This window comes from Mya arenaria, chromosome 17 (assembly GCF_026914265.1).
Source record: "Mya arenaria isolate MELC-2E11 chromosome 17, ASM2691426v1".
Classification (NCBI taxonomy): domain Eukaryota; kingdom Metazoa; phylum Mollusca; class Bivalvia; order Myida; family Myidae; genus Mya; species Mya arenaria.
The window spans coordinates 40,675,103-40,819,281 of NC_069138.1; the positions used below are offsets into that span (position 1 = coordinate 40,675,103).

A 144,179-nucleotide genomic window follows, 5' to 3' on the forward strand; every position below is an offset into this window, starting at 1 on the left:
GTGACTGTATAGGACGCCCCCTTCTGGAGGCGGTATCGTAAGTTCATTCCATCCGAAAACTAGTTCCCTTTGAATAAAATGGCGGACAGTGATCCAACACAAGTAATACATGCAAACAACCGGTATTATTGTTTTGAAAAAAAAAATCAGGAGAAATGACTTTATGCAGAAGCTCCGCCGTGATGCATTTGTTACTTCAAGCAAAACTTTCGAAACAGATTTCCAAGCCGCCGAAACTCATGAAACCAAAACTGAATCTGGTTTGGCATCAACAGAAACTCCCTAAATGTTCATTTTTCAGCGTAGCGGCTAGCGCATGCGCATGTGTAGGCATTTGTGTATAATTGTCAAGACGCATCGAACATTGCACTCTGGTCTCAGAACTATTTGGCCTTGCACACGAACATTGCACTCTGGTCTCAGAACTATTTGGCCTTGCACAAAGAAGACCCTTTAAGTAAATACTAATTTGCTAAACATACAAATAAAAAAAGTCATGAGCGCTTTAAAAACTGATTCTGAGAAGCAACTGGGTCGTAATTCGCATAGGCATTTGGCTGTTAAAGGATTTTAGCCGTAAAACTTCATAAATGGCGATACATCGATTTTTTAGTTCCGCATCTTCATGCTCTTTTTCAATGCTGGCTTAAATTCACTTTACACAAATATATAGCAAAATAATGAACTTATGTCACTAAGATAATTTCAATTTATGGCTAAAATCGATTAACATCAACATTCTATTAACACATTTGTTTCAGGGGATCGCCTAGGAAATAGCTACACCCACTGGGCGAAGGGGCAAGATGACAATAACATATTTCACTGGGCCCAGGACTGTGTGTCCCTGGACTACAGTGATTATGGTAACTGGTATGACGGGGACTGCCACATCTGGCCAGAACACTACAACTACATCTGCCAGTACGGTAAGTATATCGGTTAATGGTTACACACATTTCGTGGAAAATGTAGAACAAATGTTTTGTATTTTATAAATTAAAAATAAAACGTGTACCTTCATGCAACAAGCAACACACCTGTCAGACTATTTGCCAGTTCATGTAACACATCTGTCAGACTATTTGCCAGTTCTGGTAACACATCTGTCAGACTATTTGCCAGTTCTGGTTACACATCTTTTAGACTATTTGCCAATTCTGGTAGGACTTAACACATCTGTCGGACTATTTGCCAGTTCTGGTAACACATCTATCGGACTTTTTGCCAGTTCTGGCAACACATCTGTCAGACTATTTTTCAGTTCTGGTAGCACGTAACACATATGTCGGACTATTTGCCGGTTCTGGTAACACATCTGTCGGACTATTTGCCAGTTCTGGCAACACATCCGTCAGACTATTTGCCAGTTCTGGCAACACGTATCAAATCTTTTAGACTATTTGTCACTTCTGGTAACACATCTGTCAGACTATTTGCCAGTACTGGCAACACGTAATACATCTTTCAGACTATTTGACAGTTCTGGTAACACATCTGTCAGACTATTTGACAGTTCTGGTAACACGTCACACATTTGTCTGACTAATTGCCAGTTCTGGTAACACATCTGTCGGACTATTTGCCAGTTCTGGTTAAACATCTGTCAGACTATTTGCCAATTTTGGTAGCACGTAACACATCTGTCGGACTATTTGCCAGTTCTGGTAACTCATCTTTCGGACTATTTGTCAGTTCTGGTAGCACGTAACACATATTTTGGACTATTTGCCAGTTCTGGCAACACATCTGTCAGACTATTTGTTAGTTATGTTAGCACTTAACACATATGTCGGACTATTTGCCAGTTCTGGTAACACATCTGTCGGACTATTTGCCAGTTCTGGTAACACATCTGTCGGACTATTTGCCAGTTCTTGTAACACATCTGTCAGACTATTTGCCAGTACTGGCAACACGTAACACATCTTTCAGACTGTTTACCAGTCCTGGAAATTATACAAACAGTCTCGTACATTACCTTATTTTAAACTCATGTGACAACGTACTACTTTTTACTTTTCTAGACATGATACCACTCACAACTCACTACACAATGAAAACTACAACGACTACTAGTACATCAACATCTAAATCAACCACAACCACAACAACAACGACGACGACAACAACACCAAAACCGACAACAACAAGCACAAGTACGACTTCATCAACAACAACTTTTACCTCACCTACTACGTCACAGACGACTACCACGCGCCCTACAACAACAACTACGGTCAGTTGCCTAGAGGTAGACTGTCAGAGTGCATGTCCTAATGGTTATTCGGGCCTGTACACAGGAGCGGATGGGTGTGTCGCTTGTCGTTGCAATTAATGTTTTCAATGCAATAAACGTTAAATATTTTGATATTGCTATCTCGATGAAATTGCCCCTGAATACCAAACCGTGCCATGTATTTTCTTCTGGTCGGTACGAACCAGAATGTAGTGCATAACTGCCAAATAACAAAAACGGGTTTTAATGGAGTGTATCGGAGCGGACCATGCGTTACGTTATAATTGATTACGTTATGTATACTTGTTACGTTACTTATAACACCATTACTTTACGTAGTAGATAATTGACTGCGTTACGAGGTAGACCACTGCGAGACGCAGTAGACCATTGTATTCCGCAATACTCCCCAATAGATCATCAATTTACACAGTAATCCATCGCGCTACGTAGCGTACCATTGCGTGACACATTATACCATTGCGCTACGTACAAGATGATTGCCTTACGTAGTAGACCATTACATGACGATGAAGACGTTTGCGTAACGTATGAGACCTTTGCATTACAAAGTAGACCATAGCGTTACGAAGGGGACCAATGTGTTACGTAGTAGACCATAGCGTTACAAAGGTGACCATTGCGTTACGTAGTAGACCAAAGCGTTACGAAGGGGGGCATTGCATAACTTAGAAAACCTTTGCGTTACCAAGCTGACCATTGCGTTAGACAGTAGTCAATCGCGTTAAGTAGTAGACATTTCATTACATATTAGACCATTGTGTTACATAGTAGATAATTTAGTTTTTCGTTGTGAATTATTGCGTTACTAATAAGACCATTGCGCTACCCAGTATATTTTTGCGTTACGTAGTTAACCATTGCGTTACGTATAAGACCATTGAATTATCATGTAGATTATTGCGCAGTGAACCATTGCGTTACATATTAGACCACTGTGCTACGTAGATTAATGTGTCAGGCAGTAAACCATTGCGCTACGTATAAAACCGTTGCTTTATCCAGTAGATAATTGCGTTACGTATAAGACTATTTAATTATCCACTAGATTGTTGCGTTACATAGAAGATACGTTACGTAGTGATCCATTGCGTTACATATTAGAGCATCGCGATACGAAGTAGACTATTGTGTTACTAAGTAGACCATTGCGTTACGAAGTACACCAATGCGTTTCGAAAAAGGCCATTGTGTTACATAGTAGACCAATGCGTTACATAGTGGACCTATGCGGTACATAGTAGACCAATGCGGTACGTAGTAGGCCATTGCGTTACATAGTAGAACATTGCGTTACATAGTAGAACATTGCGTTACATAGTCGACCATTGCGTTACTAAGTAGACCATTGCGTTACTACGTAGACCATAACGTTACTAAGAAGATCATTGCGTTACGAAGAAGACCATTGCGTTATGAAGAAGACCGTTGCGTTACGTAGTAGATCATTGCATTATGTAGTAGACCATTGCGTTACGAAGAAGACCATTGCGTTACTAAGTATACCATTGTGTTACTTAGTAGACCATTGCGTTACGTGGTAGACCATTTCGTTACGAAGAAGACCATAGCGTTACGTAGTAGACCATTGCGTTACGTAGTAGACCATTGCGCTACGTAGTGAACCATTGCGGAACGAAGTAGACCATTGCTGTACTAAGTAGATTTGCATTACGTAGTAGACAAATACCGTTAACAATATTCATTTGACCATGATAGTTAATTTACGAGTCATTTATACAGTTCATTGTGTGATTAATATGAAAATGTTTATTACATTTACATCGTCAGGACTGTTTCCCTGCAGAGTTTGCCGAACCGAGAGATCTTTATCAGCGGTAAGGTTTCGTTTAAATTAGTGACCGTTATCAAAGCAGTGTACATGTGGAAGTAATGTGCCATTGAACAAACGAGATATGCTGACATCAACCTTTGCTTTGGATTTTTGTTTACACGCAGTTGGTAAGTTGGTAAATACATTTAAGATTGTAAGTTTCAGTATAGTGGTCCATCGGTTAATGAAAACATTTATTTGATCAGTGTGCGGTTAGTGAAATCTAAAGGACAGCGTTTATCCGAGCTACAATAATGAGCGATCAGGGGTACTTTTTTATTATTTTGACATGTCTTATGTATCCCTGTAACTCTCGAGTCTGCAATAGTTAAAAAAATCGTCAAAAGACTCGTTGAATGCCATTTAGGTGGACTAGTAGCGATTATCCGTGCACTGGCCAAATGTTTTAAAACTCAAATTAACAGCAATTCTAAAATATCCAATGCTTTTTTACACTGATTACCTGAGATAATGCGACTCAAATGCTGAAAAATTTAAACCAGCAATAAAACGGCTTTGATATTTCAAAAATGTCGGATAGTTAGATAGGAGGTATTTCAATGGTGTTGCGTTCATCGGAGTACAAATGCAATCGACAAAACGCGCGTTTATGTTTAATTAAGCTACTTAATTGTATTTAGACAAACTACTGCTGGCGCCCCCTTTTTCACACCTTCTGGTCATGTGACCTCTAATGGGTTTTTTTCTGGGAGCCAATTCCTCGCTCCATGCTAGTTATTACATGCGCGCTTATCAGACTGGACGCTGGCCATATGTTTAAATTACCCTCCCACCCTTTCCCATTTTCTAGTTACAATCTTATTTCTTTTAGTTTTCTTCCCGTTATGGGTATGACGATTAGTTTATATTTTATCAACAGATGCAATTTTAATTATTGGGTGTTTATATTTTTGTTCATATTGTAGTGCACTTATCATATTATGTAATTGTTTGCCATATTATATTTTGCCTGTGCTTTATATATGTTTTGTTCGCGCGCTTCTGTAGTTTGGAGCAATAGCTTAGTTCATGTAATAAAGCTCCCTTTAACCCCTTATGCAGTTGTTTGTTTAAATAAAGGAGCGCATGAGTAGAAGTGCAAATGTACTTGATTTTATTTAGATCCTTCAACCTCATTTCGTCATAAACATGGAAACACGACTTCAAATGAAATAACTCGTCTCAGTTGAATTCGGTTGGAAATGATGTTGTTTTGAAATAAGTGTCGTTATCTTTTTATGATAAATGTTACGGTTTCGACACATTTGTATTTCTGGAAACGTTCAAGTCGTACCTGGTTCGGGTTATTTACTGCCTATGACAATTTATTAAAATTGAAAGGAATAACACAGTAAGTCAACGTCACTAACTTGACAATTTTATAACCAGCATTACTACTTCTGCCACAAAATGGATTCACTTTTCTGCTGGATGGTGAACAGGAAGTGACGTCACGTTGCCCTGCCAATGTTCGGAACGCTCCTAATATCGTTGTAGCTGTTTACAAAGACTGGTGCATCGAGTTCCACGTGCATGCATCTAAATATTGGTCAGATGCCAGGTAAATGCAATTTTGTTAATATTGTAGGTAGGAATTTATTTTTCCCCGATTGTAAAGAATGTTGTCAGTTGAAATGAATTATTCTCGGGTCCGTTCCCTGGGCAGATACGAGTACCCAGTCCTTAATAAGATACAATGAGAAATTACCTCTGGTGGGACTCGAACCCACAACCTCTTGGGTGAGAGGCGAAAACCTTTACCACTAAACCAATCTCAGACTCTGATCTTAGGTTATAGGCTAAATTCATGCAAAACGAGTTGAAACGAAAGAAATATACAGCTGATTTGTATTATTAAAACAAAAAGACAAGAGATACTAAATCGTTCGTGATGGAAATAGAATTTCCCCACAGTACCGAGTGTAAAGTTCGTGGCGGACACCTCGTGCAGATCAGTGACGCGGACATGCAGGCGTTTCTTATGACGTCACTATCCACCATGGGGTACGGAGCAAGCGGGGGCGTGGCTTTGTGGATTGGGCTGAACGACCGGCAGACGGAGGGCCGCTGGGTCTGGGACAACGGTAAGATGCGAGGTGTCTTAGAGAGTTATGATTCAAATTATGAACATCAAGATAGTGGTACCATGAAACTTTTGTAGTCCCCTGTAGCATGGACATACACTTCAGCCTATAATGTGTTCCAGTTATATATTTAATTATTTATATTTCACGATCTTTTCAAGTCCTCAGTAAAATTTAATGTTGGTCTGACTGATTCTACAACACGGACTTAAGATAAACATTCGCCAATGCCAACGCTGTAGCTCCGGTCAAAGTTGGCACATCAGTAGCACACTAAGGTGACCGGAACATGGTATTTATTAGCAAGTACATCGGCTCTTACATCGGTAGGACAACGGTATCACAACGGTATCACAAAGCCAGTACTAACATCGGTATCGCTATGAAGTTCTTTTCCGATGGAGCTCCGCCGATTTTCTAGCTCTTGTTAATTGTGTGCTCCGGTTTCGTCCCGGCGAGGTACATCGGTAGAACTTTACAGGCCCATTCACGGACCGGCTCTTCCTGTTTACTCCACATACGGTATTGTCCCTGCACGGCTACAGTAGCTTGGCTGGCAGTGAAACGAGCGGGTCAGCGCAATACACTGCGGAGGACTGTGTAGTTCTACATCATGTCCAGCATTCTACTAAATAACGTTATAAGGTTTACATCCCCATGCACTATAGGAACTCCCCTGCAGGGCTACACTCACTGGGCGGCCGGAGAGACGAGCGGGACAGCCCAACATACGGCGGAGGACTGTGTGGTTCTACAGTTCACCGACCAGGGTTTGTGGCACGACAAGGTGTGTCACATCTTCCTGTTCAAGGCGGACTTCATCTGTCAATATGGTACGTTTGGTTTAATACATGTCATACGTAATGTGGACCGTTTCAATAGTGGTTAATTAAATCATTCTCAGTGTGTCATATTTGTATGAATTAAGACAGTTTCACACATGACAAACACAAAGTTGAGGAAATATAAAAATCAATTGATTAATGTAAAGTTGGACTTACCGATTAATTAAGTGTCGGTTTCAGACTAAGGAGAGGTTATACATTTGCTATGGGTTTTTACAGACATTCTTTTAATTGAAGCATGCATCATTATATAGTTGAAACCCGTTGGCTCGATATCGCTTGGCTCGATTTCCTCGTTGGCTCGACCCGGATATTAAGGACCGATTTTGTTATGCTCTTTGTAAGTGTTCCCGCTTGGCTCGATATTCGCGAGGCTCGACGTATTTTGGCCGGTTCCTGGGATATCGAGCCAATGGGTTTCGACTGTATTCTAGACATAGAAGTAATATAATAGCTAAAGAATTGTGAAATTAACGTTTAGATGCATCGGCAGCACCTACAACAACGACTACTTCGACTACCACAAGCACCACTTCAACCACTACCACGACAACAACCACGCCGGCAACGACGACGACAGTGAACACGTGCCCGGATGTGGAGTGTGACGTCACATGTCCCCAAGGTTACTCCGGCCTCTACCTCAAACCAAACGGCTGTATTGCTTGCAGCTGCTTGTGATATATTGATGTTATATAATTTGAATTAAGTACTTACGTGTTTTTTTTGTGTTTTTTTATACATTAACCTTTTACCAATTGTTGACAGAATTGTTAACATCGAAGTTGCAGCTTTGTTGGCCCTAGTCCTCCTGAGTGTCCTTCTGTATGTCCTTCTGTTTTTTAAACTTACTGTTGCGCAACAAAATACCTGATATTAACACTAGCGGATGCCGAAACAAACGAACACAAATGATGTGGTTTTTTCTGCTAAAATTACTTTTTTTATAATATAATTGCCCGCCTTACTGACAGCTATTTTAGGGTGGAAAGGTTATCGAGTGGAAATCTTTTTGAAAGTATTTTTCAGCCGACGCTCTGCTGAGCGAACTTTTTTGAAAGTGATGACCATATGTGTTGATTTTATTGGGCAGTTTACTGTACACATAACTTTACGACTGGGCCATGAATGGTCGCGAAAACTCATTATCGCCCGTATGATTGTTATTAGTCGATGGTGGGAGATACTGTGTCGATAACGACATGATAAGGTGAGGATAATTGGCGCGCGTGCGAGTTTTATACCGTACCCTAATGATGATCTACAGATTTTATTTTTCGAATAAATTCCATGGCAATGAAAGGGAAATATAACGGCACATTTAGACCGCTGACGGATACAAACATATTGGAGTAATTGGAACAATATGGACGCCATTGTTGTCAGAGTTTGTATACATACTCGGCACTACTTTTTATTGCAAATGGCGGCGAGCACGAACTTGTACAATGTTTTGTAATTTTATGTTACAACCTTACTTGACAAATATTAATATAGTTATATTGAAAAAAGTCCTATGCAAATCAAGAGTATCATCTCATAGATTAGAAATTGAAGCAGGAAGATGACGTAGAACCAAACCAATAACTTATCAAATAGAAAATGTCTCGTGTGCTATAAATTATAAGTCGAATTTCATTTTATTATCGTATGCCCTTTGTTTAAAGTGACACTCTTATTAAAAATCAATACATACACATGTAAAACAAACATAAATTTTGAATGATACACCCTCAACTACTTTCTAAATAATGCATTTATTGAAAATATTAATTACTATTAACAATATTGTAACCGTGTATTTAATAGCTGAAAACGCAAAAATATTAAATGACTGGTGAATGCTAAAAGATTTACTGCGATCTACTATGGTCGCATAAGGTAGCAATACCGTGTTTTCTGCACATTTCTTTTAAATTAAACTCGGTATCCCTCATAAGAGTCATTGTTTTCGACATTTGTTCATCCTTTTTGGTATATTAAATCAATTGTAATAAATGTGTTTAATTTTATTTGGGAGTAACAGTGCATCTTTAACTATTTCAGCATATGTTTATCATACGGGTGTGTTAGCATTCAAACGTCGGCTCATATTTCAATGTTTAAACAGTGCAATAAGTGATTTTAATGTCAATTTTAAGAACAGAACAAAACGGAACAGAACATATTTCAATACATGTTTTTTTTCGTTACATTTACATAATAATTATGATCATATTAACATTACAGCTACACAATGCAGCGAGCGATATTTAAAAAAATATTATAATTGACATATAAAGGATGAACTGAGAATAGAACTTTTGCAAATGATCGAAGAATAATGCACGAATATAAGTTGATTATCATATACATATTTATACCTGTTTGAACACTCATTTATTTTCAATATATGACTAACTAACATGACGAATATAGTATAAATATCTCCACGTCACGGTGAATGTAAAACATGACTTAATTATTCAACATGTTCACATAACTAACTTTACTAAAATACGATTCATCGATAAAGAGTACATGTTTAGTGAATCTCAAATGCTTATCTTATAAATCTGTTATTTACCTTACAAAATTGCTTCAGACTCATGTTGTGTATTAAACAGCAGGACATGTTTTTAAAAACACATTACATCTAACTCTTTAATATCGTTTAACATAATTCTTTCTTAACAGATCATTATATGGCGTACCCGTCTTTTAATTCTATAGAATTATATGTTTGACAATCGTTCAAGTTAATTTCAAGTCATCACATCTACCAGTATGTGTTGTTGTTTTTTTTAAATTATGATCAAAATGCACATTAATATACAGAATAATGTGTTCAATTCGGACGTTATTCAATAGGTCTATGCATACAAACATTTGCAGCAAGATCAAAATTAGCATCAAATTCTTGACTACAAGTTACGTTACCGTGAAATTGTAAATTACGGTGTATTGTTGGGTACAGTATTTACAGCGTCGGTAATTTATAGAAAACGCTGCTCTAACGACCGGTTTCGGATCTCCTTTGCTGACGTCGAGTTGGCAGCGCGTGAGGGAAGCCCGAAAGACAAATTGGGAATGCGACCAATTTGGCCGGAAATTCTATAATTGAACAGTTTCTTAGACAGTTTCGACAGCCTCAGATAAGATACGTGTAATTTATTTTCGATTCAGTGAAAACGCTGTTAACTGAAGTTAAAGGGATCTTAAAATGTACACGTAGTTGCATGAAGAAGAAGAAGAAGCAAGTTTATTCAAAAGCAACATACAACACACTACATATTTGAAATAGGCCAATATGACCCTTGATCAAATTATTACATAACATAATACAATAGCTTATGTATACATGTATGGCGAAGCATATTTAATTATTTATAAATAGGTTTATCTATATCGCAATGTTAACAACTGTATCTGTATGATTCAATATACTTTTCTAAGTACATTAACTTTGAAATATTTTCTCTGTTGTATACCTATTATAGGGAATACTTCCGCTTGTATATACATATTTAATTACGAGCAAATGGCCCATGATCGAAATTAAGAAAAATAAATAAAATCAATGAAATTCTTAAACAAATGGACAGATCATAAGACAACACTGTATTCAGCATACCAATATGATAATAATATAATGTTTATAACCTTAATAGTGAATAAAGATTTTGATGAAACTGGTTAAATATCTTGGTCGAGCAGCATTAAGAAAAATAAGAAAACAACAACAACAATTTAGGTCTCCCTTAATTGTCCTGGATTAGGGTGTGTGTCTTTCTTATTTCAAAAGCATTAAAGATAAATACAGCTAATTTCCTCACAACATTTGAGTTGTTGGATTTTAACAACTGAATAGTTTTGAACATACTTGGTCTTTCTCTATAGTAACGCTTGATATATTTACATCGTATATCATTATACAATATGCATTCAAATAAGAAGTGATATTCATCTTCTAACTTATTACACGTAGCGCATAACCGCTCTTCTCTTGGCACGTTTCTCCATCGACCAGTCTCAATACCGAGCCGGTGTGAAGACGAACGTAATTTTGTAAGTGCTATTCTATACTTCTGAGTATTGACTTGGTTAAGATATGACTGCATTTCAAAATTTGCGAATACTTTATAAAAAGTTGCTCTAGTTGAGTTTTCTAATCTGCTATACCAAGTTTGAATAAAAGTATCCTTAACTCGACGTTTAAATATGCTAAGAAAATTATTATTGTTACCAACACCCTGTGCAATCCAAACGTCTTGAAAACCGAATGTGCATAACATGTTTTTCACCATAACCGCCCAGTTGTTTTTACCAGGATTATTTTCAATTTCAATTAACATGTTTTTATATATAATACTTATGTATTTTCGTTCACTACAGTGTAATATCTTAAACCAATATTTCAATATAACTGTTAATCTCATCGAATAAAAATCAATCCTGCCTAGGTCTCCATATATAAAATCGTTTTGTGTAGAAGTTTTAACACCCAGTAAATTCTTGCAAAACATAGTATGTATTCTTTTTACGTTGTTCGCACGGGAAAATCCCCAAACTTCACATCCATAGAATAAAATAGGCTTAACTAGTTTATCAAATAAATCTAAAACATGTTCAGTCGATATGTTAACAAAGCCTTGAAGGTATTTCTTCATTTTAAAAATTGCCTTATTTGCTTGTCCTGACAATGTTTTCATGCATTCAATAAACGAGCCTCCAGACGTAAACACAATTCCCAAATAACAATATTTTGGTACAATTTCAATTTCTGAATCACCATAATGAAAACGATTGTTGAAAAGTTATTTCTGAAAAAAAAAAAAATATTTGCCTTCTTTTGAACGTTTCATAATGATGACAAAATCTTGCATTTTAATAGTTATATACCATCATATCTGCCAAGAGGTTTGGATTTATGTTCCTTAGAAATTTGATAGTCAAGCTGAAATAAGATCATTTTACTATGAACGAACTTTGCATTAATCTCTTAAGAAATAAAACAACAAAAGAAGAAATAAATTCTATTCCATGGCTGTCATCGAGCGCAAGACCAACGACATTTAAAGAGTCGTTTATCAAGACGTTCTCGTCTTAATTACTGACAAACAAGATTTAAACACACTTTGGCATTGATCGGTAATTTGTAGGACTTCTTCATACCGGGAAACTTGCTGCGGTGAGGGAGGAAATAATGAATTGTTCGCACATGCGCAGTCGGTCGCCACGTGCAGTTTCGCGCCATAAGTGGCTTCGTTAAAGAACAAATGTTCATATACAGGGAGAATGTTCGGGTCGAAGCTAGAATAGCGACCGTTGACAGTGATATCAATATTCTTGGTAGTCAATTAAAAATAAGATTATACAAGATATAAAATTTACTGAACCCTAGCCTACATTACTAAAAAAATAATCTCAAGCATTGCTCCGCTATTCTGAATGGAAAAAATTATTTTAAAACAAAGATTGCAGTTTTTTTTCATTTACATTTCCATTATTGCTATTGAAATACGCCGAAATGTACCTGGCGATGCAAATAAAATTCCCTGTAAATCGCTATTAGCATATATATTTATTGCATGAATATCAAGTACACGATTAATAAGAACTCCGACAAGAGTATAATAAAAAATATCATAATAGTTCGCGAACGGGCGCGTGCCGGCTGCTTACAACACCGGAAGACTAACAGTAAACACGTTCTCTGAAGCACTGGCCGTCCGGGCCAAGGTAAATATTGCCCTTCGCGGCTTTTGTTTATTTTGAAAACAGAAATGTTACAGAAACCCGCCCTGCGATACAGTAACAGAGCCCCAGCCAAACGATTCCAGGGGCTTTGATGTTCAACCATCTGTTTGGAATCGCAGACGGAACTCAATGAAAATCAGAACCCAACCAATTTATTACCCGCAAGAAAAATTGTTGTAAAGGAATGTTCTGCTGCCGTTGAACAGAAACGTCCGTCCAGACGTATGGTTCAATTTTTGATTCAACGTTGTTGTTGTTCGTTCGTTCTTGTTGTTGTTGGTTTAAAAATCAATTTAGCTTTTTACTGCTTTTCTTTAAAATAAATGTTAAAAAAAGCTGTTTGTCTTTCGTTAATTTTCAATATGTGTATCTTATATATAGTATCTTTTAAGATAACATAATGTATTAACAATTTATTAAAACGTTGATGTATAATAATGTCATTTATCATTTAGTGTCGCATAACTACAGCATTTCTCGAATAAGCAAGATGCCGTAGTGTTCGTGTTCGGCAGCATTGTCGTCTGATACTACCTGCAGGCTTTTCCAAGCGTTTTCGTGACACAGATGAATAGTGCCGTCTGGTTATCGGAGAAAAGCAGGCAGAACGCCCAGCGAAGACTTGAATATTCAACTTTCTCCAAGCCACGCCCCAGAACAGATCTTTTTAGCGAATACCCGATCGCGAAACCCCGCTGTAGAGGATTGTGTTTTTGAGCCGTTTTCTAAATAAACTGATCTTCATGATAAATACATTGCTCGTCTCAAATACTTTGCCACCGTTCGAATAAACAAATAAGGATTAAAATATGAAAACATTCCTTGAAGCATAGAGCGTCAGTGTATACATCGTTCGAACAGTTTGAAATCAAGGCAAGGAAGTGAGAAACTGATACATTCTGGAAATTGGATGTACGTAATAACGGGAAATTATAGCGGAGCATTTATTTGCAAAACCAAAGGAGGAATATTACTTAACGAGTTTATAAAACGACAGTAAAATCTGGGACCGTCATCTGGAAAAGTGTTTTAAAACTGAACTGTAAAGAGAAAAGTGGCAGGCTCTTGAATAGAGAGATGTGCACGAAAATCAGATGTGTGTGAACGTTTTTTCATGGTGAAAAGTGAACGAAAACCCAGTGTTGCTGGTAAGCCCATTAGGCTGTGGGACTGGGAAGCTCGTTAGCACGGGGACGGTGCGCCGGTGACGTGATCTGGGGTCACGTTGTACACTGATACAGTACTGATAAGCCCTCGCGTCAACCTGTCCCCCTGAAGACACGTGCATGGATGTTATGTACTTATCAGCTGCATTTGTCTTCGACGGGTTTCCAAGTTGATCAGCATAGTTGAATACTGTATTAGTCAGGAATTAGAGAGAAATGGTTGCACTCATCATTACTGAGCATTTTTAATAATTTGAATATATCAGCCACACATGTTAAAGACGCAAAGCTATTACTTTAAATTGTACACCGACTAATGACAATATTTGTTTAATACGTATTCCAAATCGTCAGAAATGCACCAAATATCACTCTAATGTACGACTTGTGACGTCATCGTTACGGCATGGTAGAGAACATGACGCCAGTAATCGACAATGACGTCAGATGTGACGCCAGGTACGAGGAGAGGTACAGACATGATCATGATATGGACTACCTTAACGAGGTATGTATGTGATAGAAAGGAAACGTCGAATGTAAAAACGTAATGTTCAATTGTACAATTAGTAAATTTATACGTTGTGAAATACATGTATATACAAATTTACAACACGACATAAATCAGTATCCCATCATCATGTGACGTCATGTCCAATTGTCCAAATATGGTCATTTCTGTCAATTTACCGTTCGATATAAAACGATTTCTGTAACATGTTGTTGTTATTTTCTAAGGAAAATATCAGAACCAACTACATTTGATTAAAAAATTATAATTACAGTCTATTGAAATCTTACTGCCCATACCACTTTACGAAAGTAAACGTGCCTATATATGTCTGCCTTTTCATTGGCCAACTATTGACGTAGAAAACTGTAGAAAAGTTTTAACCCATCTTTAAACATTCTTTGGTTTGGTTACGTATCAATAAAATCCCGAATCCAATAAAATTTTGATTTAAATAATTATGAGCACACATTTATAAGGAAAACAAAAAGGTTCTAGTCGCCCAATCCTCCTACTCTCATGCTCTCCAACCTTTCACTCTATTCTCATACACTACTTCATGCAGTTATACATTCTTTAATGTAACAGTTAAAGTGTTCTTTTGTATATTTCTATAATTGTTTTTCATCTAAAACATTATATTCTATGATATTTAACATACTTTTGGTTTACATAACCTCATATAAAACTGACTTGTATTAATTTGTATTATCCAAAAAGCAATGATATGACAAAATTTTGCAATCTTTGAACTGTTTAAAAGGGCTCTCATAAGTTGTTTAAATTCTGCCAGCCCGATCCTTATATTGATTATTTTGTATACTATCTTGGGTTTTAACTAGCGGGTTAGGAGGAGGATACACCCTGTTCACTTTTGGAAGCACCCTTCATGCCCTCAGTGAGACTAGTATGTGCACCCTCCTGCCTTTACATAATTAAATGTTTAAGATAATCAAACATTTCGTTTGTTTTAATAAAACCTTGAAATATGGTTATGAATTCAAACAAACTTTACATATTACGTAGTTGAAACCTAATATTTCTTCAAAAAAGCACAATTTAAAAAAAAATTCTATGAAATTCATAATGCTTAAATTAATGTGCCTTTTTGTCCCTTAGCACCCTGTTCCTATTCTATAACATCCTGTCCTTTTTAAATCCTGGCTAAAACCCTGCTATTGCATATGAGAGTTCTTTGAAAATGAAATATGTTTAAACCAATGGCAAACTATTTTGAAACTATTTATTTCAGATTTATTTTATATAAACGTTTGATATTCTTTTTTGTGCCCTGTAAATATACGTTAACATCTGCGATTGTATCACGGTAGTTTACTATGAACGTTTTATCAAGCCTCCTCTCGAGTTACAACTTATATCCAGCCTGAACGGAGGAATTTCTGCATCGTATAATTCATTCCACATCTCGGAGTTGTATATTGCAGCCACATACTCCACGAGTTTGTTAAACACAGAATGTATAATAATAATAATAATAATAATAATAATAATAATAATAATAATAATAATTATTATTATTATTATTATTATTATTATTATTATTATTATTATTATTATTATTATTATTATTATTATTATTATTATTATTATTATTAATAATAATAATAATAATAATAATAATAATAATAATAATAATAATAATAATAATTATAACAATAATGATGATGATGATGATGATGATGATGATGATGATGATGATGATGATAATGGATGAAGATGGTAATGACGACGACAACGACGACGACGATGATGATGATGATGATGATAAAATAATAATAATAATAATAATGATAATAATAATAATAATAATAATAATAATAATAATAATAATAATAATAATAATAATATAATAATAATGATAATAATATTAATAAATAATAATGAATCATCATCATCATCATCATCATCGTTATCATCCTCATCATCATCGTTATCATCATCATCATCATCATCGTTATCATCATCATCATCATCATCATCATCATCATCATCATCAAACATGTCCACTACGAAAGAATATCTTTGAGTCTTTGAGAGCCATTCTCGTACACCAGAGCAGTGATGCTATGCGTACACCGGATTTATCATTATCAAACCTCTGATGAATGAGAGTGTTAAGGGCATAAAATGGAAGAAATGTTATCAGGTGCTTAAATCTGTAAGAGCGGCTTACGTCTCATAGAAGTGTCAACCTAGTGCCACAGTCTCAGTATGCTAACCGATTTCTTTGCTCTTGCACTTAGAGAAGGCATTTAAACAAACAAAACAAAATGACTATGCGTTGTTTCCTATTACGCCACAATAAAAACAGCCAGAATGTGTTCACTGTTTCTTGGTTTGTCTTTCGGCTTGGTCTGAACGTCAATATTTAGAGTACATACCTTTTAATACGTCTTCACTTCTGGCTTTTGTTGGCAAATATTTTTACAAGAGCTAAGAAAATGGTCCTTTCTGAAATACAAATTTGTCTTTAGGAGCAAATACTACGATAACTTAACTGTGCATTTTGTTGTTTCAGTAAAGTTCAATCATAGGTCGGAAATACTATAACATGTATACTGGTTTTACTTAATGTAATTTTAAGTGAATTGGCAAATATACTGTACTAATTTTTGCCCAAATGAACGTTATGCCTTTCGACGCAAACATCATGTTGACCCCAGTTTTGTGACAGAAAGAGGAAGGTATTTCCTCAAAGCATGTGTTAAATGCAAGAATTAAATCATCATTAAAACTTCCTATTGCTGGGATTATAAAGTTGCAATCTCACAGATTGACAGTTTTTGCCTTTTGATGTATATATTTTTGTCTCAGAATAAGCTGATTTTAGCATAATCGTCTTCAATTCAGTTATAAAGGACAATTCACAATAGCATTTATGTCAATTGTTTCGAAAACTGACGAAAAATTTTCCTCCAAGTGTTAGTAACGCTTTTAGTCATAAAATATCGACTTTCGGATATAGATATGAAACACTGCAATCTAATCTTTTGTCAGCAGTTTTATATCACTGATTTCCAGATACTTGAGCAAAAACTGGCTTATTCCTAGACAAAAATGAAATAACTTGTCAAAATCTGTGAGAGTGCAGCTTTAAGACCTGGTGTAGTTTAGCATGTACAGTTTCTGTATTCCGCTAGTATTTATTGAATCTAAACCAATATGGATATGTCTAAGAAACAGTCCCAAAACATTTTACAAAATAGCGGATGTCTCAATAAAAAACGCTTCGTTCATCAATCCGCTGTAAAAGTATTACTCACTTAATATTAGATGAAAAAAATATGTGTTTTCTGTCAAAACAGATCAATCGTAAATAAAATTCATATAAGTATGTGTTTTATTGTTTCAAGATAAAGTGCGGTTAGTTTTATAATAGAGGTTATTGTTTGTTTCAATTTAAGATTGCAATATATTACACTGACTGAGCACAAAAAAGCTATATTTTTACATTTGTTGCACACGAGGTGAAATAGTTTGCAATCTGAAAGCAAACAAATACATATGCCTTTCAAAATATTAAATGACAGATAAATGTATAGTTATTCAGAAAAAGCGCCTCGAATCGTATGCAAAGATAACGTCATTTCGGAAATGACGTCGTTGAAATTGTGTCCCAGCCCGGGGCCATTTCGTCAAGGATCCTAGGAGCAATTTCATACCTAGATATATCATATGTTTTTACAATGTAGGAATACGGTACTGCTAAAAACTCTCCTAGCTTCGAAATCGCTCCTAGGAGTGTTGATAAAACATCATCCTCTACTCGCTGACATTAAATTTGGTTCTTAAAATTGCCAAAATTTTCAAAACAGTGAAATCATTCAAATTCAAAAATTCACTGTTTGAAGCCGTGAAATATCAATTTCTGTTCACTGATAACTCTATATAACCACCGGAAAGCATATAATGAACATTTGTATAATTCTTTATGGACCGACTGCAAAAATAATGGTGATATATTACATGTTTTTTAGATTGAATATTGTAGTTTAGGAATTGCATTAAGGTTCCGGCGTTTAGTAAAAGTATTTTTTCAACATGAAGAACAAATGTCCGCCTCTAACCATAGAGGTCGTGGTATAGGTGGTCCGCGGCCTATCACCCATGATGATGATGATGATTATCGTGATGGTGATCATAATTATAACGTTCATGCTGCTTTTGCTGTTGTTGTCACCGCTGTTATTTATGATAATGCATAGAAATACATTTCATCTGCATCTACAGGCGATGCCAGACCTGCACGGGGCGGAAGTGAGCCGCTACTGCGCAGCGTGCGGCGGACGGATCGACGACCGCTACTTCCTGATGGCCGCGGACAAGCACTGGCACGTTTCCTGCCTCACGTGTGTGGACTGTAAACTCAACATGGACAACGAGCTCACGTGCTTCGTGCGCGACGGAAACGTCTACTGCAAGGAGGACTATTACAGGTATGACCGCGCATGTCCAATTTCGGTTTCTTTCATTGTATAAAGTTCGCTATCCATGCGAGTTGTTAGAACATATCTAACTAAAACTTGTTAATATGTAAAATGAAATGCATCCGGCTCTTTTAAATTAATTTATATCATATTTATATTATTTTTATTTGTTGTTCTGCCATGATAAATATTTTTAATTTTGCTACATACGTTTGAGTGGCATTGTGTAATAATTATGCAGACATACTATCGCCATAAAACTAAAGATTTTGAGTTTGACCCATAAAGGACCGGGGCACATGTTTGAGACTTAAATACGTTCATATTATGATTTCTTAGCATTAATCGGATCTGATGTAGAACACTTGAAGTAAATCAAGAAAAGAGGACAATCGCTGGTTTCCGTTGTCAATGACGGGGTTAAAGTCTTAGACAACGTGTCAATTTGCATAATTAAATGTAAGAGGCGCCTTTGCCCTTTATTGAGGGGTAATGAAACGTTCAGAAGGAGTTATTTCGCGGAACTAGCACGTATTCTTTCCCGCTCTATGAGAGAAAACGTGTCTCGCGCTTGCGTGCCGGTAAACTATGGCCTCGGGTTGTTCAGACGTCTCGCTTTTGTTCCTAAGCTACATTATTACACATCTGAATCTTAAATCTTTTGTTGTGTTGTAACTCGTTTCAATCAAATTCATTTCATTTTTTTTCTCACAAAAATACATCCATCCTCAACGGCTCAGATTTGGACGAAAAGAAAAGTGCAAACAACCTGAAAGCAAAGGCTAACATTCACCATTACCTGGTGACTATTTTTCTTTTTCTTTTTCAAACTTATTTATCATTATTTCCATTTTATTCTAGGAGATATTCCATCAAGTGTTGTGCAAAGTGCCATTTGGGTATCGCGGCTAACGAGATGGTGATGAGAGCACGTGACTTCGTGTATCACGTGACTTGTTTCACGTGTTGTATGTGCAATAAAACCCTACTTCCGGGGGACTATTTCGGTATGAGGGACGGTGTGATATACTGCCGTGAGGACTATGAAGGATTTATCCAGGGTATGTCACCGGGACCGGGAATTCAGACCGGGAGTCCAGGAGTTTTAGGGGCGCCGCCTATGGATAACATTCCTTATTATCCAGAAACTAAACGTACACAAAAAGGTCGGCCTAGAAAAAGAAAAATCGCAACCCCAGATAATAATAATGGATATAGACAATTAGGTGAGTGATTAAAAGTGAGTTGTTGTTTATTATTTTGATGCGTGTTGTATTTGTACGTCTTCAAAGTGTGCGTGATGGTCAAGTGCCAGTGAATATGTGTCACGTGTACCATTCCTGCCCAGGTTAGCGCCGTTGGTCAGAACAAAGGCACTCCTCGTCCCAAAACACTTGTATAAATTGCTTATTTGAGAGTAAGAGTGACATTTTTAAGACATTTATCAATAAGCGTGGCATGATTTAAAATTGTAAATGTTTTACTCTTACTATAAGGGGGGTTCTCTTATGTTTTGTGTCGATAAGTATCGTTGTTCAATTCTTAAAAGAGAAGTTTTTCTAGAGCAAATAAATGGAGTAATAACTAAAGAAGTGCCATTTTTGCTCCAGAATGTTTTTTTCCTTGGAGAATTGACAAAACTTCTTGACCAACATAATTCCAAAAGAAAGCACTTGTGAAATAGTAAAAACGCATAAGATGTTGAAACATTGTATGCTGCTAAGTTAGTAAAGTGAAAACATAGTATAATGGGAAAATTCGTGGTTTAGGACAGCAGTATCATTTCGTGACTAATGTTGCATGTATTCTCTCTGAGAAACAAATTTCAATGTCCTTCAATATTGTCTCCCACCTCCTTTTAAAATGCCCTGCCCTACTGTACAATTGTGTGATGGCCTCGGTATTTTCTACATAAGAGGCGTTAAACTACCCTTTGTCCACCAGAATATGTAATAACAGACCGAAAAGGGCCCCTTACTGGGCGGTAAAAGTGATTCGCTGTGCTAATGTTGGACTTCCAAAAGAACCATTATGGTCCACTGCGAGGGGTCTGGCTCTCAAAAAGTGGACACACTATTTTTTTCTATAATGTCAAAAAGGGTATTACTCTGTTAAAAGGGGTGAAGGTCACACATCTGGGAGCGGTTTTTACTCAGAAAGAAAATGTTAAAAATGCAAATCGTATACACACATAATTATATATACACTCTTATTTCTAGCATTATGTTGAAAAACAGTCCGTGTCAAAAAAAGACATTTAGATTTTAATGATAATTGATGAATAGTTGTGTAAAAAAAATATTTTTATAGTTGATTTTAGAGTTTTGGCTTTTTATGGAAATATTACCTTTTACCTTCATGGCCATCGGCTATTGCTGAGATGCATCACTACCAGGGATGTATTTCGAGGAGTGAATGCGAATAGGTTCTAAGTGACATTAAATTAAGAAGAAGATAGAACCTTTTCGCTCGATTTGGTAACTCAAGTTTTACAAATCAATCCAAACTAAAATACAGCGGTTCGTTTCAAGCACCTGGGCGAGTTCAAGTATACAATAGTGCAGTGCCCGGATTGAAAGAGTGCATGACGGGATTTACATTGAGGTTCAGCAAGGGGAACTAATCCCCTGCAGGAGGCCAGGCCGGGCTCGAGGGTAGACAGATACCCGCTATTGTGGCCTCCACACTTCATCTAACCCAGACAATCGGACCCACTTCTGCGACATCGCTAACATTAAGACGATTAAGTTCAAATCCAATCAAGCGAAATCATTGTAAGGGCAAATATTCGGTTTCGTTTTAGATGCAATATTTAATACAGTACACAGTTTAGTGAAGGGGTCAATGCGCAGATCCATCCGTAGCTGAAGTCTTGAAGATTGGAAATAATCGTTCAAACAGGCTGATGATTTTAGAGCTCCTAATGTCTTCAATAGAGCCGAAAAGAAGCATTCAATTTCAGTATGAGAAGCAATTAAAATATTAACAGAAAATAATTATTATAATACCAAAAACAAAAACAGAATACTTGTTATACACTGATTGGTTTAACTACGTACTATTTGTTACAATTTGATATCAATTACAAGATTTATATTTTTGGTTGACAATATATGAACAAACACTGTCTGACAGTTTAATGTGTCAGTCCTTACTTCAATTAAAATGTTTGGCCTTTCTGTTCTCTCACTATGTGTTAGTCAAGAAGGACGACGCCCGAGGGCCCGATTACAGGCCCGGGCGGGCCCATTGAAGCGGCCAGCAAGGGGTCGGGCCGGGTTAGGGTTTCACTTTTGTTGTAACATTAGCTAGGTACTTTGTAATGTAAGGGCTCTTATCCGCATACCTTAACCTGCGATGCCGTAACACCTGACACAATTGGGTACATACTTGTCAAACGATTGTTTTCATCGCTATCAAAAATCGAATTGAACATTGTAGCATTTATTGTGTGAAGCCTTTTCCATGGTTTGAAATTACATATTCAGGCGTAACAATGATTCAAAGATACAAAACGAGTTCCGTATAAAAAAGTAATACGAAATCAGCTAGTTATCCAATTGTTCTATACTTTGGCAGAACGAATAAATAAATAAATAAATAAATAAATAAATAAATAAATAAATAAATAAATAAATAAAAATAAATAAATAAATAAATAAATAAATAAATAAATAAATAAATAAATAAATAAATAAATAAATAAATAAATAAACGAACGAATGAATAAACGAACGAACGAACGAACGAACGAACGAACGAACGAACGAACGAACGAACGAACGAACGGACGGACGGACGGATAAATAAATGAATAAATAAATAAATAGATAAATGAATAAATAAATAAATAAATAATAAATAAATAAATAAATAAATAAATAAATAAATAAATAAATAAATAAATAAATAAATAAATAAATAAATAAATAAATAAAAATAAATAAACGAATTAATTTATTTATTAATTACTAAGTAAATATATTCATACAGTCTTAATAATTAATTGATATACGACTGCTTTTAAGATATTTAAGTGAGTTTACTGTATACAAGGGAAAAAGAATAATAATTGCAAAAAATATTTTGCTTTCTTTTAACTTAAGCTTTTGATTGAAAAAAATGCTTATTCACTGATTACTGACATGAAACCCGTGTGAAAACACAGAAGTCCTGAAACCTCGTTATGTTTGCCTCTTAGTCCAATATGGCCCCCGCAATTCCGAGTGCCTGTTTTTTTTACCAGTCTCATGGTAGTGTAGAAAATATCCTGTGTCAATATTGACCAAGTATTTTCACTATTGACACTCCATGGTTATGGAGTAATATTAGACTGTGTTTGAAGGAACTCAGAGCAAACATTCTAAGTGGAAAGCAAAGATTGGGGTGTTGCATTCGGAATTGTTCGGCGAACATCGATACGTCCGGGGAACACCTGAGCGCGTGAGGAGAACAAACAAGAATTTCAATTGAAAAATATGATCAAAATAACTGAACATGAAGCGAATGTGTTTATACATGTTTCATAATTACCGATATTCCACTGAAAATGAAAACTGTTCAATGCAAATACACGCATACAAGACATACCCACAAATATACCATGTAATGACGTATTTTGGTAGCGACGAGTTGGGAAAATTCGTATGTGGCCAAATCCATATGCATGTCCTTTTTATACGGACGTAAGCTAGTTGTCATCTTGCAGAATTTCTTTTTGTAATAAAACGATTATGATGACGGCAGCGTACACAACGACGAAGACGATGGTGATGATAATGATAATAGTGGTGATGTTGATCAACGTGATGATGGTATTGATGATGAAAATGAAGATGCTATCAAAGCTACCAAACACTTGTCATTTGTACTTTTTCCAACGAATGCTGTCGCTCCCAAAACTCGTCGGTACCTAATACGGCGTAACCGTTGAATGCAAAACCATGTGATAGACCAGCAAAAAATGGAATCAATAAAAACAAACAACATAAATTGATATTCAAGAAATAAATATGTGGCTGAACATGGCAAAGCTGCATCAAGAAACTGTACCTACAGGCCATGCACGTGAAATTATCATGTGCCTTTAGGCCATACACGTGAGATTAGCATGTGCCTATAGGCCATACACGTGACATTAACATGCACCTATAGGCCATACACGTGTATTTATCATGTACAGGTCTGTAGGCCATACACGTGCAATCAGAGTAGTCTATACTACTCAAAAATACTAAGGGTTATATGGGCAATCAATTTGGAGATATTATGGACTGGTGTTATTGTTAAAACGTTTAGGTGTCCAGTCAAAAGAAATTGCTACAGAAATATTTTAATTTTCAAGACAGTCACCTAAATGTGATTACCAATTGATAAAGGCAAGGGCCATAACTGAAGTACAACTAACGTAAGAAGTATCAAACCACAATCATTAGCTTTACTTGCATAAACGTTTATTATTTAATACATTATTATTGTTATTATTATTATTATTTTTAATATTATTATTATTATTATTATTATTATTATTATTATTATTATTATTATTATTATTATTATTATCGTTATTATTATTTTTATTATTATTATTATTGTTATTATTGTTGGTGTTGTTGTTGTTGTTGTTGTTGTTGCCGTTGTTGTTGCTCTGACGTTAAAATGACGTCATTACACGAGATAAATATCAAAGTCACCTGATATAACATACCAAAAAAAAAAACATTTTGCGAAGGATTTAATAATCGATATATTATTATTTTATTTCTTTTTAACATTTTTTCACTTTTTTTAGATAACAAACTGATATAACATGGCAATGGCGTACGCTACACTTTCGATGATTCATAAACTTATAACATATTAAGGTGTATACGACAGTATACGTACAATGTCACTGAACACTGAACGCCCCTTGACCTTACGTGAACAATATCAAGTTTTAGTTTACAGCAAAAACGTAACTTCTGAAAATACCGAAACTACCAGGCATATTTGAATTATCTTTGATGATTGAAACATCAGGGAAAAAATGGCTAAAACACGAGAATCGTAGTCGTATCATTTCGATCATCAAACGATTAGGACAGCTACTTGAAAACATGTAAGATTATTCTCAAGACAAACACCCAACGGCGACCACCTATCTAGCAGCGTTCCTTGCTCTCTCTCATTTGTTTGATTATTGTGAGTTTCTTAAAATTTAAACTTAAGATTTGGGATTAAATGTTTTAGCGCTTTTCGTGACAGGAATTACACGGGTACGGTGTTCAAATATTTGAGGAAGTGTTTGTTTTAACCATTTGAAATGAAACCTCAATATGTCCTTTAAAACTTTGACCCAAGATAAACTGACAAAACATCTGTTTGGTCAATTGTTCAAAAGTTTATTTTGTCGAACGTTTGTTCACTGCTAGGGACATTTTAAACGGACTTACTGATATTATGTGGGCAACGATTTTGTTCTTATTTTTTCTTTAAATTGAGTTTTAATACCTACTTTTATGTACACTCACCAAACGACTACGAGAACGGTGATCAGTAAATCCAAGCCAAAAATAATTTATATTTTCAATAGCGTTACTTAAGCTTATTAGAGTGTTGGTGATGTTTTATCATTGGGCATAGCATTGTGTTCACATTTCACATGAACTCATTTTTGTTTTCGATGTCTGACCCAATATAATGTGAGTCCTTGTGCAATATTCCCTAAGACTGAGCGTTGTTAAAATATAGATATTTTGGAACAATTAAGAATTCGGTTTTCTGAGCCTTAGGCTCAAACTGAGACCAAGGCCTAAAAATATGGTAAGGGTTACATCCTTTTCAAAAATAGGTAGGGTAGGTAGGCTGTTTATATAAGAATGTTATTTTTATCATCGGAGAATCTTCTGTGTTAAGCGTTCAAGGTTTTAAACAACACATTAAAACAAACTAGTTTTTTTACAAGCGGTTATAAAACGGTAGTGTCGGTGCCTATTTCGTAGGTAGGGTCGGGTAACTCGAACCAAATGTTGTTGTGTTCAGGCCTTACTGAGACTGAAGACAACAGTGAATAAGGACTCAGGTTATAATGATTGAAAACTGCATAATGTCTATGTTATAATTGTATAATAAACGTACGTATTATATTCTGTATAATTATATTCGAATATCTCCCTACCTAGGTTACATGACCGGCGACCCGGAAGGTCGAGGGGACGGTGGGCCTCTTGTAGGACCGGACGGGTACCTGACGGCAGGTGGCGGACAGCCCCGACAGAAGCGCGTGCGGACGTCGTTCAAGCATCATCAGCTGCGGGCCATGAAGTCATACTTTCAGCTTAACCATAACCCGGACGCCAAGGACCTCAAACAGCTCGCGCAGAAAACGGGGCTCTCAAAGAGGGTACTACAGGTACGGTAAAATACGGGAATATAACCGTACACTCATCATCATCGTCATCATCATCATCATCATCATCATCATCATCATCATCATCATCATCATCATCATCATCATCATCATCATCATCATCATCTCCATCATCATCAAAATCATCATCATCATCATCATCATCATCATCATCATCATCATCATCATCATTATATCATCATGTCACAAATTGGTAATATCATAATTACCCCCCCCCACACACACACACCATGTTTTTGTTTTCACTAACATTTAAAAAAAAATATGACAGGTAGGTAGCCTAAACTTGTTTCTATTTATTTTTGAGAACAAGGATTCTGTAACCAACCGACCTTTATCAGGGTATATCACTATTGAAGAAAATTAAGATATAAAATTTTAACAAGTTCAAAAATAAGCACACTATTTTAGGAAATAAACAATACGGAAAAAAGTTGAAAGTCGGGAGGAAGAAATACTGTCGGTCGGGCTTTGTCGAAACAAACAATTTTTGTTGCGCATAAATGACAATTAACCACCAAGAAACAAACGTCCATCATCGCCAACATACGATTTTGTCAACAGCAATATAAAGAATTTTAATGAGACGTTTACAAAGTTTGAAATTGTAGTAATTCAAATAAAAAATGCTAACGTTTATTGACATTTTTATCTCAAATTGTTTACAGCTCACAACAGAAACAAATGCAAATATATTTTTTAGTTAAAGAAATGTGACTTTTATTAAAGGTTTGGTTCCAAAACGCACGTGCAAAATACAGACGACACGTTCTGAAGCAAGAGCAGTCTAAAGCCGACGGTCAGGGCGGGGCCGAGGTTGAATTCCGATTGAGTGACGACGAGAAAGCAGACGACAAAACGTATGCGGACCTGAGCAACAATAGTTCCTCGTCAATCTCGGATTTGTCTGACATCCCACCTTCCGGACTTCCGGAATACGAGCAACCGACTTCCGGTCTCTCAGAACTGTTTTCAAACACGATTTCAGCTATTAATTGATGACCTAGCGTGAAAGGAATATTTATTTGATTAAAACGAGTTCAGACTCATTTAATGTTTACACGTGTGTTTCGAATCGTTGTCGACTGACCTACACTGAGAAGTCGTGTACTAACAATGATTTTTGGACCCGAACGTCATACAGGATACGGTACCGTTGTGTAGCAGGATTCCCCTGGGAAGAGCGTTAAAATGGTGGATGGACTGACGTCATGATTTCGTGATTATTTATCGTATTTTTTACTGCGCAAGTGTTGTGTTTCTTCAAACATCGTCCAAGTCCACAATTATATTTAATCTGTCTCACTTTACAAGGAGAACACTGTTGATATTGTGAAAAAAATGAAAAAGGATTAGTTTGTGAAAGCGACGTTGAACAAATGTAGTGCTAAGTTGTTATTTAATGTGAAGACTTTTACATTACAGACGAAATTATACACAGTACTGTCATGGTTACAAAACATTGAAACCATAATGATGCGTATGACATGAGTAAAAGACGTTTTATATTCCGACAACAGTGAGTGATTTTATTTATAATATTTGTTGTTATTTTAATGAGCGATTCAGTTGCACACGTGATTTAGCAGTGACAACGTGATTGTCACGAGATTATGGTATTGTCCACGTGAGTATCTACGTGAGTTTTGTGCTCATTTTGTGTTTGTGATGTTGTGCTTAACATAGTAAAATGTCTCAAATAGAACGAGCTCTTGTTTTAACTTTACACAGGCGAAAACGCATAATAATAATCCGTTTTAATGCGAAAATTTATAGGGAGTGTAGGTCGGGTTATTTATTATTTGTTTATGTCTTAATACCATGTTCACACTGATAATCGTCCCGAAAATGCATCCGAAAAGGAGAAAAAAGATATTATGGTAAATATACTGTATAGAGGATATTTGTTTATTTTAGTGCAAAATCGTATTTTATCTCACGAGTGTCATAGAAAAACATATTTCCACGTGTGAAAATATAGTTTTTCTATGATCACGGGTGAAATTAAATACGATCTTACACTGAAATAAACAAATTATCTTTATAGAACTTGTTCATATCTATAAACAATACTGAAAAAATATGTATCCACCGAAATCTCATTTTACATTACAGTTCTGTTGCCAAAAGCGGCGTAACGTGAACAAAACCAGATAGAATGAGATGTACACAAATGAAAATAATGACACATGCAAACTATTATTGACAAGTACATACTATACAAAATAAAAAAGTCCCTCTATCTTATAAATGATTACGAAGCAACGCTATATATATAGAGAGAGAGAGAGAGAGAGAGAGAGAGAGAGAGAGAGAGAGAGAGAGAGAGAGAGACAAACATCTTATACTATATTATTCTTAAATCTTTATGACATTATCAACATAAATGTATTAAATGATCTGAAAAATATGGTAAATTTAAATGAACTCATAAATGAGGGTAAAATGGACATTCAAATGGTATTCAGATTCAACCACATTAGAATTTTAAAGTGTATATTTACGATGCAATTTTTAATGTTTCATCGACCTTTAAGTTTATGTTAAACAGCCAAACAGAACAAAACAGAACAAAACAGAACCAAACAGAACAAATTCATAGAGTATCCAACAACTAAGTGAAAAATTGTCTTTTGCTACGACAATTTTGAAGTAAACGTGTACATGATACATATTCAATAAGCAAGAAAATGGTCTCAACGATGTATGTATATGAATAAATTTGATGGAAAGTAGAGGGTATTTAAGCAAATCTTTGTAAAAATAAAGGAATTTTCTTTTAGTTGAACAATTTCACGAAGAAGCTTTAAGAAAATGGATCCAGAACATAATAATAACAGAACAGAACATACAGATTTATTTAAAACATATTCAATTGGTCATCGTCCAAATACGTTTATCTATAAGTATATATGCTTGGCACGCGGCTTTACATGTTCTATTATTCATAATTTATTTTAATAAATAGCATGAACGACAGATAAATAACATCATTATGATAAAAGAACACTTTTGTTAACAAAGGCAGTGGGAAAAATCAACTCTGTTACATACTGAAAAATATTAGCCTTTGTTTATGTTAAGTTTTTCAATTAATTGCTACATAACCACAATTCTCCGAAAATATAGAGCCAAAATATCGCTATTTTTTATAACAAGCTTTACCTTGTTTCCGGTTTCATACATAGCCATCACGTATTATGTTGTATAACATATAGGTAATAAAGCATTGCTCTAATTTTATTGGTCAGAAAATGTATCACTCCGCATGTTTGTAAACAAAACTATTGGCAAAAACAATTGCGTAATTGGTAATATTATAGCTAGTAATACTTTTATTTCTGTCTTATTATTATTGTATTTGTGATATTAAAAGATTTATTTGAATACAGCAGTGCATTTTTCATCTAAATCTAAAGAGTTAATCGTAATATTTCGTCTTGATTTCGTGAAAAAATAAAATAAATTAAGATGGACATGACGTCACAATTTAAAAGAAAGACAAATTCTTCAACTTTTAGTGCTGTTGTTGAAATTCTTTTTGAATATCATATTGGTATGAATTCTACGTTTAAACAGAATTCAAACGATGTGATTTTTAATTATTCCGAGTACTACATTTCTGCAATGCATGTAGCGCGGGAAATGACATTACTTTGTGGTATTCGGCTCATTACTACAGCAGGTGCGACATGAAGATCGTTTTGGCATCATCCTTTATAATGCCCCTTAAAGTTGTATTATTAGAAATCATAATTTCTTTATACATGTAATCAGTTAAAGTCATTTTATTAACCATAGAGAAATAGTGTCAGTTTATTGACCGATCATGCAGCCTCAGTTGTTGATTCCTCCCGGGCCTCCACTCCGTAATCAAACTATCAGCGGTACAGTTACTGTTTGAGGCCCGGCGATTAATCATTTCACAGCTATCGAAAAATTCCTCGCGTAGTTTTTGAGAATATCTATGGGTTATTCCCCCTTAAAACTGTCAGCGACTTTATCACGGAACATATTTCTTCTCGTGTCAACTGTCACGTGCGATTTGCACGTGAATAAATCACTAAATGGTCTACCTGGTCGTTGTGTGGAAACTAATACAAACTCTGTTGTCATCGCATAAGATTGAGGCAACCAAACATTCATGTAATATTAATTTGTGAAAACTTCATCTAAATGGTGTTTGAGAATAGTAAAATATGTATTTCCCAAGTCTGTCTCTCATCCATAGGAGTTTTCTATGAAGAATGGTCTGTAAAAAATAAATGGTTAAATTTAGTAGCTGACCGCGTTCCTGAGTCAGACTCCCATATCGACGTACGTACCATACGATATATTTTTAGAATACATATTTCAGAGTGAATAAAGTTATAATTTCTTTTTCCCCAAGACTATGCGCTTTATTTGTCAGTTGAGGCAAAGTTTATAATGATTTTGCATATAATATTTTCATTTTTTTTATTTAACTGAAATTCTTGACCATGATAATGTCGTGTACTCGGTGATATGAAGGCCCGGTGCGTATTTTCATCTATTTTGATAGACACTAATATACTTTGACAAGGCGCAATGAAACGCATCACCATTAACCATGTGTGTAATTCTGCCGACCGTTCGCGCCATGGCCTTTCATAATCCTCCATTAAAACTGCTGATTAACCATTTGGCTTTGGTAGCTTATATGCCCATTAGGCTGGTGGTATGGCGCGGATCACCCCGGGATTCGCAACTCGCAGTGACACGGACGTCAGGTGCCTTACGGCGTTGCGTACATCATCATTAGGAGCGTCGGAGGCCGCGGACATCTGACCGGCTAGGCGGCTCCAGAAACAGAGCATGATGTTGCTTTAGGTACTAGTTTTTATTGTCTTAAAGGGTGGCCACAGAATACGAATGGAGTGCCAACGTGAGCGGCATTACAATAAGTAAAGAGTACCAGGTATAGTTATTGATTAATAGAAGATGGTAGAACGCTTTATGGCATTTTCTGAGAAATTAATTAGTTATTAATATTTGGGAATGACATTTACTTCATGAGAGGATTATGGGTACATGAAGACTCGACAGACGAACAATATTCTGGATTTTTTTCTTCAATTCCACAATCTTATCTAATCAAATTATAGATAACCGACATAATATCTGCATCTTTTATGTTTGTTTATAAAATATAATGTTATTGTACATGTTTATAATTGTTAACATATCGGTAGATCTGAGGGCCGGTATGTCGAAAGATTTCCGGGGACCCTGTGGTAGCAATTGGGATGTTGTTCCCGTCATGCACCGCGCGCCGTCTCCCGCCCCCTGGCGAACATTCCCCCAGCTTATCATTCTGGTTTATAGGGAAAGAATATCACCACATGGCAGCGATGGATGGGAACATGGAAATTGTAGATAATTTGTAACTCTCGTCATATCTCTCCTTATCTCGCGTGTTTCTGATTTTATGGAGTGTTAGCCCCGCGGGGATTTGACAACCGACAAATCATTACTAAAGACGTGTCGGTACTTCCCTGTCTCGCTGTCTTGCTAGTGCCGTGTCACATGCTAACAGACACAATTCACTTTCTGTTTTTAAAAAATAAAATACTGAAAAATACTGCCCCATTGAGTATTCAGTCCAGCATTTTGTGCATTTATTTTAAAACTGTAGATTTTGGTTTTATCACAGAAAGTTATTTTTGAATGATTTTTCTGTATAATACAATTAAACGATATTATGGTCATGTGTTGGTAGAACAAAGCTGCACAATGCACGGGTTTCACGTGCAGGAGAAAGAGGAAGAGCAGGAATATGGTAGTGCAGAGTCAGCCGAGGTATTCCAACTGTTTTCCGGAAGTTTATTTTGACACGTGACAGACACGGTTGGACAGGTGCGCGCCACAAAATACATAGCAGATAAAGCCGACTTTCTACATTTGCTCTGTTGTTTGCTGTAAATAACTCATGGCGGTGAGATGAGGAAAACTGAGGGGTAATTTATCAATCAGCAGCGCTTGTTGAAAATCAGCAAATCGTGTGCATCTGGATGCTGGCTGAGGAGTTTAAGATCTTGCTTTTTCAAGCAACATCAACCTGCCAGTGTTGTGACTTATGGTGGCATAAATTTTGGCGGGAGATTTACGGGACGCCCAGTTTTTGCCCGTTTTCTTAACACATAATAAACACTTTCTGGCAGATATAAATGATACGAATGAACAACAGTTTTGGAAGAACACCCGCAACATGCCAAGAAATTGTTTTCTTGTAATAATGGCAAACAGGTTGTGCTTGAGCTTCAAAAACAGAAACAATTTCAAGAGTCCAGTCTGGTTCTGAAGAAAACCATGTAAAACCGGTAAACAAAAATATTGCATGAATATTCTTTCTTAAAATTAAATAAATTCTGATATAGAAATAAATTTACATGTTTTGGAAAACTAAAGTTGATTGTTGTTGACATAAGTGTTGAAAAGTCGATTTAAGACAACATCTTATAACTTGTTGATTTCAGATAAGACAATCCTTTTGTCAATTATAGTTATTTTGTTTTAATAAATAAATGTATATACACATATTTGTTTGGTATAAGAAAGAGTTTTAGACATCTATCAGTGGAGTATTTTTATGTTAACTATATACCGAAGCAAGTTTTTTTGCCTTGACAAATCCGATTTCAGTTGTAGTAAACAAACAAAAATGTAATCTGCAATATCGGCGTCGGTCAGTTCTATAAGCAAGCAATACCCTTTTAGATGATGCCGAAATTATCGGGTCACCAAATTTAACGTCACGGCTGATAAAACGGAAAGCATGTTTAGAATACAACCTATATTCTTAGCCAATGAAATTGCAGATAGGAGGCATTCGTTTAATTCTAGCCCATCAAGGTATACAACTTACACGGGTGTTTAAAGGTCAGCTTACTGCCAGTCATCCGATACGTGTACTAATTGCCTCAGACGTTGCGTTTACAATGTGTCAGCTAATGAGAATGTATTCTAAGACAAATAGTCATAGATGACCTGAAGTAATATCTTAATTATTAAGAAGGTCTCGTACTCTACGCTCACTCAGCCCATTCAGAAAATAAACTTCCGAACCGGATTAAAACTGAAGAACAAGTGAGAAAGGCACCAAATAAAGAAGGGTGGACAACTGAACCTACGGTAATGAGAAAGAGTTCCCTCCCTTAGTAATTATTAAATTTCCTCAATTCCGCGCGTCTATTACCGGAATGACGTCATTGGCTACGTCATGATTCCTTTAAATATGGCAGCCGCCATGTAAAATGTAAACAAAGTTTCACAAATATGGAATCACCCAAATTCCTGCTTCTGGCGATTCTATTTGCAACAATTATCGGAAAAGCAGATGGGTGTATGTATTTTTATCTTAATAAAAAGTCTTCCTTTGAAATGTTGAAACAGTACGATCATCGATGGATTTTCTTTATCAAAGTTTGTGTTTGAACAGCTTCACTTTAAATTTTCAGTTTAATGAATACGGCTCTAATGTTTTCGAATAGTTAACAAGTGAGATTTTGTATTCATTCTTACATTAACGCTCAAATCATACTATCTATTTTCATCTTGAGAATATTCTTCATGTATTGCAGTTAAGTGTATTCCCTTCGGTCATGGACCAGTGAGTAACTTTCAAGGAATCTGGAAATTTAAATATCCATACAGACTGTATCATACTACCAACGTTACTATATAAATATGCGCATACTAATCAATTTCAAGACTCTGCAATATATTTCACTTATTTTCAATCGTACATTCTTGATTTCTTCAATTGGTCATTTCATTCTTAGATCACAAAGCATACATCAAGAAACGTCACTACAATCAAAACGCAAACCCAAACCGAATAACCGGATTTCCTGGGTATCCCATTCCGCCAAAAAGAGTGAACTGGCGGGCTCGCCGCCATGCTCCTAACGGCCAACAGACCGACGTAGCTGCCGCCTCTAAACAGTTCAACAGTAACCAAGATATAGACATTATACACAACCATGAGAGGATAAATCCGAATGGGGACAATATGGCAGGAAAATCCGGGTCAAGAAACACGGGCATAAGTGGGAGTAAAGGTGGTGATGAGGCTATGGAGGCGAAAACATTAAATGATCGACTCATTGGTGATGTCTTATTATCTGGAGGGCATATCACCAGCCCGTCGCCTCAGCTTAGGAGACAGAGCAGCTCTGTAGGATCGGGTGAGGCCTCAATCTTACATCGGAGACAAGCATCCATCATAAAGCGGGAAACCCCGAGGTATCAAGATATCCGGATGTTTAAAAAAAGAAAACGCCATAGACGACCAAACAAGAGACACCGTTCGTCCAAGCACCACCTTAGACCTGATCGCAAATACCGACGAAGACACCATAACCACCGCCAAGCTGACCGCAAACAAAGTCAGCGCAAAAAGGATCAAGTGGAAACGTATTTAAAACAATTGAAACGCATTATGACAAATCAAATGCAAATGATAAAACAGACGGCATTAATCGGCAAGACGCAAATCAATAGTTCAAGCCGAACAAGTAAGAATACGAAGACCAAGAGTGGCGGTGGTGCGATAAATGGGTTGGTCATTAAAACACCATCTACAACGACAAAACCGGTACCAACCACGACCACAGCCAGGCTAACCAAACCAACCAAACCTACCACCCACGCCGCAGTGACCATGAGGACAATTTCATTAGCTAATACCGGAAGTAAAAAGGCGATAGCCAGTCCCTTCTCCACTGGTTTTACCAGCTACCCCAGATATGATGGTATGACTTTTTGTTTCTATGTGCTCGTGTTATACACATGTATTATAGTACATTATGTTGTAAAAGAGCTAGTCTTAAAAAGATTTCGTTATTTTTTCAGAAAATCATTGCTTATTTTATTCATTCACAGAATTTGTATTTATTAATTTGGGAAATATCATCAAATTAGGGGGAAAAACACACTTTTTTGCAGGGGGAAACAGCTTTTAGAAGGCAGTAAATTGCACAAAAAAAATCACTGTATTACTACAACTTCATAGTTGAAGATTCCGTAAGTCATACTGCTGTCACATTAAGCATGTATTAGGATGCTTTGTACATGTGTGGAAATAAGTTATTTTAGTATAAGTCATTAACTGCAATGCAATCCAATTGTTCATCGCCGTACTGCAGTAAAAATCATCTTATCAAATTCATTATATCAGTTTAAAAGTAACCAAAAGAAAAACCGCTATACATAATACGACCATAAATCTGTTTTCAGACCCGCGGGTGTGGATAGGGGTGGGGCTGGGAGTCAGTGTTACGCTAATCTTCTTATTCCTGTGCTGTATTGTCTACAAGATGTACGTTTACTCCAGGTAATGAGTTCATGATAACGATGGTTAACTAGTGTAAGGGAGGTAATTCAACTTTTAAACACACATTTGCTACCAAAGAGTTTGTTTTCTTGAAGGACAGTCAACTGGAGTCGTTTCAGCCGGTAAAAATACTCCGTTAAAGTTCAAGCATTTCCCGTTAAGCATTTATGATAATTTAGCTCAAGATTCATGTGGCTGTGTTGTAGTAACGGTGATGGTCGCCGCATGAGGAACATGTCTCGCCTGTTCTCGGGGGAGGAGGACGAAAATAACAATAGCCTTCCCATGCACATCCGCCTCTCCAAGCTTCCCGGTGGAAAACACCCCCGCAGGTACATCGTCAGCATGTAAGATTCATTCGTAAGATTCTGACGTAACGTCATAAATGAATAGCAAATTTAAAAATATTAGCGTCTAGTTTTAGCAACGTTATTTGGCGCTGTAAATAATGGAATTATTATTCATGAATTAAATAGATCAGAATTTAAAATTCGGGGTAATTCAATAAGAAATTTATTATACTCATAGGATTATTTTGATAATTTATAGAATAACTTGTTTTAAAAATTCAGTATTTAACGACCACGATAGAATGTTATTTCTCCCTCCTCAGATAAGTAGATCCATTAATTTAACCATGCTAGAAATTCTTATCTTGCCCACGTGCGAAGAAGCCCGTATGGAACTTCTTTTAATGGTCACCACATTGTAATTACCTCCCTTGTTGAAGACTGTCGTCTGTAGCGCACCATGGAAACCTTGTCTTGTGGCAATATTTAGAACGCTAGTTAATTATTTCTCAATTCAAATGTCACCAGAAAACAGTTTTCACGCACCTTTCAAGAAATAATGCTTCACTCTTCTTAGAACTATTTAAAGACCGATCAGACCATTTACATACTCTGAATCACTGCGCGAATATCGATGACAACCACGAATTATTGCATATCCGTACACAATTATTTTCACTAAGCACAAAAGAGTTCCAGCAAAAAATACATTTTTACTTAATTTTGTTTAACTGAGGTGGGAGAAAAAGCATCTACCATAGCCGCTCGTGTAAGATAGGTTCATCCCGACCCTCGCGCAGGGTGTTTTGCGGAAACTCGGTAAACCTCGTTTCCGCAAAACACCCTACGCTCGGGTCGGAATGAACCTATCTTACACTATCGGCCATGGAAGATACATATGATCCCCTATAATGAATATAAACCCCGATGCTAGACACTCTAGGATTTTGAACTATTTAATTCTAAGAGCATGTTTTTCTTCGTAGATAAAAGCAATATTTGTTCACGAAATACTGAAAACGCTCGACAAAACGCCAAATTTCATATTACCCTGCAATGTTATGAATATGCGGATGTCTTTCAGTGAACTATCTTTCTCATCACAAAACTGCAAAAAATAAAGCCTTCCGCTCTGTTTATTTCCAGCATGGACAAGAAGAAAGAGTGTGAGAACGAGTGGAGCTCAGAGGAGGAGGAGGAGGTGTTTAACATGTCCGCCATCAGCAAGGAGCCCGGGGGTAGTGTCAAGTAAGTAGTGGTGTTCACAGACTGATTTGAGTAAGATCGAAGGTACATGTTGCTTGGAAAAACATAGTTGGATAGTGCAAACATAACTGGTCAGAGAAGGGCGATAACGTATCAAGAAGTTCAGTTGCTCCTTAAACAGGGGGTAGCGCCAAGAAAAAGGGGATAGAACCTAGACGTTGGGTTAACACGAACTAAATTAGGAAAGCACCTAGAAATAGGGCGTCGAGCCGAGTGAGTGGGAAGTGCAATGATAGTGATGGTCAGAGTATGACGCGAGGGGTCAAGCCAAGGTGTATTAGCTTCTTGGGCCAAGATAAGAGTTAAAGCTTAAAACGTTGCGATGAACCAAGTACATGGAGCAACGTCAACTAAGTTGAGGTAGAGCCAATGATTTGGCACCAGGAAACTAGTGGGTATGGCCTCACTGTATCTATTTCATGTCAATGATCAAATACTTAAGAAATATAACTGCAAAACATACGTGTTCTGTAATACTGAGCATGAATACAAGGAAAAATGATAATTGCTCCGTTTCAGGAACTCCCCGGTGATCAACAGGACTTCGACCCCGCTGTCAACACCGGTGAAGACCAAGAAGAAGATTCTACAATAACCACATGGATAGAAAGATTGACGTGAGAGTTTGGGCAGTGTTGCCGCGGCAATTCCGCAGAACAATGTATTAAACCAATCCAAAACTGTGACGATGTGTTGGCACCTATGTTCATGTATAATATTTTTTTGCAAAGTTGCATTAAAAATTTTCCTACCTCTTCAACTTATCAACTGTTATATCGTTGTCAGTGTCCACCATCTAAACAATGTTGGTTTCTAACCTCGAGTGCCATGTACATGTATTAACGAGTTCTTTCTTGGAATAATGAATTTTCAAGTTGTATGTGATAATGTAAATAGTATTTTAGCTAAAGAATGTGATATGTTCAACAATAGGATATTCTACGAGTCTTTATATGGCTTTGCTAGTCTTGCGTTATGAATTAAAACTTACACAAATACAGTTTTATTACTTATTACTACCTTCATCAAATTCAGTTTAAGTTCATATAATAATACGAGGTTTTCTGGCGATGCAAGCAGATTTCCAAATCCGCATAATCTGACGAAACTTGACAATTTTGCTGTCAATGCCTAAAAGGCAGCACTGGCTGGCATTTTTCTTGTTAATGAACAAACTCGTCGAAATGTCCTGTCAAGTGTGATTTTTTTAACCAAAGCACACGGTCAAATTAAGAAAAATAAGGATATCAATGTTGTACTACATTCAAGAGGCATAACTCAGCAATTATTTAAGCCCGAGTCCTGCTGTGCATGTGCGTCAATTGTCTCCCTAGCAACGTGTGTACCAAGTTTCTTTGAATATCTTGAAATAGTTTATGGTAACGGTTCAAGCTGCACTCTCAGATTCACCGTTTTGACAAGACTGCTGACAAAAGATCAGATCGCAGATTTTCGTATTTCATTAAAATTAATGTTTTATGGCTAAAAGCTTTACTTATGGTTTAAAATGCATAAAACATCAATTTTTGAACATAAATATGAAAATCTGTTATCTAAATTTTGGTCAGCAGTCACAATCAATGGTTTCTATGCATTTTCGCATAAGTTGGCTCGTTCCAAGCCGAAAACAAATACAAAAGCTGTCAAAACATTCAGTCTGTGAGAGTGCAGCTTTAATGTCATTTGCATGATGAAGCCAGTGACAGCAGCTCCAAAGCTGTGGCAATACATCGGCATTTTATCTTTAACTAGAACTCCGCGAGTCGGATGTGTCGCCTGACGAATTATTTACTGTCGACATTATAGCTGTTAGATTGGCATTTTATTCATTTATAGACAATGATGTTGCCATTTAATTTTCAAGTGTAGGTGGCATTTGAACCCTCAATCAGATATACCTACGGAATAAGTTTCAGGTTGAAACCTCCTATAGTTTACGAGATATGCCACGGACAAAACCTAAGCAAGAAAATTAACAAAGGGCAAAAACTCTGAAAATATGGCAGCAAGAGTAACGGTTCTTGTGCACTGCACTTGCCCTCAATGAGATCTATCTAGCTATGAAGTTTCAAGTTGATACCTCTTATATTCTTCAAGATATGCCCCGGACAAAACTTTCAGCATGAAAATTAACAAAGGGCAATTACTTTAAAACTAAGAAAGCAAGAGTTACTGTTATTGTGCACTGCAGTTGCCCTCAATGAGATATATCTAGCTATGAAGTTTCAAGTTGATACCTCTTATATTCTTCAAGATATGCCCCGGACAAATCTCTTAAGCATGAAAATTAACAAAGGGCAATAACTTTAAAACTAAGAAAGCAAGAGTTACTGTTATTGTGCACTGCACTTGCCCTCAATGAGATCTGTCTAGCTATGAAGTTTCAAGTTGATACCTCTTATATTCTTCAAGATATGCCCCGGACAAAACTTTAAGCATGAAAATTAACAAAGGGCAATAATTTTAAAACTAAGAAAGCAAGGTTACTGTTATTGTGCACTGCACTTGCCCTCCATGAGATCTATCTACATATGAAGTTTCAAGTTGATAACTCTTATATTCTACAAGATATGCCCCGGACAAAACTTTAAGCATGAAAAATAACAAAGGGCAAAACTCTAAAAATATGGAAGCAAGAGTAACAGTTCTTGTGCACTGCACTTGCCCTTAATTAGATCTATGTACATATGAAGTTTCAAGTTGATACCACTAATAGTTTAGGAGATATACCCCGGACAAGCGAAAATGGGACGCGGACGCCGCCGACAAAAGTAACCCCTATATGTCGTCTTTTCAGGCGACACAAAAACACCAACCAGGAATGAGCTTACAAGACGAACAAGAGATTGGCTTCAACTGTTTAATAACAAAATAACTATTAACACGATAAAGAACAATATCTTCACAAAAACATAGCTGATGGTCCTACTAAAAGCCAATAAGAACTTCTAGCTTCTAGATATATTAAACTGTGAAATGTTACAATGTAATGAAATAAATAAGTATGCCAATATTTAAAATTCAGAAAGGAAAGATATTTCTAAAGTTGTTGCATGTATTTGCGTTTTAACAGAAAATATTCACGGGAATATTCTGCTGTTTGAGGCCATTTATTTCAGCTCTGACTTAACACTACTCGCAATGACTTTCAAGATTAAAGTCAACATGTATTTTAATTAATCCTTTCAGTTAACTTAACCATTTTAAACTTCTCTATAAGTATTTAAAATCTAATAATGCTCAAGTTAACTCTTAAAAATTCTGAGTAATTCCGAGTAGTTCTTAGTGGCTTTAGCAGGACCTCTTACTAAAATACATAAACATTTTGACTAGAGTAGTACATATTCATTGTCCTTATACACAAATTCAATCTTAAATATTCATCTTTTAATGCAGTTATGTTCTTGACTGTTCATATTAAGATTTCAGAAAAACCCTTGTACAGTATATAACTACAACTTGGTATTATACATACAGATTCTAGTATTGACACTACACAACAAGGGCATTTAGTAGTTTTCCTTTTGAGACTAGCTGCTTAAAAATAAAATTCATTTTCATGAATACATCAGTAATATTTATGTTCAACAAGATTCACCAAACAACATTTGTAAAATATTTGTTAACATTTTTAATTCATTGACTAATTTCACATGTTAAGACTATGACATTGAGTCCGGTTTGCTTTCATATAGACAAGTAAAAAATCTGAAATTTTTTTCAATTAACAAAAAATCCATGTACTACACTAGCTTTTACATGTATGTGAATCCATGTACTACACTAGCTTTTACATGTATGTGAATCCATGTACTACACTAGCTTTTACATGTATGTGAATCCATGTACTACACTAGCTTTTACATGTATGTGAATCCATGTACTACACTAGCTTTTACATGTATGTGAATCCATGTACTACACTAGCTTTTACATGTATGTGAATCCATGTACTACACTAGCTTTTACATGTATGTGAATCCATGTACTACACTAGCTTTTACATGTATGTGAATCCATGTACTACACTAGCTTTTACATGTATGTGAATCCATGTACTACAATAGCTTTTACATGTATGTGGACCTGTATTGATAAAACATCTCGAGTCGTTCTTAAGAACATTCCCTGAAGTTAAGACCCAAGAGATAAAATCAAAAAAGTGAAATTACTACATTGGGTTAGGATTAATAGTTATGAAAACTTAAATGGAAAACAGTCATATGCTGTAATTATTTAATTATATCTAAAATACTTTTTCTTTAGTCGTATTTTATATACACACTTGTTTGTTTAAACAACTTAAAACTTTCCTTTAAATTTGACTAAGAAAATATGAGGACATCAACTCGAGAAGTTTTATGAAAATGGGCCCTGAGAGATTCATTTATAAAAGTTTACAACAATGTGGTGTTATAAAAAAAACTTGAACAGAAAACAAGAACTTTGGTGTCGACTTTAACGCACAGAATCACAGAGAGGCAAAGATGAGTACAAACTGAGATAGGATGAATCAATAATCACAAATAATCACAAGTTTCCAAACAACACGTGGGACGAATAATCTTGGAATGTATATTTTTATAAAGTGAACAAAACTGAATATGCTTAGAAAAGGGTTAACACTCAACGAAACGTCAGTGTCGAGTATTCGCAGAATACGTGTAATAAGGTATAAAATTACTGTATATTGAAAAGCCATATAAAAGCAACAATTGTAAAGAAGAGGTTATCATAGAAATGAAAACGTAGTTTGTATACTTGTCAAGATTTATAAAAGGATATTTCTTGCCAATAATCATACATGTATTGTTTCTGTTTAAAGAGACTTGTTTATATTTAATAGCCTCAGATTAAAAGTTACATTTTGTTTGCTTCTTTCAATGAACAAGATGTCATCAGAAGTTAAAATAAGAGCTCCGTTGTTCAAAATTATATAAAAAAAAATGTGACAAAAAATGTCCAATATGCCAAAATGCAGTATGAACATTTTTGACTACAATTAGCTTAAATTTGCAAAATTTGGTTCAAACGATTTATCATCAAAGTGCTGTTTGTTCATTAATTTTATGAACAAAGTTGAAAAGTTGTTGCCAATAACATGCATCTAATATCTGAGCGAGTCTGTTTAATACAGGTTTTGCACTGACCTATTGGAGCAATGGATCTCAAAAATGGATTTCCTTACATCAAAGCTTGTTATAAAACCCTAATGAAAAATGCAACTAGGGTACACAAGTTGTCCAATATTGACAGGAAAGTAGAACCAAATTCAATGAATCTTAAATAAAGAGGATCATTTATGTGATTGATCGTATTAAGAAGAAACAGTCATTCATGTGTTGCAGAGACGATCATTCATCGAATACATCATATTAAGCCAAGACGTTCATTCATCCAATAGATCATATTAGGCAAAGCAATCATTCATCCAATAGATCATATTAAGCCAAGACATTCATTCATCCAATAGATCATATTAAGCCAAGACATTCAGTTATCCAATAGATCATATTAAGCCAAGACGTTCATTCATCCAATAGATCATATTAAGCCAAGACATTCAGTTATCCAATAGATAATATTAAGCCAAGATGTTCATTCATCCAATTGATCATATTAAGCCTAGACGCTCATTCATCAAAAAGATCATATTAAGCCTAGACGCTCATTCATCCAAAAGATCATATTAAGCAGAGACGCTCATTCATCCAAAAGATCATATTAAGCCGAGACGCTCATTCATCCAAAAGATCATATTAAGCCGAGACGCTCATTCATCCAAAAGATCATATTAAGTCGAGACGCTCATTCATCCAAAAGATCATATTAAGCAGAGACGCTCATTCATCCAAAAGATCATATTAAGCCGAGACGCTCATTCATCCAAAATATCATACTTAGTCGAGACGTTCCTTCATCCAAAAGATCATACTTAGCCAAAATGTTCATTCATCCAAAAGATCATATTAAGCAGAGACGTTCCTTCATCCAAAAGATCATATTAAGCCGAGACGTTCCTTCATCCAAAAGATCATACTTAGTCAAGACGTTCATTCATCCAAAAGATCATACTTAGCCAAAATGTTCATTCATCCAAAAGATCATATTAAGCAGAGACGTTTTAAGTATCTATCGTGTGTTTCCGGTACGGATAGAAAAATCCGACCAGAGGGCACGCGCGCAAGCCGATAACGAGGCTTGCCGATTACCGGTCACGCAGCGTGCCCGAAGGTCGATTTTTCAATCCAGACCGGAAAAACATTATTTATATTTTTTTTGCATACCTTAAATTTTGAATTTGTGGAAAAATTGACGTAGAAAACGCACTTTTGTACATTTCACCAAAAAGCGCGTGCGTCATTTGTGTACCGATGTCAAAAAGCGCAGTAATTTTAAATCACTATCGACGTCAAATAAAAATCGCACTTTTACAATTATCTATTTTCAATTTTAATTCTAAGTAGTGTGTACTTATAGTTTTGATTCCACTTTATAGAAATTGCCTTATATACTTTTCATAAACCATGCAATAAAAGAAATAAGAAGTGGCGTGTTTTTGCGCCTGACATCTTACATGGGGGTTGTAAGACGAGTTTTTCCAGCACCAGTCACATGACCGGAAACACACATCCAGTATGCAAGAATCATTCATCAAAAATATCATACTTAGTCAAGACGTTTATTCATCCAAAAGATCATTATTAGCCGAGACGTTCATTCATCCAATAGATCATATTAAGCCAAGAAAATTGTCATCAAAAAGATCATATTAAGCCAATCCAACCAAAAGATCGTCTTAAGCCAAAATGTTCATTCATCCAAAAGATCGTACTTAGCCGAGACGTTCATTCATCCATAAGATCATATCCAGCCGGGATGTTCATTCATCCAAAAGATTCATTCATGCACAAGGTTATATTAAGCCGAGCCAAGATGTTCATTCATCCAAAAGATCATATAAATCCGAGACCTTCATTCATTCAAAAGATCATATTAAGCCGCGATGCTCATTCATCCAGAAACTATTTAGTCCAAAAGATATTAAGCTGAGATACTCATATCTGAGATGCTTATTCATGTAAAAGATTCATTCATCCAAAAGATCATATTATGCCAAGATGTCCATTCATCCAAAAGCTCACATTAAACTGAGATTTTCATTAATCCAAAAGATCATATGAAGCCGAAACGATCATTTTTCTGAAAGCTCACATTAAGCTGCGATGATCATTCATCCTCAAAGATCATATTTAGACTAGGTGTTCATTTATCCAAAAGATTAAATTAAGCCGAGGCGATCATTCACCACAAAGATCATATTAAGCTGAGTTCATCATTTATCACATCATCCCAAGATTATCATTCCTCCGATAGATCATAATAAGAAGAGTAGACCATTCATTTGCTAGATCATATTAGGCTGGGACGATCATTCATCTGATAGATCATATCAAGCAGAAACGATCATCTGATAGATCATATCAAGCAGAAACGATCATCTGATAGATCATATCAAGCAGAAACGATCATTCATCCGATAGATCATATCAAGCAGAAACCATCATTCATCCGATAGATCATATCAAGTGGAAACAATCATTCATCGGAGGGACCATATTAAGCCAAGGTGATCATTCATCCATCCAGTGTATAGAGGATTCAGTCAGATTTATATCAAAGGTGCACATGTCAAAATGATTTACTATAATCCAGCAAAAAAAAATAAAAAAAAATTGAGCAGAATTAAAAAACAGTGCTTATTACCCAAGAGGCGTTGCATACGCCATAACTTTTATAGTAACATAAAAATCTATGACAATGACAAAAGTGAACACAAGAATGGTGGTGGTGGCATCAATAAACATCTAACTAATAATGCATAGGTAATCACATGAACACAATGATTACTTTGGTGTATCAATTAACAACTTATTTGCATACACGTGGATCCGTCATTAAAATATAACAAAGGTGAACACAATGATTGAGGTGTTCCATTAATGAACATTTACCAACTGGTTCACAAAGTTGAACTTCTGCTTAAGCAGGAAAATGTCTACAGAGATGCCCTTAAACTATAGCAGGTATTACAAATGTTTTTTTCTAAGGCATCCTTAAACTATAGCAGGTATTACAAATGTTTTTTTCTAAGGCATCCTTAAACTATAGCAGGTATTACAAATGTTTTTTCTAAGGCATCAAACTATAGCAGGTATTACAAACGTTTTTTCTAAGGCATCAAACTATAGCAGGTATTACAAAAAAAAATTCTATGGCATCCTTGAACTAGAGCAGGTTATTATAAATTTTCTCTTAGGCGCCCTTAAACTAGAGCAAGTTATTAGTGTTGTCAAAGGTGCCCTTAAACTAGAGCCGGTCATTATAAATGTTGGTTAAGGCGCCCTTAAACTAGAGCATGTCATTAATGTTGGCAAAGGTTCCCTTAAACTAGAGAAGGTCAGAGGCTCCCTTAAACTAGAGCATGTTATTAATGTTGGCAAAGGTTCCCTTAAACTAGAGCAGAGTATTATAAATGTTCTCAGAGGTGCCCTTAAACTAGAGCATGTTATTAATGTTGGCAAAGGTTCCCTTAAACTAGCGCAGGGTATTATAAATGTTCTCTAAGGCACCCTTAAACTAGAGCCAGTCATTATAAATGTTCTCAGAAGCGCCCTTAAACTAGAGCACGTTATTGTTGATGTCCGGTGTAGGTTTCTGGCCAAGCTCAGGTTCTGTGTTCTTTGGAGAGTCTGATGCCGAGATGTACTTTGGGTAGTATTGGTTGACTGTAGTGTGGCTGGAGTAGACAGGGTGGACAGTCTCCTCAGAGTTGTACGTTGGCTTGTTCATCGTGAACCTGTCCAGATTCTGATCAGCAGTAAACGATTCTCCAAACCCTGTGGTTGATGAGCGAAGATACCTCTGAAAATGAACAAGCTGTTTACTTCATCATTTCCACACTTTATATTCCAAGGGAAGGCATTTGTAATCATTGTTTCTAAAAAAAGCCACTAGAATAAGGCAGATTAGCAGGTGTCGATAAAACCGCTCGCATTTGTGAATTTTTTTTATCGTGGTCATACCAGTAAAATTTCAATCAAACTCGTCCGCCCGGCGAGTAAGATTATCCAGATTTAAACCTAAACCCATTTTTTTTTTGAAAACAAGATTATTGTGAAAAACACTTATATAAAAACATTCAAACTAAAACGGAAATATGATGTCATGATGGGCAAGTATAAATTTTTATCGAATGCACATGAACTCTGGATTAGTTAAATCGATTATATGTTGAAAATGAATCATCAGGGAATCACAGAAATCAAATAATGATCATTTATTGAATTTTATATTATTGTAAGCCAATCGGAAACATTGGTACACTTTTTCTGGTTAAGGTTAGGCAAGCAGAGAAATAGACAGTATATGGTTCCCCGTCTTCTGCTTAATTCAATCAAGCAGTTAAAAAGTACTGTTACAATAATCAAGAGGATCAACTATTTGAGTGGCTGCACTGATGCACCGATTTCATCTGTAAAAAATGAAAGGCGAGTAAACTTTGTGCAGGGCGAGTAGATTTATGGCTAGTGACCCCAGAACAAATTTTCATGACCTAGCTTGAACACATTATGTGATGGCCTGATTATCGAATATAATCAAATACAACGGTTGCATAAATCAATTATGATAATCCATAATCAATTTTTCATTGAACTTCATACATTATTTTACATGTGTATAGTATCATGAATAACATCATTAATCCATGTTGGTGCTTTGGTTGTATTTCCTTTTTTATTTTCTGACTAATGATCATGCAATTCGACTGATTTCATTGTTAAGGGGTGAGGAAGACAGATTTCCAGACACAGGGTTCGAATTTAGCACTAGCAAAATTGAACAAGAGCTGTCACAGAGACAGCGCGCTCGACTATTCGGCCGCTTTTCAGTGTAAGGATTGAAAAGTTTTGGCGAAAATTAAATGGATCACTGTTAGATTAGATTTCAATGCAATACATGATGTGCTGAAATATTAACATTAATGTGGTTACCGTAATTCACCTAAGAGTTCGGACACTCTAAATATTCGGACACCCATAATTATTTTCCAAAATAATTTATTTTGCGTACCTAATTTTCGGACACCCAAAGGACATCAATCATAACTTTCACAGTTATCAAGTTTCACAGACGAAGATTATTGATTTTTATCTTTACCTGGCTAGATTACCTAACCGTATACACCACTGTGACAAGTTAATTAGTTACTACCCATCCTAAACGATTTATTGCCTGTTGAAAAGGAAGTGTGATATATTTATTAGAGGATTAAAGAAACAACAAGGGCAATCAAGGGATTAAGAAAACATAGACAGACATGTTTGTAAAACGATCTGCCAATAAACTTTCAAACTTGTACCACACTTATAGACTGTAAGAATCAATAATTGTACAGTTATACATTAATCCTGCATAGCAATGTCCATGCTCTCCACGAGATCCTCGTGGGTATAACTGTAAGTTATGTGACGTCACACAGTGTGACTCTTTGATCTGAAGCCGATAGAATGTGTTTATTCAGTTTAATGCATGTATAAAATGGTGTTTTAATTAACTTGATGAAGGATTTACACTTATAGGCGTAATAAATAAGTTTATGACCATTGATTACTACGGATAAATTAATAAGTGGTAAAATGCAAACATGAAGAAAAAAGGCAGGTTAAACAAACATGTAAATAAAATGTAAAAATGGTAATTTTCTATGTTTTCGGACAGCGAAAAAAAATAATTAATTTAAGGTGTCCGAACTCTTAGGTGAATTACGTTACATGCAAAATTTTAACCAGATTTTTTAAGTGTAATAATAAAGGGTCATTATTTGCAAAATACAGTTAACTAACTTGGTTATTCAATTAGGTTGGGTGGTTGAATACCAGTGTATAAAGTCTCAATGCAATACATCAAGTAGTTGCTGAGATATTATCCTATGTGTGCTAACATGCAAGACCTTAACCAGAATTTCTAAGTCGCATAATAAAGGGGCAAAAATTATATAATATGAAAGATAGGGTTATCTTACTTGATTAAACTAGAGCTATCACTGAAGGTGATTAATACCTCTGAACGCCGCCTCTCATTATGATTTATCATTGTATGAAGTTTTATGCTATTCCATCTAGTATTTTCAAGTTACTGTCCGGACAAAAGTTTGACAAAAAACAACACAGAAAAAGGCAATAACTCTGTAATTTGCTAAAAAAGTGTAGTGATTCATGAACACTGAACTCCTTCTCATTGTGCTGTACCATTGTATAAAGTTTTATTACATTCCATCCGGTAGTTTTCAAGTTATGCTCCGGACAAGAAAAAAGTAACAAAGGGCACTAACTCTGTAATCAGCTGAAATTGAATTGTGGTTCCTGTACACTGCACTCCCTCTTATTATGATCTATCACTGTATGAAATTTTATTAAATTCCATCCAATAGTTTTCAAGTTATGCTCCAGACAAGAAAAAAGTAACAAAGGGCAGTAACTCGCTGAAATAGAGTTATGGCTCTTGTGCACTGCACTTCCTCTCATTGTGCTTTACCATTGTATGAAGTTTTAATAAATTCCATCTAGTAGTTTGCAAGGGCAATAACTCAGTAATAAGCTGAAGTATAGTTATGGTTCTTGAACACTGTACTTCCTCTCATTGTGCTTTACTATTGTATGAAGTTTCAATGAATTCCATCCAGTACTTTTCAAGTTATACTCCGGACAAAAAAAAGTAACAGAGCTATAACTCAGTAATAAGCAATAATAGAGTTATGGTTATTGTACACTGCACTTCCTCTCATTATGCTCTATCATTGTATGAAGTTTAATCCAATTCCATCCAGTAGTTTTTAAGTTCTGCTCCGGACAAGGAAATTGCAACGGACCAATCGACCGACTATCCGACCACAGGGTGACTCCAATATACCCCCTTCAAACTTCGTTTGTCGGGGGTATAATAAGAAGGTTAAATGGTTGGGAGACTGTGTGTAAAGTTTCAATGCAATACATGGTGTATTCGCTGAGGTATTGACTTAAAAGTGGTTACATGCAAAACCTTAACCAGAATTTCTAAGTCTAATAATAAAGGCCTATTATTGGCATTAAATGCAAACTAGAGTTATCTAACTTGGTTAATTAAGTAGGTTTGATGGTTGAGTACCATTGTTTGAAGTCTCAATGCAAAACCTCAAGTAGTTGCCGAGATATTTACCTATGTGTGCTTGCACGCAAAACCTTAACCAAGGGGTGACCTCGACGCCGATGCTTGGGGGAGTAGTATAGCTCTCCTTATTCTTCAAATAGTCGAGCTAAAAATGCGAGTTGAATTTAAAGACACTCACAAAAATTTGCAGAAAATATGCAATCCTCAAAATAGATATCAACAAAATCGGTGATTAATTCCTGCACAGTAGATATAAAACTAATTTTAGAAATGCCTACTTTCGTTTTTTCGATAATCACACATAAATTGATGGCTTAGATTGTTATACGCACAGGCAGGTACTCGTTACTATGTGGCAGGTACTTGTTACTATGTATTTTGTAGACTGGTCTTTCGTTTCTATTTTTGACTGCGGTATTTAGTGATAATCGTATCGATACACAGCCTGTATAATGATGACAAGCAAAAAGATAAGTTTTTTTATGCGTGTTGATTTTAAAATCGCCGACAGCTGATGGCAAGGATCAATCAGTTCCAAAAAAAGAAGTCAAAATGAAATAATCCATCCGTTAAAAGTGTATCTATGTGGGATAGGGAGTTAAACATTAAATTGACTCTCAACACAGATGACGAAAGGAAGGTTTTCGAAATATTTTGCACAGACCAATACTGGCCTGATCAGACTTCCTCAGTACATACTGTCAATGTTACAGATATGATGATATTGTTTAATGTACAATTGCATGATCATTCATTAAAACAATTACAATATACCTTAAACCATTGTTTTCCATACATAATATACTTTTTCCTAGCAAACACAAAGGTTTGCTTTAAAAAATGCGAGCGAGTGTCTGGTTTTGCGAGTTGAAAATTGAAGCACTCGCAAAAATTTGCAAGTATCAAAAAAAGTTAAATTCAAACCCTTAGGAAAGATAAAAATAATGTAGGGTAAGTCTGTGACTCAACAGTTATGCATAAGGCAGTGTTGTTTATTGTCTGGTTTGCGCAGTGGTTCGAGTACTCCCTTCTAACCTTGGCACCAGGGTTTGATTCATTGCCTGGTGGCATGCGAGTTTTGTATCTGGTCACCAGGCAGGACAAGTGGTTTTTGTCCATGTACTCCAGGTTCCCTAACAACACAAGACCATTCTTGCATAACACTGAGCCAACGAGAGTGCTTGATACTCTGGTGTAATAACTTGTTTCACAATCATAAAATAAGTTTATAAAGTAAGGCAGTGTTACAAAATGTTTTTGTTTTTTTAATAAATGGTCAATGTGACCTTGACCTTTGAACCCAATTTCAATAGGAGTCATTAACCAGCCATAACCAATATCCTAGCAAATATTCAAAGACTGATGGTAGTATTTTTCCCCAAGTCATTGACCACAACCAGTATGACACCGGTGGCCATATAGTAATCATTTGAGCAACACAAGTTCAAGTATGACACCAGAAGATATTGACCTTGTAGGCTTCTCATGTACACCAAAAATGACGCCAGCTATTATTGTTGGATGGTGCTGATAGACTTAACTGTCATAAATCTCAAATAACTATTCTAAGTTGTTTGGTATATCAGACACCGCGAAAACTTTATTCTTCACAGGACATTGTGACAGGTAAGCACTAAAGTTTTACCAGCTGCAACAAATATTTACCTGTTGCAATGTTTCAAAAAATATTTAGTAACATCAAACTAATTCTTGATTTTAAGCCTCTTATTTAAATAAGTTTGGCACGAAGCCATATGTCGATTTTCTTGGTTGGATGTGTCCCAATTTGTAATTTCCGAACATTTCCGTAAAGTTCTATCAATGAGTATAAAGGTACGAAATGATATTGTAACCTTAAGTGTATTTTCGTTTTATGATAACATTAAATTTTGGACTAACACGCTGAATAAAAATATTCTAGTTGAAAATAACACTGAACATTTATTGAAAACTATCAAATAAGAAACTGAAAATAAATTTTCCGAAAATTAAATGATGCCTGTAATTTTTCACTGAGAAATTGCGTCTGACCAAAACTGAAGATTCGTCAGTCAATATGGAAATATACCAGACAAGTCTGATTGTCCAATGGACATTTGCATTGACTGTTATATAATCATAAGGAAAACAATCAAATTTCCCACCTGTGTGCCATACTCTGCCAGACTGGAGAACCCATCCTCTGCATGACCAGCCACTGAAATATAATGGAAGTCTAGGATGTATTTTCCTTTAGATTAAGTGTTTACATATAATTTAATATTTTGTAAACTGACACTCAAGCTTCATTTAGTGGCCACCTTACAATGCATCATCGTTGTCTGTTTGCGCACTCACTTCTTTCCATGGTGTCTTGGGTTCGAATCCGGCCCGACTGCGATCACCAAGCAGGACAAGTGGGTTTTCTGTAAGAATTCTGGTCTCCCCCACAACATACGACCACACAATTGTGCAAAATTATCCCAACGACTTAGCTTACATGTACACTAACAAATTATATATTCATTTTTCCAGTTCATGTTTATGAAAATACTTTTCAGGTCAATATATTGCGTTCTATAAAACCGTGTTGGAAATTTCCGTCAGGTACAACCTATGCCACAATTGATATCATTGACTTCAGGATTTATAAAAACTACAAATAACATTTGAATATAGCTCAATTAAATACATACTTGTGTATTAATTAAAATTAAAATAAGAGAAGTACTTGTCAAACCAGGACTTTTAAAGGAATCATTTGATGTCAACCTTATTCTTATATTACTAGCATCATGTGAGGACATCAGTAAACAACGTCGCACATGCTTTTTGGTATAATGTACATGTACACGTATGTGTTCAATACAATTTTTTGCACAATTCCATAATTAAAGTAATGCAAGAAAAATGTCAGACAAAGACATAGATTAATGAAGGCAATATAACTTATTAATATGCTCTCCTTTCTTTCCATTTCAAATATGTGTTTACCCTAAAATGTAGTAAAAGTTACTGAAAGGCATGCTCAGTTGATAATAATCACTTGTCATAATTTATTATCTTAATAAATCGAACCTCCAACGTTTGTCTGAAAGCTACTGATGGACAAGTGAACGTTAGCATGTCTTACATGTCGGTTCAAACCTACTGGCCACCAGGTGGGAATCGTCTAGGACCTGGGCATCACCAATTACCTCACTGGCTAGCTTCACACACTTGACACGGTACAAACGTGGGTCTGTGAAAATAGTTGAATACAAATAATTCTAGTGTTTTCTTGATCAAAATCCTATAAAAAAAGTTCAAAGGTGTTTTTTTTTACCCTAGGTGCTCGACTACCCATGCAGACATAACTATATTTGTAAAAATTCATGATTCTTACTCAAACGTTTTCATAGTTAAGTACATACACAAATACTAGCAAAAACTGTCCTAGTATGCCTGTCCTAATCTGACAAAAACAATTTCATGTAGTTTTTTATATTTAATGGGTGTTAACTCTCAAGTAACTGGAGCAATATTGCTGGTTATCAAACTTGTTCAAGATATCATTCCCATACACATTCTGACCAAATTTGGTGATGGTTGGACAGCAACTTCTATAGTGTTTTATCAGACCTGACAGGTAACTTGTATAATATAAGGGCGATAAATCATGGACTCGAGCAATGTAGCTGGTTATCGAATTTGTTAAAGATATTATACCCATACACATTCTGACCATTTGGTGATGATTGGACAAAGGCTTCTCAAGTTATTGATCGGACAACATACTTGACTCCAAAAAAATCAAACAGGCAAGCTTTAGTACAATAAACAAGCAGTACTATCAGCATGTGGTATGAAACACTTTAATGACAAAAATAAAACCTATCCAGTTTTACCATAATGATCAATACCTCTGTCCATGTCAGGGTTAATGGCCAAGGAAGTGGAAGCAGCCAGTCTGAAAGCGAACATGGAAAAACTGAGCACCTTTCAAAATAATGCAATTTGACAAAGTATCTGCAGTTAATCTCTGCCCATTAAGATTTACAAATCTATTAAAGGTCAGATTTATTTTACATCACAATGATCTTTTGATGATCAAGAACATGTATCATAAGCTCATTAAAGCTTTTAAGTCACAAACATATTATGTACATTTGTTTGTCTAAATCTGCTATGTACATGTGATTAAGAACAATTTACCATTCCTGGGTTATTATACCAGTTTTATACTCGGCAAAGTTCCAAGTGAGGATCGAACACAGGACCCTATGATTCAGAGTCGGATACCCTTACCACAGGACAATTGCCATCAATGATTATTAAGGAAAGCTACCATATGGCAGCATGCCCTTGTGGTAAGCAGTAACTTAAAGCTGCACTGTTACAGATTGACTTTTTTTGTTTGCTAATGAGCCAATGTTTGTGTAAATGTCTGGAAACCAATGATCTTAGTCTGCTGACGAAAGATCAGAATGCAGTTTTTCAAATTTCAGTTTGAATATTGATGTTTTATGGTTAAAAGCCTTACTAACACTATGAAAAAAATAGCATTTCAGCAGTTTTCCATATCAGTGAGATATGTTCTTAGCGAGTTATCTGATATGACTGAATTGAAGGCATTGATGAGATATAAAATAAAAGTCAAAACTGTCTATCTGTGAGTGGAGCTTTAATTTAGGAGATACACCAAGAAAGGTTTTTAAATTGTAAATTACTAGAAAGACAGGTAAAACACTGACATGATCAAGATGAATGAATAGAAATGAGTTATAACCAAACCTCTGTTGATCCAATTTGATGGGTTTCTGTGTAAATCTGTTGGGCTCCAAACCAGGCTGCTTGCTCAGACAGTCAATAATCTGCAGAATAGACTTAACACAATGACATGAAATGTTAATAAAACATTATATCACGCCTCCAGCATGAATGACGTAATGCCATTGGTCCAGGACTGGTCAAGCAGTGACACCATATTTTTTATTTAAGGCCACTAATCTTTATTTCTTACCAAAACGGCATCCTGAAAGGTTCAGTAATGGAACATGGGTTCTGCATGTCATCTTGATGGACAAACAGACATCCGCACTAAAAACCATAATGTCTCCATCTGCTTAGCGTGGGGAGAGACATAATTATATCAATCTGGAGTGCTTGGGGAATTAACAGGTTAACTATGTGCAGGTATCCAACACACATCTCTAGTATGAACACGTTTGCTCTATACATTTAACATTCTAGAAAACTACATCTTTTCCAAATTAAAAGCCAATGGAAATTTAAAAAGTTGTTTTACCTCATTATCCAAATAAGAACTTAAGTATTAACGCCTACATTGTTCTCTCAGATTTAATTTGAAGAGATAACAATCCTACCAACATAAATGACCCACCTCATCTTGCAGTGCCTTGGGCATGAACATGTTGACCATGCTGAGATATTCCACACTCATCTCTAGTATGGAAGCCATATCAAGCTTCCTCCCCTTTATGTAAGGCAGCAGTATACGCAGCTGATCACAACTTGCCTTGATGCGGTCCCTACACAATTTCAAACACATCAAGTGTTATTACACATACCAAAATACAGCTCAATGTAATTTGTAACTGTTAACTTTGAAGTGGTGCAGGCACTGAGCAAAAAGATAAAAGTAGATAAATCATAATGTGACCTTGAAAATTATATTGATATTTTTCACTGTTTCACTGAAATTTCAGCCCGTTCTCACTTGCAAATCAAATATCAGCACGCACATGTGAGGGCTGGGACACGCTTTCAAAGACAATATTTTTGAAATGACCTAGAAATTACCTTACATGCACATACAAATTGGCACATATTTTTTAAAAATGTTACTAAATGACTAATTCCAATTTTAGGCACATTATAAAAAAAAAAAATTGTTTGTTTCAGCGCAATATTATAATATATTTCACCATGTGAACACCAAAAGCAAATATTTCACTCGTGGCGTGGTAAAAATATATTTTTTGGTGCTCACTCAGTGAAATATAATTAGTTATTTGGTCTGTTACTGACCCACTATGGACAAATGGCGGTCTTTAAAATTTAAAGGGGGGGGGGGGGGGAGGCGTTAGGCCACCTCTCATGAGAAAGAATGTTAAAAATATAATATTTTTTCAACTGATAATTATATATATTGTCTCATTTCATCAAAAGTATAACACAATTTTAAACAATTTCCATTTCATCAGTTTTTATCTGACAACAGTATTTGACAGGTCAAGGTCGGCAGGGGAATGCACTCGTCTCGTGTTGTAACAGACTATTTCGTCTTTTCAAAACCGGACGTGTTAATGTAGACAGGCCAACTAACAAAACTTAGTTATTATATTTGAAGTAATTTTGAGATACAAAAAATGGTTTGAAGGAAGAATCGATGAATGGCGGCCATTTTTGTCGACTATTGACTTTACTGACACACTATAGAAAAATAGTGTGTCTTCATGTGACTTCTCTTATCCAATGAAGAGGTCAGAAACTAGTGGGAGGTGAAATAAATTATGATATTGCAGTGAAACAAACAATGATGGCACTGAAACTAACAATGAGCCTCTATAGGTGGGATGGTTGGGAGCACATGTCTTCAGTTTCAATGCAATACATGATGTATTTTCTGAGATATTGACTTAAATGTGAATACATACAAAATCTTAACCAGAATTTCTACGTAGAAAAATAAAAGGGCTATCATTTCCATGTTAAGCAAAACAGAGTTACAAACTTGGTCATTTTGATAGAATGGATGGTCGAGTACCAATGTGGTAAGTCTCATTAATGCAATATACATATGTGTGCTTACATGCAAAACCTTAACCAGTATTTCTGAGACAAATAATGAAGACCAATAATTTGAGAAAAAAAAAAAATCAATATAGTGTAACTTCATTTATTAAGTAAGCTGGATAGTTGGGAACACATGTATCAAGTTTTAAGGGCATACACATAAAAACAATGATGTATTGATTTTGCTGTGATGACTTGCAACTGAAAAACAAATACTTCAGAAATAACCTTTATTTTTAATAGTTATGCGTTCTCATTTCTTAGGACCCATATAGTTTATGTAGAGGAAAACACCATCTTGCTATTATTATAAGTTAAGTCTCAAATAAGTGAGCTTTCTATTATTGTTAAGCATTGGTCTTAATCATATTTAAATTAACTTTTTTTTTTTTCATTATTTACAAAAATGTGTATATATCTTTTACAGATAATTCAATTTGGCGTTAAAGATGCACATTTATTCCCTTATAAGATGTTCCAAATGTAATACATTTGTTTTCATTTACCGAAAAGGATGAATAAATATTAATTACAAGATTATACTTGATCACTGAAAATCTTTTAGGACCCACCAGTCGTTTAATATATGTGCGTTTCACTATTAAATACACCGTTACAATCTTGTTATACAGTACACTCAACATGTGACCTACTTTCTGTTTCCCTCCGCGGATTTTCACTATCGTGGCCAACACAATGAATTTATCGACTGTCCGCATTCCTCAGAGTTTGAATTTAAGGCCCTCGGAGGGTGATCAGTCGACCAAAGAATTACGAACGTGGCGTTCCTCGGAGGGGTAAACTCCGCAAAACTCTGCGGACACCTGATAAGAATCTACACTAAAGTTATTTTTTTAATTAAAAACAAAGTAAATTGCTATTATTCTTTTTCCTCTTCATTTTACATGAAGTTAGCTTACCACAAGAATGCAGGCGTATTTGCACATGCATCTTATAAACTTGTTTTTTTATACTAATGACTGAATTCATTGATAAACACATTTCCGAAAAAGGATAGGTTACTTATTACACATTTTCTGAAAATCAGGAGGTCAAACACACGTTCAAAGTTCAGAGCGCATGGTTGAAGGCCTTCTTACCTCGTTTTCTGTGGAAAATTCCCTTAAACGTCATAGCTATTTTTAACCACCAATAATAAATAGTATATTCCTTATATTGTATTGATCACGCGCGTGACCTCAGAGGTCATGGTTCAGAATCGTATAAAAAAAATGGCTGTTTTATGATGCAATACAATTAGTGACAATACATCAATAATTCAATGTTTACTATTAACAAGTCAAGACAACATTTAATTGGCGTTTACGGAACAAATACAAATTAAACACTGGTAAGAATCTTGAACGATTTACAATGTTCATAAGCATCAAAAACAAATAACTTCTGAAGAAGAATGATTTCTTGCTTATCTGATTAGACAGAGATCCGCCGCGGGGTCATAAAATCGGACGATTTTCAACACTATCGTTCATATTAACTCGGCGGTAAACCAGCCACTCAGAGGAACTCGGTGGGATTTTAACAAGGGCAACAGTTTTACCCTCGGAGGAAGTCCGCGATCATCAACTTTATCCCTTGGAATGGGCGAGGAAAGTGGGTCTAACTCGTCGAGTGTACTGTAAGTTATTAATTTTTTCTATAAATGCACTATTTATTATGTTATTAAAGGTTTGTTATTTAAATATATAAGTTTGTTATACATATGTATGTATTAATTTGAAATACAGGTATCACTTTGTAAAGGGTCAACAGAAGGAAGATTATACAATATTTACACCTCAACTTCCATTCCTTAAATGAACTGCCTTTTGACAATTGCGGTTATCATCCGATGAATGCAACATCTTCGGATATGTTTGGAATGCAATTCATTGCAATACAATATGCATGAAAATAGTTGATCTTGTTATTGTTTGTATTGGGTCAGCGTCATATAAAACAACATTTTAGAAAGTGTTAATTTATGATATGTTTAATGTATTGTTGCAATAAGTGTTTCAATTATACATTTATACATTAATAGTGATGTTATTGCGATGTCATTTGATAAAATGTTCCCGATTACACTCGGGTCTTTCTATTTACAGTAAAGGTAAGAAAGGATTACTTAAAAGGTTTCTTAAATGAAACGAAGTATTTATTTTTTTAACAAATCTTGATTGAAATAATGAACTATTGGTGAAAATATAAGGAATGAATTGCAGGATTGATGTCATTATCGGTGATGTGAATGCAACTGGGCTGGTCAAAGCACACAGGGAGTCCATTAGACTCCACACACTTTGACCAGCCCAATTGCGTTCATACCCTGATAATGACATCAATCTTGCAATTAATTCCTTAAAGATGCACTCTTACTCCCAGATAAGATTTACCACAATAAATAATATTTTAATATTCCAAAAAGGATGAATAAATGCTGAAAACAATGGTTCTTATAAAGGATACCAAGTTTAATTTGAAAGAAATGAGCATAAAACACAGCATTTCTACCTTATGAGACTATAATAGACCACAGTAATTCTTTCAGCAGGCACCATTCATTATATATTTTTGCACTTTCTGCTATTAATATTTACGGTGACAATCTTGCTATCAGTAATTAATATTTTCAATAAATGCATCATTTAGCAAGTCAAGGTTTATCAGTCAAAATTTATGTTTGTTATGCATGTGTATGTATTGATTTTGAATAAGAGTGTCACTTTAAATATCCAAATTTTACCTCCTGCATTTCTCCTTGTTAATATGCTCAGAGCTCTTTTTGGTCTTCTGGGCCTTTGGAAGACTAATGATTACATTCTTGTCCATATACATGCCAGTGCTGCGGTGCAGGGCAGTAAGTTGCCCGATGGTCACTGGTTCCTGGTTCAGATGGCCAGGGTGAAGAATGAACCCCTGGGGTGAGTTGAGACCACTGTTCATAGAAATGCTGCAAATAAGTATGTCAAGTGTATTTTATGAATTTAACATATACCATACCTGAAAAAGGACTGTTCCAAATAACATTCAAACAAGAGCGGTCACAATCACCAGACAAAAGCCCCCTAATGTTCGCCTATTAGGCATTTTGCATTTAGTGACTCTTATTCAATTCAATACATACACATGTATAAAAAACATTATTTCGAGTGATACAGACCTTTAACTTCTTACTAAATAATGCATTTATTGAAAATATTTATTACTGGTGAATGATAAATGATTTACTGTGACCTACTAAATTCTCATAAGGTAGGAATACCATGTTTTCTGCACCTTTCTTTCCTTTTTGGTAATTTAAAACGATTGTAAAAATTGTGGTAAATCTTATTTGGGATTCAGGGTGCATCTCTAAATGTCTGTCCGGAAAATTATCGCATAATTGTACAAGACGCACCTTTTTGCCCCCAAATTCAATTTTAAAAAAATGCCTGCATCTATAGTATCAAGGCTCTCGCCAGGGGGCGACTTGGGCGAAGTGGTCGCCTAAAATTCCTAGACTTCGCCTTTTTGTAACATCAAAGCATTAATACTGACTTTGCCCAATATTTCGCCGATTATTCTGCAGTCAAAACAAAGCAATTAGCCATCAGATAGATAAAAGCGATATTGACAATGCCGACAATATGGCAGCATGTACATACGCAGTCAATCAGAAAGTGTTCTGTCAAAATATCGCGACCAGCCATTCAGATAGGCCAATACAAAAGACGGGAAGTGCCGACCAATCAGAGCGATTTTATATTGTGTAGTAAAATCATGGTCATAGTGCGTTACAATGAAAACGTGTTTGTGTTATGGCGATAATTGCATAAATTAACACCTCGATAGGCCCGAAAAGTGGGCCATAGCTGTAAAAGTGGTCCCCTAAAAGTTGTTGAGTAGAGGGTAGGTACATTTAATTATATTTCGGCGACTTCTGAACTTATTGTTCCAATCTCAAACTGTAAAATGTTGCCATTTCGCGAGTGAAAATAATTAAAGGTAAGAGAAATAATAACTAAATTTTTAATTTGTGACATTCGTTACGATCATTATTATGTAGAAAATTGGTTAAGCAATGTTCGTAGTATCTTGGTTAAAGGGCCAAACGCCCAAACCTGGCTCAAAACGTAAATTAACAGAAATAGAGACAAAGCAAAATTGATTCACCGTCAAAACATCAATTCTCAAAAGCTTTGAATCAGGCATCTCTCGACTGGTACACCCAAGATGAGAATAAACTTTGGCATTGTAAATTATGTAGAGAATGTAAAATTGACAATGCCTATGCTACTGGGCATGAAAAACTTGAAAAAACTACAAACCACTCTAGGCATGCAACATGTTTGTATAACTATTAAACATTGGTAGGAAAGAGAATAAATAATGAACAAAAAATGAATAAGCACAAGTTTAATAGAAATGTAAACAAATTCATTAAAAAGGATTAGTTAGTGAACAATTTTTAAAACAGTTATTGTTAAATTGACATTGAAGTTGTTGTTTTTTTGTTTCAGCAAAACAACAGCTGAATACAGTCCAGCGATCATCACTCAGTTCACAGAAGCCCATGCAGAAACTACTGGCCACCAAAATTTCCAAAGATGATGACATGGCCTTAAACCTCCTGAAAACAGCCTACTATATTGCCAAACACGAGCTCCCAAAGGTTGAGATGAAACATGTTGTGGATTATGCTAAATTCATAGGGGTTAGTTTTGGTATATCTGACTGCCTGTCATACACTTCCAGCCAGTGTTTCTGAACTTCAAAGTGCTATTTCCCAAATCATCTTTGAATACAATGTACAGACAATTAAGAATTTGGATGTTTTTTCAAAACAATTGATGAAAGCACCGACAGGGGCAACAAGAAACGACTACTCATTTATTCCCAGTGTGTCTGTGAATCTGGACTTAACAACTTCCTTAAATTGTCAAATAAACTGATCAGCGAAGGCTCAGCAAATGCTAAAAACATTGTGTCATTAGTGGTGTCAGAACTCAAAGCCAAAGGACTTGACATTACTAAAATGGTGGGGATTGGAACTGATGGTGCCAGTGTAATGGCAGGGAAGATGGGTGGTGTTGTCAAACTACTCCAAGGACACTCCCCATCTCTCATTGGGGTACACTGTGCAGCTCACAGAACCACGCTGGCAACTTCACAGGCAGCAAAGCTTGTTCAACACATGGAGGAGTTTGCTAGGACCATTGCCAGCACCTTCAGATACTTCAACAACTCAGCTCTAGGGTCAAACAGACTTTGTGCCATCCAAAGCCTACTAGATATGCCAGAACTTAAATTTGCCGAGGTTCATTCCGTAAGATGGTTAAGCCTTGAACATGCAGTTCAAGTGGTTTACCGGACATATCCAGCCTTGTGTATGGTGCTAGAGCGAGAGGCCACAGTTGAAGCTGCTGCTAAAGGTCTTCTTCATGAGGTGAACCAGTTCAAGTTTATTGCCATAACACACCTGATGATGGACACACTTCCCTTCATTAGTCGTTTGTCTAAGACATTCCAGAAAGAAACTTTGGACTTTAGTTTAGTGAAATCAGTTGTCATGAGCACATGCGAGTGTCTGAAGGATTTGATAGAGGTTGATGGTGTGTTTGTTGACAAATTATCCAAGTTTGTGAAAGTGGAGGGAAATAAGTGACCTACACCAGACCATTGAGTGAGTCAGACTGTAAGTCAGTGAATGATGCCATCAGGAATAACGTTACATTTGAAGGGTTCAGTGAGAGTGAGAGTTAAGATGAACCTGTTGACTTTTCCCCTGAACTGAGGTATTGCACACAGCAACAGAAGATCCTGAGCAATTAACACCTGACTACATTAATAAATTGACGAAAAACCTTGAGAACAGATTTAGTGAAACTGAAATACTAGAGAGCATGAAATTCCTCATCCCAGAAAACATCTGTGCCACTGATTCAGTGGCAAAATAAGGTGTTGAGGAACTTTAACGACTTTCAACATACTTCGAAACCCACCTACCCAACAAAACGGAGATAGCAACAGAGTACCGTATGTACAAGCGTTTAGTGAAGGGCAGCTACAGCAAAGTATATTAAATGTGTTAAATGCTCTGATGAAGTCTAAAGATTACCAAACATGGTCATGCTATTGAAGTGTTGTACTGTGATTCCCATGACAAGTGTCCAATGTGAACGTGGATTTAGTACACAAAACCGCATCAAGTCCAAAGGCAGGACATCCATTAAGTGCACAACATTGGATGATCTGATGCGCATCTCAGAGGATGTACCAGCACTAAGAGACTTTGACTTTAGTCGTGCTCTTGCCAAGTGGAAGGCAGAGAAAGTGAGGAAGTTGTATCTCATATAATGTGGTAGTATAGTGAATGAGTGATGTGAGTAGCTGCAGTACAGATATTTATACTTTGTTATATTACCATTGTTTGGAATGTTCATACATATTTTAAATGATTTGTCATAAGTGCTTATTTAAAATAATGTTTTAGCAATAAAAATATGTAATCATTATCTGTGTTTATTACATATCAATAAAAAAGGTATCCAATGGACCAAACCATCCAATTATATAGTATACCATGTAACCGGAATTATCAAATCTCAACAATTGTGAAGGTGAAGTATCACTTTTCCTAAAAGTCTCCTCACTTCTCCCTAATTTGGCTGGAGGGAGAAGTCACTTCTCCCAAACTTTTCAGCCTAGTGAGAGCCCTGTAGTATTAGGCTTCATAAATTTCTATTTGTTGTCAATATCGGAATATGAGTTTATAACGCTTTGCAAAATGTGTGGACATAACCAACAAGGTACAGTAAACAGCAGCTGCTGTTGTTTTATGCTTTGCAACGACTACAAATAATTTGAGGCTTCGAGTTGAGCATCATCGGGATGACAGAATGAAAATGTTGTTTCTTATTTATGCTTTAGTGCAATTAACGGTTGAAGTGCTTTACACCACTTTTCATATTGTTATTTTAATATATTTTGTTATTCATAAATACATGCTGTACTATTTAAAAACCTTTGCCATTGTCCTGATTCAATAAGATTCATAACCAGAGCTGTCGTTAAGACAGCGCGCTCGACTACGCCACTTTGATTTAGAAGTGAATACAATAACGATGTAATATGAGCCTGTCAAAAGCAATAAAACTATCAAATTAAAAAGTGAACAAGAATCGCAATGTGACAAAACCAGGTTTTTAATGATTGGCAGAAGAGAATCAGTTTTAACTGCTATTTTTCTAAAAAAAATTAACAGTGACCTTGATCCCAAGGGCCCGAAAAACAATCCTATGGAAGTCCTCCATAAACTCTTCCTACATATCAAGTTTGGTCACAGTATGTCAACCATAACTGAAACAGTAATCTATTTTTAGTAACAAAGACCTTGACCCTAGGGGGCCAAAAGGCAATCCATGAAAGCTCTGCATAAACTTGTCCTATATACCAAGTTTGGTCACACTATGTCAACCCTTACTTGAGTTATTCAGTACTAACCATAGTTTTATTTTTAGCAACAGTGACCTTGACCTAAACCATAACTCTCGGGGCCCAAAACACAATCTCAAGAAAGGTCTCTATAAACTCTTCCTATATACCAACTTTGGTCACAATATGTAGACCCTTAAGTTTTTCAATCCAACCCTTTTTCTATTAATAGTAACCTTGACCTCGATCCTAGAAGCCTCAAACGCATTCCCATAAATTTTTGTATATACCAAGTTTGGTCCCTTTATGTCTAACCTAGCTGAAATTATTTAATACATAAGGTGACTTTGACGCTGCCCACCCACCAGCTCGCCCGAACAATGACGCAAGTCATTCAAATAAATTTATGAAAATGTGGTTAAGAATACAAAAATGTGCCTTTCAAAAAAAAATTAAAAGAAAAAATTAAAAGAAAAAAAAACATTCAAGGGCCATAATTTGTATTTAGGTTAAAATGGAGTTATGTTCCTTGTTGTTAAGATGGTCATCAATAATTTTGCAAAGTAATAAGTGCATTGAATGAAGGGTATGGAAGTTTTTTTTTATTAAAATCCCAACTTGCCCGAAAACTTAACCCAAGTCCATCAGGGCCCATAACTTGTATTAAGGATAATACGGAGTTATGTAACCTCATTTTGTGATGGTCCTGAACAACGGTGTGAAGTATTAAGTCAATTTAACAAAGGGTATAGAAGCAAGGTTGTATACCGTTCAAGACGAAACGGTCCGATACCGTTATCGGTACCAACGAAACGATACGGTATTTTTACGAAACCGATACTGATACCAAGCGAAAAACTAAATTGTTCCTACCTAGTATTCCTGCTAGACAAAAACCTTTTCAATAGCATACATGTATTAAAGTTATGTTACCATTATATATAACAAACAGGTAGAAAAGTATCTCAAGTAGTGTTGTAGATAGATTGAATCTTGCGCAACATATCTGGAGCTCTTAAGGCAAAATCAGAGGTGCTCTGATTGTCTTTGTTACCGTTTACTTTCGTAGTATTATATCTATCTTCTTATTTAAACAAAATTGAATAAGAAGACAGAACAGAATAATAAAAAATATTATCGTTATCTTATTATCGTTTTTCTTTAGTATGCTCTTTATGGTTCAAGACACAGAAAATCAAATATTTCATCATACTTCAAAACTTAAAACAAGGCCAGTGTTCTGCCAAGGATTGAAAAAGATGGGGCCGAATGGCCCAGCAATCATGAAAATTAGGGACCATTTTCAAAAGTGAAGGGCCATGACCTTTGCCAGGGGAAAAATGAAAACTTGTAAATGAAAGTGTTTTTTTTACCCATTATATACATGGTGTAACATCCATATGACATCAGTATTCTCAAATATTGGACAGAACCACAAATGAGACACAATGTTATATGTTAATAAACAGTTTCACATGTCAATGTGTTTTTATGTTTTATAACCCTCCCCACCCAGGAACATTTTCCTCTGTTTTGCATTCCTCCAATGCACCAAGGCCTCATTGAAATTGAGTTTGTATAAATATCTCCGCCCTCTATAATTTTATGACAAGCAGGTCATCCACAACCTCTGGTGATAGCCTATTCCTCTGTGAGGTTTTTACAAAGTTTTGGGCACTAATGTGAACCCCTTTCACAGTCTGCTGTGTGTACTGGTGCAGACAGGGCTAGTTCAGCAAGGGTCAGTAGGTTTGGGAATGTATCTTTATAATGTTTCTTCAGAAGAAACCACAATAATTTACAATTTAGTAAAAAAAATACACTACCCCTCGCGATTGAATAGTTACACGTAAACAGACCAATGAAAATTGTTGTTTTATCGAATAAACGCTGTGCTGAAAAACTTCTGCAAAAGAAATCGATTAAGTCAAAACGGCTCTTCGAAAAATCGATTAAATCAAAACAGCTTTTCGAAAAACGGGCGCGCCAATCGGCCCATCTACAGGTATTTCGTTGCGCCATCCCGATTTTTTCTGCGCCAATGGCGCAAGGGCGCGTCCTTGGCAGAACACTGAAGGCTCACTAAATGTTAACAAGTTTAATAGATTCGTATTATTCAAATTTATTTGTTAGTGGAAATAAATACATAGAAGAAAACACATCAATATAATTTGTTTCCCCTTTCCCTAATGTCAAATCAAATATTAAGCCTGCCATTGCATGGCTTATCAGTACATTGATTACCAGTAGCCAAATATAATAGGCTCCTTTTTGTACCCCTAATGCATAGGAGATTATTCGAGACTATTATATAACAAACTTATTTTTGTTGTATTTACTTTTGATTTAATAAATGTCAATAGTGTATTAAATTTGAATCAAATGATACAAGTTGAATGTTTAAGGAAAATTTGACAATAAACTTATAAGAATTCACTGTCCAGCACATTCCTGTTACATCCCAAACAAACCAAATTTATTCCTATTAATTGTTTTATTAAATGTTATTTATATGCATGGTTAAAAAGATCATTTATGTGGGAGACAGTCTCAAGTTTTTCATTTTTTACTAGAATTGGATTATTTTTAAAACGAAGAACAAGTCCGATTTTTGTGGACAATTGCCAGGCACTTTTTCATGTAGGCCTTTATCACCCAGCAACAAAAAAACGCATATATTCAAAAAACATCAAACAGGAGCAAGAAACTAATCAGAGATGGTCCATTCAACAATACAAAGGTGTCTAGAAATAATTATTTTGTCGTTTTTAATAAAAAAAAATTAAATTTCAAGCAGAAATTAATGACTTAATATTTCGTGTCAATTTTGGTTACGTCTTTCCCGGACGAAGTTACCTAGCAGCAGGGTTCCCGCTGGCGATCGCCACCATTTGCGACAAAATCGCAAAAGTGGCGACAACTTTTCAAATTTGGCGAATTTATGGCGACAACGATTTTTTTCTAAAATATTTTCTTAAAATGACGTAAGTGGTGACCATGCGGCCTGCATGATAATCGATTCTGTCACTGTCATAAATCAAGCGCATCTGCTGGTGCGACAACAAAAATTAATCCGATAATTAGGGCAAGCAGTCACGGCCCAGTCAACACCTCGCTAATTATTGCAGAATTTTATTGCTTTCACGGATAAACAATGACATCCTTTAACTGTTATGTCTCTTATTAGCAAACAATTTTAATATTTAGCTCAACAGCCTTGTTGTTGCGTAATTATCGTGTTAGTTTTAAATATGCAAATCGTAGAATTTTATGTTGTCGGAAAGTCACGTGATATGCAAATTTCGTAATGACGTTTACGCTCTAAAAATAGACTTGCTTTCGGTTTTGTCGCAATTTGTAATTGCTATAAATGCAGCATTCTAAGAGTTCAAAAAGTGTCAAAAAGATTAACAGAAATCAAATAAATAGGATTAAACCCCATTTGATAAGGCTTCTAATATGTTGGCTGGAGTAAAGAGTAGGTAGACAAATTTCTATTAGGAAAGTTCTGGCCCTAGTTTGACAATGTATATTTCTTTGAGTTTCCGTTTATTTTAAATTTATCTCATAATTTCACAAATGTATTCTTTTATTGTATGCAGGCATTAGACTGAAATCAACATATTGATGTTTATGTCACATTTTTTGCAATATTTTTTTATTTATATCCTAGTCCATATACAATGAATTTTGTCAACAGAATAACAATTTGCTATTAATATCTTGTGCTTCATGTACAACAAAATGTTATGATTTGCACGACAATGTGCTAATTAAATGCAATTTAAGGCTCTTAAAATGCTTAAACCCCATGAGCTTCAGGGGGCTTCGCCCCCTTGGCCCCCACAAGGGCGCTGCCCTGGACCCGTAAGGGGGCCTATCGCGGCCCCCTTAACCCCCCGCGAAAAAGTGGCGACAACTTTTAAAAACCCAGGGGGAACCCTGAGCAGTTGTGCGTAAAAAGTTAATTTTATTGTAATAATATCAAAACATAGGTCTTGTAATAAACAGGAAACTTATTTGTTTTGTTTTTTTTCAACAAAGGTTTATCCTTATTTTTATTCCGAAATCGGCAGGCGCGTTTTCCGTCAAAATGTTACGTAACTGAACTTTCACTGTAAAGGCTTAGATTTAGCAGGTGCGCGCAAATGGGGGATTCCCAGTTTTGTTATTCTATTTACATATGACATCAGCGTCATAAATTGAGGCGCTTCGAGACTTAGGCTATTTTTGGGGAAAAATGGAGGACTGTCAAAACAAACATGTGTGAGTATTTTCATCGTGTTACGTCTCGAACGCATCGATTGTCAAAAAGGTTGTTTTATGAGACGAACTATTACACCATTCCGATACAATTGGTGTTCTAGCGGAAAAAAGTGCATTTAAGGACATTTCTCACCCGTTGACATGCTTATGAAATCATTTGAGTTCGTGTTGTTGTTGAAGAAAGTTGAACAGCCCATTTTCTCTATTGCGTCTTATTTACGTAGCGAACGCCGAGAAATGATTCTTTGATTTTTGAGATGGTTTATGCTATTTTTGGTGCTAAACACAATTGATTAAATAAACACTTGTAAAATATTATCACTTGAAATGAAAACAACAGGAATGTTTATAAAAAATCTGAGATTGCTAAAAGACGTAACGTTGACGGAAAAGACTTAACATTGACGGTAAATAAAGATGCAAATTTAGTTGTCTTCATTACATCTGGTATAATAAACAAGAAAACATCTATGTGTATGCATTTTCATTTAATTCATACCCATTCATGTGCAATAACTTTTGGAAGCATTACAGTTATAAGCATTTAAAATAAATTCTAAATCTATCTGAACAAGTAGTTTACTGTTTCATTTGTGACATAACATTGACACTAAGATCGTTACTTCAGTCGAAGAACTTTCCAGTTAGTGTTACATCTTAGAACAAAACAGTTGCAAAAAATAATTAAAGGCATGTCTTTTAAAACTTGTAGGCTTAATATGTAACAAATAACACCCAACTTAATGTAATATTTACAGATTTCTGCTGATTTGTTGAAATTGTGTATTTTCAGAAAATATTGTTGATGCTGAATGTTCTTCCTGACATCATTATGTGTGGAAGCAGGCTTCTGTATAAATTGACAGGTACTGTTTTTAGAATGTTGTTTATACGAAGATAAAGACATGTTTTGCATGTTCTGGATCTAATTTTAAATTATTAACATTGCATTCTCACAAACTAAGTTCATTCTATAACATCATTTGGTCCATGATTTCGGCACCAATCAAAAATGTACAATCTGTTGAAATAACCCTTGGACATTGTTTGTTTTAAGACGGGCAGGCAGTAAGGATTTTGTTTCTTTTTTTCAGATGTACTTCTTCAGTAATACGAGAACTGGAAAACAGTCTTGTGTTTCATCAAGATTTGTTAAAGACCCATACAGTGTATCCAGGACATCATTAACCGAACATTATTTAAAAAAACACCATTATATCATTTTAACTGGACATTTTAAAAAATAATGAAACAAATTTAACATTCAATAACATGTGGTTTTACATGTAAAAAGATTTACATTACAATACATTTTCCTTCGATGAACACAGGTTCTTCACCGCATGACGGCAATCATTTTCAGATAGCGTCAGGTTTAGTTCATTCAATTAATGAATATTCACGATAATTTCCCGCATTGTGTCATTGTTTTTAATTGTTTGACCAAGGATGACGCGAAGTTACTCACACACAGTGTCCCATGCATGCAATGTTGCAGTTACATTTTTAACTGACCCTCGGACATTGATGGGCTCATGCTACATTTCAAGGCTTTACTTAATTCTTTTAGAAAACAGAATATCCAAATATAATGTTATGTAATTATTTTTAATGACTATCAGGGTAAGAGTGTCAGTGAAGTCCTTCGGACTCCACCCACTTAGAACAGCCCAAATGTAGTTCATACACCGATGGACGTTAAAATAAGTATTTCAATCATGTTTACAGTTAAGCTCTCCAAGTTTTGTAAAATTTTATATTCAATAAACAGGTAATAGCCTATGTTTTTACTTTCATATGATTTCCACTATATCCCTGTATGTAAAGTAAATTGAAGTCCGACAAAATGTGACCACCTATGTAATTTCGCTTCACAAGTGTCATGGTGAATGACCTTTTGGTGTTCTTTGTTACATCCCTTGGAAAGTTAAAGGTGTTGTTTTTGAAAGAATAAAGCAAAATAACTAATTATATCTCTCAAAATTTGTATTTTATTGAAATGGTATAAAGAGGCATGTTATTTTCATGTTTATGCCTTTCTTATCCAAATAACATCTTATTTAATGTAGACTTTTGAGTCCAGTTACATCACCGAAAGGTTATAGTGAAAATGAACACTTGTTCATGTCGATGGTAATCATATTAAAGTTAAGTATAAACACTTAAGTGCCAGCAATGTTTAGATAATACAGAAAAACTTGACATCAGCACATAAAAGCAGATAGTGCCATCTTTCTGTCATATTGTCCTTGTTACATCACAATCAAAGTGAAATTTCTAAATGGCTGTATTTACTTTCCATGTGGGTTTTTTATATTGTCCTTTCATTATCTTGAAGCGTATGTGCCATATTTCATTAATAGAACATAAGATATGCAACAAGAGCTGTCACAGTATGTGACGAATGCCCCCGAATGTGACATTGACCTACGAACAAGGTCAGTACATGAAAAGTTGATCTTGCCTTTACGTGTCAAATACATGTGGCAAGTTATTTTAAATTGCCTCTGAACATAAAAAAATACCACCCATACTTGACAGCCTACACTGTTATGTCCTTATATTCAGAATTTCCTTGTGAATAAACACTTAATGTATCTTTCACCTTAGAGGTAGGGACATGGGTCTTGCACACAACACGTCGTCTTCGTATGTGGAACACATGTAGCAAGTTATTTTAAAATCTGTCCATACAAGAGAAAGTTACAGCCCAGACACGACAACCTATACCCTATGTCCTTGTATGCAGCACTCCATTGTGAATAAACACTAAGTGTGACCTTGACCTTTGAGGTAGGGACACGGGTCTTGCAGGCAACACGTCGTCTTGGTATGTGGAACACATGTGGCAAGTTATTTTAAAATCTGTCCATACAAGGGAAAGTTACAGCCCGGACACGACAACCTATACTCTATGTCCTTATATGCAGCACTCCATTGTGAATAAACACTAAGTGGGACCTTGACCTTTGAGGTAGGACAAGGGTCTTGCACGCGACACGTCGTCTTGGTATGTGGAACACATGTGGCAAGTTATTTTAAAATCTGTCCATACAAGAGAAAGTTACAGCCCAGACACGACAACCTATACTCTATGTCCTTATATGCAGCACTCCATTGTGAATAAACACTAAGTGTGACCTTGACCTTTGAGGTAGGGACACTGGTCTTGCACGCGACACGTCGTCTTGGTATGTGGAACACATGTGGCAAGTTATTTTAAAATCTGTCCATACAAGGGAAAGTTACAGCCCGGACACGACAACCTATACTCTATGTCCTTATATGCAGCACTCCATTGTGAATAAACACTAAGTGTGACCTTGACCTTTGAGGTAGGGACACGGGTCTTGCACGCGACACGTCGTCTTGGTATGTGGAACACATGTGGCAAGTTATTTTAAAATCTGTCCATACAAGAGAAAGTTACAGCCCAGACACGACAACCCAGTGCTCCAGCTAGCCCGTTTTTCAATGGCGCAGCGCCCGTGCCCCTTTTCTGACCGCCCTGCCCTTTTTTTGAGTAGTGCCCTTTTCACAAATGCTCTAATAGCACCAATTATCCTGTTAGTGCCCTTTTTACTATTGAAATCATTGCAAAATATTGGCAGCCCTAAATCCGCTGTTATAACTGAGACAAATTATGTAATACTTATGACAATTCAGTGTTCCCGCTAGGTGTCACCATGCCCACATTGACTGCTGAAAATATGCCGCACTGCCCTTTCATCTTCCAATGTGCCTTGTCCAAGTCATATGACAGCTAATTGTGTATATGTGTAGTGAGCAGACGACCTGTGTATTCATAATCGGTCATCTTTTAATCCAATAATTAAGAAGAGCCAAATAGGGAAACATTGGCAGGAGGCGGAGCTATTGAATGTCAGCCAATCAGAATATACATTGAGAATTCGTTCATTCAATGATGAAAGATCATAAAATGCGATAGAAAATGCGAAGGGATGGTGAAAAAAGTTGTCAAGCACAATTAAATCTTTTAGAATAATTGTTAATTATATTGTACAGACGAGACTCGCCATTTAAACATTGTTGATTTGAAGCAGACAGTCACTGCCGAATTAAACATAACAAGGTGGCGCTAACATAATCAAATACGTCACTTTTTCAGTAAATGTTTTGAAAGCTTACTTGTAAAATATTCATGATGAAAATTTCTTTGTTTTCCACAAATATATGTTGATGCTTTATGTAGCTTTTACCTATCATGTCTACGATCATATCAAAAATCGCCGAAACCGCCATTTTGTCAGAACGAATTTCGGAGTTAATTTATCAATGTTCTATGTTTTATAAGTGATTTTTTAAGCGAGGGCAGTGATTTTTATTGTCATTTTATTCTAAAACATTAGCATATTAAACATTATTTTACCAAAGACAATTAAATAACAGCCAGGCTGAATGTAACATTCGTACCCAATCCAGATCGTACCAAACTAAGATTCGTCCCCTACATATTTGTTTTTTTTGTGTATTTATTTATTTGATTGCTTCAAATCTTTAACTGTCTTTGTTTTTTTCTTTATTTTACATGGTTTTTTTTGGAGAAATATGTGACATTGCACTAAAGAAGATTCCAGACAAGTACAATCATACTACCACAGACAAATTTTAATTTTGATATTCAAATACACCCTTCTAAATTTTGAGAAAAAAACACAATTTTGTTCAAGTCTGGAAATCATGGAAAATGATTTAAATTGAGTACGGTATGAAAACAAAACAAATTATAGGGGGAGCCCCCCCCCCCCCCCCCCAAAAAAACCAAAACAAAAAAACAACAACTTGTGACAGGGGTGGACCCCTCCCCCAATTGCCCCTACATGACTCATGTAGCTTGCCCTTTTCAAAACTCCACCCTGCCCTTTTCAAATCCTGGCTGGAGCACTGCAACCTATACTCTATGCTTATATGCAGCACTCTATGGTGAATAAACACTAAGTGGGACCTTGACCTTTGAGGTAGGGACACGAGTCTTGCATGCCACACGTCGTCTTGGTATGTGGAACACATGTGGCAAGTTATTTTAAAATCTGTCCATACAAGGGAAAGTTACAGAGCCGGCCGGCCGGCCGAACGGCCGGTGCGATTTTAATATGCCCACCTTCGGGGGCATAAAAATTACATCTTGAATAACTCATAAATGTTGGGACACCAAGCCATTAGTGATGTAACGAAAATGTGCTGGACAGAAAGTTTGTGCTCATAATCAAATCTCAGAAACCATGTACTGTTGTTTGTTCAAACGACTCAATATTATTGGGCAAACAAACAAAGTACTATTTCAGATTATGTTTTATTTATGAATCAAATGTGTACATTAGTTGTTGTTGTTTTTTAATGAATTAAATATTTGTAAATATCAAAATAAAATGCTAGGTCAGCTACTGGCAACGGTTTTAACAGCATTGGGTATGGATTTAATTAACTCGACGTCGTACTAGTTATTGCCCTCAACAAATTCAAACAGTACAAATCAATTATTTCAAAGTAAAGATTGCTTTCTAAAACAATGTAGTAATTCCCTAATAAAATAATCAAACTTTGTCAACAAGGCTATAAATCAAGGTCTGTCACAATTACGACAGCATTCTTGTGTATTTATCGAGATCGCGAGTGTTTCAACAGCTGTGAAACTGGGTCATGTCACATATAATATTAATATAATCCCTGTATTCATAACAAAATACTATCTTTGATAAACAGACGTACGGGAACATTTTTATTTCCGGATTAACATTCCATTTTTGGAAACAGAAGTGACAAATGACATGTGTTTATTCAAGCCAGACTCTTGTTTACTACATCGTAAAACAGCCATTTTGACACATTTCTGGTCCATGACATGTGACATCAGTCGCGCGTGATCAATAGGATACATTTATAATTGGTAGATATAAATAGCTAGTGACGTATTTAGGGAATCTCCATAGAAAAATCGAGGCAAGCACGCCCTCAACCATGCGCTGTGAACTTTAAAGGCGTGTTTGATCCCATTATCTTTCAGTCACGATTTTCTGAAAATATTCTGTTGTCATTTATTCCTTTTCGCGAGTAATATATCTAAAGATTATTATTCTACATTAAAATGCTTGAACCGGATGCCGATGCCAGGGCAAGTAGTATAGCCCTCCTTATTTTTCAAATAGTCGAGCTAAAGACGGGTATTGTGGCTGCCAATTTTGACATTTTTTCACTGCATCCTTTCTCTAGTTAAGTTTTTTAACCTGATTTGTTCCCGTAATTTATTGCGTGTGCCTTATCTATACAAGCGTCCTTTACACAGTACAATACAGTAAGGTCATAATAAACCTCTCCATCAAGTTTGAAGACCATAGGTCCAAGCGTTCTATTTATTTTGATTGCACAAGGTTTTTGTACCCAAGGTCACCACAACTGATTGTTTACCCACTGACCAATAAATAGGGGTCATCTGATGGTCATGACCAACCTTTCTACCAAGTTTGTGGACTGCAGAACTAAGCATACCCTAGTTACCAATCTGACAAGCATATTAGTTTACCTACAGACTGACATGTGCAAACCAATATTCGCCAGCTTGTTCGAAAAAGGGGCATAGTCAGTTTTCAAGGCACAAGCCAATTCAGTACTAGCATTGTCCATTTTGAATTCAGTTACATAAAACCATCAGAAGCACTCAATGTACATGTCCTGCCTAAGAATATAAAGCCCATTTAAATTTCAGAAGATTAAGCAAACAATTTTGCATCTTACCCGAAGGTTGACATGTCCAAGCTATCGTCCTGATTTAGTTCCTTCGGAGTCTTCTGTGCTTGGGGGTCTAGTGGGTTCCCAGGTGGTGAGCCAAGACCACTGTCCATAGAAATACTGAAAATAAGTACGACAAGTTGAACAATACATGCATTATAAGCAGACATTTCATTATATTAATGTACACCCTACCAGTAACAGAATTGTTCAATTGTTCAGTCAAACTCAGGAAACTTCTCTAGGCACAAGCCAGTACCAGGGTACGTAGGCTTAGCCTTATATAAAAATCTTATTGTCATCATTGGAGGATAGTGTAAGTAATGCACCAGTCAATTGTAACCACGGCCCCCCAGGTCGTGGGTTATACCTAGGATGGCGGAGGAAATGAGCCATGTTTTTACCTTCCAGGTGGCCCTGCAGTGCCGGGTGAATGCGGTGGGGGGTTTTTTGCATCAAAAATAGTGGGGAATGGGCCTTACCTAGGATGACCCCAGGTAGTCCACCTGAATGAACGTCAATGAGTTTTTGACGATTTTATTTACTATGACAGACTCAATATACATGGATACATAAACAAGAGCTGTCGTTAAGACAGCGCGCTCGACTACGCCACTTTGACTTAGAAGTGAATACAATAACGATGTAATATGAGCCTGTCAAAAGCAATAAAACAATCAAATTGAAAAGTGAACAAGAATCACAATGTGACAAAACCAGGTTTTTAATGGCAAAAAAGAGATTCAGTTTCAACTGTTTCTTCTATTTCTTGTAACAGTGACCTTGATCCTAAGGGCCCCAAACACAATCCCATGGAAGATATCCATAAACTCTTCCTACATATAAAGTTTGGTCACAGTATGTCAACCATAACTGAAACAGTAATCTATTTTTAGTAACAATGACCTTGACCCTAGGGGGCCAAAAGGCAATCCTTGAAAGCTCTGCATACACTTGTCCTATATACAAAGTTTGGTCACACTATGTCAACACTTACAGAAGTTATTCAGTACTAACCATATTTCTATTTTGACCTTGACCTAGACCATAACTTTTGGGGCCAAAAACACAATCTCAGGAAAGATCTCTATAAACTCTTCCTACATAACAAATTTGGTACAAATATGAAGACCCTTACTTAAGTATTCAATCCAACCCTTTTTCTATTAATAGTAACCTTGACCTTGATCCTAGGCGCCTCAAACGCATTCCCATTAAAGTTCTCCATAAACTCCTTGTATCAACCAATTTTGGTCTCTTTATGTCAAACCTAGCTAAAATTATTCAATACACAAGGCGATTCTGACGCTGCCCTAACACCAGCCCGCCCGAACAATGACGCAAGTCATTCAAATGACTTGTTTTCCCTTTATGAAAATGTGGTTAGGAATATACAGTACACTCAACGAGTTAGACCCACTTTCCTCGCTCACTCCGAGGGATAAAGTCGATGAATGCGGGTTTCCTCCGAGGGTAAAACTGTTGCCCTCGCTGTTGCAACGTTTAACTTGTATTTATGTCCGTAAACGCCAATTGAATATTGTCTTGAATTATAAACATTGAATCATTAAAGTAAGTCCACTAAGTTATTGCATCATAAAGCAGCCGACTATTTACTCGTTTCTGAACCATGACCTCTGATGTCAAGTGCGTGATCAATACCATGTAGAATATACTATTTATTATTGGTGGTTAAAATTAGCTATGACGTTTCATGGATTTTTCCACAGAAAACGAGGCAAGAAGGCCTCCAAAATCATGCGCTGTGAACTTTGAACGCGTGTTTGACCTCCTGATTTTCCGAAAATGTGTAACCTAAAATTTCTCGGAAGAAATGTGTATATCAGTCATTAGCAAAAACACGTTTATAAGATGCATGTGCAACTAGTGAAATATGAATGCATTCTTGTGGTAAGCTAATTTCATGCAAAACGGGCAGAGGAAAAAGAATAATAGCAATTTACTGGAGCCGTCGTAATCTGTTGAGAATTTTAATAAAATGAATATAACTTTAGCGTAGACTCTTGGGCCTAAACAAAAAATAGGTTTGTTTCTGGTTACCCGACCGACTCAATTTATTTGCCACCGACTCAAAATATTTTATAGCAAAAAAAATCACTTGCCAAAAAAAATCCGGTATCCGGAAAAAATTGTCCGAAATTTATGCCATTTGCTAAATTTCACAACTAGATATTTTTCCAGCACCAACCGGTGCATTAGTTCTTTTTTCCTGACAACAAAATGCCCCTTGAGTAGACCGGAATGGCGACGAAATTAACATGCCTGATTGCAGTAACTGTATACCCTTGCACTCATTGTGCATTGGGATTCAAAGAAATAAAGTGTGTAGAACAAGGACAACCTATAAAATACCTTTTCGATGAGTTACATGGCAGATAAGAAGGTGTTAAGTTGACTGCCAGAGAAAAAAAAAAAAAAAAAAAAAACCTACCTACCGACAATATTTTTTGGGCATGTAACCAGAAACAAACCATTTCTTTTTTTAGGCCTTATCTAGTGTCCGCAGAGTTTCGCGGAGTTAACCCCTCCGAGGAACGCCAAGTTCGTTATTCTTCGGTCGACTTATCACCCTCCGTGGTCCTTAAATTCAAACTCCGTGGAACGCGGACAGTCGATAAAATCACTGTTGGCCGCGGTAGCAAAAATCCGCGGAGGGAAACGGGAAGTGGGTCTAACTCATTGAGTGTACTGTAACAACAGGGTTTCCGCCAGGAATTTCATAAGGCATGTCTGAAGGGGAGGGTTTGTGAGGGGTGTCCCCTCCCGACGTCGATTTTTTATTTTCGTATCCAAAATGGTGCAATTTCCTGCATTTTAAACAAGTTTACAGTTATGTTCCTATGATTTAGAATTACCAACTCAAGTCCGATTAACATTAAACATATTTGTGAAAAGGTTTAATGGTTTCTCTTCATTAATTATTGGTATTTCTCAAGTTTTCCGACAATACAACATCAACGATATCGATCGACTCATGTTTCATTTAATGCGGGTATTATTTCTATTGACACCGTTGAAGTCACAGCAAAACGTGTAAAGCACGCTGCATGCTGGAACACAAAAGAGCCAGGAGCAAAGCGACTGCTCTAAGTGTATACGTATTTAAAGCTGCAACAGCTTATATTATTAAAGCAGGGTCGGCTAAATAATAACTTAAAGGGAATGTAATGTGTATTTTCAGATTTATTTATCTTTTTTCTAAATAAATTAAAAGAACAATAAAATAATCAAAGTTTAATAATAAGCAACACAAAATATAACTTTACACTAAACTAAAGACGAAAAGGCGACTCAATTACATACGACGACATAGCATAACCCCTGTTTATAATAACAGATATCTTAACACGGTTCTCATTTACAATTTAATAATTGGTTAACAAACAGACTCTGGATTAAGAAACAAAATAAAACGACACACGATTTATGTTACCGAAATCAATTAATATTTATTGTTTACTTTGCCTTCATAGATGATTATAGGGATGAAGGTCGCAATTACGACAGTGGTGTTTTTCATGTTTAAATGCAATACATGATATATTTGCTGAGACTTAAATGACTTAAATGTGGTTACATGCAAAACCTTAACCAGAATTTCTAAGTCGAATAATAAAGGGCAATTATTTGTATTAAATGCAAACTAGAGTTATCTAACTTGGTTAATTTAGTAGGTTGGATGGTTGAGTACCATTGTATCAAGTATCAATGCAATACTTCAAGTAGTTGCTGAGATATTAACCTATGTGTGCATACACCCAAAACCTTGACCAGAATTTCTAAGTCGAATAATAAAGGCCTATTATTTGCATTATAATCAAATAATTGTTATCTAACTTCATTAATATAGTATGTAAGATAGTTGGGAATACATATCCAAAGTTTCAATGCAGTAACTGATGTATTTACTGAGATAATGACTTAAAGGTGCTTACATGCAAAACCTTAACCAAGGTGCGACGCCGCCACCAGGGTGAATAGAATAGCTCTCCTTATTCTTCGAATAGTCGAGCTAAAAATTAGGGTTGCACTGATACGACCATCACGCGATACGATACGTATCGATACGAAGAGTGCCCGATACGATATTTTCCGATACGATACATAATGTGATATTGAATAAAGTTAATTATACCCTACTACTAAGCCAACTGTTTGGGTTTATATTTATTTTAACTGTCAAATATATTAATTAGGTAAGAAACTTAAACAAATGACTAGAAAACATCAACTTACAAGTGACTAGACAAAACACATTAAGAGTGTGGCACATCTTTGTAAGGTTAATCAATTAAAATGTAAATATTATGCAAAGTTTGCAAACACTACACAGTACACTGTCTCATTTACTGGTACTAGGCTACTAGCAATCTAGCACATTAACTTATATACATTAGTTAATAACTGTCAACAATTCAACATGGCATGTTACTTTATAATAAAAGTCACAACACTTAAAATGCTTCTGTTTTACAAGAGTCTAACACATAATGGCATACCATTGCCATAACTTTATAAGTCATAATGTTAATTAACCAAACACTGTATTATAACTAAACCAAACGTGCTGCGTGATGACAGAAAAGTTCAAAACTTCACAACTTATGCTTTAGGAACACTAGTACGTCCACCATGTCTGGGGCCAGTCTGCTTCGGGTGGCAGTCACAACATCACCGGCTACACTGAAGACCCTCTCGCTTGCAACAGATGTGGCTGGAATATGGAGGGTGTGCTTGGCCAGTCTGCTCAGATTAGGATAGTCATTCTCATGACTCCTCCACCATACCTGGAATTATTATTTTTTAGAATATTTTAATCTCACAAGTAAAATGTATAATAGTAATATGTTATTTTGCAGACATTTTGACTGAATTGAGTGAATTTTTAACAACACTACAATTTTATAATAATACCTTTACTCTTTTATACCCTGATTCATGCAAGTAATCTACAATATACTTCTGTTCATACATACACATATTTATTTGCACAACTTTACCTGAGGGTCAGTGTCCAATGGAGATGCAATCTCAGAGCGGTATTTCTCCACCTCCCGATACAGACATTCCACAGTACTGATCCCTGGCTCTATATGTGTTATGTACACATCCCCAAGCAAAGCTTCCATCCCAGTTTTCTGCCGTTTCTGATCTGGTTCTGTGGTCACTTCTGAAACACAAACAAGGGCCCAACATAATTGCAATTCATGATATTATTTCTAGACTAAATACTTAAACTTTATATTAGTACACTGTATAATAAATCATTATTAAACATTATCATGGCAGACAAACTGAATATGTTTTGCAGTTTTCTTTCTCTTTGGCAAGAAAGTTTATCTGAAAATTTAATATTGATGTACATGTATTAAAATTACTATCAATTGCTAGCCACATTTACCTATTGCTAAGTCCACCTTATTGGCATTTTCATCAGTCATGCCTGGTAGTGCTGGAAGGGCAGTAGCTGTACTGGTACTGGGTGTGGCTGCGTCTGGAGATGCCTCAGATTTTACCTGTAAACCAAAACTATTTATATGGAAATGTTTATAATTATTTAAAACTTTAATGAAACTTCTTGAAATTACTTTTAGAATGTTAACAAGAGCTGTCACAGTATGTGACGAATGCCCCCGAATGTGACATTGACCTACGAACAAGGTCAGTACATGAAAAGTTTATCTTGCCTTTACGTGTCAAATACATATGGCAAGTTATTTTAAATTGCCTCTGAACATAAAAAAATACCACCCATACTTCACAACCTACACTGTTATGTCCTTATATTCAGAATTCCCTTGTGAATAAACACTTAGTGTATCTTTCACCTTATGGGTCTTGCACACGACACGTTGTCTTCGTATGAGGAACACATGTAGCAAGTGATTTTAAAATCTGTCCATACAAGGGAAAGTAACAGCCCTGACACGACAACCTATACTCTATGTCCTTATATGCAGCACTCCATTGTGAATTAACACTAAGTGTGACCTTGACCTTTGAGGTAGGGACACGGGTCTTGCACGCGACAAGTCGTCTTGGTATGTGGAACGCATGTGGCAAGTTTTTTTTAAAATCTGTCCATACAAGGGAAAGTTACAGCCCGAACACGGCAACCTATACTCTATGTCCTTATATGCAGCACTCCATTGTGAATAAACACTATGTGTGACCTTGACCTTTGAGGCAGGGACACGGGTCTTGCACACGACACGTCGTCTTGGTATGTGGAACACATGTGGCAAGTTATTTTAAAATCTGTCCATACAAGAGAAAGTTACAGCCCGGACACGACAACCTATACTCTATGTCCTTATATGCAGCACTCCATTGTGAATAAACACTAAGTGTGACCTTGACCTTTGAGGTAGGGACACGGGTCTTGCAAGCGACATGTCGTCTTGGTATGTGGAACACATTTGGCAAGTTATTTTAAAATATGTCCATACAAGGGAAAGTTACAGCCCGGACACGACAACCTATACTCTATGTCCTTATATGCAGCACTCCATTGTGAATAAACACTAAGTGTGACCTTGACCTTTGAGGTAGGGACACGAGTCTTGCACGCCACACGTCGTCTTGGTATGTGGAACACATGTGGCAAGTTATTTTAAAATCTGTCCATACAAGGGAAAGTTACAGAGCCGGACGGACGGACGGTGCGATTTTAATAACCTTCGGGGGGCATAAAAATAACTAGGTTAAAACATACATTCAATTAATTAATTATATGTTGTTTTTTTCCTAAGAGTCAGTGACATGCTGGAAAATGCTACAAAAACTTAATAGACTTGCCTGTGTTTTGACAGTTTCTGTTTTGGCAATCAGGTTGGTGTACACCGCCTCTCATTTCTCACTGCTCAGGTCTGGGAGTGATCGAAATCGTGGATCTAGTGCTGTGCACATCCACATGAATTCTTCAACCTCGACTTGTGTGTACCTTTTAGTCATGTCCTGTCGAATGGCACCTTTCATGGCCTTGATGAGATCAGAATCATTCTCTGAGATGACCATTGCTGAAGTGATTTTGTTTTTAAACACCAATACCAGAGAAATTGTAGGGTGTCTTGCATCACACATAATTGTAGTTATGGTCTTCAATGGTCCCAGGACACACATAACCGCCTCAAGATCTGTAATTTCATCTGGACTCAAGGTCACAATGCCTTTCGCATTTTTCCTTAGTTCACTGGAGCTCAGGGTGGCTGTGATTGCTTCATGTTCATCAACATATCTTTGAAGCATGTCATAAGTACTGTTCCATCTTGTGGACACATCCTGAATTAGTTTGAGCTCCTTGTTTTTTTGGTTCAATTTCAGAAGAGCAGTTGCTGTAGTTGATTTGTGAAAGAATGAGACAATTCTTCTTACTTTTGTTAGAAGTGGTTGGAATTCTTGAACTTTGACACCCTTTTGACAAGCCAAATTCACAGTATGGGCGAAACACTTCACATGTGGAGTGAGCATGGCAGCTTTTGCTGCAATGTCCATATTTGCAGCATTGTCAGTCACAACAGCTGTACCTGATGGTCTCTGCAAACCAAACTCGGCTACAACACCGGCAAGGGCCTCACCTACATTAACCCTGGTATGGGATACATTCAGCATTCGTGTTGCAAGGACATAATTATGCTGCTTCCAGTTAGAATCAAGGCCATGTGCAGTTACTGTAAGATAGCTTTGACATGCACGGGATGTCCAACCATCTGTTGTGATAGCTAAACTTTCACATTCTTTAAGTTCCAGTTCAACATTGGTACGAACTGATGTGTACATCTCTGGTATCACATTCATTGTGAAATATCTCCGAGATGGTAGTTCATATTTTGGGTCCATCACAGACAAAAGGTTCTTAAAGTATGCCTTTCCGACTACGGATAATGGCTGTAGGTCACCGGCGATGAACTTTGCCACAGCTTGTGTGATTTCTGTTGACCTTTCCGACTTTTGTGGATAATGTTTTTTTGCATACATTTCAGGAACAGTTTTCTGACTTTTAGTAGGCATGTTGTCTGGTTCATTTTTAACAATGGGCTTAGTGCTTATTTCAGGATTTTGTGGCACATTTGGTTTACTTATTTTTGCATGTTCAGCCTTGTGGTGTCTTTCAAAGTGGAACCACATGTTTTGTGTTCCTCTACAGTTCTTAACCATCTTTCTACATAGCCTACAAACAGCATTTTCCCTGTCTACCGACCGTTTACCATTTCTGTCGTACGCTGGATTTCCAAAATAGTCCCAAATTTTTGAAGTTACTTTAGTTGGTTTAATTAACGCAACAAATGCTTCTTCACCGTCCGCATCCAATCAGCGAGCGTTTTACTGATCGGCTGTATCGGTACTGCTAATTATTTATCGAATAATGGGACAGTAAACGTTTTTGCCGAACACGTGTTTTCGTATCGATATGCTCGGCTTGTGTATCGATACGTATCGCCAGCACTCTGTATCGATATTGTATTGATACTGAGCGTATCGGTGCATCCCTACTAAAAATGTGCCTTTTAAAAGAAATTAAAAGTTAAAAAAAACATTCACGGGCAATAATTTGTATTTAGGGCTAAAATGTTCCTTGTTATAAGATGGTCGTCAATAATTCTGCGAAGTATTAAGTGCATTGAATGAAGGGTATAGAAGGCCAACACTGGGGCGAGTAGTATAGCTCTCCTTATTCTTCGCATAGTTGAGCTAAAAATGTCAATATAATAAACAAATTTTTTTATCCCTGATCGCTCATTATTGTAGCTGGTCATGGGCAGAGGGGGCATTTGGTGAGGATTTTACCTGCGATTGGCTGGTATGGTCGTTTAACCGGAATATTGTTGTTTTTTAGACCCTTGCAGTGTCCAATATGACCAATACGTTATGTGAGGCCATCAGAAGAATTCAATGTAAATGTCCTGCATATCAAGATCAAGCTCTTTAAGGTGCCAATAATAACATTGTAAATATACAGCCTGCGATTTCATTTACTGAGATTCAGCTAACAATTTTGGCAAGCATCGAATGTTTATCTGCATTGCATTTTACCTGAATGTTGACGTGTCCGAGTTTTCGTCCTGATTAAGCTCCGACGAAGTGTTCTGTGTGTGTGGGATGAGAGGGTTTTCAGGGCTTTCAATAGGCACTTCATCATCTGAACCAGCCGGGTCCATGTCATCAACTTGAATATTTAAAAAACAATTCAGTTACCTAATGGTGCATGTATGAGCATTTTGTAGATCATATCAACCAGTATTAATATTACAAGTTGACTACATACAGGGGATGCTTCAGTAGGTCACAGAAACAAAACAGAAAAGTTCTAACTTTCACCATTCATGTTCAGAACTCGTATACGGTATAGCTTGAAGCTTAAGAACAAGGCCATACCATATAGTTTCTAGGTTTAACGTCAGCAGACAAATAGGTTTTGGGGCTTATAAAAAAACTCATCTGATATGACCAACGATCATCATCAGTTGCCCAATATTTCTCATTTCTTTTTCTATAATTTTGACTACAAAACATGTGTTTTAAACAAGATACTTTATGTACTCACTCCTATGCACAAGGTACAGAAGCACGGTTTTCATTAAGGAAAATTTGCAGGCCCAAATATAATTTGAGAAGGCCCATTTAGCGAGCATCGAGGGTCCAGGGGCATGCTTATTTTTTGTGTATGGAACTAATATCAAATAAGATTATCTGGTAATATTTCTTGTTTTTATGGTATTTTATAGACTTTAACCTGGAATCCCGATCGGAATAACTACCCACTTTTGGTACAAAACAATTTGAAAGAAGTATTTGCCATATCAAAAATCGTAAAAAAAAATCAGTCAACGTACAATTATTTGGACTAAAATTTTAACTAGCCTGAATGAAAATTCATAAGCCCGAATATTTATCCAGTGTTGTGAGCTCACTCTACAAAATTTAAATAAATAATTTAACACTTAATTTTTTAGTTTACAAATGAAACAAAAACAGAATGGCTTGCGTTGCTTTGCAAGGTTATTGCCATTTCTAAATTCCATTGACATTTGATAAAACTAGAGATTGCTTTTTTGAAAAAGCGCACGTCTCCCCCATTGTGTGGTCGTAGGTGAGAAATAATCAATGATGGACATGAAATTTGTACTTCCTCCCTACCAAGTTTGGTGAACCTAGGTCAAACCATTCTCAAGATATTGAGCGGAAATGTTTTTTACATTGGGGGTCGCCGCGACCTTGACCTTTGACCTAGTGACCCGAAAAACAATAGGGATCTTCTACACCTCATGACCAACCTCCCTACCAAGTTTGGTGAACCTAGGTCAAACCGTTCTCAAGATTTTGAGCAGAAATGTTTTTTATATTGGGGGTCGCCGCGACCTTGACCTTTGACCTAGTGACCCCAAAAACAATAGGGATCCTCTACACCTCACGACCAACCTCCCTACCAAGTTTGGTGAACCTAGGTCAAACCGTTCTCAAGATTTTGAGCAGAAATGTTTTTTATATTGGGGGTCGCCGCGACCTTGACCTTTGACCTAGTGACCCCAAAAACAATAGGGATCCTCTACACCTCACGACCAACCTCCCTACCAAGTTTGGTGATCCTAGGTCATGCGGTTTTCCAGTTATCGATCGGAAACGAACAAAGCATTCTCCTGATATTGCACGGAAATATTTTTTTACATTAGAGGTCACAGCGACGTTGACCTTTGACCTTGTGACCCCCCAAAATATAGGAGTTTTCTAAACCTCATGATCAACCTCCCTACCAAGTTTGGTGAACCTAGGTCAAACCATTCTCAAGATATTGAGCGGAAATGTTTTTTACATTGGGGGTCGCCGCGACCTTGACCTTTGACCTAGTGACCCCAAAAACAATAGGGATCTTCTACACCTCATGACCAACCTCCCTACCAAGTTTGGTGAACCTAGGTCAAACCGTTCTCAAGATTTTGAGCAGAAATGTTTTTTATATTGGGGGTCGCCGCGACCTTGACCTTTGACCTAGTGACCCCAAAAACAATTGGGATCCTCTACACCTCACGACCAACCTCCCTACCAAGTTTGGTGATCCTAGGTCATGCGGTTTTCCAGTTATCGATCGGAAACGAAGTGTGACGTACGGACGGACTGACGGACTACCGGACAGGGCAAAAACAATATGTCTCCCCCAGAGAGGGGGAGACATAATTCAACCTTTTTAAAAATGCACTATTACTCCCAAATGAGATTTACCAATATTTAATTCAATTGTTTTAATTTACCAAAACATATTAATAAATGTCGAAAACAATGGTTCTTATGAAGTATTCCGCGTTTAATTTGAAAGAAATTTGCAGAAAACACATAATTTTTACCTTAGGCCACTACTTTTATATAAATTGGTTTACAAAACTGGCGGGTCTAATTTTCCGAAAAGTACAAAAAAAATAAAAAAATGAATTTCACTTCTTTTTCAAAATTATTTTCCCGACCGTATTGATTTTGGTGCGAAAGGAAAGAAAAACGAACAGATGAGTACGAATGCAGTAGATCTCGACTGGTTTGTTGTTCCATAGCCGTAATCGCCAATTTATAGTGATAGCATGTGAGCCAGTCAACTGTTACGGCAGCGCCGTTGGCCATGGCGGAATTGACGAAAGCAGTCAATCTTTGTATGAAATAATTAATTAAAATATGCAGGAGTTGTTAAAATAACAATAGCAAAATACATTGGCAAATTTAACAGCCGACACAAACAATAACTGTCACGTGATTGTTGTTTTTCCCCGCCAATTTAGGTCATGAAAATATTGTTGTTTATTATAAGATGAAAAATAAAAGTGTCAGCGGCTGCCATCGAATAAGTAGACACAAATATCTGTAAATTATATGTGAGGAAAACATTTTATAACATTTTATGGTTAAATATCAAATAACAGTGCACTTAGTGTGAGTGGTGAAATCGAAAGAAAAAATTCTAAGTTGACACCGGTGACCTAGTTTCACAAGTTCGGTCGGTTGGGTTTATGGATTTAAAATCACAAAATGGTTTGGAAATACTCGTCATCGAGTCCATGTAAAGCTTGTGTTTATTCTAGATTACCTGTTTATTCATGTTTGGGTTAATAGTAGAGTAAAAACAATGAAAGAGTTGAACACATGTGTCAATAACATTTACTAATGTCAGGAGTTGTGTGCAAAACATTTAGATAAAACAACACGGAAAACTATTTTGAATAAGTCCATTTTAATTTGTAATGAACTTGATATTTCACTATAAATGAGATTTGTTGTTGTAACCAAGGAATACTCTTTAAAATGAAAAATAAACGATCATGAAGTATAGATGCCCTGTGAACGCATGATACACAATATGGCGGAGTTGGGAGAAGAAGAAAATATCCGATACATAATTATGGATTTCTCTGTTACTATCATTGGTACATAAAGTTAAGTCACATGCTAGATTTAGTATTTTGCTATGTGATTTTTATGTACTGATGTTGTAATTTGCTGCAAGATTTGAAATTTGAAATGGATTTGGTGAACATCCCATGGTAAATATCCCGGTCCGAAAATATCCGGACTTAGCATGGATTGGGTTACACACAACTAGGACCCCGCATGGTAAAGGTTATTAAAACTCAAATCTAGGTCTAGTTTGGTTTTTAGTTTTTCAGGAATTGTTTTCACAGTATTAAAGCTCTTGAAAATGTCTTCATAAAATGTTACTTCCTTATTTACAAAACTGGAAATTATTTCACTTTATGGACATTTTCCAATATTGAAATAACTGAAACAATGTTTAGAAAATGTAATGTATTGTCTTAATACAGTGCAATTTTTGTGTATTTTAATGCGTAAAAATCGCCTTCCCTTTTTTTTCAATTTAATATTGGTCAGTTTTTAAGTGTTCTGCATTCACTTTTGCTTTAGCATACCCTTAAAGCTAAATAAATGTCTTGCTGAGTAATATTCAATGTATCTTTGATAAAAAGTGTAGTTTAAACATGTAAACATGTTTTATAGTCAATTTCATTGATGTTTTATATGCACAGTATGTAAGATTTAAACTGTGTTTAATTAGAACGTTGAAACTTTGAGTGTATTAAAATATGCATTAATAGCAGTTTAAACATTTAAAATGTCAAGTAAATGATATAAATTTTCAATGTTTTTATGTTGTTCTCTGATTTTCACCCTTTAAGAGTATGTTTTGTGACTTTTCCTTTTTTTTTTCTTTTTTTTCCGACCACCCGGTGGACATTTTTTCCAAAAATTCTTGTAAACCAAAAAATAAAAAAGGAGTGGCCTTATGAGACAATAGTACATACAACAGTAAATCACCAATCATTTAATATTTTTGTGTTTTCAGCTATTAAACACATGGTTATAATATTGTTATCAGTAATTGATATTTTCCATAAATGCATTATTTAGTAAGTAGTTGAAGGTTTGTCGCTCAAAAGTAATATTTGGGCGTCTTTGGGCGCTTGTTTCCAGGATAGAATCGAGTCGATTCGGAACGTGTAACTCGCGCAAAACGCCCTAACACCGGGAACCAGTAGTAGAGTTGTTCACTGTAAATCATGCACGCATCGTTCTTAACTTTACTTTCCGCCATTTTGTTCTCGTGTAGTTCTCGGTCCTCCCGGTTTGTAGGTAGTATGGAATTTTGACCCAAGAACAATGTTCTTGGACCTTGTTCGTGTCGTTAGGACGATTGTATCTAGGATCGGACACAGAAGAACAAAAAGGACGAAGCGCCCAAAGACGCCCCATGTTATACATGTGTATGTATTGATTTTGAATAAGAGTGCCACTGAGTTGAGAAATACACCTTGCAGCTTCACTGGATTTGTCTATGGGGTAAGCCTTAAATCTTGGAACAAATATGATGTGGCACTTATTATGTGGCATTTAATAGCTTCAAAATTAATATTGTTACATCTATCAGGGGCGTGCCTGAAGCATTTTGAAATGCACGCCTGTACACTTGAGAGCGGTGAAAAAAAGTAAAGGTAATTCTATATTCTGGTCCCAATATGATTAATGGGGTTGGAGCGGGACCAATATCTCTGATGTGGGACTTTACTGGCCATTTCCCGGGAACCTTTAAGTCATTTGTACCCCTGGGCGTACTGGAATATGCCTAGGTACGCCCCTGTCTATCATTTGAGGAGGACGACACACCCATGCATGCTTTGGTTTTGATTATCAAACCATTTTTCTTTCAAATTAGTGGGTCTTATTATGCACCAGTCAATTGTTACCACAGCCTTCCCCTTCCCTCAGTTCAAGATAACATAACAACATGCATAAATTGTAAGAGTTTAAAAATCGTTCAAAGTTGTCAATTACAGAATGTGTGTGCATTCTCAAAGTAACTTCCGGTCAATTAACAATTTTAAAATCGTCAATTTTTTTACTTTTAACACTCTGAAATACCCGACACCTTCCTCATTTTTTCTCAGTTTATGAAACCAACCAAATTTCGAAAAATCCAACTTACAATTCGCAAAACAATGACAGGCATCCATTACGAAGCGTCTCCGTCTAGCCTCTACACAAGTTTTACCGGGAATGCCTTGTTTCCCGCGGAATCCTCACGTTTTGATTGGTTTTAGTCCCAAATCACATGTGTATTTGTCGTCCAATCAGTATTTAACTGCGCTCGTGCTCCTCATGGGTTTTGCATGATTGACAGCTGGATACACTCCCCCAAATTGTGTACACGGAAAATATAAATTTACCAGTTTGTTGGAGCATAAACTTTTAAATTAAACGGTATGAATGTGCCCCGGCCTTTGACGAGATGTGAACTTGTCTCCATTCGGCCGAAATATCATAATTACGTACGGTGTTTTATAAATTCACATTGTAATGGTTAATGATTAATTTTAGTAGAATTTTGTTGGTCAGAAACTTGGCCAAGTTCAGGGCGAGTCCCTGATTTGACCTCTAAGGAACCCAAAAATAGGCTGTTAACGCGTCAAACTGGGTTGAGTCCACCTAAGAATGAATTGGTGCACAAATGCGCAATTTATGCATAACTTATATTTTTACCATGTTGACATGGATATTTGCTTCCGCCTTTGTACCCAGAAGTCAGTAATGGAATGGCGCCATGGAGCTATACACATGTATATAGCCGGTCGACTCAGGGGTGGAATGTCTATATATATATACATGTATATGATTGGTTCACTACCAGGAATGACACGAAACTATGTGCGGTAACTATGTGCGGTGTTGTCGTTGTTAAAACTACATCCGATTAGTTTGCCAAAAGTGAATTATTTCAAAGTTGATATCTTTGAGTATTTTAATAAGAATTCTGTAAACAATATCATGGTACAGACACAGTACACAATCCCCCCCCCCCCACACACACACACATTATCTCATAATATTAAGAAATAAACGTGGCAAATCATTTACAGTGTTAAAACTAAGAAACTAAGATACTGCCGTCTAAAACCATTCAACAACTGTTGAGACGGGCTCAAATATTGTATTTGTTAGCCCTCAGCTATATATAGAGTCCTTGTGGGCGAGCGGTTTTGTTGTCATTCTTATTGATTGTACCGGAGTGGGTTCGCACTCCACTAAATGTCCCCCGCCATAGTATAATTGTATTTTTTCTGCAATTTCGGTACCGTGATATTTGTGTTCATGCCAAAAAAGTTGGTCCAAAAACATGGGCGATTTCCTTTTAAAGGTACTGTAAGTTTTAAATGCACCAGTCAATTGTAACCACGCCCCCCCCCCCAGGTCCGGGGGTATACCGGGGATAGCCGGGGAAATAGGCCGTGTTTTTACCTTTCAGGTGGCCCCGCAGTGCCGGGTGAATGCGGTGGTTTTGTCTTCGCTTTAAATATAGCGGGGAATGGGCCTTACCTAGAGTCCCTGGGGTGCGGGGCATTTGGCAGGGATTTTACCATTTGATCGTCCCCGTAGGGCGGGGATTTTAGCCGGGTTTGGCTGGACCGAAAGTCTAAGTCCCCGCTATTCCCCGGACCTGGGGGCCGTGGTTACAATTGACTGGTGCATAATACTATCAAATATAAGTTGTTATTTATTTGACGGTCTTAAACAGTTGGAAAATAAACGTTTAAGCGCAACGAAACGCTGTAAATAATGGTTGTTATCATGTTTTTGTAAACTGTCCGTTCGAAACGAAAATGTTCTCGCCTCTTCTGCTGAAATGTGTACGCGTAAGAAACTGACGCGCAATATATATATTTGAATACATGTACGCATGTTTGCCATTAAAATTTACTTCACCGCATTTAAGATCGTGTTTTTAATTCATTTTTTCAAGAAAACTGGCTTTAAGGAGGTTGTCTTATATATATATATAATTATAGGAAGGCTACGATGGCGTTGTTGTCGTCGTCATGAAAGGATGTTGAACATTAATTAAGTTATGATTCTCTGCCGAGAAAATATGCGTCTACTCTAAGAATATGGATAACAGATTTACGATGTATTTTGGTTTCTATCGGTGTTATGCAGCAGTCAATTGTAACCACGCCCCCCCCCCCCCCTCCAGGTCCAAAAATAGCGGGGACTTTGACTGTGGTCCAGCCAATCCCAGGTAAAATCTCAGTCCTGCGAGAACAAACTGCTGGTAAAAATCCACGCAAAATGCCCCCGCACCCCGGGGACATCCTAGGTTATTCCCATTCCCCGCTTTTTTCGGCGCGAACAAAAACCATTGAATTCACTCGTTAGTGCGGGGCCAAAACACGGCCATTTTCCCCGCTGTCCCAGGTAAACCACCGGACCTGGTGGGGGGGGGGCGTGATAACAATTGACTGGTGCATTAAAAGTCGCTTTACATATAGTTTAACTAATCGTTGAGCACAAAGAAATGGCCCATCTTTAGTTTTCTTGGACAATACGAAAACCCAAGCGTACACTGGACACAAATACTGATTGCAGTCGTGATGAATTTCTTCCGTGTTTAGTAATTTCATATAGGAAATGTTACAAAAGTCAGTTTTATAACATTTTAGAGCACATTTTACAGTTGCTAAAGGAATATAAAGGAATAACTAGTCTTCGTGTAAATATATGTAGATGTTGTAATATTGTTGCTAGATTTTCAATGTGTTAATAATATGTCACATTGTAATTTTGTGTTTCGTGTTGACTGGTATAAAATGTTCAGCGCAACATGCATATGGAATGCCTCTATACTCGATAGTGCGCATGCGCGAGCTTCTAAATAACCCACTTGATAAGACCAATTAATGACTTAATGCTAATTTGGTGGTTGCTTTCCTTTTCCAAGAACTTGTGCGGCTGTAATCTGCTTAATATATGATTGGTGGTCCGAGTCCTTCTGAATTCGCCCAGCACTCCTATTGGCGGAGGCATGGGCGTTAACACTAATATCTATCACAGGGTTATTTTCTAATCGTGCCGACAAGATCTCAGTATCAAAGTCGCAAATGGCAATGTTTCACCCTTCGCCCGTCTCTTCATCATATGTGGATGTTTTTTTGAACGGAATTCGTCCTACAATATGTTATGGGTATCTTTTGTACAGTAGTCCCTTTTCAACCATAACTGAACCACCACATCCAGGGGTAAGTGTATCCGGGATTTGACATTGGAGGGGCGCAACATTGAATGTGCACCCCTCCCCCGGAATTTCTTAACGAGGAATGGGCAATAGAGACATCCATAGATAAACTTTAGCACATTGTGGTACATAATTCTATTTAAAAATGCATATATACATTCTCTTCCGTAAAGACATTTCAAGGTCACAGTTGAGCGGGTTTCGGCTGATGTGTAACGCCCCTCCCCAATAACTTTTCCTGGAAGTTGGTACCTTCAGTATGTCGAACACATCTGTTACAGTTGTTTTCCCAGAATGCGTGTCACAAGTTTGAGGCGAGGCAAAATATGCAACGGCACTGCGGACCACTTTGTTACTAAATTTTGTAATTAAAATACACGATACCCTTACAAAACAATTCATGAACATATTTGTGCGTAACCAAGACCTATGACATTATATAGATTTGAGTTTACAGTTTTTTGGAGCATAGTGCACACACAGTACGCAACCCTGGCTAGAGCAACCCTGGTTCTTTAACGTGCACCAGTGTATAGCACTGTCACACGGGCCCCCATCTATAAACGTTCCTCCGGGGAGGCGATTAGTATGTATGTAATGGTGCTGGGGGGGGGGGGGGGTCGAGCCTGCTACCTCTGGATTGGCAATCAAGACCTTACCACTGGCAAGACCACAGATCCGCCACTATAATTGCGCTTGCGTCTAAGGCTTCTATATATACGATGACACCCAAGGCTTGTCTAATGACAACTATTTTGGTTGGGAGAATGCCACGATGGTGTTAATTAATATTGTCAGTGTTTGTATATGCATGTATTATTATTTGCATTAGTGAAAGAATTCCAATCGTCAGCATCATAGAGTACTCGATCGTAATTCGTCGTAATTATGCACCAGTCAATTGCCAGTAACCCCCCCCCCCCCCCAGGTCCGGGGAATAGCGGGGACGCATTCGGAACTCCTCGGCCATTTTTTTCAAAAACAACCTCGGATGTATTTGGACGGTTTACATACTCAAAAAGAGGTACGTTTAAGTCCGCTGCAAGTAGATCGCGTAGTAATTTTATTTAGCAGTTAAACTTTATGTCTTAACTCTCGGGAATCTTATTTATGTTTGCAATAATACACTTCACTGGTAATCAATTTAAACTTAGATCAATAAATACAACTCTAAAACACTAAATTTAATTAACGATATAATTCAAACAAATACGAACTACTTCAACTGATGTACCGGCATACATCCGAGGTTGTTTTTGAAAAAAATGGCCGAGGAGTTCCGAATGAGCGGGGACACCGACACCGGGTAAAATCCCCGCCCTGCGGGCACGAACTGATGGACCTGGAAAAATCCCTGCCTAATGCCCCCACACCCCAAGGACCCTATGTAAGGCCCATTCTCCGCTATATTATCACTGTGTGGGAAGGGACACCGGATATAGCTCAAAAAGTGATAAGTAAACAGACAATTATGCAGTTGTTTTAATTTACCAGAGGTAAGATCTTGATGTGTTAACGCATATCTACCGTTTCCACAAATGAAGCAAGTGTTTGAACTAATAGCTGAATGCTAAATTTGGCCTATGGTATACTTTAAAGTGCTTACGATTTAGCAGACCTCGTAAAAGGTTTCTTTAAATATGAGACGATCACCTCTAAACTTACTGAATTTCGACATCGTATTGTTATTTATAGGAAATATATCGAATAAATAAAAAATCTGAATCGAAGGATTTCACAAGAATAAGCTCAACTATGTTTATTGTAAGAAATGGCAATGTAACTTTTAAACTGTTAAAGATATGCCCTTAGAAATATTCACAGTACTGTACTGGGGATAGCCGTATTATGTACTGGGGATAGTTTCAAAGTTGAGAAATGTGTGTCCTGGTGATAACATGTAAAATGAGACAAAAATTCATAGTAACACTGTTAATATACACTATACATGTATATGTCTATTTCGAACTTTCAAATAATCTGCAAAGAGAGAGAGTACAATTTGATAAGAAATTATTGAGCAAACTGTAGTTAACAATGAGTTTGATCCGTGCTCTCCTAAATGAACGTATATATGCAAGCTGCGTAAATATCAGGGTTGGTCACAATACATTCTTTCTCACTGAAGTGAACGAGCAGAGACCATTATTTTGTTCTAAGTAATACCAACATCTACCCAGGCTTAGAACAAAGCTTTACGTGTTCCAAATTTGATCACAATATCCCTACTGGTGACTTTCTGTTTGCAAAGACGTACCTACTTGATTTACAAAGCAATATTATATATATGAATAGCAAACACCACATAAATTTTACGGCCACATCTTTTGTGTTTCTCAATAAATCAGATTACCGGCGTATTTCAAATATTTAGATATAGATGCTTGTGAAAAAACACATCATGGTTGACTAATATGTATCAATGAAACAGTTTTAAGTGCATACAGATACAAAGAACTACAACATGTTTTGCTCTCATCCCTCGATATGGACAACATCGAACAATTTACCTCGAGCTCGCGTATAGATAAATAGCCGTTATCATTATCACAGTCTCGCTTTTCTAAATACATCGTTACTATCCTCAGTCCACTTAATAGCTATCCCCTGTGCAGTTATTTATTTGCTTCATCTATCCCCAGTACACTGCCAGGGCATCAAAAGGTATGAATATCTCCGTAACAACAAAAGATATCATATTGATATTTTACACATTACTAGATTATGTAATTAAAATGAAATCGCTCGATTCAGTTTTTATTCTTACTTTCAATTTGTTGATTTATGTTTGAAATTATATCACATAAATGAACATTTGTGAGCGATCATGCAACTTTCGGCGAGAATTGGACTATTATACAAAAGAGGAGACACATTTCTATCATAGTCGTATATTGCACAGTATCAAGTAATTCAAAACTCGTCGATGTTGTTAAATATATCACCATAAAATGCAAAAAAATGATAGAAAACTGTCAATGTGTCAAAACCAAACGCTTATCGATTGATCATTTTTTGAGCTATATCCGGTGTCCGTTCCCACACAGTAATTATGCGCGAAGACAAAACCACCGCATTCACCCGGCACTGCGGGGCCCGACCTGGAAGGTAAAAACACGGCCCATTTCCCCGGTATAAACCCCGAACCTTAGTGTAGTGCATTGCCCGTATCGCATTATACCATGTTTCCCTTGAAGAAAGGTGACTTGCACGTAGTGCACTTTAAAGATAGGATGATGGCCAATGTACTGTTTCTACGTTTGAATTTGACATATACATGTTATATGTTCTTTCCATATTTCTTAATTAAAGCTGCACTCTCACAGATTTACTATTGTTACAACTTTTTTTTTTATTTTTTGTCTAAGATTCTGTATTATTTAGGTTGTTTATTACTTATCAAAATATGCGCGATTTTGTTCATGTGTTAACATGTAACTGGGACCAAAAACAAATCCTACTCCTTGCATGTATGTACGACATAACTATGACATTATATACGGTATGTGTTCGCAATGGAGCATAATAAAGATACTACTACTACTTCCACACTAGGCCTACTATTTCCTGCGTGGACAAACGTACCAGAACACCGACCCAGATTGTAACTCCCCTCAAGCACATCAGCTACATGTAGGTCAACTTACAGTTCGCCGATTAAACAGGTAAACATTACTCCTCTTTTCTCCTTCTGACAATTATATCATGACGTGACATCATGTATATAGACATCAAATTACTTTAAAGTTAACCTGTTGCAATCGGAGCATCAATAAGCTATTTTACTGATATGGCTCATTTAGTTATGTGTTGCACAAACGAGACATGTTATTGTAAGCAAACCAAGTACATGTTGTACATGCACTGAGTTACTCATTAGTTAGCATCTTTACTGTTTTGACACAAACATTCAGCAGCAGTAACCATGACAACAGACGGTGAAGGTGTTGCCATGGAGATAGAGCGGATAAAGAAGCAGCTGGACCTTGGCCCCCACCCCTCGGGGTACGGGGCGTTCCGGGAGATGTTCAAGGGGGACAGACAGGTCATCTTTACCGCCAAAACAAGGTACAGTGTAGTATTCACTTCAATTCAATTTGATTTTCTTTTTTGCTCGAATTCACGTTTTAAACTGTGTTCATTCTTATATTAAACATTGGTTATTTGGCCATGTTTGTTTTAAAATATTTAACATAACCGCTTCGACCGATATCGACTGTTGCGGTATCGTTAACAACTTTCGCCAATTCGGCCGGGCCTACCGCGACACTCGCCGGGAAGCGCCGCGGTGAGAGGCCAAGGTAAGCTAGAGGAGCTCTATAGCAGGGAAGGCTGACAAAGCATGGCCCGGTAGGCAGGCTGGATCAACAAAAACAAAACGATCACCAGCTCACACGCAAATATATGTTGTTGCCACGACCTGCTATCTCATTCCTACGTCCCATCTCTATGCCAATGTATGACTTCAAATTTAAGTATGTCGATCGGTTAAACCGCATGGGACTATTTTATATAGCACCAACGTTTGAGACATTCGACAGAGTTTTGATAGTGTATCACGTTACGAAATTAAACCAAATGTATATGAATGAAGTTGTTGTTTTTGCATACATTATGTGTACGTGTGCATTTATTTCAGTCACAGCGGTTCACGGTCCACAGGAACCAGTATCTACTTCCTGTTACAGAGGCCCAACAGTGTTCAATGGCACAAGCATCTCTCAGACGAGGGTTTCTACTGGCACGCTGGCGGGAAAGTTATAGTAATTTACCTGGATTGTTTTTACACGTATTTAGTTTTCAAAAACAGTTGACATGACTTACTCTCTAGTATTTTTGCTAGGAACAAATACAGTCATATACTAATTACTGTATCCCCTAACATATAAGTTAAGGCGTTCAAGGGCGTCAAGTTAGGGATCAGTCTCTTTACATTTTTATGACAGGTGGTAACTTGGAGGATTTTATTTTATCAAACCGTGGTTGCCGAGATGTCTCGAACATTCTTAAGAAATGAGGCCAAATTCAAATGAATTTTCAGATACATCTACTATCTGACAGCGGGGAGCTGACGACAACGACGCTGGGTGACGTCACACGTAACGAGGACTGCGCATGCCAGGCGGTGGTTCCCCATGACACGTGGTACAGTGCCGAACTGGCCCCTGACGCTCAATATTCCCTCTACAGCGCCGTCGTCATACCTGGTAAGACCTTGCTGTTAATATCCGAGTTTGTGTCTGGCTTGATACTGCCCATGTTGGTATGTTGAACTTGGTTAGAGGAATGAGAAAATAACTTCATATCTTCGCTTAGTCAGTGTACTGTATCTAAGAATTTTATCTTAAATGACCCTGTTTGGTTTTGTGATCGCACTTGAATACATGTGGGTTATAATTTGTGTATGAAAAAATAAATGCAAATATTTTTAGGGAGCGAGAGTCAATCCGAGCCAAGTATTTCGTGCACTGTATATTTTGACTATAAGCGTGCGCAACTTAGTCGGTTCATGGAATGGGCCGTGACGGCATATACAGTTTCAACATTTGCCGTCGCAGGGCTTAAATTTTGAACTTAAAGCTCTTCTTGGTGGTTAAAATGATCTATAACCAATTCTGATATATATAGTGCATAAAATACTTGGCTCTGATTGAATTGATGAACTGTGGTGAATGAGCATAACCTTTATGTACGTGGTGTAATTAGCTAATTTCTAATTCCAAATGTAACCACTTTCCCTGCAGGTTTCGAGTACGAGGACTGGATCCAGGGGAAACGCGAGGAAATGGTGAAACAATTTCCTCAACACGAGGAACTCATTACAAGGCTGACATAGATTGTCTGAATACCTCTATAATTGTATGCAATACTTATGGTGCTCTTGTTGTTGTTTTTGAAATAATCTGAAATCGTAGACTTACTTGTTTCAGTCAGCCATTATTTCTTGTAAATGTTAACGTTTTCTAAACATCAATACATTTAAGCTTGAACTTTTAATTGATTTATTAATACACGTAAATACTGTTTTCAATGATTTACGCTCAGTCTTTCGTTGAAATCCATGACTTACATTGATATACGTATATCATACAATTCACGTGAATCATTTTCATTGCATTTGTTTAATTTGTTATTGTCAAATAAAACTAAATCTGTATTGTCAGCTTTTTGAATTTACCCTTCATTACTGCTTAAGTTAAATAATGCATCATGTGATTTACTTGTATAGACAGACCTATACTTCGATCGATTAATATATCCACATGTGGAAATATGTGCAATATATTTATAAGGAAATACCCATGGGGGACAAATCGAATCCATGGTCAACCTCTACCACCATGAAGTGTCCATACATTGTGATATAAAAGCATATACGAAGCTTCAAAGGCACGTACATTACCATCCTCGGCACCCCAGTGTATCATAACCTAAAGGCTACGATACACTGGGGTGCCGAGGATGGAAGTTTGGGGCTTTAGTAAGTCCAATAAATTTAAACTGTAAAACTTAACTTGGTATTAGACAGTCCGCTAGCAACGTTACTGTATACGGAGTGTTAGGGCGTTTTCCACTGTATGTAAATAGATACATTACAACAATTAAGCTTTGGGCTAAGTTGTATCAAACAAACATCAATTTAATGCTATTATATCGAATAACCATTTTGGTGGTGAAAATAATAAACCATACCGGTTTGCTATCGTTCAGCAAGTGTTAGCTAGGTGTGGATTTTTAGAAGTTTGTGAAGAAGTTGCTAATGTGGATGCTGATGTTTTTATTCCATTGTTTTAACAAAGAGTAATTGATGATATTTTTGCAAACAAATACACGAAGGGATGAAGGACAATGGCGGAGTGATTTTTTTATATGCACACGTGAAAAGTTCACTTGATATTGGACTGTACTTAAAATATGATTTTAAGACACTTTAGAGTTGCCCTTGCAAAAGTATGAGTGTCTGCGCATAGTCTTAGAGTCCATACAGGAAGGTGTCGGCAAAATGAAATAGAAAGACTTGCGTGTATGCCAGATTTGTACTGTAAAAGATATTGAAGATGAAATTTTATATTTATATGTCATGCTTACCAACAAATAAGAGAGTAATATAGAAGCATTAATGCAGACAACATAGTATGTTTATATTGAAGTTACTGTCATCAGAAAATAAATCTGAAATATTTATGTAAAAGCATATACGAAGCTTCATAGGCACGTACATTACATGTAATGCAGTGAGATATTTTATCTAAGATTTATATCACTATTTTATTATATTACTACTTATCATGTTTTGAACTAAAGACTCTTTAGAACTATATTATTTGTTAACTGAACATGCATTATATCCTTTAACTTGTGAAACGGGTTAAACGTTTATTTTACATATAAGATATATTCAAACTACGTGCTATTACCTTATATCTTGTCGTTTGGTTTGTTTAATTGCATTTATCTTTCACAAGAAACTATGTAGTTTACGTGAATAAATCAACTGTTTTGTTCTGCTCTGTTTTGTTCTGTTTTATAAAGATAAAAACACACAAGTTCGCACATGCCAGTTTTGAACTATCATTTTAAATACAAGCAGAGCATTCGTATGTACAGGTTGAAGTCGGGTTCACATCAAATCTATCAGACGTGTGCATACAATGAAAAGACGTCTTACTCTCAGTTAATCATTGCTTACTTTCAAATATCTTTTTGTGTATAATCACCTCTGACACCAGTTACATTCAACGTTTCTGGGAGTAGGATATTTGTACCAGACTGTACTGTACAACAATATATAAACGAGTAACTCCATGAAATATTTAATGAACATTATTAAGCCTTGAACATTAACAAATCAATGATAATGTAAAGATTTTTTTGGTAAAAAATGACGCCGGTAATAAAGGAAGGAATAGTTTAATTTGCTACCATAAATGACATTGTAAATTAGAATGAAAGGGAAATAACCGCTGTAAGGTGTTTGATTTTAGTGACATCAAACCACATTGCGTTTTTCACAATATTATTTAGTTTCAATAAGTTTTCCGAGGAGGGCGTACGGCAAACTCGTTGATTAAATACTTTTTACTGGCATCAAAGACTTTTAATTCGAAAGGTTTGAACGTTTTTAATGTTTTATATTTATATTGTATGATATTTTATTCTTTAAAAATAAAAAAACGATCAATTTAACAACAAACAATTTCTATCAAAAAGTTGCGAAGAAAATTTTGACAGCTATCAAACAAACTCTTGAAACTGATGACAACAGTCAAAAATATGTAAAGGGAAACATTTCATCAACATAGCTTTTGATATCAGAGTATTTAATTGTGTTTTCCCCACAAATTATGCCTGTTGGTCACTGTAATTGATTAAAAAACAGAAAGACAACAATATTAAAATTCAAAAGTTTCCATATTCAGGAAATTCCAGTAAATTTTTGTGGATTCTGGTACAATTTTGTGACATTTTGTGGCATAGTGTATTAATTATACCATCACAACCATGAACATCTTAACCACCACTTTCTATGCCTGTAAAATGAAGTGAAGAAGCATATCATGCCCTTAGTCATTCTAAAATGCCGTCCAGGCTCTTTTTTTTTAATGATGGTTAGCCTAACAAGAGTTTGAGCCTTGTATCTTTTGACATGCAGTCAAACTGCAACACTTTGGGGAATCTCAACAACAAGACTCCTCTCTTTTACCTTTTCTTGGTACAGCACCAAAATCCCCCAAACCTTGATGTACTCACCTGTTTAAGTTCCGTTACAACCCATTACATTCAGGGACTACTAAATTAATTACGACACCATTAATGCACCAGTCATTTGTAACCACGGCCCCCCAGGTCTGAGGGTATAACCGGCATAGCCGGGAAATGGGCCTTGTTTTTACCTTTCAGGTGGCCCTGCAGTGCCGGGTGAATGCGGTGGTTTTGTCTTCGCTCAAAATATAGCGGGAAATGGGCCTTACCTAGGGTCCCTGGGGTGCGGGGCATTTGGTGGGGATTTTACCATCTGTTCGTTTCCGCAGGGCGGGGATTTTAGCCGGGGTTGGCTGGACCGAAAGTCAAAGTCCAGCTATTCCCCTGACCTTGGGGGGGGGGGGGGGCTTGGTAACAAAAGACTGGTGCATTAAGAGAGAGTAAACCCAATTGGGGGTCTGAACCCTTTATTTTCCGAACCGCATAAAAAGTCAGAAATGTATTGTCCTAAGAAAACACCTTTTTCTTTACGATATGACTAAAATACAAAAATAGGCCAAAACTATCCATATATTTATTTTATTTTCTCGAAAATAACTTTATTTTTGTCAAAAAGGTTATTTTTGCGAAAACAACTCTATTTTCTAAAACTAACCCTACTATTATAATTATATCAATTTTTTTATCAAAATCTTATTTTTGCGAAAATAACTTTATTTTTATCAAAAACTAACTATGAATTTGTCAAAAATGTTATTTTCTGCAAAATTAACCATATTTTCAGATTTTTATCAAAATCTTATTATCAATCATCAAAAATAACCTTATTTTCGTATTTTGGTAAAAAATCCTATTTTCGCGAAAATAGCTTATAATTTTCGTATTTTAGTCATACCCTTTCTTTACTATTTTAGCGTGAGATTTAGAAATGAGGCTGTTATTTGTGATGATAAGGGTCAACACAGGTCTATGTACACACCCATGTTGTATAGATTAAGATTTAATTTTTGCATTGACCATTTATAAGTCAGTGAATTTTGGTAACATTTCAATAGTGTGCTCTTATACAAAGGAGAAGTTGTTTTCTTAAAAGTGTTGTCCAAAATAAAAGCTAAAATCAATAATTGGAATTTCCCAGGGAAGTTCTCCAGATTCAGGCCTTTTACATTGGGATCTTGAGGAAAAGATTTTACTATTTCAAAATAAGATGATCCCATTTTCATTATCAAGATTAAGAATGACCTGAGGGGCGATGAATTAATGAAAAAAATCTTGATGTCGACTTTCAATTAAAATGTATTTCCCATGAAATAAATCTGCTTGAAAAATTCTCAGTGTTCCATTCCTAACTAATCAACAAAAGTCAGCTGAAAGAAGTGAAGGAGTAATTAAAAAGTTGTTGGGGGATATTACTGTATATGATGCTGCTGTTTAATTGAGGGAGGATTAAGTGTGCACACTGATGATTGTTGAATAACCCCCAACAGGCCTACCATTTGAAATGGAATACAACATTAACTTTCATTAAGTTTGAATATTAGTTTATGACATTGACATAATCCAGCGCTTGATGCAAATTTTCTGTGATTGCACTTGTTGCTTCATGATTCAAGGATTTAAATGCAAAAGAGTGAAGTATTGTAAGGGACTTAGGGAAGACCTCTTCTTTTATAGTTCTGTACAAATCTTATCTTAGTGAATTTATAAGCTTCTCAATAGGTATTATGATACTAGATGTAAACCACAGTTTGTATTGCTTTTAAATATTGTATTTTAAGACTGTTTGATTTTTGAGTTCAATACTACTTAATGTCCCTGAGCTTCAGGTGAAATGGTTTTATACTTTGTTTTGTACTAGTTACTCCTTTTTTGTGAAAATCCCTCTGAAGGGCAGATATATTGCACTGACATGATTATTCTCATACCAGTATCCTTTGTATTTTACCACAATGAAGCCACTGTCATATAGCATTTCCCTACAGACTCGCCAAAATCTCCACCAACCTCCGAAGTGTTAAAGCCTGTCTCTGGTCGTCATATTTGTGAATTTTTTATTTCATTACAGAATAAAGGGGTAATTAAGGAAGTTAAGGAACAACCTACCTACGGAATACGCACCTGAAAAATAGAAACTCGAAACAAACTATTTTTCATGTTCTCTTAACTTACTCTTTATAATATTTTCCTTGCCAAAAATATAGTTAGGTGTTCATCATTTACATGTAACTATTTTGTATCATCTGCAGTTTGCCCCTCTTTGCATTTTGAAAACGGCAGCCATCTCGTTAGCTTTGAACATTTGAGGCATGATCATCAAGAAGGTATCCAACCCAAAAATATGTGATTTTTGGATGCCTGGTGCCCAATATTATTTTGATAACATTTGAAATGGTTTTGGTTACAGAATAAGAAAATGAAAAGCATCTACTACAAATAATATAACAAGGAAGATTTTGGCCTTCAAAGATTGCAAAATATGACATCTATTTCCAATTTCAGTTGAAATATAGTATATAAATAGTAATAACTTAATGTATATTGTAATTTTGGTTATTTATTTACATTAACATATTTATACTCGGCAAGCAACTTCCTTTTGAATAATACCAACATTGTATGGGGTCATGAGGCTTCAAAATTTAACAGGTTAACAGAGATATCGGAGAAGAAGCTTATATTTGTGGGTCCGATTCCTTAAAATTTCTATCAGTGAACTACATGTAGCTTATGAGTGGGTCATATACCTTAAAACAAGCAAGTAGAATTACTAGGTAATACAATACATTAAGCTGGGGATGAAAGGCATGTTACAAAGACTATTAAAAAAGTAGACCATTAATTAATTAAATTAATGGCTAATTAATCAATGTGTAAGGGGGATGGTTAATTAAGATGACTTGACAAGTTATAATCATGTTACATACTTGCTTCTCCCATTGAATAGTTGAAATACACACATAACATGTAAGTACAACACGTCTCGTACCTCGAGGGGATATGATTCACTTGAGATTGCGAAGTTGCTGACATATTGATATGGTCAACCTTACTGCTTTTATACCAAGTCGCAATGTCGTCTGTGGTCAACAGTTACAGTTTTCCCACATTCGCTCACTATTCTGACACTTTTGAATGTGTTTCATGAGAATTATCTTGTTTTATGACATCCCCTTGCAAGAATATTCTGTGTTTGAAGGTTCAAATGTAAGTGTATTGGAAAATGTTGTTTTCCTTCATTTTTTGCATCATTTTGAGTGCTGTTCTGCAGGTTTTGAGACAGGAATATGTTTAGCTGATTAAAATTGTCTGTCTTTCTTTATTCTGCTGGAATACCAAAGGTCTTTTGCAGCTTCATACTAAAGTGCAGTGTTGTGCAGCAGTGAATAAGGGTCCCCAGAAAGAGCAGCCAAATTTCAAGATAATGAAATGCCACCCTAATCTAATCATGGTGACATTTCTGGAGGTGGATTGATGACTCGTTCGTTTACTGTTTCTGAGACTGCATGGGGGAGAAAATTGGGCAAAATTGTTGGAAGTGTTCAGAAGAAGTATATATCAAGTTCATTATATGGTAGACTTTCAACTTCAAATTGTTTATATAAACCGTTTATGGAGCTTCAGGATGGAATACATAGAAGTAAATTATTATTGAATAAAAAAGAATATGAGTGACTGAAACGGTTTGTATAATGCACTCTTTTTTATTACGAAATAAAGTGTGGCAAATAATTAAGAGTGTTAAAACAAAGATACCAATAGCTGCGGAACCCTTCAGCAAATGTTGATATTTGCTGAAATATCTTCTTTGATGACCACAATTTTTATAAGCATTAGTAACGCGTTTCAGCAATTTAGTTGTTACATGATTGGTTGATTGACATTATGATTATCACATGATGTTTTCAATGTATTGTTGTGAGGTCTAATTGTACATCTATGTGCTGTAATTCTTTGTGGACCTATATGGTTTAGGCGTCATTTTTCTATTTTTTCTTGACTTTACTGGCGTGGGTTCAAAACTCGCTAAAAACAAAATATTTTTTATACTCTTTGTTTTTTATGCAATTTTGATATCATAGAGTAAAATAATAGTAAATTTAATGTTTTCAGATGCATTTCTGGGAAAACTTATCTTTGGTCCAAAAACAAGACAAGTCCCTTTAATGATTAATTCTAATTGAAATGACTTGAAATTGTATGAGCTTCACTGAAGACAAATTGATGATGTTAATTAATAGCTAATGATACCTGTGTTTTTTCTTTGGGAAATGGATTACTTTGCTGTAATGTCGGTAGTTTAAAGTTAAAAAAACACATTTTTTGTTCTCGTGATGTATCTGCCTTTAATGATTAGAGCAATTATTTCCAATTATGGTATTCTGTTTTTGTACTTAATGACTTTTAATGTATCTAACACTGTACACAGAAAAGCGCAGGGCAACAGTTACTGTTAACATACAGGAGAGTAAACAATGTCAAACTATAAATGTTTCTAATGTTTTCTGACATAAAATCAAGTGGAGTAAAAGTAATTTGCGTTCATTATGTGCATTATGATAGCTGTGGGAGAGTGGAGGGATGGTGTATATGATATTACTGTTTGATATCTATTCTCCACAGCTTTGTGAGATGGAATTCTGGAATCAATATGAACACTGATCGTAGTCTTTGAAATTCCTTTACTCTCCTAGGGATTGTTGGCTTTTGTTGCTGTTCATTTTTTCTGTCTTCATTACAACATTCTGTAATTACATGTTTGGCGTTAATATAATTAGATAATAAATTGATATATCAAATGAATGTGGTATTGTCACCATGGGTTCAGGGATATAGACTTCAATACAGAGGTTGTAGACAGGATTTCTTAACATACCTGAAATGAATGTAGTACTAGTAGGAAGAGAAATATTTTTGTAAACACTGACAGGAAAAGAATAGAATGGAATATATATGTAATGGAAAATCTCAACTTTTTTAACACCAGACAGAAGGCATATTTACTTTATAGATTTTCAGTTAAAAGAACAGGAGAATATCAGATTTCATTTCTTTCTTTGTATAATCCAACGTCATCTTGAGAAAACAGTAGCTGATCTGTTTTAATATAAAACAGTGAAAAATGTCATTCGGTGTATTTTCCCTGTTAACCAGACCATAAACAATTAGCTGACATTTTGTTGAAAATAGTCGTGATTTCACACAATTGATATTCAATTGGGATATTGTAAATGTGCAGGATATCAAATGAGTAATCATATATAGAAATATATTATTCTGAATACAAATTTGAAGTAAAACAATAATATTTCTATGTGTATGTGAGTAAGTATGTCTGATTCCTTATTGGCATATAAGGCATTATGTACATCAAAATGTTGTACAATCTTTAGTTCTGATGAATATTTTCATTTAGAAAGAGTATTTCTTTAATGCAAAATGTTGCACGGTATGTGGTTTGCTTAAGATAACAGAAACATTTTCATTGTAAGTTAAGTATGCTAGTAAACTCAAAAGACTATTTTAGCTGTCAGTTAAGCTTTGATCTTCTGTATGTAAAATAATGATTGGAAATGTGTTTTGTCCAGACTGACAGCATGCTGAGGCCGGTAGGCACATGACGGGGGGCAATGTCACACCACAGTGGGGCAGGGCCTAGTCTGGGAACCAGTCAACAAGATGGCGCCCTACAGTCACACTCTTCTCCACCACCAGACACAAAACCACCGCCCAATAGAACACCTAACACCACAACTACTAGAAATAGCCACACCAGTTGTGATGGTGTAAATAGCCATTATCCAAGTTGTGCTAATAAGATAAAAGGTGCAAATGAAAGAACCAGTAGTGAACATGTTGTTAATGAAGGATATTATATTGGGGAGAGCGAAAAACAAGATTATGTGAGTAATAGTAGACAAGGTAGTTTAAGAAATGAAGGTGTGAAAGAAGCAGAGGATGGTGATAAAGGCAAGCCAGATAGTGGAACGACAGCGATAACAGAGGGGACAGGAGAGGGGACACAAGGAGATGAGAGAACAACAGGGATACAGGGATTACAAGGGTCAGAGAAGATGAAGGGTGCGGAAGCTTTGAGGCCAGAGGAGCTGGAACTGCTTGCCAAAATGGAGGAGGCCAACAGGTATGAAATTTCTTATATAAATACTAGGGATGCAAACGAATATTCGAATATTCGATCGAACATTTGGTATTCGAATGTCAAAATCGGTATTCGAATATTCGATGCTTTTGTTGAATTAGTAAATTATTACACTTTTTGCCTACAAATGTGTTCTTCGTCTGTCTTGTTTTTACAACGATTGGCCCTTAATGCCAGAGGTGTGAACAAGATGACACTATATACGTGTCATATCCGATATATCGTCGGGAACTATAAACAGCCCCCGATAAACAGTACCCGTAATTTTGCATTTACTGGCTATGACAAGTGACATTAAACACATTCCAATTATTTTTGCTACATTTAAATGACCATGCCAATTAATCGGTTAAGAGATTGGCCTTTATACCAGTCTGTTGTTTTCACTGCTTATCAAGCTTGGCGATATTGCTCAAATCGCCTTGATGATATGAAGGACATGTGCTAGTTTTGTGCTTTGAACAGTTTTCCATGTTTCGATAAAACGCTCTTGCCTTGAAACGTAACTGTATGGTTTAACGTTTAAGGATATATTTCCTGTATTGTTGTACAATATATAAGTTAAAAACGACGTTTGGCCATGGTGTCGTTTTCTTTAAATATTTTTCGTAAACATAATACCAGATTGAGGCTGCAAGTCACATGCTGGCGCATATCGTCATTTAACGTGACCGGGGAAATACGTAATTCCCGGATCCTATTTTGCATTGTTTACAAATATGCACACACAGGAATTGAAATAATTCGACTTTTTTAAAAAGATGTATCTTTTTTCTTGGGATATATTCTGAAAATGGGGAAATTCAGAGGCTAATTTGTGGAACAACAAGTGTCCGTCGTGTGTAAACGATACGACAAAGAAGGGTAACAGGGCTCCGACTTAGTTACTACAGTTAATAATAGTTTACTGCAATTCTAAAAGGTTCATTTTGGTATTCGAATATTCGAATATTCGATCGTAAGAATTACTGAATATTCGAATATCAGTTTTGCCATTCGTTTGCATCCCTAATAAATACTATATTGATTGTTTTAAGGAAGTGATAAGTTGTATAAGCCTGTTTTAAGGAAGTGATAAGTTGTATAAGCCTGTTTTAAGGAAGTGATAAGTTGTATAAGCCTGTTTTAAGGAAGTGATAAGTTGTATAAGCCTGTTTTAAGGAAGTGATAAGTTGTATAAGCCTGTTTTAAGGAAGTGATAAGTTGTATAAGCCTGTTTTAAGGAAGTGATAAGTTGTATAAGCCTGTTTTAAGGAAGTGATAAGTTGTATAAGCCTGTTTTAAGGAAGTGATAAGTTGTATAAGCCTGTTTTAAGGAAGTGATAAGTTGTATAAGCCTGTTTTAAGGAAGTGATAAGTTGTATAAGCCAAGGTGGAAAAAAAATAGACAAGAAGCTAGTTCATGCACATTTCAAGGACTTACCATTATACAGGGATGCCAATTGTCCTTGTATGCTGATTTCTTTGTTTTTGGCCACAAAAATTTAATTTCAATTGTTGCCTTTCATCTTATCGATACAAAAAATTGATTTGTGTAAATGGTGTAATGGGGATACTCCTATTTCCTACTAGTCTCCCTTTTTTTTTAAATTGCAAAAATTAGCATTCCTGATCTAAGCATACACTAAAATCTCATATCAAAATTGAGCTGGCTTCCAATGTGCATGTAGCTGGTCATTTTTCACCCATTCAATTGACCAGTTTAGGGATTATATTTCATAAAATTATAATTGCACATAATTGTTTAATCCAATGGGATTACTTTTAACAGCTTTGTCACAAGTTTGCTAAAAACCGCCAGTGGCTTAAAATCTTACTTGCTTAATTGTCAAAACTACTTGCTTTGAATCTTGAATCTTTAAAAGAAATTCATCTTATCGCATGACTTTCAATGTTATTTTTATTTAAATTTGTTTAAATTAAAATTCATGTGATAGATGTTGTGCATAACTTGACAATAAATGTACAACAAGTAAGAGACCATTATTCCTCATTATTCCTAAACACTTCAACTTAATGACATTATACCACATGGTCACAATAATTGTTGCTTAAATAAATGGCAAAGCAATAAAAAAGGTATAGAATAGAACATAACTGTTCTGTACACTTACCATGATTTAATAATGTCTAACAGTTCTCCTTTCACTTTATTAAGCACTATTAAGACGATCTGTGAAAGATGATAAGTTTTCTGTTAGGCATAAAATTACTTTTGATATTTTAACATTGTTGTTTTTCAAAATAATAGTCGTAAATTTTGGCGAGTCTGACTTCGCTTTCAAACGAGGTGTGTGATCAATTTGATAATGCAGAAGAACTCGAAAATGCACATCACTTAAACAATTTTAGGAGATTTTGTTAACTAACCAATCTATTTTTAAAAATGTTTTAGGTTTGAAGTAGGAAATAGTGACTTGCTAAAAAAAACTAGTGGGCATGAAATTATATTTGCATTTTCTGATTTTGACTGGAATTAAGAGAGTTTGCGATCGCAAAATTTGGACCTTGATGAAGATTTAAACATGTATGATATGTTTTACCGAATGTTGAATCATTGTTTATATTATGCCAACTAAAGTATACCTGTGTCTTACAGGAAGATAGCGTTAAGTCCAGCAGCAGTGACCACCACCAGCCCGAGGCAACTGGAACTACTGGCCAAGCTGGACCAGGCAAACAGGTAAATGACCAGTACAATGGACACACTAGTAGTGTGTATGATTTTGGCTTGTTTTATTACCGTGTCTGTTGTTGCATGTTGGTATAGATAGCATTATCTGCAGTAGATTTGTGCAAAACATTTAACTTTGGCCATGATTCAAAAACTACTCTAGAAATTTTGAAGAACACATGTACACATGTGAAGCAAGGCCAATCACTCTGGCTAAATATTAGTTACGTCCCTTGGCAAACTGCAATGCACACGAATGTTGGCATTTTTTGTTAAACCGGTTTCTATTGTTTTCAAGATATACGACCAGCTGGTCGAAATTATATGTTGGACCTGTGGCTTGCCTTGCTGTGCAGTACCAACTACTGGTGTAGATTATTTGGCCAGGAAATCTCAATATATGTAGAATATGTTCTAAATATCTCTTTCTTTTCAAAGTAGAATTTTTGGATATATTTTTATCTGGTTTCGTCTGGTTCAAGCTTGTGTCACTTTCAGTAAAATCTAGATGTCTTGAATCATCATCATCATGTTTATTGTTTATGTTTTTCAAACAGAACAGGTGTGGAGATGGTCAATGTCGAGGTTAAGAGGTTTTTGTTGTTGAATTGTTTGAGCCTTAGAGAAGACAAAATATGAACAATGTTGTTAATTAGTGGAAGTTATTGCTGTTGTTTTTAGCTCCAACTGTTGGCACTTATCAGTACAGTTGGATTTGTAAATAACAGTATCAAAAAAGCATTTCTATTCATCTCGAGTTCATGTGAGAACATGGTTAATCAACCGGAAAAGCTGTCTAGATCCATGGCCTGGTATACTTGATCATGCACACTTCATTTAACTGTTTAAAAAAGTAGTGAAATCTATGTTGATTGTCTCCTGCAATTTTATGGTCGTATTTATGTCATGTTTTGATATCGACCATTTGAAGTCATATATTTTTTTTGATTTGACACCAGTTGAAAATGAAGCTAGCAAATGACCAACATCCGGATTGTATTATGTTAAACTATATAAATGGTTACTTACCGTTGGATTGACTGAAAACCCTTGGCAAACTAAAAAATCCAAAACAGCAGTCATTGAAATTATGATTTTCTTGAACCCTTTTTTTGAAGTCTCAAACATGCAAGTCTGAATATATGAACATATGACAAAAAATCAGATGTTTTTGTAAGCCGTGGCTTTATTTGACTGGGCAGGCTGGTGCTTATTGGTGAATTACATGATGCAAGTAAGGAGACAAACAATTATGATGGTTTCAAACAACACTTCAGACTGCATTCTCAGGAATAAAAGTCACTACAACATAACAGTTACAATATTATATGACGTCTTTTGTCAGTTCCTGCTATTTGTTTGATTGATTGAATGTGATCTAGTGATCGTTATGGTGAGAAATTTGGCTGTATTGAATTTACACAGATTACATTCACTTGCTGCACCCCCATGGAATGTGACAAATGTATCGATTTCGGCTCATTGTCAAATAGGGCTGTCGGAATTTCGGCTCATCGTCAAATAAGATTGCCTGATTTAATGGGTTGCTGCAGGTTGTGTTTTACATTTAAAGCTAAGCTAACTACATGTAGTAAGAAAAAGAATTTAAGATTTATTTATTTGATACATAGTCATGATTGTTTACATAAAGATTTATTAAAGAAAACATTTTGTTTTCTTTGCTTCAAGGTCTTATTGAAAGATACCATCTTAATTGTAATGAAGTTGCACAATTTATTTTGATAAGTGACCATTCGTTTTCTATCATGTCTTAACTGACCCTGTGATAAGATCAAGATACAGTTAATTAAACTATAGGCTTGTAGGCTCTACATTATATAAAGTATGATATAAAGTATCAATGGCTTCAGTTTTTCAACATACTTATTCAAACTTCTGGTTGTAGAGCTACAGATATTTGCAATACTCGGTTGTTTCAAAATGAATTCCTCCTGTATTTTCTTCCACTGATGAAGTGAGTGACAGGGCTAACCCCAGTGCATACTCATGTGATGAATAATGCAGCAGTCATTAATCAAGTCAGAATTGATTTGTGGTGTCAGGCTGTAAACAAAACTGTGATTTATTTTGTCACTGTCATATCTCTTTTTGAGTTATGTTCCTCATTTATAGTTTTGTAAAATAATAGTTCATTTGATGAGACTCTGACTAGCTACATGTATAACTTGAAGTGCTGGTGGTTGACTGAGGTATATGATGTAGAATTGTGTGATTTGTGGATGACTTGTGATCCCATATTATTTTGGTGTAATGCACCAGTCAGTTGTAACCACGGTCAGGGGAATAGCAGGGATTTTGACTTTTGGACCTGCGGGGTCAAACTGCTGGTAAAATCCCCGCCAAATGCCTCCCCCCCTTTTAATTTGAAAGTGTTTTCATATGAGAAAGAATGTGAAAAAAATGCACCAAAAAAATGTCACAAATAAGATTTTTTGGCCATGAAAGAATACCCCCGGTAGGTAGTTTCATGTTTGATTTCAGTTGAAATGAAAAACCAAACCACAAAAAACATTTGAAACTAAAAAGATTAAATTATCTATGAAGTTTTTTAGCTCATTCATTTTACATGTTTGTAATAAGTAAGAAATACTCCTTGAAATGATACAAAATTATCATAATTATTATATATATATATATATTATAAAGGTCACCTAGCATCGAAAGTTGACATAACAGTGAATGCAACCCTACACACAGGGTATAGAAGGTAGAAAATTCAGCTTTTTATATGCTTCTCAAATGTTGCACTCCCAGAGCCAATTTCTGACCACTGTGGGCAAGAGTATATATGGTACAATAAAACAAGAAGCTTATTTGTACATCGGATATCTAAGGCTGGGATTATTCTCTTTTAATGTGAAAAACTGCATGATAGAGCATTTTCAAAGGAATTAAAACAGCAGCCATATTGACAAAGCTTAAGTTAATTTTGACTTTATTTATCCATGAATTATTCAATTTCTGAGATACAGTACACTCCATGAGTTAGACCCTCCTTCGGTTTCTTTCCACTTACATTCACTATTGCGGCCAGTACAATAAATTTGTAAAGGTCTGGGAGTATACCGGGGATAGCCGGGGAAATGGGCCATGTTTTTACCTTCCAGGTGGCCCCGCAGTGCCGAGTGAATGCGGTGGTTTTGTCTTCGCAAAAATATAGCGGGGAATGGGCCTAACCTAGGGTCCCTGGGGGTGGGGCATTTGGCAGGGATTTTACCATCTCACTGTTCGTCCTCGCAGTGCGGGGATTTTACCCGGCTGGTCCGAAAGTCAAAGTCCCTGCTATTCCCCGGACCTGGGGGGGGGGGCATGGTTACAATTAACTAGGGCATTATTTGTTATCCGTCTCCGGTGTTTTCATGTTGGCAAGGGAACTAACTTTTGCAGTATTGTGGTCAAAATTATTATCTGAGTTGTCTCCCTTTGGGTTTTTTCTACACCTGAACAGCATGGTTATTGTATTCCTTATCAGAAAGTGTTCTTTCCATTCCTAAACTGTTGTCAGTATCAGTAAGTGCAATACAAGATTATTTTCTTTGTAATGGCCTGTATGGAAATGTTTGGGATTATTGTCAGAGAAACCTATCAGAATAGCCTGATATCTAAATGACATCCTGTAGACTTGGCCCTTGAGTCATGATAGCGTTTCCTTCCTGTTTTAGTGCGACGCCTTTCTTTTTAATCTTTGAACAGTTGGTTGAATTCACTAGTTTGTCTCGTCTTTGTCAAATCAACAGTGTTATTATCTGTATAAGACGTGTGCTTTTTGGTCAAATATCTTCCCTGCTAGGACAGAGGAATGGAAAACAATAAAACATTAGCTGTTTGACATGGTCATAGCATGAAACCTTAGCAAGGAACAAGGATTTTACTGTCAGCTGTTTGTCTTCATTGTGGTGGATGATTGGCTTTTGATGTTCTGGAGGTAAAAATGATGGACAAAATATTTTCAACTAGAAACAAATGGTGAGTATCTCTTTCAAGTGATGTAAATCGGTTACTTCATGGATGTAATTAAGTTACTTCATGGATGTAATTCAGTTACTTCATGGATGTAGGTCAGTTACTTCATGGATGTAATTCAGTTACTTCATGGATGTAATTCTTCACTGATGTAATTCAGTTACTTCAAGGATGTAATTCAGTTACTTCACAGATGTAATGAATGTACTTCACAGATGTAATTCAGTTACTTCACAGATGTAATGAATGTACTTCACAGATGTAATTCAGTTACTTCACAGATGTAATGAATGTACTTCACAGATGTAATTCAGTACTTGACAGATGTAATGAATGTACTTCATGGATGTAATTCAGCTACTTGACGGATCTAATTCTGTCACTTCCCAGATATAATTAAATTACTTCCAATATGTAATTAAATAACTTCCAAGATGTAATTAAATTACTTCCAATATGTAATACGGTTACTTCATGGATCAAATTCTGTCACTTTCCAGATGTAACTCAATTACTTCCCAGATGTAATTCAGTTACTTCACGGATCTAATTCTGTCACTTCCCAGATATAATTAAATTACTTCCCAGATGTAATACAGTTACTTCATGGATCAAATTCAGTTACTTCACAGATATAATTCAGTAACTTACGAGATGTAATTAAGATACTTCACAAATATTAATCAGTTACTTTACAAATGTAAATGTGTCTGCTTCAAATCTTAAAAGTTTTTTTTGCTTTTCTTGTGAGCATACTTTTAAGCTATAATTAATGGCTGTTTGAAGTGAAACCAATGCAAACTTGTTCATGTAAGGATGTATTGTTGGGAAATGAGCTGGCCTTGTCAGTAGTAAGTTTCATGTGATACGTAAGAGAAAACACTAATTGCTGTAGGCAACATCGATAATTACTTTGATGTGTGAAGTATATTGACAGTCCATATATGTTGCAGTATATTAGAAATTCACTTGATGATTTTGTGTGTAGCAAAAGACAGGATCATTCAAATACTTTCAAACCTTGAAATGCTAGGCTCATTTGCAAACAGTAGTACATGCCTAATTCTCAATGTTTTAAAGCTGTTATCTCAGAGATAAACCATATTTACAACTTATTAATTTTTTGTCTTGGAAAGAGCAAATTTTGCGTAAAAATCTGCAAACCACTGTGAAAAGATTGCTGACAAAAGATCAGATTGCAGATTTTCATATTTCCGTTCGCATAAAACATAAAAAAAATATTTTAAATATAAGAATCTGTGATCTTATTTTTTGTCAGCAGTCATATATAACTGGTTTTCATTGATTTTCACAAATTTGGCTCGTTTTAAGACAAAAAATAAAAAAGTTATCAAAATGTTCAATCTGAGAGAGTGCAGCTTTAAGTTTTCAATGAAAATGTTTTTGTTCCGTATAAAGGAGATATTGTTTTCAGCTGTCACGTTTTTGCCTTAAGGGAGGATTTTGTACCGGCATTATGTGTTTAATTGAAATATGCCTTTATCTATTATACATTACTTGTCATTTGTTTTAACAGTTAAACTTCAAAAACTTCATCAAATTGATTTAATACATGTACAATGTGACAACAGTATTGTTGGAAGGTTGTGGATTGGTTGACAAGATATATATATATACATATATAAGTTTGCAAGTACGTAACCAACTTCAGGAAACCGTCACTTTAACTTAATTGGCTTTCAATTATCGGGACTTAATTGCATATAGCTGACTATTCATTGGTTGATAAATTATACAGTATAAATTTGAGTTTTATTTTTCCCTTTACTTCCTAAAGATGAACATTACCTGTATATCTAGCTGTTGATAGTGAATGCATTCTTAATTATTGAAATTCAGTTAAAGTACAAAGTGATTACATAAATTGCCTATTTGTCATATTCAATCAGGTGGTGTTTAACCTTAGGGGACAAATCTGTCAGTGTAGCTGTTAGTTAACACAATACTCTTTATGAACATAAAACACATTTTTAGCATGAATGAATGATCACAAGACATTTTATATAATACACATAATAATAATGTTATTATGTTAATTGCTGTTATAAACAGAGATATAAAACCATTGCACTGGCATTAAAATTCAATTATTTATGATAGCACGTGTTCGTGACGTTATCGTGTCATGATGCATTCTGATGGATTGTGGTTTTTGAGAGGAGCTATTGTTTAAAAGTTAATTTGTTACAAAAAACTGCCAACATATGGAATATTGAAAAGTTCAGATGTGCACAATAAAGATATTGACTAAAGGATCATACAGTTTACTTACTGTTTGTGTTAAATAAATAAGGAACTTATATAGGTAGTTAAGTACTTCTTAACAATCTTTCGTAAGTTGACAAAGCCTGAGGAGGAACGGCAAAGTGTTGACAACAGCAATTGTATAAGGAGGAATTTATATATAAAATATTCATACAGCTTATGGCCGATATAGATTAATCCCTCTGAGAGTTGTATCGATAAGGCAGCATGACAGGTTTTTGTATTGATAGGTGAATTCAATTACATATTGAATAACAAGCTGATACAATTTTGAGTGGATTTCTTTTGCAAAAGTGTTCAAATGAGGAAATATGCAGCCTTCAAACCTTTTAACATGATAACATTATTGTGCTAAAACGTATGCTTTTACCAAGATTGAATGTGCCATCAAAAACATTTACATGAAAGCAAAATACAAGATTAAAATTCCACCAAAAAGACTATAAGGAATTGTTTGTACTGAAATGATTCGTCGATGGCTCGGATCATGGAGCAGTGCAGGGGAGGATGAAGTCTTTACTGATTCTGAAAGTGACGAAGGGAACATGGACACCAGGCGCAGCAGCTCGCCCAAGATGGAGTACCTGCTCAGGAAAAAGCAGACTGCCGTGGATAGGTAGTTCTGCTGGTGTTGGGTCAATGTTGGTATATCATGAAGTCCTGATGTATGATGTTTTGGTGAAGTACATGGTTGGTTCAATGTATGATGTAGTACATGGTTGGCTCAATGTATGGTGTAGTACATGGTTGGTTCAATGTTGGTTTATTATGAAGTACATGTCCTGATGTATGATGAAGCACATGGTTCAATGTATGCATGGTACATGGTTGGTTCCATGTTTTTTGTAGTACATGGTTGGTTCAATGTTTGGTGTAGTACATGGTTGGTTCAATGTTTTGCATAGTATATGGTTGGCTCAATGTATGGTGTAGTACATGGTTGGTTCAATGTATGGTGTAGTACATGGTTGGTTCAATGTATGGTGTAGTACATGGTTGGTTCAATGTATGGCATAGTACATGGTTGGTTCAATGTATGGTGTATACATGGTATGTTTAATGTATAATGTAGTACATGGTTGGCTCAATGTATGGTGTAGTACATGGTGTATACATTGTTGGTTTAAAGGTACTCCGTATGATAAAATAGCGAAAAAAAGAAGAAAATTGTGGAAAAACTGACATAAACTTGGCATCGATGTGTACAATGCATTGACACTTACTAACTGAAGTACCACATAGTTTGCAATTTATCTTAGTTAAGCAGTTATTTCGTATTTTTCCATTAAAAAAGATAACTGGGTATGTCTACCAGGTAGAATTCATTCCACATGGTTGATTGGCTAGTCCGTGGTATCACATGATATTACCGAGGTAGGTGTATAGCTTAATTATGTCACCCAATTAGAGTAAGCCGTCGTAGCTCAGTGGATACGACGCTGGACTGCAATTTTGGCGACACGGGTCCGAACCCGGTCTCGGACACAATTTTTCTTTCCATTTTGGTACTTTTTTTACAATTATGATATCAAAGCGTAACACATTCTATTAGATACTTGTCCTGAGATTCGTTACAGAAAAAACAATTTTTGGTGCCAATCTGGTGTACAGTCCCTTAAATGTATGATGTAGTACATGGTGGTTTCAGTGTATGGTGTAGTACATACGTACATAGTTGATGGTTGGTTCAATGTATAATGCATTTTTAATACATGTTCATGTTTGTTCAATTTATGATAAAGTACAAGGTTGTTGAATGTATGGTGAAATATTCATGGTTAGGTCTGGCTTGGTTGTTATCAATTCCTGTTAATTGATTTCATTGATAACCCTATAAGTGGTACTTAGGTTATGGTTGAAAATATTATTCCATTGCTATTGTGGTTAAAAATCTATTTAGAAAACATGGAAAAGCCTGTAGGCAGTGATACATTGTTAAACGATCAAAGAGGGTTCAGTATGGCAAGTCACTGTATTGGTCAATGATTGATTTTGACTTTGTTGGTATCAGGGGATTTTTCACATTGCTCTTTCGCATGTTGTTTTTCAGGTGAAAACTTGTTTCTGTTTTGCTAGTCATGTGTTTTCTGTTGGCTATGCTTTGAATTTCCAGGTTCGGCATGTTGCTCTGTCACACAGTTTTCACAATTTTAGGTTGCTCTCAAAATATGAATTATTTATTTTCATATGCCAAGGTTTTATTCTTTTAAAACTATTCCAGGTTGCTGGAGGCAGACAAGAGGGCTTGTCTTACACCAACTCACTCTAGAGAGGGGTCATCTACAGGGAACCTGTCCAGTGATGGTCACTCTAGGAAAGGGTCAAGCACAAGTCAGATATCACTGACCTCCAGCCAACAGGAGGAGGACACAGGTATACTGGCAACAGTTCACTTTAGGGCTGGGTTCATTTTAATCTCTATGTTCAGTGATGGTCACTCCAGGAAGGGTTAGCCACTGCAGGGCTGGCTTCATTTAAGCCCTCTGTCCAGTGATGGTCACTCAAGGAAAGGTTGGCCACTGCAGGGCTGGCTCCATTGCAACCCTCTGTCCAGTGATGGTCACTCAAGGAAAGGTTGTCCACTGCAGGGCTGGCTCCATTGCAACCCTCTGTCCAGTGATGGTCACTCAAGGAAAGGTTGTCCACTGCAGGGCTGGCTCCATTGCAACCCTCTGTTCAGTGATGGTCACTCAAGGAAAGGTTGGCCCCTGCAGGGCTGGCTCCATTGCAACCCTCTGTCCAGTGATGGTCACTCAAGGAAAGGTTGGCCCCTGCAGGGCTGGCTCCATTGCAACCCTCTGTCGAGTGATGGTCACTCAAGGAAAGGTTGGCCCCTGCAGGGCTGGCTCCATTGCAACCCTCTGTCCAGTGATGGTCACTCAAGGAAAGGTTGTCCACTGCAGGGCTGGCTCCATTGCAACCCTCTGTCCAGTGATGGTCACTCCAGAAAGGGTTGTTCACTGCAGGGCTGGCTCCATTGCAACCCTCTGTCCAGTGATGGTCACTCAAGGAAAGGTTGTCCACTGCAGGGCTGGCTCCATTGCAACCCTCTGTCCAGTGATGGTCACTCAAGGAAAGGTTGTCCACTGCAGGGCTGGCTCCATTGCAACCCTCTGTCCAGTGATGGTCACTCAAGGAAAGGTTGGCCCCTGCAGGGCTGGCTCCATTGCAACTCTCTGTCCAGTGATGGTCACTCAAGGAAAGGTTGGCCCCTGCAGGGCTGGCTCCATTGCAACCCTCTGTCCAGTGATGGTCACTCAAGGAAAGGTTGTCCACTGCAGGGCTGGCTCCATTGCAACTCTCTGTTCAGTGATGGTCACTCAAGGAAAGGTTGGCCCCTGCAGGGCTGGCTCCATTGCAACCCTCTGTCCAGTGATGGTCACTCAAGGAAAGGTTGGCCCCTGCAGGGCTGGCTCCATTGCAACCCTCTGTCCAGTGATGGTCACTCAAGGAAAGGTTGTCCACTGCAGGGCTGGCTCCATTGCAACCCTCTGTTCAGTGATGGTCACTCAAGGAAAGGTTGGCCCCTGCAGGGCTGGCTCCATTGCAACCCTCTGTCCAGTGATGGTCACTCAAGGAAAGGTTGTCCACTGCAGGGCTGGCTCCATTGCAACCCTCTGTTCAGTGATGGTCACTCCAGAAAGGGTTGTTCACTGCAGGGCTGGCTCCATTGCAACCCTCTGTCCAGTGATGGTCACTCAAGGAAAGGTTGTCCACTGCAGGGCTGGCTCCATTGCAACCCTCTGTTCAGTGATGGTCACTCAAGGAAAGGTTGGCCCCTGCAGGGCTGGCTCCATTGCAACCCTCTGTCCAGTGATGGTCACTCAAGGAAAGGTTGGCCCCTGCAGGGCTGGCTCCATTGCAACCCTCTGTCCAGTGATGGTCACTCAAGGAAAGGTTGTCCACTGCAGGGCTGGCTCCATTGCAACCCTCTGTTCAGTGATGGTCACTCAAGGAAAGGTTGGCCCCTGCAGGGCTGGCTCCATTGCAACCCTCTGTCCAGTGATGGTCACTCAAGGAAAGGTTGTCCACTGCAGGGCTGGCTCCATTGCAACCCTCTGTTCAGTGATGGTCACTCAAGGAAAGGTTGGCCCCTGCAGGGCTGGCTCCATTGCAACTCTCTGTCCAGTGATGGTCACTCAAGGAAAGGTTGGCCCCTGCAGGGCTGGCTCCATTGCAACTCTCTGTCCAGTGATGGTCACTCCAGAAAGGGTTGTCCACTGCAGGGCTGGCTTTATTGCAACCCTCTGTTCAGTGATGGTCACTCAAGGAAAGGTTGGCCACTGCAGGGCTGGCTCCATTGCAACCCTCTGTCCAGTGATGGTCACTCAAGGAAAGGTTGTCCACTGCAGGGCTGGCTCCATTGCAACCCTCTGTTCAGTGATGGTCACTCAAGGAAAGGTTGGTCCCTGCAGGGCTGGCTCCATTGCAACCCTCTGTCCAGTGATGGTCACTCAAGGAAAGGTTGTCCACTGCAGGGCTGGCTCCATTGCAACCCTCTGTTCAGTGATGGTCACTCAAGGAAAGGTTGGCCCCTGCAGGGCTGGCTCCATTGCAACCCTCTGTCCAGTGATGGTCACTCAAGGAAAGGTTGGCCGCTGCAGGGCTGGCTCCATTGCAACCCTCTGTCCAGTGATGGTCACTCAAGGAAAGGTTGTCCACTGCAGGGCTGGCTCCATTGCAACCCTCTGTCCAGTGATGGTCACTCAAGGAAAGGTTGGCCCCTGCAGGGCTGGCTCCATTGCAACTCTCTGTCCAGTGATGGTCACTCAAGGAAAGGTTGTCCACTGCAGGGCTGGCTCCATTGCAACCCTCTGTCCAGTGATGGTCACTCCAGAAAGGGTTGTTCACTGCAGGGCTGGCTCCATTGCAACCCTCTGTCCAGTGATGGTCACTCCAAGAAGGGTTGGTCACTGCAGGGCTGGCTCCATTGTAATACCCCTGTCCAGTGATGGTCACTCCAGTTATGGTCAAACATCATTGACCTTGGACCTACCTTTGGACCGATGAATTGTCACTCTAGCATATTGCTTGCTTGACTGTTTGTTCCAGAAATGCTCTATTCAGCTGTAAGCAACCTAAGAGTTGGGTGGGGATGCATTGAAGTTTAAATGACAATAGAGTTCCACAAAAAGAATTGTTAAACACATTTATTAAGAGACATAATTACACAGTCTTTTAAAAACACCCTTCCCACACCCCTCACTAACATGAGGTTATCAACAGTATGCTTAGTTTAACATCACCATTGTGTCACTGATGTGCTACATTCTATTTTCAGGGAAATCCCAGAGTAACTTGTGGGAGATCTGGGGAAAACTAGTCAATGATTGGGCCAGTGCTAAAAAGAAACCCACTTTCATCAAGGTAAGCAAACTAGTGTCATGGGTGTCTTTGTTAAATTTAAACACACTGAATCGAAATCATGACTGCATCAATACATACAATAGTTTGTTTGCATCTCCTTTAAAAAAATTAAAGAGAAAATTTGACAAATGGGCAGATCAGTCTGTGTAGATTTAACGGTGTGCAGATCAGACAGCACAAAGGGGTTAAAAAGTAGCTATGGCAGTACCAATTTGATTCCATGTTTAGTGAGTGTCGGGTTTCAATTTGAAAACCTGACCCACTTGGTATGAATCAACACTATTACTGCGCCATAGAAAAAATCCCAAGTATTCTCTTTACAACAAATGCCCATCACACCAGATTTTACAAATGGAAATCATGAAGCATCAAATTACACATATCAAGTATATAAATTTAAAAATTGAATTTTTCCTGTTTATGATCTATTTTCTGACTCATGTCATTGTAACTCTTATTATAAAGCTCTAGAAAATCATTTCCTTTGCTTTATTCCCACGCCTGATGACAAACCAATTTGTTCACATATGCACACAAGCATGATCATTTACAGGTACAAAATAAGTTTCTTAAGTTTAAATCTCCCAACTTGACAGCCTGTATCAGATCAGCACGAATCTAAAACATAAAATGATTTCCCTTGTATATAACAGCAACTAGTCAGGAAGGGTATCCCCCACCCGTTCCGTGGGTTGGCATGGCAACTGATGCTGGATGTGAACAACTCTCCCATGAAGGAAATGTACGTTGAGTACCTGAAACAGAAATCCCCGAGCGAGAAGATGATACGCCGAGATATCGCGCGCACATTCCCTGAACATGATTTCTTCAAGGAGAAAGATGGCCTTGGTCAGGAGAGCCTTTTCCACGTTATGAAAGTATGGAAGTGTAATAGAAGACATATTAAAAGTCACTTCTGCTACAGATATTAATCGTTATATTTATAATTATCATTTGCAAATCCTATGGATTAAATGTTTTGTCTTGCATATAAACAGTTGTTGGCTGTCATACTGAATGATATTTATATTATAATGATTATCAAAGATTGTTTACCTATTGTGTGTATTTGCAGGCATACTCTCTCCATGACCGTGAGGTGGGATACTGCCAGGGTAGTGGCTTCATTGTTGGCCTATTGTTGATGCAGGTGAGTTCAGCTCAAGGTTTTATTATTTCAAATTTTGACTGTACATTATTTTAGGTCTAAGCCAGACTATCCATGGGCATCAGCAAATTGGAAAAAAAACAACACAACTATCTAAAGATTTGAAATAACAAAGAAAAGTAGAAAAAGAGGTAAAAAAAAATGTTTAGATAAGCAGCAGGTTCCTGCGACCTCTGAATTGATAGTCGAGGTCTTGACAACAGGACCACTTGAGCATTGATATGATACAGATGTTAAATTTCACTCAATTCAGGATGATTTTGAAATTTATCAACATGTTTTAAAAGTAAAGTGAGCATGGTTTAAACAAAGTTTTGTCAACTGGTTGTCGCTTATCAGGCAAAGCTACCTTGGTCTTTTTGGTAATGTTTTGTGACCAAAGCCTGTATTGTTATGTTGGAGTAACCTTAGCCTAATTTCTAATGCGTTTACAATGTAATTCTAGTCTCATTTCTAATGCGTTTACAATGTAATTCTAGTCTCATTTCTAATGCGTTTACAATGTAATTCTAGTCTCATTTCTAATGCGTTTACAATGTAACCTTAGCCTAATTTCTAATGCGTTTACAATGTAACCTTAGTCTAATTTCTGATGTGTTTACAACGTGACCTTAGTCTCATTTCTGATGTGTTTACAACGTAACCTTAGTCTCATTTCTGATGTGTTTACAACATAACCTTAGTCTCATTTCTGATGTGTTTACAACGTAACCTTAGTCTCATTTCTGATGTGTTTACAACGTAACCTTAGTCTCATCTCTGATGTGTTTACAACGCAACCTTAGTCTCATTTCTGATGTGTTTACACTGTAACCTAAGTCTAATTTCTAAGTTTAATTTCTAATGTGTTTACAAGGTAACCTAAGTTTAATTTCTGATGTGTTTCCAAGGTAACCTTAGTCTCATTTCTGAATTGTTTCCAAGGTAACCTTAGTCTCATTTCTGAATTGTTTACAAGGTAACCTTAGTCTCATTTCTGAATTGTTTCCAAGGTAACCTTAGTCTCATTTCTGAATTGTTTACAACGTAACCTTAGTCTCATTTCTGAATTGTTTCCAAGGTAACCTAAGTTTAATTTCTGATGTGTTTCCAAGGTAACCTTAGTCTCATTTCTGAATTGTTTCCAAGGTAACCTTAGTCTCATTTCTGAATTGTTTACAACGTAACCTTAGTCTTATTTCTGATGTGTTTACACTTCTAGATTCCGGAGGAGGAGGCGTTTGCCGTGTTGGTGAAACTAATGCAGGAATTTCGGCTCCGGGAACTGTTCACCCCAAGTATGGCGGAACTGGGTGTCTGTATGTACAAGCTGGAGTGCCTTATACAGGTATGTATACATGGAATATCAACATGTGCTAGATCAATCTTAGTCCACTATAAATAGAGGGAGTTTTTCTAAAATTGAGAGCCTGTGAGAGTTTTATTAAGTTTAGCAAGCAAGTTTAATTAATTTTGTAATAATATATTGTAATAAATTTTTTATCTAATGACTTTGATGTAATGTGATTTTCTATTGATGTCATAAATACTGTCACACTTTCTTAAAGGTCAAGATTATCTCATGTTGATAACCAGTGACTATACATTGTGTATGTTTAAAATACCTCAAAATCATAAATAGTTGACAATTTAGGTGGTGTTTTTTTATTTCCATACTACAATACTGTGTTTTGATAGTGAATGTCAATTTAGTTTGTTTTAATATCTTTTATCAGGAGCTGTTGCCTGACTTGTACACCCACTTCCAGACCCAGAGTGTCCACACATCCATGTATGCGTCGCCATGGTTTCTTACTCTGTTTACCACTGTCGTTCCACTGTCTGTCGCTTGCCGAGTTATGGATCTATTCATATCTGAGGTAAGTTGGCTGTTTTCACAAGTTCATGTACACGTCACCATGGTTTCGTATTCTGTTTATTACTGTCATTCCACTGTCTTTGTATTGAATGACCACAAATGTGATATTCTATTGATATCATAAATACTCATTTAGTTAAAACCGAAATACATAAAACATTGCCATAAAGCTCACAAATTTACAATGTTATTCATTTATTTTGTCACATCAAGAGTCAATACAAAAGTAAATATTGTGTATTTATCTCCCTGTAGATGTTTTCACAGGGTGATTTATCTCCCTGTGCTTGTTTCTGCAGGGTATGGACATGGTGTTTCGCCTAGCCATCGCCATTCTGCAGTGCAGCCAGCATGAGCTACTCTCCATGGATATGGAAGCAATGCTGGTGTTCTTCCAGAAGGAGATTGCTGTCAAATTTGAGCGTGATGAGGACACAATATTCAACATGGCCTACGCCCTCAAATATAGTGCCAAAAAACTAAAGAGGTGAGTGATTGGAGATTGTCATATAGTTGCTTGATTGTGTAATTATTAAGAGTTGGGCCATAATAAATGAATAATTTACTTTTTGTTTCCCTGATCCACCCCAGAAAATAAGCCTGAAAGAATTTTAGCCTCTCTGGTGGTCATATTATTTTTTTTTCCGTTTTTCGATAAATAATTAAGATTTTGTGAAGTAAACAGTTAAAGCCTTTCTGTCAAATGTGTGTAGGAAGAAGTCAAACAACTAAATTGGGGCCTTAAGTATAATATAAGGTAAATGGTTGGTTGTAACAGTGACTTGTAATAGAGCCAGATTATTTTAATATGTAGATGTTGGAAATAGTATGTTTTGTAAAAGGTGACTGTTTAATCTTTAGTAAAGGTCTTAAACTTCTCTAAGCTTCTAAGCAACTTTCATTGACTAACCATGTGACATATCCAGTCTATAGTGAAAGAAAAAGTATATGTTGGAAAAGATGAGTTGTATTTGTCCCAAAAGTTAATTAAGTAGCTACAGAGCTTCCAAAATACAACAATTTTCCGGTCTGGAACTATTTGACTTTGCCGGACTAATTTACGTAACAGAAAATGGCTGAAAAATCGGTCCAAAAATTGATAATTTTATTCATTTTTGGTCCAATACTCAATAGAGTCAGTAAAAAGGTTAAAAATTGTAACACACAAACAGTGTTTGTCATATTCACACATCCCCAAATACCAGGAGACATCCTTAAGGGCAATAATGTCTGTGTTTTTATAACATCACATAGATGTCACAATCACCATCCCTTTCTCATGTAAACAATCTCATGTAAACAATTGTTACACTTTTGCTACTAAGAGTAAGAGTCATAATCATTATAGTATTATTTCAAATGTCATAAAATTCCAAATTAATTAATCTAGTAGTGCCCTAATTCTAAAGGATAATAATCAGTAAGGTTAGGTATAATAGACTAGGTCAATTCTGGACCAACGGAATCTCCTCACCGGCCCGGAATTGTTTGGAAGTCTTTGGAATTTCGGTTTGTTATAAAAGACTGGCTGAACCAGACCATTTCTGTTCAAATCACAAATACTCATTTCTGTTCTATAGGTATAATATTTATTAATCATTTTTATTTTGAAATCTTTGTATCAACTCACAATATATTTTATTATATCATGTTATAAAAGGTTTTAACAATTACAACAAGCAACAATTAACAGCTTATTATTATTTCATACATAATAAATAAGTAACATATAAATCTTGATGATGTTTGTATAGACAATATATTCACTAAAAAGAAACACATTCAGTGAAAGGTAATTGAAATGTAGCTGAAATCAATGTACATGTCAAAGAATATGAAATTACACATTTAGCGCAAATTACTTTGGTTTATTTCACTGAACAACGACGTTAAAAATAGTAATTATTGTTTGAATTTATCTCTTTTGTTCATTACTAAAGTTTTGTGATCATTAGCTGAAACAGATGTTTGGTCATTTGTAATTAGTAAACACGAAACAGACGACAATTAATTGTTGCATAACGCTAAAATGTTTTGTTTCCAAATTGCATTTAATTTATAACTGCGCTTCACAACACAATACCTGTTTCCATATTTCAATGCACCTTCCAGATAGGCCAGTCTTTTATACCTGTCTTTCTTTTCCGGACTGGTACGAGATTTCCCATGGTCCGGAATGTGTCCGGTCCAGCCAGTTTTTATTCATCCAACCATCAGCAACAAGCTTGATTAACTGCAGATACTGAGGCTGACCGCTGAGTGTGAGGCTTATGTCATTTTATGGAAGTATTCTGAATAAATCGTTGTCCTTGTGTACAACTTCGATGGGCTCAGACTGATTGAGATTTCAAACTTTTAGAAGCCATGTTACAATATCATTTTGAATTGTAGGAATGGCAATTGCTTTAGAGATAAGAGATGCGAAGACATTAAAATAAGGGAGACTATCCATATTTCCTAGAGTTGTCAGATTCTGAGTTATTTCCCCTTGGTGTAGTATTTATTATGGCAGAAATTAAACTGTCCAAAACATGTAATCACAACACCATTAAGATGTAAAGATATCAAAGCAGCTTATAAATAATAATCCCCTGTATGAAGCCAGCTACAGAATGGTACCGTAGATGGATGTTATACTTACCCCACTGAGCGAACCCGCCCAAACCTGGGGCTCAGATTATTTTACACCATCACAGATCGGGTTTCTTGTAAGCTGATACAGCTCTAAGCTTTCCTTTAATGGCCAATTAAGCAAAGTGCTGAGATGCGAAAATTGAATTTTCACATGCTTCAACTTGGTGAATACTTGCTAGTTAAATAAGGTGCTTTGTTTTATTGGAAATAAACAAATACATTAAAAAAACTGAATAACTTCTATATTGTATGTTGAAAGTTGAAATTGATTGTTCATTAAGTCATGTATCTTCCATCATCAATTAAGGCTTAAAATCATGCAAGTATTGTTGGCAAACTGAAAGTAAGGCAGAGCTTAATATTCTAAATATTGAAAGTAGTGTTATGTTAGTGTTTTCTTTCCCGATTGATAAACCATGTTTGCTCATTTTATGATGTATATCAGCTGATTAGCTCTAGGGTTTATTACTTTTCATGGATAACAAATACATTCAAGATTCAATGTTAAAAGTTTGTTCAAAATTCTTAAGTGAACACATGTTTTCATGTAATTGTCGGAAATGCAAGTAAATTTGTGAACCACATGCTGTGTATTGGCATTTTATAAAACTGATATCGATATGCATATTTTTTTATTATCCCACACTTGGTGAATGTTTTCATTCATTTGGAAAACTTCTTTCTCAGCAACAAAAACATCGAAGTGCATTAAGTCCCATTCATAGAATCTGTGTTATTGCTTTGTATTGAAGTTGAATGGAGATGATCTTAAATGAATGAAATAGTTCAAAAGGCATAATAGGGTGGATCTAAATGACTTAAAACTGAGACTGATTTGGTTTGCTTCATTAAGTTAGGTTAAATTCTACTTAAAATGTAAGTTTCTCATGACATTGTGACCCATATGTGTTTTTGTGACATTGTTGGTATTGGTTCTAACATACCGGATTAATTAACAAAATAGTTTTGAATAATTTAGCCATACTGTCATAAAGAACATTGACCATAGTCAAGTATATTGGAAAACTGGATATGCTTTACCAAGGCCTAAGTCTGGAAATGTTTTTCCAAGCTGATGATCTGGGAATGGTTTACCAAGCCCAGGATCTGGAAATGGTTTGCCAAGCCCCCCAGGATCTGGAAATGTTCTACCAAACCCATGATCTGGAAATGGTTTACTAAGCTTAGGATCTGGAAATGGTTTGTTAAGCCCAATATCTGGAGATGGTTTACAAAGACCAGGATCTGGGAATGCATGGTTTGCTAAGCCCAGGATCTGGAAATGGTTTATCAAACCCCGGATCTGGAAATGGTTTATCAAGCCCAGGATCTGGAAATGGTTTATCAAGCCCAGGATCTGGAAATGTTTTAACAATCCCTGAAATGGTTAACCAAGCCAAGTAGGATTGATTTTTTTAAATTTTGAACAAAATATTAATGAAATGTTATAACAATCAGCCTGATTGTATAACGCATAGAAAGGACGTGTAATTAATTTGGTGATGTTTCAAATATAAATGTTGGATTTGAGCATAGGCGAGGTATGCCAGTACTAATGATATTTGTGTTACATTTCACTATTGTTAAGTTTGTTTTCCCAATAGGAGTGCTAGGTTGCTGAAGGTCACACACCACTAAATTAGGGTGATAACCTGACATAATGTCCAATACTTTGTTTACCATTGTATTTGTGTACATCTAATGATGTGGTTTTCTGTTTGTGAAAGAATGTTTACTTATAAGGCCTGTGGCTTATTAGGGTTGGTGTTGATATCAACCTTAGGGAAAAAAAATCCCAAATTTTCTATAGGAAAAAATATTTCTAAATCTGGTACAAATTTTGTAATGGCACAATGTTAGGATAATTCTAGTGATAACAAGATATGGTAAGGAAATACTCAAATATATAGGTTATTAGGTAGAAATACAATAATTAAATGAAAGCTTTAAAAGTGATCTTAGATATTATTATATTTTTCTGCTGCTGACTGTTTATGCAGGTATGTTTATAATATTGCAGGTTTCTTCCAGAAACCTGTGCATGTGTATGTAATTGAACAGAAAATTAGGAATCAGAAATCAAAAAAAATATTTACTTTTGCAATTAATAGCATCAATGGTGCATTTTGTTATTAAATACTGCAATTAATAGGTTTTATGTATAGCTAGCAGGTTTCACACAGGCCTTGGAAAAGGCCTTGAATTTGAAAGCTACCATTAAAAACTCTTTTGTAAGTGTTCTGTACAAAGTATGTATAAGATATTGCCAATTTTAAAAGAAAATGATACAAGATCAGAAAATAAGATCAATATTAGGCAGAAGATGTTTTTGGGATTATTCCGCCTGCTCATTTTCTTCCTGCTATCTTGTCTTTAAAAGCAGCCCTTAACAAAATACCCAATATGTTTGCATGTGGACAATTTCATCTTTTGTCCCCACTCTTTGTGCTGTTTTCTGCTGCTACATCATAATGCTCTCCCTTTAATATTGCTCTTCAGTAAAGGAGGTTAAAAGGCTATTTGTGGTCTTCATTCAAAGAGCATCTTTTGTGACAAAAAGTGATACTTTAATGTAAATAAACATGCTTGCCTGAGTTTAGATGTATATACTGACTTTTGAAGTTACGTTGATTAGTTAATTTATTGTGAAGAAGTTTATTGTGATTATTGAATGGAAATATTGATACAATCTTCACAAATGGAGTGTCAGGTGTATACCAAGTAATTTTGATGGACTGTTGGGACATTGATTGTGTTACTTTATTGTATTACAAAGCGTGGAGTTTTGTTGCCAAATAATGGATGTGTTTTTATCAGTGTAGAAAATGTTAGAAATTTAAGCTATTTGGCTAAAATAAGGTTTGTGGTTTTGATGTAGGTATTTTGCTTGCATATTGAAATAAGGTAGTGTAACTTTACTTTATGGTAATGATGAAAGAAAAGCTAGTTGATGGACTTAAATATCTAAATTCACCAATGCAGTACTTATGGAAACTTTGGGATTCACTTAGTTTGTTTCTTCGCTTGACAGTGCTTAGGTGCTCGGATGTGCAAAAAACGGAATTCCAAAACTGTATTAAATGCTGCAAGTAGACTGTGCATTATATTTCTATTTCAATATTCAGTCAAGTTACATGTGTAGATTGAATTGAGATTATTTAAGTATATTGGACAAATGTTAATTAATTCAGTGTCACAACAGTGTCAAATTGTATGTATTGTAGGCGTGGAGGTGTAAATGTTGAAACTAGGTAAATGTTGATTTTTATCACACAAGCGACCACTTGATTTCATTCTAGCCTATTTGTTATAATTAAATAGTCAGGGAGGTTATTTTACTGTTGACTGCATTTGATTTGACATGACATCAGTGGCCCTGAGGTAGTAATGATTTCTACCTTATATTACATGGGATGAAAGGCCACATTACGAGGGATGGTGAATTATAGCCTTAATTGTGGTCCATTAAGGCAGGACTGATAATGGTCACAAAATTAGTCACTGACTGAGGAATGTTCTTGAAGGTTTCGAAGGCAGGATGATGGTAAAAAAATAAGCCACTACTAGTATGATGGGTTGAGGAATGGTCTTGATGAGGGTTCCGAAAGGCACGATGATGGTAAAAAAATAAGTCACTACTAGTTTGTTGGTCTGAGTAATGTTCTTTATGAGGGTTCCAAAAGGCAGGGTGATCAGGTTGCAAAATAAGTCCTCAGGGTTGATGCCCGGTATGATGGGTTGATGAATAGTTAGCAGTCTTGATGATGATCCAGAAAAGCTTTCTGGAAGTGGTATTTTACTACAGTAAGATGGAATGGTGAATTACAACCTTGGTGATTGGTCCGAAGAGGCTGTACCACAAGTTAGAAGAGAAGATGTAAGAGTAATTGTGTTGATGGACCAGAATGGCAAGATGATGGTACTAGCTGTTAGTAAGATGGAATGATGAAGTAGTTTCGCTGATGGACCTTTCCGATGGTGATTGTAGCTGTTAGTAAGATGGAATGATGAAGTAGTTTCGCTGATGGACCTTTCTGATGATGGTTGTAGCTGTTAGTAAGATGGGATGATGAATGCTTTGTCCCACAGGGGCACACCTCTGTCACAATCTTGCATGGGCTACATTTGTTGTCCACCTGTTTGTAGGATGTTGTTGACATTCTGGGCTAATTATAATACTATGAAATTACGGTAATTAGTGTGTTGGTATCGCACATCAAGTTTGCATTAAGATGAGGTATATATGCATACATTTATAAATTTAGGTTAAAGTATGCAACAGTGTGGACTAAATTTTCAGTTTTGTGCTCTAGTCCCATATTTGGCTTTTTGTTTTTCCTGCTCAAAGTGGATTAAGTTGAAACAAATAGAAACTGCATTATTTTAAAAAGCACTGACAAACTTTTATTGTTATGGATTGTCCTGACAAAAAAACCTGAGTCTTTAACTCGATTTTCTTCCAAGGGATCCACATTTCCAACTGTGTGTGCATCCCTGGGACCCCTAACTTTTGTTCATTATATTGGAACACTTTGAAATTACTTTTTGTCAACAATGAGAGTAAATTTAAAGACCCACATTTAAGTGAAATTTCCTTGGGGAAAACCTGGTTGTGATCATTGTAGGTACATTAAAATTCTTAGTTTCATAACACTGATAGATTCTCATGATTAAGTCAATGGTAGGGTTACAATTGTTGTCCTATGAATAAATTAGTCTGTCAGATCAAACTTCTGATGTTCTGTCATTAGCTACCTCTTGGCAACGTTTTAATGGAGATACTTCGCAATGTTTTAAAAACCTTGTTCATGCAGATATTTGTGTTTTTTCAGGTATTTAATTTGTTCATTGGACACTGAAATAATTAAGTTTTCATTATATCATGAATAATTTCATCAGCAAGCTAACTTAGCTTTGAAGTTTGGAAATACCTTCATAACATAAAAAACCAAAATGATATTTTGGGGCGTAACATTTTGGACATGAACTTCCACTTTAATGAACTCTCTTTTGATCTCTCTAATGTTTCTCAAGTATATTTTAATAAAACATGAAAATTACACATTTATTTTCTCATAATGTCAAAACAAACCCCTTCACATTGTTCATAAAGATTGATATTACAAAGGTGCCCCATTGAAATTTTGAAGTATCAGAGGGCTTACTTCTGATTTTAAATATTTGTATGGCAGATTTATGTATGAATTTTAAACTAGATATCGGCACGCCATGACCTTTAACGTGCTGATAGCAGGTGTCAAGTGTCAATAATCCCCTATTTGGTCAGCTAGTTCGCCAAATTCCAACAGTGTTGGTCAGATAAAGTGTAACATGGATATTCTGTACTGTGCCTAAGTTCTTTGGGATTAAATACATTTTGGACCACAATTTTGTAATTATGATAAGTGTGTTTTTATTATTTATTTGATTTAATATAGTATTCAGTGGTACCAATTCCGGATTAATCCAGAACTTAGGATTAAGAGCTTATAAATTCAGACTATGATACAGTTGTATTGATTGTTATTAGCTCAGACATTTGCATCAAAACAGATACTGAGGAAATATCTAATGTAATGACTGTGAATGACTTTGGAAACAATATCGAAAGTCTGCCCTATTACCATGCTTTGGACATGTTAGATTACCCCAGAGTTTTTGAATTGCAAAGTGACAAATTACTGATTCAAATTTGTTCTTTTTTAAGCCTGTTCTCAACACTTTAAGGGAGGGTGGGGCGAAATGGTTATATATAGATTTCTCTTGTCTGAATTACATGAACAATTGTTGAACATTGTCTGAAATTGCAAACGTTAAGATGAAAATTAATGATAGTGTTGTATTGAATCGGGTATAAATGAAAAAAGTTAGGTGTGCTTGTCAAAAGTGTTTTGTAGATATTAGGTTCAATGACTTTAATCATAAAGATACTTCAGTTTTGGACACTTGAAATTTAGGGGCTTATAATCGCCACTTTGTTGAACGATCTGGAATGTAAATAGATGCCTAAGCAATGTTTAAATTACTTAAATCTTCCAAAATATTCTAGTGGATATTGTGTATTTAAGTTCATTTTGATTTAGTTATGTGATTTTTGACATCATTTTCAGTTTTTGCTAAATTGTGTGACATTTTAGTATTCAGATATCATAACATTGTGGGCCAACTCTAAATTTCTCATTGATTTTGGGTTTTAATATGATTTATGTGTATTTGATTGAATTTCACTATTGTACCCATGTTTGTTTATGACTCCCTTCGTTTAAGGCGTTTTATGGGTAATTCATGAATGGTTTCTTTATATGGAAAATCCCAAAATATTGGATAGCATTCCGAAATGCATTATTTATGATCATTGTTAGCAATAACCATCTGTTTGTATTGAGGCTTTATGCAGAAAATACCAAAAAAGTTGTAGAAGATAAGTTAATTTGAATAATTCATGGTATCATTTGAATTCTTCATGTTTAAGAAGTAAAAATGAAGACTGTGACATGCCGGTCAGACGTGAAATATAACCTGAGGATATGATAGTATGATATAGGTATGACAATAATGATATGGTAGATCATAATTATTATCTTTTCATCCACCTGTATCATATATTTGTTTGAAGACATAAACATGCTGATGTTGATGTGACAATATAAGGCAGACCTTTCGTAAGATATTTGATTTATGAAGTTTAGTATTTTGATTACTTTGGTACTGTATACCTTTACGATAGTCGAAGCTGGCCGGCTTAAATAAAGGTTAACAAAATATGACAATATTACTTAGAACAAGCTTGCAAGCCCTCAAGCCTGCAAGCCCTCAAGTCCTCAAGCCTGCAAGCCCTCAAGCCCACATGCCCTTTATTGCTTATATGCTTAACAAGCTCGCTCAATTTTTTTATTTTATTAAGCAGGGCTAAATTTTTAAATTTTTGATTCCTGAACAAGAAGTAGGGCATGTTCATCTAAATGTCCACTTTCATTGATTAGCTGCCTTTATCACGGTTATTTTTTTACAATCTTGTTAAAACAATGCTTATCAAAACTTTCCAAAATTAAGATAACTACCCTTTGGCGGTTTATTTAATATCAGTTACCCAAACTGTTTAACATTTTTACCGGGGCATCAATGAAAAGAGATTTATCATTTCCCTATTAAGATGTTTGGATAAGCAGGTCGGAGACAGATATTCGCTGGGTTGTATAATTTGTTTAGGGCTTTATTACAATATACCAGCCTCAAGTATAATATAACCAGGTCATTCATGCGAAAAACTCCCCTGTCATCTCACGCCCCTGTCGTCTTGTTATAAGCATTTTGGTACTGTATAATTTGTATGAAAATGATATTCCAAATATAAATTTTTATTATGGCCTGGTCGTTTGAGATGGTGTAAACTAAGTAGCATAATATTATAGTGTTCTTTAACCGCGGCATGTACGAAATATGGGAATTATTTTGAAAATATGAGTATTATTTATGATCAAACAGCTGTGTCTTTGAAGTATTGTAGGGATATATAAGGAATATTGATGTAATGTGGGGGAAACAGGCAAACTATGCTGTTCAGGAATGGGATTAAAGGTTTAATGGACAGAAAATGATGAAATTTGTGACAGCTGTCGATGTATGAAGTGTGTGTCAGGATGTTTGGGAAATATTTCCACTTTTTTTATGAAGAAAATATGTGATATAATTATTAATCATAAGAACTGAAGTCATTCCTCTATGTGTATGTTGAAATTGATTTCCTGCATGCAAATTTTCCTAGATTGTTACCTAAGCTAGCTTGTGCCTTTATTTTATTCCAGCTATTTTGTATGCATATTAATGAAGTGCAGATATACAAGGACAGATTTCTTCCCTATCATTGATCAGTCAAGGATGAGTTATACTGACTTTATGGAGAAAATTTGTATCATTTGTTTCAAGCTTGTTTCTTTTTATCTTCGGATTTAATTGGATGTTGCAGCCTGGATAGGTGTTGTTGTTCTGGGGTAATGAGTCAATGAGTAGTATTAATTCACTTATTTTCTTTGCTTTGTGAATCAGTAACCCAGGTAAATAGCAACTTGTTAGCTACATGAAAACAGACATTATGGAATGGAGTTAAATGCTTTAAAAGCAGCACTTGATATTTGGGAGTGTACGCTTTGCTAGACAGTTAAGGTGACTGCATTTGGACATGTCTTCGAATAATTTATGTGAAGACAATATATGAATTCATTAAATATGTATCACTTTCTGAAAGAGTGACTGAAAATACTAAAAACGTTGGACAGTTTAAAACTAAAAATTGTATCTGACATTGGTAAAGTGATCTGACATATCTGCCAAATGGCGGAGATAGGAAGTGTATGTTACCATAGCAACAGAGTGTGCCTAGCAACCGTGACAACCAATGGATTTTGTGGACTTTGGGGACGATGACGACCAGTGTCAGTACAATCCTAGTTTCACCAGCAAGGATGAGTAAGTGATCAAAATGTAGAAAATACGACAAACAATTTAGAATTTCATATGTAATAAAAGAAATTATTTGTTTTACCGCTGCTATAAATTACAGTTGCATGATACAAATTACTGAAACTGGGTAAAAATGTGTTCAGGAACCACAAAAGCGTGTCATCATAAAATGGTTTTAAACCATGAAATAGTTGATCACTATTCTAGTATAAAATTAAAATGCTGTGAAATCTGAAGGTAGTCATTAAATCGAATTTACAGGTGGAGAATGATCTTGGGTAGAGCAGGACTATAGAATGTTTATGATGTTAATATGGTGCCATAAAATGTCAATAGCTTAGCCTAACATGTTTGGCTCTGGGTCACTGTAGGGACTAGAAGAGTTGGCCAAAGGTTGATGCACCCAGTGTCCTGTTTTTGGTTGCACCATTCTGCCAGGGTTTTAGCTTAAAGGATATGGAAGGGTGCTGACAGTGTCATTTTTTGGTAGCACCCTTCTTACAATGTACCTCCTGAAGACCAGTGTCGGACACCCTTCTCAGCCTTCATAGCATTAAATGCCTATATATAGACTGTCAACAATTTATAACTTTGAATATCATGACGAATAGAAAACAAACTTGACACGTATAGCAGTTGAAACCTAATATCATTTTAATAAAACACAACTTCTTATGTTTTCTGTCAAATTCATAATGTTCAAATTTTTCACAGCATGATACAGTGTGCCCTTTTCTACCCTTAGGCTCCCTGCTCATGTTCTGCAGCACCCTACCCTTATTGAAATCTGGCTTAAACCCCTTAATGTCCTAAGACTTGCCTAAGATACTTAAGCTACTGTATCTATTTTGAGACTTTCTTCTGCTCTATATTCTACGATAGCATGAATACTGAATCACGCCATCCTGGTTCTAGTGCAAATTCATGTTTGGATGCATGTTGCAGTCCGCTATTGATTCCGTCCGTGATCTTATCCAGATTATTATGGAAATATTTAAATTCAAGGAGTTTATGCATGTATCTGATGGCTGTGACGTTGATTTTTGTTTTAAAATTGAAATAGGCACTTCCGACATGCCATTCATGCTTTTGACTTTTTTTTGTTGTTCATAGATTAAAGCTTAAAATCAATCAGTATAATTGCTGTGTGTTTCCTTTGATCATATTAGTTAGGACCCTGTCATTACCATTACAAAGACTTGACATTGGATAAATGTATCTGATAAACGTTTAACTTAAAACCATTGACTCTTAACCCTGATTGAATTTAAATGTGTCTTCCTTCCCAAACTGTTATTCAACTGTGATCGAGGACGATTTCAAGGATCAATGGTTTGAACTTCGATGAGATTTATTGGCGCCCAACTATTTAAGCCAACAAACTCACTTCCAAGTCATACGGTTCAATGACAAAGCTATTGAAAGGTTCTAATCAAGAATTGTGTCAACTTTTGCAAAGGGTTGGCGGGTGGAGTCTTATTTGCCAATGTGTTAATATGGTAGAAAAATGATGCATATATTACAGCAAAATGCACCATTTCAGACAAAAAATAATCATATATTTCTGGGGGGGGGGTGGACCCCTAAAAACCCTTAATACGGTTACAACCTATTTTGTCGTTGACTAGGGAAGGGGTACTTGATACCGTTCTCTGGTTGCCCAGTTTTATTATTCAGCAATTTGAAATTTTCATATTCTATCAGAAAGGTTTCCGGATTGATCAGGATCAAAAACAAAGGAGAGTGTGAATGATTGATGGGAACATATTGCATGTCACAATGATGAATATTTTGTCTATTTTCAGATTAGAGAAAGAATACACAGCCCTTAAAAGCAAAGAGAACGAGGATCAAATCGAACTACGGGTAGGTATATATTTCTGTTGGGCGAGGATATGGTTATTACAAGGGAATCATAATATAGTTATTGATCACTGTAGGCAAGTCAATGTGACACGGTGGATTTCGGACATCATTAGCTTGTCGGTTTTGAGAGTTGTTGGTGTCTTTTTCTGAGTCGGCAGCGGTGTGCACAAATATCAATCTTGGTCATACCTCAAAAATGTTAGATATTCCAATGATTTACATGTTTTAACAGTTTAGCAGGACCCATAACTCTGTTTAGTAATTGTTGAGTTATACACCCTTTTTGACTGAAAATAGCAGACAAGCATCAGTCGTTTGCTTCGCAGGGCTCTTGTTATGGTGAAAGTTACCACTTAATTGGTAAAATTGTTGCTTGTGAATCAAAATTACTTTAATTTAAATTCCTTACTCATTAATAGTTGAAGCCACAACAATCATCACCTTTAATTCTATCTGGTCATTATTGATGGAATGCATGGGCCCTTGTACCCCCGGCCTGTAATCAGACCCTGCCCAGACTGCCAATTAAGGCAATGGGCAACGTGATAATCATCAAGACAGATGTAAGGTCTTGTCTGTTGCACAACGAGGGCGAGACGCAGTTTGAATGTTAGACCGATGACTCAGGGACAGGAACACCAGTCTGAATCAATAGACTGGTTCATGGAAATTAATATTTCAGTGCAAATTTACCACATCAGAAATATGTATAGATGATGTTGTTTGTATAAGCTTCCAGTTAATGATCCTTTCAATGTCTAAAAAGCATGGGTCCGGGCTGAAATTCTCATACTTAATTTCTTTCGTATTTGGACATTTTTTCAGCTTTGATGAAGCAAATTATTTTATTGGACATGTATTAACAAACTTTCGAGTTAAAACAATCTAAAAATGTGCACAAACTATTTCTGATTCCAATGCAGTCCGTAAACAAATAAATTTCTCGGTATTGAAAACAGCCCTCTAAACTTGTGAATTCATACAAAGCGTTCTTTTATTATTTATTATCCAATAATCCAGGTAATAATATCCTTTAAGAACAGTGGTACAGAGTACAGCAGTAAAATCAATGTGTATCTCTCTATGGTTAAACTGCAGTGAATCATCCTGTCACCTGTATTATGACTTGGAAATGATTGTGTCCAACTTTCATAATTGATAATTGATATCTTTTGACTTTTCCTTTCAATTCAGGACATTTTATTATACATGGAGGTTAGATTTTTTCTTTTAAAGCTTGTTGACTTTTCTGTACATATTCCTTGTTACCAAACTATGTCAGTTTTGCAAATAAGGGCAGTGGTTGTGTTATCTATTTTGGAAGAATTGATATTTTCCACTTTTCTTTGATCATTGTTAGGATTCTTTTCATGTTGTTAATGAATTGTTTATGATTTCAGAGATTACGGACAGAAAATCGACTACTGAGACAGAGAATAGGCAACCTAGAAAAGGTAATAGGTCTTAATTTGTTGTTGTAGTTGTTGTTGAGAATAGCTGTTTTACCTATCATAATCGACAAAGAGAACTGTTACGAAAAAGATACATAAAATTAGTTTTGCTCTGTATTATTTAAACTAGCGCTGACAGGGAGGTGACTTGTCCACGGATGCCCGAATTTCTGCAGATCCAATGCTTCCAGAGACCAAAAAAAACTGAACTGGTTGCTTGGGGTTACTTTATTTGTTGTTAGTATTGACACTGAAGTTTGCTTCCAATTTGAGTCAGGAAAGCCCTCAAAAAAGCTTCTTTAAAGCCAGTTTTGCTTCTGTGACAGGATGCTTTGGTCTAAAGCGAGCCCCAAACTCCTCGCAAAAAAAGTTTAAGGTCAATCACATCCCTGTACTTAGCCCAAGGTGGACATAATTCATTCTATTTTAAATGTCACTTTTGCTCTGAGCCCTCTGTATGTATTCTATGAATCAAAAAGGCATGCTGACTATCTTTAAAAATTGCTTACATGATCTAAACTAATGCTACATGTTGGTATTTTTCGAAGGTGACAAATTTAGTTAAGTTTATATTATTTTTTTAAAGCTTTATTGTGTTGAAAGCTGATAAATTATAGAATCTTGCTTGAGTGACTTATTTCCATGTTCTTGTATATTACAGGAGTCTGCGTCTCTGGCTGACCGACTGATTCAGTATCAACTTACGCGAGCCCAGGAGGCGGAGGATACTTACGCCCTTAAGAATGAGCTCTCCCTAACTAAACAGAAGTACAACACCTCACTGAAACAGCTGAAAGAGGCTGAGTCGTTGCTCGGAGACATCAAGGAAAGGGTGAGTGGAATGAATAAATTGCCCAAAATGTAAGGAGGTCAAGATTAAGTTTCAATCACCATAGAGAATAATACGTTATTGGTTTTGTTAAAATAACATGTCTGTCCATGAAACTTTTAAGAGTTTTACAGATTTGAAAGTTAACAATGATCCAGTTAACAACATTGTAAACTTCATCAATGTTCTGAAATATCAGTCCATTGAGCTTTTCTGTCTGACCAACTGGATAAAAACTGATGAGTGTTTGCGTCAGCATGCCTTGCTCCTGTATAAATAAAACTGCATGTGAAATAAGAGCGATGTGAACTTAGATCAGGCGTTGTATGAATATAAATTATTAAAGGCTGAAATCCACTGTGCATAACCACTGGATGAAGGTGAGGCCCAAATGGCGGCCAAGGGTTTGCAAGAGGAGCTGATTTATGTGAGGCCCCAACAGAGTACCCAAATATAACACAATACATCTATTATATTCCAGACTGACAGTATCCACTCTGCATCTTCGCTGGACGAAGGTGAGGCCCAGATGGTGGTCCAGGGTTTACAAGAGGAGCTGATAACTGTGCGGTTGCGGGAGGCAGAAAATAGCACCGTAGTGAAGAACCTCCGCAATAAGATAGAAGAACTGCAGCAGGTGGGTGGGGAAATGAGTGGTAGTTGGGATGTATAATACTGTTATAAATAAATATCTTATGGCATGGCATTTCAGCCATAGAACATATGATTCTTTACTTTTGAAAACGTAAGAGTTACGAATGATAATCACAATGTGTCATTTTCCACTTTAATAAAAGTATTTTTCAAACTATGTTTACAATTTAAACTGAAGTTCATCGCCATTTACTTTTATTAGAACACATGTGGCATACTTTCAGATTAACCATCAGCTACAGAGGGCTCCCAGTAACGATGTGCAATGTCTGCAGGAGGAATTGATCGCTGTTAAACTCAGAGAGGCGGAGGCGAACTTGTCCCTTAGAGAGATGAGACAAGCTATAGCTGACCTGGAGACTAACTGGCAGGTAGGTTACATACCACTGATATGTAGAGGTTACACTTAACTTAGAGATAGCTGCTACATGCAAAATGATTGCCTTTAACTAAATGGTGGTAGCTTCATAAATTTCCTTTCAATTACCTCTGTCTTATAACCGTATATTCTCCAAACTATTTCAGCGTCACCTGTCTAACCAGGACCCAGCTAGCTCTCCAAGGGACAGGAGCAGTAAGGGGGAGTTAAAGACTGACCTGAAGAAGACACAGGAGGACTTGATGACGGCTAAATTGAAGGAGGCTAGTGCTCTGTCCGCATTAAAAGATGCCAAACAGAAAATCATGGAGCTTGAGACTTCGGTAAGGAAACAATCTTGTTTGTTTTCTCTTATTTTTTTGGTGTTGCTATTGAAGCAAAGCAGACACAGGGATGACTTTGTTTCGCAGCATCAGTCTTTCATTTTTCCATAAATTTTGGAGTCAGTAAGTGAAGATCATGGTTCACAGAAATCTAGTTTTAATGCTTTAGTTGTCTATCAAATTTTAATTTCTGTTTGTTACTGATCTGAATTGGATTAACATGACACCAATTGAGGAAGATTTGTGATATCCTCTACAAATCAATACCACACTCTGACATTGTAACGTGCCAGTAAGAATGATTAATATAATGTTGTAAAATCTCAAATATATAAAACCTACATTCTTATGGACTTTGATTTTGTAGATTTGTCAAATAAGATAAACTTTTAAATTTGAGTTGATGGCCATAATTCAATTTTAATGTCATGTCAAATATGTATCATTTATTTTTAACGCTCATTTATTCTTTGTATCTGTGAAACTTCATTTATTGAAAATTCATTTATTGTATCGAGAAGATGATAGAGGTTTGTGTGTGTTTGCATATATACAATCATGATATATTGACAGGGTACCTATCGTGTAAGTATAAGCCATAACCTTCAGTCTTATATGCTATTAAGATTATAAGAAGTCAGAGATCTTTTTCTTTGTCAAGCCCAATCTTATCCACAGCACTTGACATAATGTACATGTAGTCTGTATTTTGAGGTGTGAAAGCGAAAAGGTTGTAACTGACATTAGATACAGAAGCAGGTAGAACCTTTTACCTTTTACTCCTTCATTTCTAGATTCGACCCTGAAAGCAACTTTCCATGCTGCTTGAATATAATGTTCACTTCCTTCCAATCAGTCCTGTGCATCACATTTGCAATACTCCCCATACGATACTTTTATTATGCCTTGTTAATTTGGCCATTTATAAGTAAGCAAGTCTACTTGCTTTAATTTGCAAGTTTTTATATCAGCCATTTTGTTGTCGTTTCGGTCCAAACAAAATATAATGGTGTGTATTTACATTAACATTTGTATTAATTTTCATGGACATTTGGTAAACATCTCTTTTACTTGTTTTCCAGAACCAGATCTGTACGAACCAGATTAAGAGGATGGACGAGGAAAACAAGCGTCTGAAGACCGAGATGGAGGGAAAATCCAAGCAGCTGGATGATGCAGATCGGCAAATCAAAAATCTCCTCAGAAAAATGGACGACCTGGAGTCTAAGGTTAGAATTGAATAAATGAAACCATTGATTCGTTTTCATATCTGCTCTAAAGTTTAACTAATTTTTTTTACCTTTATTGTTGGTCTGAGCAAGAATCTGTGAGTCCTAAGCATAGTTTTAAGCCAAATTAAACTGTACATGTACTTGCTGATAGAAATGTTCAAGAATAATGGGTCCTCTGGAAGAACAAAAGTATGCAACTTAGGATGCACAGCAAAATGAATTGCTGTAAATGACAAGTAATCCATTTTGAGATGCAAAACTAATCTAAAGGAACATGATTCATGGTAACTGAATTGAGGTTACATTCAACTATTTTATTTAGTGGCATTATTCACCTCAACATACATGAGTGAGGTTGTCCAGAATAGCTATGGTGAAAGTCATGTGACTTTTGAATACATTAAAAGGTATGATACATTGAAAACTGATCAGACAGGTTATAATTGAAAATCAGCTGAATGTCAGCCAAAAATTATCCATGGTTACCAAGTAAAGTTACATAGGTCACTGTGTGTGATTTAGTTGTTGTATTTTATTATACTATATTAATAAACCTTACACTACACAAAAAGCTGCAACACATACTAAAATAAATAAATAATTGTAATTATTGTTTTGTATCATGGTATTCTTTGTTGCTGTTTTAAAAATGTTGAGTGATGTACCAGAGTTTGTATCACTTGGAAAATAAAATTGATGGTTGAAAAACTTGCCTTTAGAATTGAAACAGGGCTCCATTGTGAACGAAACAGGTTAGATAATGACTTTGTGCATGTTTTCTTTGTTCACAAGTTATTATTTCATATAGATGAAGACTCCTGTATGTTACCTTGCATATATTCCAGCATCGTGAGGAGCTGATGATGGCGCGTATCAGAGAGGCCGAGAATGATCAAGCCATCGGGGAACTAAAACAGAAAATAGCGCAGATGGAAATACAGGTAGGCTTGACACAACGTTAAAATCAAATTATGCCTGCCCTCGATAATCACCTTCTTTGTTTATCTGCAAAAGTTATATATTCAATCCAAGTCTATGAGCATTTGTTTGTCGAGGGTCATTATTTTTGACCAGTAAATATTTTATTTTTGACTACTGAGAATATACAATAATTTAGATATTATGGAATTCATTCTTGCTGTTTGTATACAATTCAATTATGGAATATGCATTCAAGTGTCTCAGGTCATGTTTCTGGAGCTGGAAAAAATTGATCTTCCAAAAAATAATTACAAAATAATTCAAACTCAGTAAAAATGTGTTGCTCTTAGGAACTCAGACTTCAACTTTGATTTCAAACTAAATGCCAAACACAAGTGTCAGCATGCTAAAGTTCCTAGCACATGCTCATCTCTACAGTGCCACTTATGTCACTGAAAAATCTATAATTGCGATAACTTGATGCTGTTCATGTCACTGAAAAATTGATAAGGACATCAATATTTTTTATTAAATGAATAACTGGTATTGAGCGTGTTATTTTAATAGAAACTTGATTAAAATTAATGCTTCAAGGTTTATTAAAAAAACCTTTAAGATTCCTTTATAAAAATTATAGTTTAATGTCATTTTGTAATGTTGGCCCCACAGACTAGTTGGCCTATTAACTTTAACATCTAGTACAGATTTATTTATAATGCAATCTTAGGCTCCTCTAATGCTTAAAAACCCAGGAGCTGCCGTGAACTTGCCAATTGGCCTTACTTGGCCCCCTGAACCAAAAACTTGCAAATATGCAGAGGGAACTCGGACACAGATGTCAACACATTGATTTTTCCTAAATAATGGCTCAAGTTAAGTTCACACAAATGTAAAGCAGAATAACAAGGATATCACACAGATGATTTCAACTTATGACTTAAAAACTCTAATGAAACCCACAGTTTTGAGAGTCAGTAAAGAATATCGGAATACAAGGAACACACAGCAATGCATAAGCCTGTTATTTCAC

General features: G+C 36.2%; 6 protein-coding genes across 9 annotated transcripts in view; 5 read left to right on the top strand and 1 right to left on the bottom strand.

The window, feature by feature from the left end:
• LOC128222896 (uncharacterized) overlaps positions 1-2,368 on the top strand; it is a 3,155-nt gene extending 787 nt beyond the window's left edge. Inside the window, exons 3-4 of the mRNA XM_052932070.1 lie at positions 762-929; positions 2,028-2,368. Of these exons, the coding sequence (XP_052788030.1) occupies positions 762-929; positions 2,028-2,338 (479 nt within the window). The 3' untranslated portion in view covers positions 2,339-2,368. The remainder of the gene's footprint in view (positions 1-761; positions 930-2,027) is intronic.
• Positions 2,369-5,985: 3,617 nt separating this feature from the next.
• Positions 5,986-7,704, top strand: LOC128223484 (collectin-10-like). The gene is made up of 3 exons (XM_052932763.1): positions 5,986-6,178; positions 6,847-7,011; positions 7,505-7,704. Exons 1-3 carry the CDS (start codon positions 5,986-5,988, stop codon positions 7,702-7,704), a joined length of 558 nt encoding a protein of 185 aa, XP_052788723.1.
• A 6,630-nt stretch (positions 7,705-14,334) lies between these two features.
• LOC128222729 (LIM/homeobox protein Lhx9-like) lies at positions 14,335-27,297 on the top strand. Its single transcript, XM_052931826.1, has 5 exons — positions 14,335-14,436; positions 18,691-18,896; positions 19,749-20,113; positions 26,051-26,280; positions 27,028-27,297. The coding sequence occupies exons 1-5, from the start codon at positions 14,335-14,337 to the stop codon at positions 27,295-27,297; spliced, it is 1,173 nt and encodes a 390-aa protein (XP_052787786.1).
• Positions 27,298-45,891: 18,594 nt separating this feature from the next.
• LOC128223485 (uncharacterized) lies at positions 45,892-89,226 on the bottom strand. Its single transcript, XM_052932764.1, has 9 exons — positions 89,123-89,226; positions 83,680-83,812; positions 74,632-74,745; positions 54,782-54,929; positions 54,172-54,251; positions 53,301-53,347; positions 52,532-52,639; positions 51,564-51,616; positions 45,892-46,134 (listed from the first exon to the last, which is right to left on the bottom strand). Exons 1-9 carry the CDS (start codon positions 89,148-89,150, stop codon positions 45,892-45,894), a joined length of 954 nt encoding a protein of 317 aa, XP_052788724.1. The 5' UTR covers positions 89,151-89,226.
• A 6,550-nt stretch (positions 89,227-95,776) lies between these two features.
• On the top strand, positions 95,777-98,361 carry LOC128224635 (uncharacterized). 2 transcript variants are annotated; one of them, XM_052934559.1, is made up of 5 exons: positions 95,777-95,868; positions 96,118-96,271; positions 96,843-96,966; positions 97,245-97,410; positions 97,948-98,361. In XM_052934559.1, the coding sequence occupies exons 2-5, from the start codon at positions 96,129-96,131 to the stop codon at positions 98,037-98,039; spliced, it is 525 nt and encodes a 174-aa protein (XP_052790519.1). In that variant the 5' UTR covers positions 95,777-95,868; positions 96,118-96,128; the 3' UTR covers positions 98,040-98,361. The 2 variants fall into 2 exon arrangements, with proteins under 2 accessions (XP_052790519.1, XP_052790520.1); XM_052934560.1 differs by having other exon boundaries at positions 95,807-95,868; positions 96,121-96,271.
• Positions 98,362-100,227: 1,866 nt separating this feature from the next.
• LOC128223984 (ecotropic viral integration site 5 ortholog-like) overlaps positions 100,228-144,179 on the top strand; it is a 47,687-nt gene continuing 3,735 nt past the window's right edge. The window contains exons 1-18 of one of the 3 annotated variants that reach the window (XM_052933543.1): positions 100,228-100,313; positions 106,492-107,045; positions 109,663-109,746; positions 118,229-118,380; positions 121,289-121,374; positions 122,028-122,252; positions 122,450-122,524; positions 123,744-123,869; positions 124,258-124,401; positions 124,700-124,887; positions 137,300-137,360; positions 138,761-138,814; positions 139,473-139,643; positions 140,122-140,277; positions 140,519-140,665; positions 140,820-140,996; positions 142,079-142,225; positions 143,074-143,169. In XM_052933543.1, the coding sequence (XP_052789503.1) occupies positions 106,534-107,045; positions 109,663-109,746; positions 118,229-118,380; positions 121,289-121,374; positions 122,028-122,252; positions 122,450-122,524; positions 123,744-123,869; positions 124,258-124,401; positions 124,700-124,887; positions 137,300-137,360; positions 138,761-138,814; positions 139,473-139,643; positions 140,122-140,277; positions 140,519-140,665; positions 140,820-140,996; positions 142,079-142,225; positions 143,074-143,169 (2,601 nt within the window). In that variant the 5' untranslated portion in view covers positions 100,228-100,313; positions 106,492-106,533. Of the gene's footprint in view, positions 100,314-106,491; positions 107,046-109,662; positions 109,747-113,438; positions 113,725-115,817; positions 116,624-118,228; positions 118,381-121,288; positions 121,375-122,027; positions 122,253-122,449; positions 122,525-123,743; positions 123,870-124,257; positions 124,402-124,699; positions 124,888-137,299; positions 137,361-138,760; positions 138,815-139,472; positions 139,644-140,121; positions 140,278-140,518; positions 140,666-140,819; positions 140,997-142,078; positions 142,226-143,073; positions 143,170-144,179 lie in introns of those variants that run through there. The other 2 variants (XM_052933545.1, XM_052933544.1) reach the window with 2 other exon arrangements.

Coding starts and splice junctions, on each gene's coding strand:
- LOC128223484 (XM_052932763.1), top strand. CDS start 5,986: ATGGAAATAGAATTTCCCCACAGTACCGAGTGTAAAGTTCGTGGCGGA. Junction 6,179..6,846: donor CCGCTGGGTCTGGGACAACG/GTAAGATGCGAG, acceptor CATGCACTATAG/GAACTCCCCTGCAGGGCTAC. Junction 7,012..7,504: donor GGACTTCATCTGTCAATATG/GTACGTTTGGTT, acceptor ATTAACGTTTAG/ATGCATCGGCAGCACCTACA.
- LOC128224635 (XM_052934559.1), top strand. CDS start 96,129: ATGACAACAGACGGTGAAGGTGTTGCCATGGAGATAGAGCGGATAAAG. Junction 96,272..96,842: donor ATCTTTACCGCCAAAACAAG/GTACAGTGTAGT, acceptor CATTTATTTCAG/TCACAGCGGTTCACGGTCCA. Junction 97,411..97,947: donor CAGCGCCGTCGTCATACCTG/GTAAGACCTTGC, acceptor CTTTCCCTGCAG/GTTTCGAGTACGAGGACTGG.
- LOC128223485 (XM_052932764.1), bottom strand. CDS start 89,150: ATGGATGCCTGTCATTGTTTTGCGAATT. Junction 54,930..74,631: donor TTGGACATGTCAACCTTCGG/GTAAGATGCAAA, acceptor GAAATTGTGTAG/GGACCGCATCAAGGCAAGTT. Junction 53,348..54,171: donor ATCAAATTGGATCAACAGAG/GTTTGGTTATAA, acceptor GTTCGCTTTCAG/ACTGGCTGCTTCCACTTCCT.
- LOC128222729 (XM_052931826.1), top strand. CDS start 14,335: ATGGTAGAGAACATGACGCCAGTAATCGACAATGACGTCAGATGTGAC. Junction 20,114..26,050: donor TAATGGATATAGACAATTAG/GTGAGTGATTAA, acceptor CTCCCTACCTAG/GTTACATGACCGGCGACCCG. Junction 26,281..27,027: donor TCTCAAAGAGGGTACTACAG/GTACGGTAAAAT, acceptor CTTTTATTAAAG/GTTTGGTTCCAAAACGCACG.